Genomic DNA, 144179 nt, shown 5'->3' with positions numbered 1-144179 from the left:
CAATATATTTTCATTTCATCATATAGGTGGAGTTTTATAGAGTATTTTATTTATGATCATTATCCATCCCAAATTACATGAAAGAAATGATGTGTGTAAAAATGGATAGCTAGAATTTATAATGAGACAATAAATGAAATGGATAGAGAGGTGGGGCCGGCGATTGAAAATGAAAAAAGAAAAAAAAAAAGAGAAAAACAAAGTGCACGAGGGTGTGCCTTTGCTGCAACAAAGGATAATCAATCTTCTTCTTCCGCTATTTTCTGTCAAATCCCACACAACACAATACTCCCAATTTCTCTGCTGCATTCATTAGGTGGAGCCCCTTCTTTTATACTCCCTCTATTCCAGCGAAACTTTTCAGCACGCAGTTTAAAAAATGCATGTTTAGTGTATTAAGTATATAAATTAAAAAGTACTTCTTTCGTTCCTAAAAAATTTGTCACATTTCATTTTCTGCCTTCGTTTTAGAAAAATGATAATAATAAATAGTTAAAGTGAAGAGAGAGTATAATGTAGAGAAGACTCACATCTATGTTATTCTCTCTCTTACTTTACTATCTCTCCACTTTAGCTATTTACTATCATTTTTTAAAAATAAGTACAGAAAATGAAATGTGATAAATTTTCATGGACATAGGGAGTATCAGAAAGAAAAAAATAGAGAAAATAGAGTAGAAAGTGAATAAAGTCAGAGTGAGAATGACTAAACTTTTCAAAATAAAAAAATAACTCAAATATAAGGAACGAGATATTACTCATATAGAACACGCTTAAAGGCATCAGTAACGGAGTGCTCAACAGGGCGTTGAATACTTTGTGTATTAAGGAGATCATCAGAGCATTTCATTGTCATCAAGGACCGAATCAGGGTTAAAAGATTGATAAGCCTATATATTTCCGAATAGTTTGCTAGGTGGCTTGATTTTCAATTTTTCTTTTTAATAATTTCAATTGTTTTTTTTAATAAGAATGGACTGACTTTGATTGTTGCGTGTAATAAGAATGCCTATGTGTACTTCTAATCAAATTATATATGGAGTACTTTTTTAATTAAATTAATTATGTAAATTTTTTATCTATTTCAGTTATGTAATTTCGTTGTTTTAATCAATGTTTGGTATTTTTAATTTATTTTACAATTGGAATTTTAAATAAGAAAGAACTAAAAATAAAAAATGAGAAAAAAATAAATTGAACTCATGAAATCATACCATAACATAACTCACTTTTGAATTGCACTTCAACATTTGTCAAACTTCAAATCATACCCAACACCTCCAAATGAGACCTTACTATATTCCGCACCCCAAATTAAATCACATCTTAATTTTGTTGATTTAAAAATTTATTAATTTTGGTTAAATATCCTAATTTGGGGTGAAATTGAATATGTCTTGTACGTAGGTGTATTTATAGTTGAAATTTGGGGTAAAAAAAGTTATGGAAATGGACAACACTTCAATAACCCCCACTTCACTTTCGACGCGGTCCAAGAGACAACATTTTTTTCTCTTTACAATAGTGTCAATATTTAGTTGGGACCATTTTTTAAGTTAATTACTATCAAGTTTCAAAGATGCATGTAATTGTCATGTGAATATGAATATGAATTATATAATCTCATTCGCGTGGGGTCGTTAACATTAATTAATTATCATTTTCATCTGAGTCAAATAAAAATTTTGTTGCTTAAATTTCAATATCATAGGATACATACACCTCCGTAACAAAAATTAGAGAACAATGATTGTGAATCAAGTCATATCATATGGGGTTAGAGCCTTCCCAAGAATGTAATTTTATGAGTTTCCATGCATAATGCCTCCTTTATAAAAGTCAACAACGTCGACTAACTACTTTTGCCTTCTCTACTTTTTTTTTTCTCACAATAATTAAAGTTGTTATCTAAGGAACATTAGTGAAATCGTGAGTCATGACGTATAGTATCACATGTATATGCGAAAAATTGTAAATAATTTGTGGAAGTGTTTCATAGGGGAGTATTCCGCAATTAATTAATTCATTAGATGTGCTCAAAATGGAATGGTCAATTGATTTCCATATATGTTACGATTGCAAAATATGCAACGAATCCATGTATATAACTATAGTTTATTCCTCGCGGTCACAGTGGGAATATTGCAAATCAACGATGATTCTGAAGTAAAATGCGTGGGTCCTTTTCCAAGTGGAATAGGTCATTGCTTCTCTAACCATATTAATAATTTATTATTTGATTTAAGTTACATACTAGTACTATATTGTATACCTTGTACCCAATTTTATTAATATCTCATTTGGAAAATTGGATTTAATGTAACCGTACACATTTTAATTTGCACATCCTAATTAGCAAATAAGACAACTTTTTATGCTTGTAAATGATGTCCATTACTCCAGTGATTAGCATTGTCATGTTTCCACTTCATTTTTTGTTATATTAATATTTTGGCATGCATTATACAAAGATAAAAAAAAAACATAGTGACTATTTTTCATATATCAGAGATGATAAAATAATTGGGCCGCCCAATCTGGTTTTGAATTGGGCCGCTTATAAAAACAGTAGTAGCCCAACATATAATTTAATAATATTAGCTTCGCTAGGCCCAAGTAAAATTATACACGCATGCATTAAAACCACACTCACTTTGCAATTTTAGTTTGAAAAGCGAAACCACTCAAGCAACTCTTTGCAACTCGTGTATATCCAATTATCCATATATAAACACTATTGTATGTAATTCTGTATTGGCGGCGTCACAACTTTCACCATCATCATCTATCCATTTTGATTGAAGTATTGATTTTTTTTATTTCAGTATTGATTTTGATTGAAGTATTGATTCAACGGAAGATATAGTGATTGTTGGAGCTGGAATTGCTGGTCTTTATTGAAGCTAATAACCGAGAGCTAAGGGATTTGGAGAGTAATTCATAGTTTAGAGGAAGAGAATGTATTGTATTTCAGTATGTAAATGCCTCGGTTCTGCCTCCTTAAGTAGGAGTGAATTACAATGTATTTTAGGCTAGAGATCAATCTATTCTAGGCTAATGTAATACATATTAATGCTATATCAATTATATATCAATTACAAATCTTTTTCCTCTAATTGTGTCCTTCCATTTTGGTATGTTTGACACTCCCCCTCAAGTTGAGCAATGGTATTTCCAATGCTTAAATTGGCCAATGTTTCCTTGAAGACTTTTGGCAGAATTGCTTTGGTGAGTATGTCCGCGAGTTGTTCTTCAGAACGGACAAACGGAAACTCGATAATTCCACCGTCTAGTTTTTCTTTAATGAAGTGCCGATCCACTTCCACGTGCTTTGTTCTATCGTGTTGCACTGGGTTTTCTGATATGCTTATGGCGGCCTTGTTGTCGCAAAACAGTTGACTCTTTCGAGTAGGCGGGAACCCAATTTCTGTGAGCAACCTCCTTAGCTAGAGGATTTTCATGAGTCCACTCTTCATTCCACGGAATTCAGCTTCCGCACTAGACGGGGCTACAACCTTTTGTTTCTTACTTCTCCATGTCACCAAGTTCCCCCCTATGAAAGTAAAGTAGCCTCCCGTAGATTTTCTATACACCGGGTTGCTTGCCCAGTCAGCATCGGTGTATCCATCAATCTCCAAGTCTTCTCTCTTTGCCAGGAACACCCCATATCCTACAGTTCCTTTTAAATAACGCACGATCCTCAATGCAGCTTCCATGTGACTCGCTTGAGGAAGGTGCATGAACTGACTTACAATACCCACGGCGTATGCAATTTCGGGTCTGGTGTGTGAGAGATAGATAAGTTTTCCGACAAGCCGTTGATATCTTTCTCTGTCAGCGAGCTCTACTCCTTCCTCTATCTTCAGACCATGGTTAGGGACCATTGGAGTGTCTGCGGGCTTACATTCAAGGAGACATGTTTCAGCCAATAGATCTAGAACATACTTTTTCTGCCTCAGGAATATTCCGTGTTTGGATCGCAACACTTCTATCCCCAAGAAGTATTTCAGTGCTCCTAAATCTTTCATCGCGAATTCTTTGAACAGATTCTCCTTCAACCTCTGGATCTCTTCTATGTCATCTCCCGTGATAATCATATCATCAACGTAGATAAGTAGACAAGTTACCTTATTGTCTCTTCTTTTTGTGAAGAGTGTGTGATCGGACTGGCTTTGTTGAAATCCATGCTTGAGCATGGCTTGGAAGAACCTGCCGAACCAGACCCGTGGGGACTGTTTCAACCCATACAAGGTCTTCCGCAGCCGACATATCTTCCCATCTCCAAATTCTCCAAAAAAACCTGGTGGAACCTCCATATATACTTCTTTGTTCTCTTCTAGTTCTCCATGGAGGAAGGCGTTAGTCACATCAAACTGGTGTAGATTCCAGTCTTTGCATGCCGCAACAGATAGCAGTGTTCGCACAATCTCCATTTTAGCCACAGGAGAGAATGTCTCTTCATAATCTACCCCATAGACTTGGGTGTAATCTTTCGCCACGAGTCTTGCCTTATATCTCTCGATCGACCCATCTGCTCTTCTTTTTATGGTGAATATCCACCGACATCCAACTGGTTTCTTTCCTTTTGGCAATGTACATTTCTCCCATGTGCCATTCTTGACTAGAGCATCTATATCTTTCTTCATGGCTTCTCTCCAGTGCTTATGTTTGCTTGCCTCCTGAAAAGTCTGTGGAATGTCTTCTTCCTCATATAGAGCAGTTTCGAAGGCCCGGGCCATTTCTGATGGGTGGCTTTGCGCAATATTGGATACTGCGTACTTTGCCTTTCTACCCTTCCAGTCTGGTGAGTATCGTCGAGGAGGTACTCCTCTTGTTCTCCTTGGGGGCAACTCGTATGGGTCTCCACTCTTTCCAGTAGTTCCACATTCCTCATTATTGTCCCTATCAATGTTAGTATCATCCGATGGTATATTATCACATGGAACTGAATTAGTTACCTCAGGGATCGAAGACGGGTTTGATGGCTGGTTCGTTTCACCTTGCTCGACATTCTGTATTACCGGATTTGACGGCCAGACGGTGTTGCTAGCTTCCTCAGTTGGACCAACGTCTGTGACAAGACTTGACTGTGGCTCTCCCCCTGTCTGTGGTTCCCCTGTTGGTTCCCTCCCTAAGTTGTGGAGTTGGATATCTGGTAACCAATCTAGAAGGTCATTGTTCGGACTACTGTCTAAAGGTGGTGTCTCCCCCTGACCGCTAGATTGGGCATAGAAGTATTCCCCTTCTAGCAGCAGTATCCTTTTTGATTTTTTCCATAGCCTAGAAAGACACATTTAAGGGCGCATGGATCAAACTTGGAACGTTCGTGTTTATGGATATGGACGAAGACTGAGCAGCCGAAAACCTTGGGTTCCAGGGATAGAGATGATGGGATGTCGAAGTGTTGGAAAAAAATATCCAATGGAGTTTTGAAGTTAAGTATGCTTGTGGGAAGGCGATTTAGGAGATAGACGGCTGTGGCTATAGCTTCTGGCCAAAAAGGTTTGGGTACTCTGGATTCAATCAAGAGGGCTCAGGTAATTTCGAGGATGTATCGGTTTTTTCGTTCGGCCACCCCATTTTGTTCCGGATTATACGCACACGAGGTTTGGTTGACTATCCTAAAAAACTCTTGCATTTTATTATTGACAAATTCTCCCCCATTGTCGGATCTAAGGGTCTGGATGGTGTGTTTGTATTGGGTTTGAATAAGGTTGTAAAAATCTTCGAACTTATCAAACACTTCATTTTTATGTTTCAAAAAATAGATCCAAGTCATGCGGGAATAGTCATCAATAAAAAGGACAAAATACCGAAAGCCTTACCCCCAGTGATAGGAGCAGGACCCCAAACATCAGAGTGTACTAAAGCAAAATGAGATTTCACTCTTGTATTATTCAACTTAAATAAGTGTCTATGGTTTTTAGCCAACACACACGTATCACAATGAAAAGAGTTCAATGATTTAACTAGGTTCGGAAAAAGAAGACGGAAATATCTCAAGGATGGATGCCCTAACCGACGATGCCAAAGCCAAGCCTTTCTGTCTGTCGGTCCGGGAGTCAACATCATCGCAGCACTCTGTTGGGCTATCTCGTCCACATAGTACAGTCCGCCTCGCTCAGTGCCACGCCCAACTATCGTCCCCGTCTTGATATCCTGTAACATGCAAAATCGAGGCTGCATTAATAACTTGCAGTTCAGTTCCTTAGTCACATGACTAATGGATAATAATTTGTGAGATAACAACGGAACAAAAAGACAATTAGAGAGGCGGAGGGTCGGTGAAATATTTATGGTGCCTGCCCCCATAACTTTGGCTAGGTCCCCACTGGCGGTTTGGACATAGGACTTTGTGGGTGTGGCAATGGATACAAAGTCTAAGGCTTCGAATGAGATTGTATCGGTTGCCCCACAGTCGAAAATCCAGTGAGGGTTGTTTTGGCTAGAGGTGGATATAGAGGAACATGCGGAGGCTAAGGCGTCGAAGGAGTTTTGACAGGGTATTGTTGGCTGATAATTGATGGTCTCGGAAGGCGAGGGTGTAATCTGGAAAGTTTTTGCTATTTGGGGGTCATTTTTGTGAAGGTTGAGAGTGTGGGGTGAGTTTTTGGAATTTTTGAGTCGGTAGGGGTCGTTTTGTAGATTTGCAGGAATTTGGGGGTCAATCTGAGAAGGGTTTTTGGGGCGGGGGTTTATTGGATATTTTGGAGAGTTTTGTGGTGGAAATTGGAAATATATTCTGGGAGGGGGTTGATTTTCGGGTATTTGGTAGTTTGTGGGGGTATTGTGAAATTTTGGATGGTTGGACATATTTGGGGGTAATCGGTCGAACCCTAGCCGCCTTCCCCTTTCCTTTTTCGCCTCTTCCGTCGGCGAAGTTACCGGCGAGGTCTCCAATTGGAGACTTAGTACCTTCTGACCAGGTTTTTGCTATGGAGACGGAGGCGGTTGGAGGCTTGTCCTCGGTTCTTTCGGTTCTGATTTCTCCGGTGCTCGTGGTGATGCCGTTGCCGCCGCTGCCACCCGTCGGATTTTGGCGTAGGAGGCCCGGTCGTGGACGATGGCCGCTGAGGCTCTTCCGCCTCCCCTGCCGCCGCCGATTCGGCCGTTGTTCTTGGTCTGCCTCGCCTTCTTCATCTCTTCCCACCATTCTGGGAACCCGTGGATGTGGAAGCATGTTTCTCTGGTGTGTTTCTTTCTTCCACAATGGCTGCACACCAACTTGCTCTTGTCATCCTCCTTCTGGTAATTAGGGTTTCTGGATTGGTGGGGGTGATGTTGCGGTGTGGGTGCTCGATTTCGATCATGTAGCGCGAGACCCACTCCGACTCCAGACTCATTTATTGCTGGGTTGAGTAGTTGTTCATTTACCGACTCCCTTCTGACTAATCCATATGCCTTCCTTGCGGTTGGAATAGGATCCATGTTTAAGATCTCTCTCTTGATCTTGCTATATCGGTGGTCATCTAGTGCCCACATGAATTGGTATAACCTGTGCCTTTGTGTGTGTTGATTATACTTGTCTATGCTCAACGGAGTATCCATCGGGTTCGGGTCCCTGGTATCAATTGATATCCAGAGATCTTGGAGTTTCTGCCATAGTTGTTCCAGGGTAAGATCCCCTTGTTTGATACTGTATGCTTGTCTATGCAGGTCTGAAATCTGGAATTGATCGGCGCTACTTCCGTACGTTGTAGCCAGACTGTCCCATAAGTCGTAGGCCGTTTTGTATTGAGAAACCTATTTTATGAGGCTGGCGTCGATATTGTTTATTATCCAATTGAAGCAACAGTCGTCCCTCTGCTGCCAACGACTGTGGCTCGGATCTGTCGGAGGGGGAGGGTCTGGAACTCCAGTGATGTGAGATGCCAGACCTTTCCCTCGTATCCCCCGACTCATCAGTTTTGCCCACAGTGGATAGTTATCCCCATTGAGCTTTTTGGCCAGGCGTACTTCGCCTAGTGATTCAGCGGATAAAGGCTGTGGGTTTTGGCTTTTCTGAGACAGACTGAGTTTCATGAACTCAGCGAATTGTTCGGCTGATAACGTAATCGGTTGGTCATTTTTTGGAGGTTTCTCAGAATTTGACATGGTTGTTTGGTATTTGTTGCAGGGTTTAAAGGGTCGGGAAAGGTACTTGAGACGATGATGATATTGCTCTGAGTCTCAAGCCTGAATCGTCCCGCTCTGATACCATATTGAAGCTAATAACCGAGAGCTAAGGGATTTGGAGAGTAATTCATAGTTTATAGGAAGAGAATGTATTGTATTTCAGTATGTAAATGCCTCGGTTCTGCCTCCTTAAGTAGGAGTGAATTACAATGTATTTTAGGCTAGAGATCAATCTATTCTAGGCTAATGTAATACATATTAATGCTATATCAATTATATATCAATTATATATCTTTTTCCTCTAATTGTGTCCTTCCATTTTGGTATGTTTGACAGTCTTGCAACATCTTTAGGGCTACTCAGGTATCCTCAATAAAAACATTTTCAAAATTTTCAATAAAGATCCAGACAAGTTATTGTTATTTGATAATCGTAGATTAGGATATTCAAGCGTAGTTTTAGAATCAGCAGATAGCTTGAGAACTTCAGGATCTGCCTTAGGAATTTGGGCGAATGGTTGGAGGGAGCTAGATGCTATTGGTGTAGGCCACATAATTCTCGCAAAACATACAAAACTTAGTGGGTAACGACGATTTCCCTCCTTTTTTGTTTTAAATTTAGATCAATTCATTGATATTTATGAAGTGAATTCCTCCGAATCAGTTAATTTGCTCTTGTTTTGTAGAATTATGATTACATTAGTTAGTTCTGGGGTTCAGACTGCAGAGCTACCTTTTAGAGATTCACATACACAGTAAGTGTTGCTTCATAATTCATATCACCGGGGAAGCTTGGACTTGTAATGTCAAAAACGAGGGAACTACCTCAAAATCCCTAACGTTTCTATTTGTGTCACTGCAGGCCCCTAACAAAAAAAATATCACCAGACAACCCTAACCTTAAACATAATCACATATCGTGTTTATTCTGATTATATTGCCCTTAAGCCCTAAAAGGGCATTCCGGTCATTTCAGTTATGGTTGGCGATTGGACATATTGTGCAACATTTATTGTATTTAAGAATAAAGTTGAATCCACGATTGCAAAATTGTGTAGCATTTATTGTATTTAAGAATAATTGATAGTATACCTGTATATGACATTGCAAAATTCACAAAATATTAGAGTTTGCAATTGGGGAAAGTAATTAATACTATATCTTATTTTATGAACAATTGAAGCATGAGTGTAAATTCACAAATTAATGGTGAGAATTTGCATTTATACAAAATAATAAAATACCCCATAAAACACTTTTTGAGCAAAGTTTTGACCAAATTTATTGACTTAAAATTGTATTGAATCTATCTTATTTTTAGTTGTTTCATCAGATTCATCTCAACGTTTAAAATTATCAAATTTATCTCTAATTTTCAATAATTTTGTTCTAACCTTTTTAAGCTTACTGATTTTATTTCACATTTTAATATACACAAATTTTTAATTTTAGAAGTAAATATATGAAAAATAATTGAGTAGATTTGATAGATTAGTAGGTCGAAAATTTTGAGAATGTTGGGGATAAATTAATAAATTTAAAATTTTAGGATGGAATTGTTATGGAATGATTTTAATTATGCCGATTTAGGACTAAATGATCTAGTTTAAATTGGTTTAAAAATTAATAAAATAGACAAACTATACATACATAGGTTGTACATGCACATGCATGTAAATTAATTCGAAGTATTATTTGTTGTAGTAGTACTACAATTTATAGGCATGACTTGATACAAGTATTACTTTAGTTAATTCAGATGGTTTGTTTAGAATAAAATAAATTTAATCATCAAGGTCTCAAATATGACATGACATTACAGAGGGTAGGTCTGCAAGGCAGTGGAGGTCTACAGTGTAGGTATACAGGTTTTTGGTAAGTTGACTAAAATGCCCCTGAAGGAATTTGGGCATTTTGGTCCGAAAATGGCTACAAATATATGATATGTGATTATGTTTAAGTTTAGGGTGTTAGATTTGGTGTTATCACTTGTGATGATTATGTTGTTTATTGATTTCTCACCTTTAGGCCTTTATCCCTAGGTACTCATATATATCTTTCTGTCTTGGTTTATAATTTTGTTCCATTTTGCACCGTGTGTGCTTATGTTCATTGTTCAACTCCAATGGTGCAGAGAGAGAGTTGGTGGAGGATCCGGCGAAGGTGAAACAACTCGTTCTCAGCAAGCTTGGCAAAGTCTCCGATAAGATCATGGGAGTATTTGAAGAAACCGAGCTAGAAAACATGGTATGTGCACCGTTAAGGTTCAGATATCCGTGGGAGATGCTGTGGGGAAACATAAGCAGGGACAACATTTGTGTAATTGGCGATGCCTTGCATCCTATGACACCTGACATGGCCAAGGGTGGCTGCTCTGCTCTAGAAGACAGTGTTATTTTAGTCAGGCTTTTGGCAAGAGTGTTGAAGAGGAATGATGAAGGCAACGAGCAACATGCAATCACTGGAGCGCTGGAGAAGTTGGCGAGGGAGAGACGGTGGAGATGCTTCGATCTAATTAGTACTTCGTATATTGTAGGTTACATACAGCAGAATGATGGGGTCTTGCTGCAGTTTTTAAGGGATAATTTTTTGGCTAGGTTTATGGCCGGAGTTGTGTTTAAGTAAGCTAGTTTTGATTGTGGTGATCTTATTGTTTCTTGATTGTGATTCAAGTGTTGAGGTGTAGAGTGCAAGTTTTTCAATGCTATTGCTTCCAATTTGTTGTACTACTATAATCAAATATAAATAGATGTTGGGATTTTTTTTCTTACTTATTAGCTTACAAAACAGAGTCATCTGCTTGGACTAGTAATAATAGCTATAGACGTGAAAGTATTTGCAATACAGTATAATACTCCCTCCGTTTCTTCATAGTTGAGGTAAAACTTTTCGGCACGGAGTTTAAGAAAAGAATGTTGAATGTGTTAAATAAATAGATAAAAAAAGTAGAGAGAATAAAGTAGAAAGTGAATAAAGTAGAGAGAATAAAATAAGAGAGAGTAAAGTAAGAAAGAGAAAAAAAAGTTACTATATATGGAAATGACTCAACTATGAGGGAACTTCCTAAAATGGAAAAATGACTCAACTATGGAGAAACGGAGGGAGTACTGTATTAAAATAAGAGGGAACATTTTTTTAGGTCCACGAACTTTGCCAAAGTATCATTTTAGGTCCGTGAACTTTAAAAATGTCATTTTAGGTCCGTCAATTACAAGTTAATATCATTTGAGGTATTTTGAACTTTTTCTCGACGAAAATGCCCTTAAGGTCTTCAAAGGGCAATTTGGACAATTCTTTTGCCACTCATCTTGCGTCAGAAGCCTATAGTTCAACAATTTTTAACGGCAAATTTTTATAATTAAATTCAATTTGGATGGTAACTGATCTCCATTCTGAAATTCATATAAATAATACTCCGAATGACCATCCAAATTAATAGTTATCTAATTTCAAGACAAATAAACTAAATATAATTCACAAATCACCTATAGTAAGTTCTTAAAATGCAGTTTAGATTGAAAAAATAAAATAAAGTATCAAGTCTCAATTCACTATCCCTATATAATTGGTCATCTAATAATTGAATATTTAACACATAGTACTATTTTTACGGTAAATTTTAATTATATTTAAATTCAATTTGGATGGTAATTGAATTAAATAGTAGTAAAAAAAATTGTTGGACTCTAGGTGTTTGACGGAAGATGAGTGGCGAAAGAATTATCCAAATTGCTCTTTGAAGGCCTTAAGGGCATTTTCGTCCGGAAAAAGTTCAAAATACCTCAAATGATATTAACTTGTAGTTAAAGGACCTAAAATGATAATTTCAAAGTTCACAGACCTAAAATGATACTTTGACAAAGTTCGTGGACCTAAAAAGATGTTCCCTCTTAAAATAAATATATATGCAGTGTTGATCGAGAAGCACGATGCAGGGTTCAAAAAGAAATTCTGGAACACTAGAAAGTGAACTCCCAAGGGGAGTCATCAGATACTCCTTCGAGGTTGTTCATATTGAAAGAGAGGATGGCGTAAACTCTATTCATCATGCTTATGGAACTGTTGTAAAAACTAAGATAAAAGTAAATGAATTGCTTGGCTGATTTTCAAATGAAATGAGGCCATTTTGCAAAATTGGTAACCATGCGATGATGTGGTCCTAGGTTATTGTTGGCTCTTTGTGAGGGGTATAAAGCTCATGTATTTAGAGTCAAATAAACCAAAAATAAAGTTATACTATTAATAAAAATCAATTTTTTTTTATCAATTTAAAAAATATTAATCTAAATAAGAAATTAAATAAAAATAGTCTGAAAATGATGTTCAGTCGAAAGGCCGGGAATGTGGCACGGGCACGAGTCTCACTTGCCACAACGCAAGTGGCCTTCATTCTTCCCCCTATGAGCATTATATGTGTTTCTGCACACAGAATGACGCGCACAGAGTATACATATTTAAACTTTGAGTTCGTCTACAAAATGAGTATACAAATTATGAAAACCACTTAATTATCGCATAGGAAACACGAGAGAACAGAACGGAGGGAGTACTACTTAATTAACGAGCGTAGTTTCCCTCATCTAAGTGGGTAATGAAACTTTCAGGAGTGAGCTCAATGAACTAACTAACTTGGCATACAACAACAACAACTTAGTTTAGTTGCTACTATCAATCTAAGCATCCTCTACATCTCCTTGGATATCGAGTAACAAGAAATTAGGAACAAATCAAGTCCTCTTCGAGCAATCATATACTAATATAGTGACAAGCACAAGCAGGCTAAGAAACATAGTATAGCTTAAAACTGAGCATTAAAATTATCTAATCTTGAAAACCGCAATCAACAACATACAAACTCCCAGCAACAACTCATCCTACACTAAATTCATCTTCAATCTCAAACACAATTTTGAACCCAATCTTTCACCTACCACAAACAATTTAATCAAATTAATTCTTCAATGAAGTTACAATCCGAAGGTGCTAGCAGATATATTGTTCATTAGTGAGGTTGATGTTCAAAATATGAGTTTCATATTCTAAACTAAATATGTGACTTTTAGTCTCAACACTCACATTCCAACAAAAGTGTCACTAATTCATTTATTTTCTGGATACAAAAAAAAGAAGACAAAGTGAAGTAGGAAATCACTCATACACTTTTATTGATCATATTTCGCCTCGCCAGAAACCGTGCCACGGCTGGTGTAACAGCTAAGGTGATCGGAACCCTGACCGGAAACAGAGCTTTATTCAGAAGGATTGCTAGAGCAAGAGCGCCGCCGCTCGATGCCGCCAGCTCGGTCGTACGATTCTTCTCCTTCGCCGGTATTTCTGGAGAGCCTTTCGTCGTTATCTCAGGATTTTCCGGCAACGGATCAGATCTACCGCCATCCTTGGACTTATCCTTGCCAAGATCAGATAAACCAATCCTCTCGAGTATGGATTCGACATCGACGTTGCTGTTAATCGCGACGTAGAGGCCCGAAATTGAGGCTGCGGAGACTGAGCAATGCACCACTACTCCTACTTTACCGTATTTTTTTATAAGCTCTTTGAATCTGGCAGCCATTTTCCAGCTCAAATCTGGAGATGGAGGGTGATTAGGTGGGATGGATCGAGAAGATTGATTGAACGGTGAGGTTTTGGGAATTAGGGTTTTACGAAAGCTTTAATTCTTGCCAAACGGGTAACTGGAAACGGGCCGGGCCGTCTTTGAATTTTCTATTGGGCCTGCATTTTGGACCCATATAACAAGTCAATAAAATATTTTGTTATATAGGAACAATTTCTCAACATTATTCCCCTTTATAAATAGAGTGAACTTTAAAAATGGTTCCTGGACCATGAGTTTATCTCATTCATAGTCCTTGGACTTTAAAAATATCGTCAGACATCCCTGAACTAAGGGTTTATCTCGAAATTGGTCATTTTGTCCTTTTTTTATACGAAAAATACCCTTTTTGAGTGTTTGCGCAATTTGATCTTTTTACACTTTTAACATTTTAAATCTGATATTATTTCAGTGATGTACTAAATCTGATATTATTTCAAAATTATCATTTTTCTTCCCTTTTGTCACCTTCACTTTGTTTCTTTATTTCAATATTAGATTTAATTTTATAAAATTAAATTTTAAATTTAGATTTTTAAATATTAATAAATTTTTTTAATTATTAAAATTATTAAATAAATAAAATTAATGTTTTTAATCAATATTTGATAGTGTCTAATATTTAATCAATAAGGTATGTCGACGCCAACTTAGTTTTAGTCAATATTTAATAGTTTTAATCATAAATAGATCACATAACATGATTATTCTGAAATAAATATGCAACTAATGTAAGACTAATATAATTTTTATTTATTTATTTGAAAACAATCAAAATTAACTAGAAAATTTAAACAAAATACTCCTATATAAAATTTTTAGTAGTATCAAATTTTTAGGCAACTTTATAATATATAATCACAAACAATTATAACAATCGAACGAAGGCTAAGTAGAATAGCTCTTATTTTTCCATCGTGATTAATATTATATTTTGTACTTCTTCGATTCAACTGAATATTATATTAAATAACAAAAATTAATAGTTTTAATCAATATTTATTGTGTCCATGAATTAATATTTTCAATTAATAAAAAATTATTGATATTTAAAAATCTAAATTTAAAATTTAATTTTATAAAATTAAATTTAATATTGAAATAAAGAAACAAAGTGAAGGATGACAAAAGGGAAAACGAAAGAAAATTTTGAAATAATATCAGATTTAGTACATTACTGAACTAATATCATATTTAAAATGTTAAAAGTGTAAAAAGATAAAATTGCCCAAACCCTCAAAAGGGTATTTTCGTATCAAAAAATGACAAAATGACCAATTTCGAGATTAACTCTTAATCCAAGGATGTATCTCGATATTTTTAAAGTCCAGAGACTATGAGCGAGATAAACTCATAGTCTAGGGTACCATTTTTGAAGTTCACTCTTATAAATATGAAAACTTGTGTTAGTAAACAACATGGTACGGACATAGTTATATACTAATAGTACCAATATTTTTAGTTTTTCTTTTAATGTATGGAAATAGTTATATATAATCTGATTTTTTTTAAATACGATAATCTGAATTTTTTATAGGAGATGAAAATGTTCATATAATTTATTTAGGAAAGAGATATTTATGTTTATATGTTTAAAAGGGTATATTTTTTTCGAATATTCACTCTTAAAATCACATTAACGTGCATAGAATTTATCCTAGTGATTTCTGTGTTGGTTTTGGCATTCAAGAATGAAAAGGAAAAATAGGAGGAAGGGCGGAATAAAATTTTGGTGAAGTTTCCTGAATGATCCATCTTTTATCTAAATTATTAGTGCTTCAGCTAAAGTTCATTGATGTGGAGTATCATACATGACAAACATAATCATTTCATTTTCCATTATTATAGTAGTATCAAGGTTCATTGAAATTTTATTTTGTCTTCATGTAAAGCGGTCAAGGTTCTTTTAATCCTCTCTAGAAAATTGCAGAGACCTTTTCCGATTATGGTTGCCTTTGGATAAAGCATATTTTCTTCCCACATATAGGTTTACACGCGGCTTTCTTATATTGGACTCAGCCAAGCTCATGATCAGATAGGATTCCATATCATTCCTTTTTGCGCTCATTTTTGTTGGATTTGATGTGCTATTGTTACTTTTCTTTCTCTATCTTCATATATATATATATATATATATATACTCTAATCAATATCAAACCAGTCTTAAACCTTAAAGGCCGAACAACATCATTATAAGACAACCTGGAGTTCATTATAATGAACTAATAACAAACTTATAATGAACTTCAGATCTTTATATTATGCTAGATGATGTCATTGTTTTTATATCTTTGAATTCCCTATAATGAACTACAAATAAAATTGTAATTAACTCCGCATTATTTTATAATGATGTGTTTGGTGTTTAGCGTTTAAAATTAGTTTGGTATATAAAACAACCATATATATATATATATATAGGGGTGCATTATAATGATAACTCAAATTTCTGTAATAACCCTATAACTAAATCTGGACCATACATTTTTAAAATCACGTGGTCTAGATTCAAACTTAGATTTACTTCATAAAAAAAGCGCGGGGTAAATATGTTATTTCACTCATGATAAAATTTACGTATCCAAATTTTGCTCATTTAATTTCTGAATTTCGCTCATTTTATCATTTTATCAGTCAGTCAAAAGTATCATTTTATCAACTCAGAGTATCATTCTATGTAATAAACCTAACATATATCATTTTATCAGTCAGTCAAAAGTATCATTTTATCAACTCAGAGTATCATTCTATCCGGCAAAACTATCATTCTATGCAATAAACCTATCATTTTATCATTTTATCAGTCAGTCAAAAGTATCATTTTATCAACTCAGAGTATCATTCTATCCGGCAAAACTATCATTCTATGCAATAAACCTAACATATATAATTTTATCAGTCAGTCAAAAGTATAATTTTATCAACTCATAGTATCATTCTATACGGCAAAACTATCATTCTATGCAATAAACCTAATATAATCGGCACAATACATAATATACAAACCTACAAAGCAGTAAACGTATCATTTTATCAACTCAGAGTATCATTTTTATAAGGTTACTGTCATTTTATCCGCTTAGATTATCATTTTATCAGGTAAAAGTATCATTTTATTAAACAAAAATGTCATTTTATACACCAAAAATACCTATCATTCTATCGGCTGAAAGTATCATTCTACCCGGCAAAACTATCATTCTATCGGCTGAAAGTATCATTCTATCCGGTAAAACTATCATTTTATGCAGTAAACCTAACATTTATAAGCTAAAAGTATCATTTTATCAACTCAGAGTATCATTCTATCCGGAAAAACTATCATTTTTATAAGGTTTCTGTAATTTTATCCGCTTAGATTATCATTTTATCAGGTAAAAGTATCATTTTATTAAACAAAAATGTCATTTTATACACCAAAAATACCTATCATTCTATCGGCTGAAAGTATCATTCTACCCGGTAAAACTATCATTCTATCGGCTGAAAGTATCATTCTATTCGGCAAAACTATCATTTTATGCAGTAAACCTAACATTTATAAGCTAAAAGTATCATTTTATCGACTCAGAGTATCATTCTATCCGGCAAAACTATCATTCTATGCAATAAACCTATCATTTTATCAGTCAGTCAAAAGTATCATTTTATCAACTCAGAGTATCATTCTATCCGACAAAACTATCATTCTATGCAATAAACCTATCATTTTATCATTTTATCAGTCAGTCAAAAGTATTATTTTATCAACTCAGAGTATTATTCTATCCGGCAAAACTATCATTCTATGCAATAAACCTATCATTTTATCATTTTATAATTTTACGTGATATTTGGCAAAATTCAGGAATTAAATGATGGAAATGACAGTTTTACCCCGCGCTTTTTTTTATGAAGTAAATCTAAGTTTGAATCTCAAAACTATCATTCTATGCAATAAACTAATCATTTTCTCATTTTACGTGATATTTGGCCAAATTCAAAAATTAAATGAGAGAAATGACAGTTTTACCCCCGCGCTTTTTTTTATGAAGTAAATCTAAGTTTGAATCTCAACCGCATGATTAGAAATATGTGTGGTCCATATTTGGTTATAGGGTTATTACGATATTTAGGGGTTATCATATGATCACGACTCTATCTATATATATATATATAGAGAGAGAGAGAGAGAGTTGTGATCATATGATAACCCCTAAATCACGTAATAACCCTATAACCAAATCTGGACCACACGTTTTTAAAATCACGCGGTCTAGATTCAAACTTAGATTTACTTCATAAAAAAATGCGCGGGGGGTAAATATGTCATTTCGCTCATTTAAATTTCTGAATTTCGCTCCATTCTTTATCTCTTTCTCAGTTCGATTCTTTCCTATTCTCCGCGATTTGGTTTCAGATTTCCATAATCTCCAGATTTCCTTCCGATTATTTCCATAGACTCCAGATTTCCTTCCGATTATTTCCATAGAGATTTCCTTCCGATTATTTCAATAGACTCCACATTTCCTTCCGATTTGGTTCATTATTCAAAAATCTCCAGATTTTCATTGATTATCTGTTCAATACCTGTCAAAATTTGCTTCGATGGAGAACGTAGCAAATAACGAAGGTAATGATCATTATCTATTATTTAGCTTATTGATTGTGTTCATATTTTATTTTATTGATTGTTTTGATTCGTGTATTGAATTTTATTTTTGATGAATATTAGCTGTCGATTGGTTTGTGTTTCTGATGTACTGAAATTCTTATTTAATTAAATTATGTATTGCCGTTTTTGTGTTAAGATGATAGTTTTGGCTTATAAATTTTAGGTTTGCATCATAAAATGATAGTTTTGCCGAATACAATGATATTCTGAGTTGATAGTTTTGGTGTATAAAATGACATTTTTTTAATAAAATGATACTTTTACCTGATAAAATGATAATATAAGCGGATAAAATGATAGTAACCTTATAAAAATGATAGTTTAGCTAAAGAAATTGCATATAAGCTGATAAAATGATACTTTAACGTGACAAAATGACATAAAACTGATAAAATGATAGTTTTGTCGGATAGAATGATACTTTTAGCCGATAGAATGATAGTTTTGCCGGGTAGAATGATACTTTCAGCCGATATAATGGTAGGTATTTTTGGTGTATAAAGTGACATTTTTGTTTAATAAAATGATACTTTTACCTGATAAAATGATAATCTAAGCGGATAAAATGACAGTAAGCTTATAAAAATGATAGTTTAGCTGAAGAAATTGCATATAAGCTGATAAAATGATACTTTAACGTGACAAAATGACATAAAACTGATAAAATGATAGTTTTGCCGGATAGAATGATACTTTCAGCCGATAGAATGATAGTTTTGCCGGGTAGAATGATACTTTCAGCCGATAGAATGATAGGTATTTTTGGTGCATAAAATGACATTTTTGTTTAATAAAATGATACTTTTACCTGATAAAATGATAATCTAAGCGGATAAAATGACAGTAAGCTTATAAAAATGATAGTTTAGCTGGAGAAATTGCATATAAGCTGATAAAATGATACTTTAACGTGACAAAATGACATAAAACTGATAAAATGATAGTTTTGCCGGATAGAATGATACTTTCAGCCGATAGAATGATAGTTTTGCTGGGTAGAATGATACTTTCAGCCGATAGAATGATAGGTATTTTTGGTGTATAAAATGACATTTTTGTTTAATAAAATGATACTTTTACCTGATAAAATGATAATCTAAGCGGATAAAATGACAGTAAGCTTATAAAAATGATAGTTTAGCTGAAGAAATTGCATATAAGCTGATAAAATGATACTTTAACGTGACAAAATGACATAAAACTGATAAAATGATAGTTTTGCCGGATAGAATGATAGTTTTGCCGGGTAGAATGATACTTTCAGCCGATAGAATGATAGGTATTTTTGGTGTATAAAATGACATTTTTGTTTAATAAAATGATACTTTTACCTTATAAAATGATAATCTAAGCGGATAAAATGACAGTTAGCTTATAAAAATGATAGTTTAGCTGAAAAAATTGCATATAAGCTGATAAAATGATACTTTAACGTGACAAAATGACATAAAACTGATAAAATGATAGTTTTTCCGGATAGAATGATACTTTCAGCCGATAGAATGATAGTTTTGCTGGGTAGAATGATACTTTCAGCCGATAGAATGAAAGGTATTTTTGGTGTATAAAATGACATTTTTGTTTAATAAAATGATACTTTTACCTTATAAAATGATAATCTAAGCGGATAAAATGACAGTAACCTTATAAAAATGATACTCTGAGTTGATAAAATGATACGTTTACTGCTTTGTGATAAAATGATAGGTTTATTTCATAGAATGATAGTTTTGCCGGATAGAATGATACTCTGAGTTGATAAAATGATACTTTTGACTGACTGATAAAATGATATATGTTAGGTTTATTGCATAGAATGATAGTTTTGCCGGATAGAATGATACTCTGAGTTGATAAAATGATACTTTTGACTGACTGATAAAATGATAAAATGAGTGAAATTCAGAAATTAAATGAGCGAAGGATACGTAAATTTTATCATGAGCGAAATGACATATTTACCGCCGCGCTTTTTTTTATGAAGTAAATCTAAGTTTGAATCTAGACCGCGTGATTTTAAAAATGTATGGTCCAGATTTAGTTATATAGTTATTACGGAAATTAAGGTTATCATTATAATGCACCCCTATATATATACTGGTTAAATAAAAGATACTACTGTATTAAGTATTAACACATGATCAAATACTAGTACAACACCACCACCTTGTTCGTGATTAATAAGTCTACTTAGAGTGGGTATTAATGATATAAAAAATCTCAGTTCAAATCTATGCTTAAATTTTCAAGCATCATATTTTTTTTTCATCTCGTGTTATTACTATAAAAAATGAATTTATAACTGCACTATTTTACACCCTGCAAATGGTTGGTGGTTGCCATGAATTCAAATCATGAGCAATCAAAAAGTTCATCATTAATCGAGTTCCGTCCAACAAAAAAAGTTTATCAATAGTGAGTAAAACATGATGAAAGCTAATGCTTTGAGTGTGCATTAATTACTTCTTCAAATTGAACTCATGATATCTTAATTTTGAAGCATCACTTTTTAGCATGATTGGTAATTACGTTCCACTTAAGTTATAAGTAAAACTGATAGAAATCCATGAGTTCCATCCTAAAACCAGTTGGTAATAGGAGGAGTGACTCATGTGATTTATATAGTGGATTAAGCTCTTTGTGTACACCGATGTGAGATATTTTTATATTCATTTTATGTTTCAATTGTCAACACCCTACCTCAAACCCTTCAAGGTGAATCTTGGAGGGGTTGGACTTTTTTATGATCGATTGGACAATCAGCCCAATTTTTTTTTCGATCGGTTGGACCACTGGCCCAAATTTTCAGCCCAGTTATACTGCTGGGTCAGTCATTTTTTTCGGTTTCAGCCCAGATATACTGTTGGGTCAGTTAAATATGACCCACAGTCGGTGACCCGCTCTGATACCATGATAGAAATCCATGGGTTCCATTCTAAAACCAATTGGTAATAGGAGGAGTGGCACATGTGATTTATATACTAGTTTCAATTTTCTTTTAACACCGACGTGGGACAATTATATGTTATTTTTCTAGTTTCAATTGCCAACACCCTCCCTCAAACCCTTCAAGGTGAACTTGAACTTGGAGGGGTTGGACTTTTTTTCGATCGATTGGACAACTGACCCAATTTTTTTTCCGATCGGTTGGACCACTAGCCCAAATTTTCAGTCCAGTTATACTACTGGGTCAATCATTTTTTTTTTATTTCAGCCCAGATATACTGCTGGGTCAGTTAAATATGACCCATAGTCGGCAACCCGCTCTGATACCATGATAAACGGGTTTTGGGAATAATGTTTCACTCTCTTTTCATTGATTTGAGTACACATTTACATGCCTCTTATAGGCCCAAGAATACAATTTAGGGTACATTCATTACCCTAGCCTAATCTTGGCAAGAATCAATTATTAATTACTCAATGATTGAAGGTTAATCATAGTATGTTGAAGGTTAATCATAGTATGTTGAAGGCAAGAATACAAGGCAAGAATCAATTACTAATTACTAATTAGTGAAGAATATTGAAGGTTAATCATAGTATGTTGTAAGTACAGAACATTATACTACTGTTCGGCAGTTTGCTAATCATAATATAATTAATATACTCCTACTAGAGTAAATATAGAATTGAAAGCTTTAGGGGAAGAGAGATAGAGAAGAAAAATATGGAGAAACAGATAATTATAACTGTACGAAGGGATTCACGCAAAGAAAACATATAGATAATAAATAAATTAATAAGCCAATTCTGCATATAGCGTCTCAGTTGCTGGGATTGCTCCTGAATGATCCCAGCGCCTTGATGGCGGCGGCCCTCAATATGTACTGGTGGTACGCCGCAGCGGCCAGAGCTCCCACGAACGGTCCCACCCAGAATATCCACTGCCATTCCAATTCACACACATTAATTACAACACAAACTCATTCTACAATTATTCAAAAATTAACCTCAAATTAATCCTCACATGATCATCCCAAACTTTTCCGTTGTTGTAGATAACCGCAGCACCGAAGCTTCTCGCCGGATTGATTCCTGTTCCGGTGATGGGGATCGTCGCCAAATGAACCATGAACACCGCAAATCCGATCGGGAGTGGTGCCAAGACCTAAAAAAATCAAAGAGAGAAAAAAAATGTGAGGATATTGATAAAACGATGAGCAGTGCAGTAGAGCTTACAGGAACGTGAGAGTCACGTGCGCTCCTCTTGGGGTCGGTGGCGGAGAAGACGGTGTAGACGAGCACGAAGGTGCCAATGATCTCAGCGCCAAGTGCAGTTCCGGTGTTGTACCCTGCGCTAACCGAGTTAGCTCCGCCGCCGAGCTTGTTGTAGTAGCTTTTCATGAAAGCTTTCACCAAACCCACGCCGCAGATAGCGCCCAAGCTCTGAGCTACGATATACGCCACAGCCCGAATCAGCGAGACCTTCCGGGCCAGGAACAGCCCGAATGTCACCGCAGGGTTGATGTGCCCACCTGTTTTTCATTTCAACGCTTACTTTTAATTTTTAAGCTTCTCACAATTTGGGGATTTTTCTAGGGTTTTGAAAGAAAGAAAGAAAGAAATGAACCTGAGATTCCGGCGGTGCAGTAGACGAGGATGAAGATCATGCCGCCGAAAGCCCAGGCGATGCCGAGGATGCCGACGCCGTCGCACTGGTCGGCGGCGTTGAGCTTCTTGTGGCCGATGACGGTGGCGACGGTTACGTAGAGGAAGAGGAGGGTGGCGATGAACTCGGCGATGAGGGCTCTGTAGAAGGACCAGAGCTTGAGCTCGCCTAAGTCCAGCAGCGGCGCAGGCGGTGGGTCCACGTAGTCCTTGCCGTGGTGGTGGTGGACCTCCGGCTCTTCGCTCACATCCTTCGTCATGTCTGCTTCGTTCCTACTTTCTCTCTCTATCGGCTGTATTGCTGTTGGTGGAGTCTGGTTTTAGCAAGAACAAGAAGGTGGAGTTTATAAGCATGGAGAAGAATAGACTATTATTACTATTTCGTCCTTATTACTCTCTCCGTCCCAATAAATATGAAACGTTTGCTTTTCGACACGAGATTTTATGTAGTTTTGTTTTGTGAGTTAAAGTAGAGAGAGTAAAGTAAGAGATAGGGAAAAGTAGAGAAAGTTCTTTCCATTTTAGGAAACGTTTCATTTTAAATGGGACAACCCAAAAAGGAAAACGTTTTATTTTTAATAGGATAGAGAGAGTACTTGCTTATTACTTGTCACTAGCTTTTTTAGTTCGTCTACCAATATTGTCACACTTATTACATTTTATTACTCCATCGTCGGCGAATAAGAGTCACATTTATTTTCGGCACGAATTTAAAGAAATATTAAAAAAAGTTGGTGGAAGAAAAGTAGTGTAATATGGGTCTAATTTGTAAACATTGTATTTATTTTAAATGATATATGAGTGAATGATTTAGTTGAATACGAAGTCTTTTATATTTATAGTAATTATAAATTGAGATTCCTATTCACGGACGACCAAAATAGAACGAGATTTGTATTCACATACGATCAAAGTAGGACCCACATTTCTTCAACACACTTTCTATTAGTACCTTTTTTTAAATACCGAATCAACTTACTGCAAGTATTGGCGGACGAATCAAACCCAGGACGTTAGGGTGTCCACTATAAGGCGGACACGCCCAATAGCCCCGCCCCAGTTTTTGTCCATAGCTCCAATTTAGTTGTCCACAGTCCCAAAATTCTATTTCCGCCACTATGGTGGACACCTCCAATAGCCCCCAAATTTTATAATCAAAACAGGTAATATTCGCTGCCATAGCCCGATTCCTGAGAGTCGGGTGATTCGTCATCGCCTCGGTGCATTTTTAGAGAGTGGTTGTGTAGATAGTGAGTGGATGTATTTTGTAAAAATGGTGAAAAATAGGTGGTGGGGAGTGGTATTTATTGAGGTAAATAAAAAAAATAAAAAAAATTCGAAATTGAATCCGCCGCGCCGGTTGTCCGCCCCCTATGGGCGCCGCGCCTATAGGCGCGGCTAATTCTCTCCAGCCGCGGGCTCGCCCCAACCCTGCCTATCCCGCGTCCGCCACCCCTAACGCCCCCAAATGTTGTCCGCCCGCCCTCCGGACAAACTTCCCCACTATAGCCGCCCGCCCTCCGCCCTCCGCCCTAACCCGCGGCTATAGCCGCGGGCTGTCCATAGTGGACACTCTTATTATGCAATTGGCCTATAATAAGAATGTTCATGGTTAATTAATTACACGAATTTCAAGAGGGGCCGACATGTTCAGTTCCTTTATCTTTATTTCGATTATTATTAATGAGGAAACCTTACAATTAATGTTTTATGTTGTTTGGGATAGTTACTAGTTAAGTGATTTTTGGCCATGAGTCTAGTCTCCATTGATAGTAGTATGATTCTAAGTTCATACTTATATATCACGCCTCTCTTTTGCAATATTTCAATCGTTTAAAGTACTACTAGTACTTAATAAGTAAAAAAATTATTATCTTTACAAAATTTAAGAAAGTCCAAATTAATACTATTCTCATACTAATAAAATACTATGTGAAAGTTCAATTGTATGGGTTTTTTAAGAGAGAGAGAGAGATGGAATGGTGGGGATAAAGTGGGGGGGTTTGGTAATGAGTGTGAGAGAATGATGTATTGATCTGTACATATGGTTGTGCTTAGCTGAAGGCAGGTCCATACCATCGCAGCCAATCCAAATTCCAACGGTTACATGTCCTTTTCGGATTCAGTCCTTCATCGATCGTTTCTTATTTTTCCCCAACGGTTCCATGTTTTTTTCGTCCCTGTTCTTCATCTTTTACCTTGGATACTCCAGTACCAGTTCCCACGTGATTTTCAAATTCAAATGCCAATTTCTTTGTTTTCTTTTTACTAATCATTTAATGCTTTCCCTATTCTACAGTATTTTATTTCTAAATCCAATTGTTTGGCAAATTTTGTTATCTCTCGTCCACTAAAATATGTAGGAGTAGTTACTTTTTATTACGAGTACTATATTACAATTTGTGTATGCATTTGTTCTTATATTTTAGTGTTAATTTAACATTTTAATAGTAAAACTTATGTCATCCATCATGTCTGCAATTTAAAACATTGTAATTTTGTCAAGTATATATACTGATGCTTAATAACTAAGACTATTATATTAAGAGTTTGTGTATTATTTCACTAATATAATTCATCATTATGAAAAATTAGTCATGCAACGTGTGTGTGATATGTAATCAGTCAAATTTGTGGAGGGTCCGTTCGGTATCGCGGAATTGGGGCCTTGGAATTGAAATTGGAATTAGAATTGGAGTCATTGCTCGGCTCGGTACCACAAAAACATACGGATTCGGAACTGAATTGTAATTTCACAAACTCCAATTCCAAACCAAAACAAAAGAATTTCAATTCTAGCGGGTCAAATTTGATAAAAAGCGCGGATCTTTTCCGGGTCTAATGTGCAAACGGGGACATATAAAAAAAAGATTTCTCTTCTCACTTCTTGATCTGCGTTGTGCCCTAGTGGCATATTCTCTTTTTTCAATTGAGTTCTGCCCTGGCCACGGTCGATTGATTGATAATCAAGATCCAAATTTTTTCATCAATCCAATCTGTTGAGTATCGTGTTCGATTAAAAGCCAATGGAAAGCCAAAGTGAAGTTCTAAATTTTTGGTTGAATTTCATTGAAATTATGTTGTTTCGAATATTTTTTGTGTTCAACTTTCAGAGTTAAATCTGGTTATTCAGAAAATTTGTGTTCTTTTTTTTTTATTTTTATTTTATTTTTATTTTTATTTTTATTTTTATTTTTATTTTTATTTTTATTTTTATTTTTATTTTTATTTTTTATGTTAATTTGGTTCTTTGTAGTAGTTTATTTGTGTTATTTGTATTGAGTTTTTTATGTCTTTAAACTGTTTGACACAAAGCCTCAAACAAAATTTAAATGGGTTTTTAGCATTTAAAGCTTCTAAAGTCTAAACAAGAAACACAATCCTTTGTTTGACAAAAAGGCCAACGCCGACTCAAAATTTTGTAGATGTTTAAACATTACGCAATTTTTTTTAAATTTTTTTGTTAATTTTAGAGTTATCAAATAAATAAAGGATTTTGAAATTACAATTCAATTCCTTCTAATTCAATTTCATAGAATTCTAATTCAATTCAATTCCAATTTCGTGTACCAACGGACCCGAAACATAATTCAAATCGTAGTTTTGTAGAAAATGTGAAATTTTTCAGTAGACTCAATTGAATCTTTGACTTCCCCATTGAGAGTCTCAATATTTAATGTCTATCGACGGTCAAAATATAATTATTTCAAAAGTATACTTATGGGTAATGTTAATGTATTAAATTGTTATCATTTGTATTTTATCTCATGGTCTTCTCTTACCACAATCATACTCATAAATGATCAATGTATTTCTCTTTTTAAAGACCAATATATATAAGAAAAATAAATTGATACGAGAACTAACAATTGTAAAATTCGTGAATGGGACTTTGTTAATTACTCTTGATTAAGCAAATGTAATGACTAGGGATGTCAATGCAGCTCGCAATATGTAGTCTGGTCCGAATAGCCCGCTAAATATATAGGGTTAGGGTCAAAAATTTCTAGCGAGATAAAATTACAGCCCGATTAGCCCACACATGATTAACATGTAACCCGTTAGGGCCAAACTCAAAAACTGGATGGGCTGGCCCGAAAACCCGATAAAATTTCTATTATTCTATTCGTTTGATTCCTAATCCGACCCTTCGTTGATTATTTTTATAATATAGATAACTAAAAAAACGAACTTTCAATTTTATACTAAATACTATATTATATTAAATAAATTAAAAACTTCAAATTCACTAAAAATATTTAACTTTCTAAAACATACGTTAAAATTTTAGAAATATGTTTATGTTTTATTTTGCATAAATTCAAATATTAGTATTTGATCATGTTTATGTTTGAGTTTAAGCATATATCTCAAATTTATCATAATTAATAGTATTTTACATTTTATAAATATAACTAATTTTTATCATTATTTATTGGATTGATCGCATGCTAATTTTATCAGTAGCAACCCAATTAATCTGCTAGTCTAGACCGAAACCCGAACTTTTAGAGTTAGGATTGAACTTTTATAATCCAAATAAATCACCATTCGGTTAGCTTCCGACCCCATTGACATCCAATATGACAAATGAATGGGCTGGTGGAATAGATAGGAAATGCTATAATCATCATTACATAAGAGAAAGTTTGATAAATGTGGATGTGTTACCTAACACAAGCTAATTGGGTGTAATTTGTTTGTGAAATAAAGAAAAATGTAGTACTACTACTTTTTACGTCTTATATTTACCGATATTGAATTAATCGCCGTGGATGATTCTCAAGATCAAACCTTTTTTTAAAAGTGAAATCATTTTTCTTAACCTAAAAGCTTACTCAAGGGTGTGTACTTGGTTTAAAAACAAAGACAAAGGACACTAAAATATAACTTAGGTGCTAATGATAAAGAAGTTTCACTCGCCAAAAACACATACAATGAGGAATAACTATTCTTCTATAAGATAAAGACACGCTTTTTAGTTTTTTATGCATAGATCCAAATACATCCATGCTCAATATGAATCATTTGGTACATATAATATCATAATATGTTGTATACATATGGAATATAATTAATTATTGATGTATATATGGTTAAAATTAACTAGCTTGATTTTTATTTTAGTTCGTCATTGAATCATAGCTTGACTGCTTCAGCACACTTTATGTTTATAAAATAAAATAAAAAAGTTGGAAGAAACTTTGGAGACTACATATTAAAAAGTAAAAAATGACATAACTTATCACATTACTCTTCACGACCTTAGCATATATACTTCAATATTCGAAAATTTTTCAAGACAGAGCTTATCTGTGACCACATTATGTTAGAGATTAGGTGGAATCGTTGTCAATTATGCTGTCCCTTATTTGGAACTGTCACTATCCATTTAACTCTTATTTAATTTAGAGGCAATATAGAGTGATCGAGTATGATACTCAACAATGATAGGAAAAAAAGATTTGCTATGGGGTAAAGTCACGGCATACAATTGAAGATATTACAATTAAATGACAAATTGTTTTTTCTTATGAGAATTTCAATTTTGTTTTACACAAAGGAATGAGGTAGAGTATCAACGGAAAACTTTGAAGATGGATATAATGAATACTAATTCAAATCCATATCAATAATTATTAGCGTTAATTTGTAGTAATAGACATGTTAACGCATGTTTGAGGTACTTCATATGCTTTGATAGCGAATGCGAGTTGTATAAATTTTCATTATATTTTTAATGAAGCATATGTATAATACAAGGTGATCATATAATAAAAGTTCAAATGCAAAACATTAAAATTGTCTGGTTCATGTGATAAACAGCTGGCCATCATGTTTTTTATAAGAAAATAGAGAGGCAAAAAAAAGGGAATTATAGGACCACTTTCTCCTCACTTTTATCTCTCTTGTGCTATATATTAATAATTGAGTTGAGCCCATCTTGATTCTTCACCATGCATTTCAGTTTTATTCTTATTTATTATTACTCCCTCTATTACACTAGTAGAGACGGTTATTTTTTAGCGCGCAATTTAAAAAAAATTGTACTAGTAAGCTAAGTAATTAAAGAATAAAGTAGGAAATGAAAGAAGCAGAGAGATGAAAAGAGAATAAAGTAATAAAAAGTAATGTAAGTGAGAAGAAATGTGTTGATTTTTACTAAAAAATGAAATAACTAAATTACAATGGAACGTATTAAAATAACAAAGTGACACTCCACTACTATGAAACAGATGGAGTACGCTATAATTGTGTTTTTTTTTTTGTATAAATAAAGTTTATACACACAAAATCTACTTACATTTAATGAATTATATTGTGATTTATGCATATAATGGAAGTGGCTGGAGCAATATATATGCATCTTTTTCTCTTTGTTTATAAAAAAGATTGTTTTAGAGTGAAGCCGATGTTTAAAAAAGTAAATAGAGAAGAATAAATATTGCATAATGATTTGGTAGACATTTCTAGAGAACCGTTGGCGATATTCTAATTATTGTAAAGTGAATTTTCAAATTTATAGACGTTGAACATACAGTAAAATATTATATTAATGTTTTCCAAAGTTAATAACTTGGACTTGATGGTATCATTTATATCAATATTACCAATAATTAAATACCGGTAATCATAAGCTTCCTGCTAGGATTCTTAAAATTATTGGTTACAAAACTATATCCGCACAAATTAATTATCTGAGTTATTATATTTGAGTCCCGCATGTGGTGGGACTCGAACCTTGCTCATTGGGACAAATCTATCCATCCGGAAACAACTGAGGTACGTCCTGCAGACATATTTGAGTTATTATCTCATATTTGGATTTGTGTTTTACGGAAAGCTAAATACATGCCTTAGTGTATCGATAAGAGATCCCGAGCTGAACATACACTATTATAGAGGCCAATTTCAAAGTTCAAACTAAGCCAACATTCCTTCACCCTGATTATTGTAAAAGAGCCTATACCCTGTGAATATTAATTTGGAAAACCCTGCCACTTTATGTCTATATCCTTCTACGAAAATCGCAATCGAAATCCTAGCTTAGATATATATAAATTTCTAGCTAAACTATCTGGCTCAGTTTCTAAATCAGCCCAATAAAAATTATATTGGCCCACATCTCTTCACTCCACCGGAAACCAATCCATACTTTATTGGGCCAAATTCACCAGTATTTACATAAAGACTCCTTATTTTTTTTTTATTATTATTAGTGGAGTATAAAATATTGCTGTCTCTATTCGTCTATTACACCTTAGCGTGTTTATTTTTAAAAATTAACTCATATTTAATTTTTAGGGGTAAATATACTGTAATTTTTCAAAATGACTGTTTCTTACAATATCCAAATACTACATCAAAACAAAATTACTCCACAAGGTGGTCGATGATAATTCACAGCATATTGTGCTAAGTTACTAAGTATCTAAACAAATGCTTTTATTTATTATAAGAATGAATTAAGAATGTTTATAGTAGTATATTTAGTTGAAACATAGCTATAATTTGTAGGAAGGCGTGTGGTATATGCATGACTACATGTGAGAGGCACAAGACGGTGATTGGAAATTACATGGCCGCGTGTGGAAGCCACGATATTATATATATCATCTTGGAAATATGGTCGCATTCAATTGCTATAAGATAATTTACCAAATACTAGTATAAACTAATCAAATTTTATTTCCAAAAATCAATTGAGAAATAATTAAATTAAGATTTGATTGCAAAAAAGTCCGCTATGTATTATGTATCACTAATGTTTTTCTATCAAACGATGATGTTTTAGACGATATCATTTAACCCAATGATGATGGTGAAGGTGATTGATGTCCATGTATCCATAGAATTTTACAAGTCGTGACAATATCAAATTTCATAATCTAAATTGATTTTAAAATTATGTGATAGATCAAATTTGATAAATAATATTTTTGATAATTTATGTAAAATAAAATAAGTCAAACTAATTAATCAAACATATGCCAGTCAAGATATAATTAATAACCTACCCATGAAGTCTAGTTCATCAAACATGACTCAAAACCAAATTTTGAGCTGCAGTTCAACATCTCTTGATTAGTTGTATTGCTTTTATACTACTTTTTAAATATTTTCGTCAAAATATTTGACAAAGAATTTTCATGGTATATGCGATGATATACAATCATATCAATAATAAGACAATATAAAGATCCACCGACGCTATCATAATAATGTTGACATCATTTCATCATTCCTTATTTTGCTTTGACATTTTCCCAATTGGCAGGAGAAATACTTTGAACACTTCTCTTAATATCATTTGTAACGAAAGGATCTCGAATTAATACTGCAAGATGTATTTTAAAAAAAGTTAGAAACTGAATTATAAATTCTACTTAGAAAATATCTCCAAACTAGTCTAAGTTGATAGCTTAAAAAATTTGAAAAATGATTCATAATTCCAAATTAGTTGGTAGCTATAAAGGAAGATGTGAAAGCCACCAACTCTGTCCATGCGATATTGGGTGCAATTGTGGATGTAATTAGGCGACAACGTCACCTTCAACTTATTCAAACAATATGGTTAGAGCATCCACATTTAGGGGTGAGAAATTATACCGAAATACCGTAATACCGGACTTACCGTACCGAAAAAATACCGAAAATACCGATTTTTCGGTATACCGCAGTTTCCGGTACGGTATGATACCGTACCGCAGTGTTTCGGTACGGTAACGGTATCAATTTTTCTATACCGCGGTATACCGGTATACCGATAGATTATTATATATATATTAATATTAAATGTGTTGTAATATATATATTACATTTATATATATTATATTAAAAATAATTTAATACATCAATTAATACAATAAAATTAAACATTCAAATGATAATTTATTCAAACATATTCAAATTAAGCTGAATTATTTTTTTATCAACTCATCCTATTAAATATAATAAACACAATAGCACATAACACCGAAAGAAGATTGGAAATACAATATCGGGAATATATTTCAACAGAGCACATTTGAAAGAATTTGTATTAACTCACACCATTTAGTATATGATTCTTTGTGTAATGTCATATTCCAGATATACAAAGTAATTAAAATTTTTGTTTTATTCTTCGTCCCACTTCATAAAATGTCAATTAAAAATATGTGCAGCTAAAAATGAATCAAATCGTTTATTTAGTGTTTAATTCATTGTATGCTATCTTATTTTATATACTACTTAAATTGAAGGATGAATAAATAGGATACTGATCAGTCATTCTTAATTCTTAAAGAGAAATAAATGTCCAATTTAAATTACTAACTAGTGTCACTCCCGTGTGATGCACAGGTCATTTTAATTTCTTCCTATTTATTTCATTATGCGAAATAAAAGTTGTGAAATGATAAACAAAAGAATATTCGACATCCTCTTACTTTGGATTATACTTTTTCAATCACATTAACCCCACATAGCCACAAGAGTGCGTTTAAATGCTACCTTTTCTTAAAAATGTCAATACGATCACATTAAAATTTCAACACATATTTGTGTTGACATTTTAATAAACTGTCTTGACATTTAAATATCAGACTTAAAATTAAAAAGCATTTTAAATCTGTGAAAATATGAATTAACCGTTGAGTTATAACTGCAGGAGCAAGTTTACGTTGCAATAATGAGGTGTTTTGATATATGGATGTTACACTCCATACATTTCTTTTGGTTTGGTTGTTTGTGTATTGTGATTATGCTCGACTATTAATAAAGGTTATCAAATGCAGGGTCATCTTCAACGATTTTTTGTGGAATTTTGAGAAATGAAGACAACGTGGTTGCAAGAAATGAAGATAATGTTGTTGATCATGACTTCATAAATTGTTTTAGATTTGAATGTTGAAGTTTTATTAATTTGAATGCTATGAACAAGATTTGATTGTGATGAAGTTTTATTATTTTGGGCTTTTTTAAATAGTTGAACACTTGAATTGTTATTTTAAATATTTTGGACACAATAGATTTTTTTTCGGTATACCGTTACCGTTACCGTTACCATACCGTTATTACGATGTACCGTACCGTGTTTCGGTATACCGTTTTTAACTATATACCGAAACATGGTACGGTATACCGTAATAACGGTATGGTAACGGTATCAAAAAATATCATACCGAATTTCCGGTATACCGGAATTCCGATATACCGAAAATTCCGATATACCAAAAATTCGGTACGGTATCGATATTGAATTTTGTCATACCGTACTTTCCGGTACGGTATGCGGTATGGCACGGTCTGTACGGTATACTGTACCGACCCACCCCTATCCACAGTGGGACGGATGTTCCGGCGGACATCCCGACGGATTTCCTAAAAACACCTCCTACCTCGTCATAAGGACATCCCACTGCACTGTCACGTCATAAGGACATCCCACTACACAAATTCACCAAATTAAACAATTTACGGAATTAAATAAAAAAATAAAAAGTACATTTCATTAAATAAAAAAACGTAGAGAGAGAGAAACTCGTTAAAACAAGTGGTGCGAATTAAATGAAGTTCAATGAGCCGTATATATATAGTTTTTTTTAAATGAAAAATCGGGATGTCCGTATCCGTAGCGGATACGGACGTCGGAATGCCGCGGAACTCCGGTGTCCGCATCGGACGTCGGTATCCGTCCCTCCCGCGCCTAATGGCGGACGTCCGCGCGGGACGTCCGCCGTTGTGGATGCTCTCAGGAGTTACTCCTTTATCAATTATCATGTTTTCTTTCGTTTTCCATAGCTAATAAAGAATCCCAAGGAACATCTTTTTTTTATACGAGTGAGAAACAATAAAAACGGATGTTGGGCGATTCTAAATAAATTCTAATCAAAGTAGTCTCTAATTTGTGAAGTTGTTTGTATAAATAATTGTCTTATACAAGTAATAATATTCTGATACACGTAGAACGTAGTGATACCATATAATAGGCTTTCCCAATTATATAATCGATCACAAAAAATAAACAAAACAAGTATTTCGTGAAAAATCGAAAGTTTACTTTTAATTGATCTAGTCTACTTGAAACAAGGGTTAGATCGTGTGGATGATTTAATTAAGAGTGAACTACGCAAATGGTCTTTCAACTATGCGTTTTGCACGTAAATGGTACCTAAAATTTAAAAATATTGTGGGTAGTCCCTAAACTAAGGTGTAATAATATTTTTAATACTTTTTCACTATTCATCACAATTTTACACCCAAAATGCCTCGATGCATGATGGATATTTTTGGACTTTCATATATAGGTACCAAATTTGATATTTTCTTATCTCTCTCTGTAGTACTAAATATGATATTTTCGTATAGTTTGAGTACATAAAATGATACTACTGTTATTTATTTAATTTCATGTGAGATCTTCTTTCTCTTTTTTTCTCCAAAACTTGTAGGAAGTAAAAATTTAAAATAAAAATAGTATGAATTTCTTAAATATATTAATTAAAAAAATTAAAATTATATTTATTATTAAAATAATTTATAGCAAAATTTAATTTTGATTGTGATTTGATTGTTTTTTTAATATTAAAAATTAATTTTTTTAATTAAAACTAAAATTTTAATTTTTAATTAATTCTAATTTTTTTAATATTTAGTACTCCCTACGTCCCATAAAAATATGTGCACTTTCCATTTTCATCTGTCCCACAAAAATATGTGCATTCCATTTTTAGAAAGTTATATCAATTTAATAATATATGTCTCATTATCTATTAACTCTACTTTAACTACTATTCTACTCATCTCTCTTACTTTACCAATTTACTTAATTACCGTGTCAAATTCATTGCCCATATTTTTGGTGCAAAATTGTGATGAATAGTGAAAAAGTATCAAAATGTGATTACACCTTAGTTCAGGGACTATTCATGATATTTTTAAAGTTTAAGTATCATTTGCATGCAAAACGCATAGTTCATGGACCATTTGCGTCACTATTTAATTAAACATACTCACAAGATTAAAAAAATAGACATGAAATGGACCCGCAGCAGCAGTTGGTTTTGAAGGGGCAAAGTTTCAACAATGAGAAATGATCGATTCTCACTACTATCGTGTACTTGTAACATCTCTCTGAAAAATGTGTGGACCTTGGGAGGTGTCCTTCTGGCAGGACAGTGGGATTCTGATTAAACACCACTTATAATACAGTCGAACCGTGGGATTGGAGTTTCAACCTTTTATTTTCAAGAAAGAGAGAAGGAAATATTTTCAAAAATAAGAAAGTACTCCATCATTCATTAAATGTCCCATATTTTCTTTTTCATCCATCCGTCAATAATGTTCCATTTCACTTTTATTATGATAAGTGTGTCATGCATTCTATTAACTTATTTCGTTTATATTTTATTATAAAATCAATATGCTATAAAATTAGGTCTCACATTTCAATAACTTTTTGTACCGACTCTATTTTATAAAATAAAATATTTTTTAAAAATCCATAACGATTAAATATGAGACATGTAAATCAGGGACGGATAGAGTAAATATATATTGTGAGAATTTTAGATAAGAAAGAGAGTGGTAACTGCCAACCAACCTGGACAGTAGGTTCACAAATCCTAGTCTATGGACTATGCGTTATCTACAAATCTGATTTCCAATTTTTTTTTTCAAATAAAGGGGTAATTTTTTGTTGGTGGAATCAGCGACGAAATGGAGAGGTTGATCTACTCCAATTCCGTTCCTCTCAAACACCGCCTCAAATCGCCGTTTCTTCCACAACTCGCTCAAGCGGATTCGCCCCAGCGACTCCGACCGTCTCCATTGTCTCCTTCATCTTCGTTTCCGCGCCGATTGAATTCAGTTTCCTGCAGTCTCAATGTCAACACCTCAGGTTTTCTTTCCCGCAAAGGTGCGGATAATTCGCCAGAGATTAATTTCGAGCCGCTCGTGGACTCCGGGGATGGGTCTGCGCCGGAGCCGGTTTTTCTCAAATGGCTTGCTCAGAAACTGTGTCGCCAACAAAAGGTATTGCTATTTCGTTTTTGTTAATTTTTCTGGGTGTTTATCTTCTGGTTTCTAAGATTGCTCAATTTTGGGTTTAATTTCCTGGTTTTGTGACCAATTTGTTTTTGCGTTCTATGTGCCTTCAAAATGAATATTCTTCTGTCGATTTGATAGATATGAAGTTGGATGTGGTGTTGGATTTGTATAATGGGCTTCAGATGTGATCATGTGGTCAAAGATTTAATCTTTTGTGGCATTAGTAGTTTGGTCAAGTGTTGAAAATTGAAGTATGCTTTTATCCATGACAAAAACACAAAACTTGGAAAGAATTAAGAATGTTATGAACAAATAAATTATATTTCCTAGATGTCGAAACAAGTGGGTAATTCTGGGATGCTATATTCCCATATTGTATATGCGTTAGAATGAGTAAGATCAAAGTTTGCTTATAATTATTCCTCCTGAGTTGTTTCTCTTTCAAAGACCAAAACTGATAGCATTGCAGAATAGTATGAAAACTGTAATAAGTGACTTTGGCCCTTCTTGGTGATGGAATGGAATGAGAGTGGAATGGGATGAAGGTAGGAATGAAATGACAATTTCATTGCATTTCCTTTGCATTTTCATTCCATTCCCGCTTTCCATTGTATCAAGCAAATGAATAGAATGGGAAGTAGGAATCACCTTCCAGGCCATCATTACCAAGAAGGGTCTTAGTGTTCTATATCCACGTTATAAAAACTTATGACTAAAAAGGCACTAGTTAATGTCAACTACTAGTTAATGAATAATAAATATATGCAGATGGTTGATTATGTGACAAAATGGTGTAACTCTGCCTTCTAAGTTTGCTTTTCTGTTTTGTGTACAGAGCAAATAACAGATGTAATTCATATTGCACTCGTCAAAGTAATTACTGCTCATATATAGAAAATCGGGATAACTAAACTAGTTAACCCTAATGTTATTGGCTGGTTGTTACAGGTGATTAATGCTGGGAAGGTAATACTATTATCAGCGTTCATTTTATCATTTCTCCATCCAGCTACTGTATCTCCGGCCATTGCAAGTCTCCAAACTGCAGCCCAGTCAGGAGGTCCAGCAGCAGTTGCAGTTGGTAACACTCTCATTCGCAGTGAGTTGCTAAGCAGTGCGTGGACGGGCTTTTTCGCTGGCTGTCTGCACACACTATCTGGCCCAGATCACCTTGCTGCATTAGCTCCACTCTCAATTGGCCGATCCAAAATGGAAAGTGCTGCTGTTGGAGCTCTATGGGGATGTGGGCATGATGCTGGCCAGGTACTGTTTGGCTTGCTGTTTTTAATTTTGAAGGACCGGCTTCATATTGAGGTCATCAGAACATGGGGAACAAGAGTTGTGGGCTTAACTCTTCTTGTCATTGGTGGAATGGGTATCCGGGAAGCTTCAGAAGTCCCTGTACCTTGCGTTGCCCTAGAAAATGGCGAATGCGATGTAAGTGAGTACGAAGCCCTTGTGAGCACACCAGTTGGAAAGAAGAAGATCGGATTAGCTACATTTGCCACGGGAATTGTCCACGGGCTTCAGCCTGATGCACTGATGATGATCTTGCCTGCACTTGCTTTGCCTTCCCGACTAGCTGGTGCTGCGTTTTTGTTGATGTTTCTAGTTGGGACAGTCATTGCAATGGGAAGTTATACCGTCTTTATAGGCTCGTGTAGCGAGGCACTAAAGGAGAGAGTTCCCCGGATAACAGAGAAGCTCACTTGGGCATCTTCCCTCATAGCGATTGCATTGGGGCTTTCTCTTCTAGTTAGCCAATATTTCGGATTTAGTCTCTATTGATTTTCATTCCGAGCCTTGAACTATGGTATGTTTAGATGAGATGTAGCTGAGAATTTGAAGGTGATTGATTTAGTAAATTGAGAGCTAAAGTTCATTCTTAAATGCAAGTTATTGCCTGGTAAGTTAACAGGTTTTCTCTATTTCAAAGGGATTGTTGCCACTTGATACTCTAGAAAATGTATGAGATGTGCTATGATGATGTTCATGTATATATACTTGATGTGTGCATTGTAATATTTCATTTGATACTCTATGATCAAGAATCAAAGAGTTCAGGAACTATGTAAACAAAGAGGAAAGATTATTTGTCATTCAACGCATGAAAGCAACCGCAAAAAAAAGAAAATATATATCACGAAAAGTTGTACTAATTCAAAGATCAAGATGATTCAACGCTTGATTTTAATCAACGTGGCCAAACCATTTTTTTACATTTCTACAAAGGGAAGCAACATCGAGATTTTCAGACAAGAGCATGTATATGTTAAACACGACCCCCCGAATGTGTACAGTGAGACGCGTTATCCCGTTTGAATTCATTGACAAGCACATCATCAGCTTCTGATTCAAAATGCATGTTGGAATCCTGAATGCCAGTGTCCCCATCCATAAATACGCTGCGTTAGTCAAACCAAAACGAAATTTGAAGTTTGCAGGAAACAATGCAAGGCCTGTCATGCCATCCTACTGCTGCTTAGCGATGTCATAAAGTATACATGCATCTGCAGCTGTCTTCATCTGCAATCAGAAACGAATGAGCAGTTTGAGTTGTGGATAGACAGATGAAGGAGAATGCAGAAATGATCATGAAAGTCGCATCTGCTACATTTTAAAGGAAGTATCTGTGAATTTCAGACAATTCTATTGATGCACCATGTGAAAAATGCAAACTTGAGAGAATACTAAGAAATAAAAGATACCACGACAAATCTGATTAATGGATCCCCATATAATTTGCTTATTTTTACCAGAAGTTGCATACAGAAATCCGAACATAAGAATGCACATAGCATAGCATTTTAAGCATACATTTGTAGAGATATCATTAGACAATATGAGGAATACCATTGTTTTGTACTACCTGTATAATGTTAATTAGTTGTTTGATTGCCCATCCAACAAGACTCAAAGGAAGTAGAGTCTTGTACAGCCAGTTTCGCGTTGAAACACTTAATAAAACCTGAGAGAGAAATAAAAAAAGAATGCTATAAGTAAACGTCTCATTACAAGAAACAATCAAGTAATACAGACTTACTTGAATAAGGTTCTCAGTCGGACTGTTTGCCAGAAGAAACAATATAATATAAAGCACCTGTCAGCCGAACCAACAAATTAAGTATAATATCAAAACTTGAAACACATCTCTGGGAACAGACAATAACTAGTACTACCTCACAAGAAACACAACAATAACCCATAAACTTCCGATTCCTGTAGTAAAGCTTGAAAAGCCAGTTGCTGCTATCTTTAACATCCTTATGACTACTCTTTCCCACCAAGAACGTACTGCACAAAGTAGCAAGTGAATACGGAATCTACCACTGAGAAAGGAACAAACACATTGGAAGGTTTGTAACAAAGCAATACCTATACATTTGCAACCAATGACTGGCAATGTCTAGAGCAAGCAATGACAAGAAAGTCAACCCAGGCCTGGCAATCATCACGAGTGACGACTATTATATAGTGGTATATTTATAGAAATTCTATAACAATAAAAATCTAATCTAGTTTACCTATAAACTTGGGAGAGAACAACCAACAGGCAAGCCGTGCTTATCCTGCATCGTAAAATGGTTCAAACAGGATATACGTTTTTTTCAAAAATGGGTAAAAGGAAGCAAGGATATTAAAAAGCAAGCTTACTAAAAAGGAATCACATATGTAGTAAGCATCAAGATGAAATATTACTATAACTTATAGCCAAAAGGTACCTGTCTGTAACCATGTCAAGAACTGCACCAAATGTTGAAACTGAAAAACAAGGTTCAACATGTTATTCCAAATTCCACTGTAAAAAGCAGGTGAGGCTAATCTACACTATGAATGACCAATTGTGCAACAATGTGTGAACATTCAGGCATCCGATCCATTTAAGCAGAAAGCTAAGCAATCGACAGTTATTAACAGAGAAATGCAGATCATAAACCCTAACCTTGATTCAATTTGCGTGCAAACCATCCATCCAATGCATCACATACAAAGCTATAAAAACAATACACAACATAAGATTCACAATAACGATTGACAAAAAGGAAAAATGAACAAGATAGAGACGCGAATCTTACCTAACAAAATACAAAAGGGAGAAAAGATACTTGTCCTTAAAGCATATCGCAAAAGCATAGCAATTCATTAGAATCCTCACATAACCTGTGGAGGAGTGAAAAAAAGAGAAGATTCCGCGGTCAAATCATGGATTAAGTGGTGGCGATAGTATTCAGCAGGTTGAAAAATGAATGATTACCGATAATGTTTGGGACGTAGAGGTAAACGGACAAGGTGCTAGGTCTCGACTTCTCCGCCATTGGCAAAGATCTGAAGAAATTTGTGTAGCAAATTAGGAGGTGGATTGTTCAATCAACGGATTCGCTCTCCGTGATGAATAATTATTGAAAGAGCGTGGATTTTTTGAAGAAGCTTCAGAAGAATGGGGCGAATGTGCGAGAATACTGAAAAATCGCTGATTGCAACTTGCAAGAATCAATTTCAGAGATGAGTACAATTACAATGTGTTAATCAAACAATGAAAATAAAATAAAATAAAATAAAATAAAATAAAATAAAATAAAATAAAATAAAATAAAATAAAATAAAATAAAATAAAATAAAATAAAAGTTGCTTTAAATAAAAAGATCAGTAGGGAATATTTACTAATTCATCTCCTACTATACTAATAACAAATATATCTCCTACTATATTAATAACAACTAGACATGTCGAAATTTGTTTATAAAAAAGATGACTTAAATTCCAACTCTTCATAATACATATTACTAAGGTGATCCCTCCCGAATTCCGTGGAATTCCCATATGCATAGGTTATACATTAATGAGAAATGGTGACAAACAATATTTTTCAATTTTAATGGGAATAATTTATAAAGGGCCAAAAAATAGATGAATAATGAGAAACCAACTTTTCAGAGAAATAAAATGGAAAAGAGAGATTCCTATGTAAACATACAAACATTTATAGCTATTTTTGAAAATTACTTCAGTTCAGTTCATATATGATGGCAATTAGGCCCAATTAACCCACAATATTCGTTTTTTTCTTTACACACTACTCACTCTTGTTTCCAAGAAATTAATTTTATTTTTTTAGGTATACTATATTTGGAGATAATGAGCACATATGATGGAAAATTAGGCCCAATTAACCCACAATTTTCACTTTTTTTCTTTACTCACTACTCACTCTTGTTTTCAAGAAATTAATTTTATTTTTTTAGGTATACTATATTTGGAGAATTGTCATTATATTTGATCACACATCCCCTCTTTTAATATTTGGGAATGATCATATAAAAACATTATCATATGAGATTTTGGAGAGGGTCTCAACTGTTCATTAAACATCTATGACTGTATAGTAAGAACGGTACAAATTTTTATTATTGTATATGTTGCAATATGCATAAATCAATGATCGTAATATACGAATAATATTATTCAACATATAACTCAAACTTGACAATCTATTTATAAGCAAAATTAATTAATAATTATAATCATACACTAAAGATAGTTCCTACTAGAAACCATTTCTTATAGCGTTAGCAGCTAGGATTAGAAGTAAGAATTTCAAATTTAAAATTGTCGAGCCCCAATCATCTAAATCAACTATAAGGTATGCATATTTCTCCATCGCTAGTCAACTACATGTAACGCGCCATTATTTCCACTCGTCTACCACTTTAATCTACTGACTGCCAATCAAGATTTTGACACCACAAATTTCAAGACTTTGAGAGGAGAGGAAGACTTCCCATTCCCATTAGAGCATCCACAATAATAATAGGTCAGTCATATGCTAGCCACAAACTCCTTGTTAAATGGTATAGACAACATATTTAGAGAAGAAAGCAATGAGAGAAGATTATTGTATTTTGATTGAATGATGAAATGGTACTCAACACCCATATATTTATAGGGATGTTGGTGACTTTTGAGATCCTACAATAAATATATATTCATGGAACTACACTACTATTGGAACAATGCATGCACATCTTCAATGCTTCTTGGAACTCTATTCTTCTTTAATGCTTATTGATACTTCCCCTTTTCTCAACACTCCCCCTCAAATTGAGTGGTGAGATCTCCAAAACTCAATTTGGAAAGCACATCTTCAAAGCTCCTTGAGTTGACTGCTTTAGTTAGGATGTCGGCAAGTTGATCCTCAGAGCGAACAAAAGGGAGTTCGACAATCCCATTCTCAATGTTTTCTTTGATGAAGTGTCTGTCAACCTCCACATGCTTCGTTCGATCATGTTGTACTGGATTTTGTGAGATGCTTATAGCGGCTTTGTTATCACAATACAACTGGCACTTGCTTGGAGGGAGATTAATCTCTTTCATCAATCTCCTTAACCATAAAATCTCGGTCAACCCACTTTTAATCCCACGAAATTCTGCTTCGGCACTCGAAAGAGCCACCACCTTCTGCTTCTTACTTCTCCATGTTACCAAATTACCTCCAACAAAGGTAAAGTAGCCTGCTGTAGACTTCCTATCGTTTGGGTTCCCTGCCCAGTCAGCATCTGTATAACCATGAATCTCAAGATGCCCATTTTTAGCGAACAACACTCCATGCCCTGGAGTTCCCTTCAAATACCGACAAATCCTAAGTGCTGCCTCCATGTGATCTGTCTGCGGCTTATGCATGAACTGACTTACGACCCCAACTGCATAGGCAATATCTGGCCTAGTGTGCGAGAGATATATGAGTTTTCCGACTAGTCGCTGATATCGACTACGGTCAGCCAACTTGGCTCCTTCTCTGATTTGTAATCCGTGATTAACCGCCAGAGGAGTGTCTGCTGGTTTACATTCCAGTAGGCCAGTCTCTGCTAGGATGTCCAAGATATACTTCCTTTGTCGCAGAAAAATTCCTTTGGTTGACCTTAGCACTTCAATCCCAAGAAAGTACTTGAGATTCCCCAAGTCCTTCATCTCAAATTCCTGAAAAAGATTTTTCTTTAATTCCTCAATCTCTTCTAGGTCGTCACCTGTAATAATCATGTCATCAACATATATGATTAAACATGTGATCTTGTCACCCTGCTTCTTAAAAAATAGCGTATGGTCTGAATTGCTCTGTGTATATCCATAGCTAATCATTGCCCCAGCAAACTTCCCAAACCATACTCTTGGAGATTGCTTCAATCCATACAAGGTCTTCCTCAATCGGCACCCTTCACCTGCTTTAAAATCTGTTGCAAAACCTGGGGGTGCCTCCATGAAAACTTCTTCTTCCTTCTTCAACTCTCCATGTAGGAAGGCATTCGTTACATCAAACTGGTGTAATGGCCAGTCCCTATTAGCAGCAATGGATAACAACACCCGAATTGTGTTCATCTTAGCTACTGGAGAGAAGGTCTCAGAATAGTCAACTCCATATGTCTGAGTATAGCCTTTTGCGACAAGTCGTGCCTTGTACCTTTCTATCGAGCCATCAGGTCTTCTTTTGATAGTGAAGACCCATCGACAACCCACTGGTCGTTTCCCTTCTGGTAGAGCACATTTCTCCCATGTGTGGTTTCGAATCAGTGCATCAATCTCTTTCTTCATTGCTTCCCTCCAATGCTTGAATTTCATAGCTTCTTCCCATGTCTGTGGTATTTCTTCTTCCTCATATAGTGCATTCTCGAAAGCCCGAGCCATCTCTGATAAATGGCCTTTGGCTAGGTTCACAACAGAGTACCGCTTTTTCTTGTCAATCCTCTCTGGCGTATACCTTTTGGGTGGAACTCCTCTGTTTGACCTTGGTGGAAGTATGTACCTCCCAGTGTCAGGGTCAACTCCTTCGACCTCGACTTCCTCAATTTCCCTTTCTTCGGCCTCAATTGAATTTTCTTCTGCACTTACAGTGTTAGCCAAACAATTATCTGTATCCACAGGATTACTTACATTGGATAACCTTAACGGAGAAATATTTGAGGCGATGCCACTTTCTACGATGGACTCTACCACATCAGAGACTTGCTCAGCGGAATTGCTTACTGTTTTCTCTGATAGATCCGCATCAGGATTGCTTGGCGTTGGCAGTGGCATTGAGATCCAACTTAGCGGGTCCGTATCATTGTTATCCCTAACATTACTCTCCCCCTGACCGCTAAGATGGGTAAAGAAGTACTCAGTTTCAAGAAAGTTGCAGTTCATTGTAACAAACATCCGGTTGGACTTTGGATCGAAACACCTATACCCCTTTTGATTTACCCCATATCCTACAAAAACGCATTTGATAGCGCAAGGGGATAGTTTAGTTCTTTCATGTTTAGGAATGTGGACAAAAACGGAGCATCCGAAGACGCGAGGTTCAAGAGTCAAGGGCGGAGGAATTTTTGTGAAGGTGGACAAGACTTGTAGAGGAGTTTTGTGTTTGAGAATACTTGTGGGCAATCGGTTTAAGAGATAGGCTGAGGTGGCAATGGCTTCTGGCCAGAAGTGTTTCGGGGCTTTTGACTCTATAAGCATAGAACGAGTCATTTCGAGGAGAGATCGATTTTTCCTTTCAGCCACACCGTTTTGTTCGGGAGTATGAGCACATGTGGTTTGGTGTATAAGACCTTTGTTTTGGAAGAGTTGTTTCATGGTAGAATTAACGAACTCCCCCCCATTATCTGACCGAAGGACCTGAATGGTTTTGTGAAACTGAGTTTGGATAAGGTTATAGAAATGGGTAAAGTGTGACAAAACTTCAGATTTTTGTTTCATGAAATATATCCAGGTCATGCGAGTGCAATCATCCACAAAAACTAAGAAATATCGAAAACCTTGCCCCCCAATAACTGGTGCGGGCCCCCAAACATCAGAGTGTACTAAGGCAAATGGGGTTTCAACACGAGTATTACTTAATGGGTAAGAGTTCCGATGACTTTTGGATAAAAGACAAGTTTCACAGTACATGTCATGCTTAGGAATAATACTAGGAAATAACAATTTTAAGTAACCGATAGATGGATGACCCAAGCGCCGATGCCAAAGCCAAGCTTTCCGGTCAGCTGATCCGTGAGTTAACATGGCAGTCCCTTTTTGAGCTATCTCATCCACATAGTAAAGCCCATCACGTTCAGTGCCACGTCCAATTATCTCTCCGGTTCGGATATCCTGCAACAGACAAAATTGTGGCTGCATTAGTAACGTACAATTCAATTCCTTTGTGACATGACTAATGGATAATAACTTATGAGACATCGAAGGAATATATAGACAATTTGATAACTGCAAAGTTGGGGAAATGTTAACGGTTCCAGCCCCCTCAACCACCGTAAATTCCCCATTGGCAGTTTGGATATGAGATTTTAGAGGTTTCTGAAGGTTGGTAAGGTCTGAGGCATCATATGTTATGGTATCGGTTGCCCCACAGTCAAAAATCCATTTATCATTTTTCTCATGGCCATTAGATACTGCACACACAACTCCAAGCTTCTCGAGAGGCTGAAATCGATTTTGGCAAGTGGTTTGGGAAATTATGGAATTTTCAGGAGATTTGGGGGCTAATTGTGACTGAGAATTTTGGTGAGGTAAAACCTGCAATTTCCCAAAGATTTGGGGGCTTCCAATAAAAGAGCCCCCTAACCCTAATCTACCTGAATCAGGCGCCGCCTCTCCCCTCATCAATTCTTCACTCCAATCGTGAATTACACTCCCACTTCCGCTGGCAACGAAGTTTGCTGCCCCGGTTGTGTTCTCCGGCTGAGCAGCTTCATTTCTGGTCCTTCCTCCTGGCTGGACAGCACCGGCGGTTTGCACGACCCCCTGCACGGCGTTGCCTCCGTCGCCTCCAACTGCTGCGGCGGCGTGCCCGCCACGGTTCCAGGGTGTTTGCGGTTGCGGCGGCTTGCCGTGCTTCTCTTCCCACCAATCTGGATATCCAACTAGTTCAAAGCATGAATCTTTTGTGTGTCTTTTCCGTTTGCAGTAGGAACACACCAATTTTGACTTGTCTTCTTCATCACTTCGCCGATTTCTATCATTGCCACTGCCGCGACCACCACTGTTGCTGCCGCGACCACCACCGTTGCTGCCGCGACCGCCACCCCGAGAGCCGCCGGTAGGGTTCTGCCACCCTCGGATGGCGAGGCCAGTTCCAATTCCATCCATGGCAGCTGCTCCGCCGGTGTTTGCCTGTTGTAGCACTCGGAGTCGTGTCTCCTCCTGCTGAATCAGGTTGTACGCATAGTCGACGGAGGGAAGCGGGTCCATTTTCAGTATCTCCCTCTTAGTTGTTTCATATTTGCTATCAATTGCATAGAGAAACTGACATACTCTCTGATCTTGTATGAATTTGTTATGAATCTCCATATCCTCTGGACATTTCATTGGGTTCGTCTGTTTTTGGTCGATTGAAATCCAGATCTCTCCCAACCGGCTCCATATTTCTTCTAATGAACTGCTTCCTTGTCTCAGTGTGGTTGCTTTGAACTGAAGATCATACACCTGGATTTTATCTCTTCCGCTCCCATATGTGACGGCCAACGCATCACATATATGCTTTGCCGTCGGATGTTGTGAAACTCGACTGACCAGTCGAGGCTCAATGTTTTGTACTAACCAAGTGATCACACAGTGATCGGCTTGTTCCCATTGTATGAAGGCTGGATCGGTTCGCGGTGGGGAATGAGGCACTCCGGTGACGTGAGATACCATTCCCCGACCGCTTATTGCCGTCTTCATCAATACGGACCAAAGGGCGTAATTTTCTCCATTCAACTTATTCCCACCAATGTGGAGGGGCTGCGTGTCAATTCTGAATGGCATGGCAGCTGTTTCTGGTGGATTTGGTTGGTTCATCGCAAAACTATTGCGCATAAAGTTGGCAAATTGCCGGGCAAATTCATCTGCCATAGATGAATCTGAGGTTTCGGTTACTATATAGTTGTCATTTGACATTTTGGCTTATGGTTATAGGTACAGCGAAAAAAGGAAAAACAAAAAAACGGGAAGGGGCCGAGAAAGGTATCAAGGACGATGATGATACCTTATCTGAGTCCAAACCCGCTTTGATAACATGTTAAATGGTATAGACAACATATTTAGAGAAGAAAGCAATGAGAGAAGATTATTGTATTTTGATTGAATGATGAAATGGTACTCAACACCCATATATTTATAGGGATGTTGGTGACTTTTGAGATCCTACAATAAATATATATTCATGGAACTACACTACTATTGGAACAATGCATGCACATCTTCAATGCTTCTTGGAACTCTATTCTTCTTTAATGCTTATTGATACTTCCCCTTTTCTCAACACTCCTCCTGCCACATCATCAGGACAAGCAACTGGACAAGCAATAGACTAACCACAATAAACAAAATTATAAAAAATAAATAATTAACAATCACACAAAATACGGAATTAAATTTACGACACAGATACAAGAAAATTCAATAATAATATTTAAATTAAAAAAGTACATTAATTAAAAAAATTATATTAATTAAAACAATCTAACGACGTGCTGTCCTTCGCGCCCACAACTCTTCAATTAAATCCTTTTGGAGTCGAATATGAGCATCCATTTGGCGCATGTCGGCATGTGCCTTGAGGCGGCCGACTTCATCGTGAGGTACCCCCCTTCGTACGTTGGGGGCGGCCACGCTGTGGCTTGGGCCGACTTCATTAGCATCGTCATTGACCCAACTAGTCAGTTGTACACTTTCATCTTCGACAATCATGTTGTGCAGGATAATACATGCGTACATTAAGAAGGAGAGAAAACTCGTTAAAACAAGTGGTGCGAATGAAAATGACGTGCAAATCGCGTATATATAGTGTTTCAAAAAAAATTTTAAAAAAATGAGCTGGCCGATCGCTCGCCGATCAGGAGCCTGCAATGGCGGCCAGCCGACCGGCGAGCGGATCGGCCAGTGCCCGAAAATCAGCGTCGGGTCACTGATTTTTTCGCCGAAATGGCGCTCGCCGGTTCCAATGGTTCGGTGAGCGGACCGACCAGCGCCGGGAATCGGCTAGCCTGTCCGCTCGCCGCCATTGGAGATGCTCTTATAGTAGAGAAGCTCGTTCACAGAGACGAATGTTTGTGGGCCCTGATATTAGTTGACAAAAAAGGATATGATTCGCAAAGTTGGGCCAATTCGAAAGCCCATTTAAAAGCGACTGTCTCTATTTTTTGCCGTCCACACCGTCAAGTACTTTCGCTGCAGTAGGGTACAGTTAGAGCAGACCCCACTATAGAAAACGTTCGTCCAACTTCAAATATTTCGACCCAACTACGTGTCCCTCGCTTTTAGAAACATCACTACTCTAAGTATAAAAACAGACTGTCCCTTACTTTTGACCTAAAATATTTTTGATCACATACATTCAGTTTGTCATCTTTTGGTTTATAACATATTGTTTTGGTACCTTTTAGTCCCAAATATATTGTTTTAATCCAAAATAACCATTTTTTTTAAAAAAATTAATTGTCAGAATGTTTGATCAATGTAATAATTTAATTATAACCTAGGACTAAAGTCCAATGTTGGTCCCGTACATTTTCCTTAAAATTCTTTTCGGGTCCCATGCATTAAGTTTGTGACCTTGTTTGGGATCAAAATGTACCAAAACAATATGTTAGGGACCAAAATGTCATAAACTTAATGTAAAGGACCAAAAAGAATTTTAGAACAAATGTAATGGACTAAAATTGGATTTTAGTCTATAAAAAAATAGTACCACGACTTTATTATTTTTTATGCGTCGGTCTGAACTTATTTAAGTGATTTACGGTGAATGAGTATTTGAATTAGTTGGTGAACGCAATAATTCATCAGACTAATAATAAGTTTTTTCTAAATTAAATGTATTAATAAGGATTATTTATTTATTCCCACCTAATGTGTTTCAAAAATTCGATACATTACTTGCAGAAAAATCATCTTACTAATTAGGTGGTGTTTTATCGTGAACCTTTACTCTCCCTTTAAAGATCAAATTTGAAGAAAGTCATCGAATTAAATAATTTCAATTTCAGTTATCAAATTATACATAAATGCCTCTAATAATATCTTCAATGGATAAAACAAAATTCTTTTCAATCTATTTTAAGTGATACATTTTTTTTGAATGTTTTACATTTTTTGAATGTTTCATTCTAGTTGATATATTTTAAAAAATGGGAATATCATTATTGCTATTTTGTTTTTTCTTTTACTTCATCTTCTTTCGACTCAACCCATAAAAAAATAACATAAAATTAGATGACGAATAATAAAATGGTCTATTTCGAATAGGATGGAGGGAATGTTATCATCACATTCCAAATGTCCTTGGACTGCATCATTACATTAATTAGTGATGTTTCAGTTTAAGATCTCACAACTATTAGTATTAGTTTATCTACCATAATCTTAACAATCCTTATAATTTAGTGATTGGTGATAATGATCCAAAAAATTGTAAAATATGTTCTAACGGTAAAAGGTGGAAAAAGTAGAAGAAGAAAAGGAAAAGGCATAAATATTTAGTCGCGGTGAAGTGGTGGCGGTGGCATCTACAACAACCTACATTCAAATATGGGTAGCAAATACCTAATTTTTTTATCATTAGGGGGCGGTTTGTAATGTAGTATTTCAATGACTAAAAATATATTCGAAATCTCTTTTGATGTTAAAATATATTTTGGGAGTGAACATCACAAACAATGCAGAAGTTCCTTTCTAGGACACAATCACCACGTCCAATAATGTTTATTACTTAATTGATTTATATAATATATATGCATTGAAATGAGAGTACCGACATATCAAATATGCATTTTATTACAGCCTGGAAAATCAATCTGCGAGAAGGAACGCAAAATCGATATCTAATTATGGCCTTCCGTTGATCCTACCAAATAAAAATACGCGTTTAACGTTTTATCCAAATTAATATGTTGTTTCCAAATTAAAATTGGGTACTTCTCTAGACTAGACCTAGGTTAATTATTCATTTTTTTTACTAGTTAAATTAAAAGACAGCAACTCGCAATAGTTCTTATTTTATTTTTTATATTTTTAGGAAAATATACCAATTATAGATGACCCAAACAAAGACTGGTTTGAGTTAACACATACACATATTAATTATTATGCTGTTACATTTTATACATATAATGTTGATGCTTTGCAATAATTGACTTAAGGCAAACTTGAAATATAAAAAATCCTTATCAAAGGAGTTTGATTAGTGTGGAAAATATTATCTATAGTGGTAGCTATTCTTTTTTGGTTAATCGCTAACCCTATCTATAGTGGTAGCTATTGCCCGATAAATGATATCGTACACATAAGAATGAGGGGATCATATTTTTCTTCTATTGCTTTTTTCTTTGTTTAGTGGGAAATTACTATATATCTCTTCGATGGCATCAGATTATCTTTTAAAAAAATTAAAAAGATAAGTTTTGTTGGGTCAAATTGAAAAACCGTAGAAGAAATTCCCATTATATATACGGAATATTAAGGCACAATATATTAGTTACACAATTGTAATAGTTCTTTTCAATTTTAATTATATACGTGTATATTAGTTGGAAAATTCACAAATGGAAAGAATATTGAATATGGGTTCTCATTTCAATATGAGAAACATTTTTTGGTTTACAAATCAAATAAACACACATTGTGGGAATGCGTATTTAATTGAACATGCATTCGGACAATGCTTAATCTAAATGCACATTTGGGTAATGAATAACCTAGAACACGCATTCAAAAATGCGTAATTCATTTAACATATATCGAAGCTTTCCTTATTTATGAAATTTATCATATAGTAACGCGAATATGAGTGTTTGACGTCGAGTACGTACAACACTAAATTTGTTGACCATGGATCGATTGGGGTCTGGAGTGAAGGATCAAGCTAAGAAAAGAATAAGAGAGTAAAAAATTAAGTTCAGAGACTCGACCGAATAGCTCAAAAGATAGCACACCACTCGATCAGGTAGAGCTCCTTGAAAATCTAGGCAAAACCACCCGACCAGATGGTTTTTGGCAAGACCCTACCTGAGCGAGTAAGGGTTGTGGAAGTCCAGGGCAAACCACCCAATGGAGTTGTTTGTGGCAAGACCCTCTACCTGGTTGGGTAAGGGTTGCGGGGTTGAGACCTCCACCCAGATAGGTGCTAAATTAAAATGGTAATATGTTTAGTTAAAATAAAAAAAAAAAAGAAAAAAATGCTTATTCTTATAAAACAATGTCATTTTGAGAATCAACAAAAAGATATTGGTTTATATATATACAATATATTTGAAAAAATTGGAACAATGTGATTCAATATTTTAATTTTAAATTCTATTATAAGCTAAAATTTAGCTAAATTTTTTAATTTAATTGACTATTCCATTTTATCTAACTAAATAGCCCCTTTTTTAAGTTGAAAGTAAATGACTTTAGGGACACGTTTTTGAATTGTACTAGTAGTATAATTTAGAGTTAGTAAGCAAAGTAAAGTAGATAGACTAAACGATACGTGCTCTTTATAAGACCTCAATTACGTTTGGCATTCAATATAGCAATTTGAGTTTTTTACAACACTATTTATTTATTTTTACAGAAAAAAGTTTTTGAAGCAAAAAAAATACTTATTTCTCAAAAACAACAAAACATATATTTACCCCAGTTCAAGTGATGGTATCAGTAACTAACAAATTAAAAGATTTTGGAGTCATTGATATAGTAGTATTTTTTTTTAATTTTTCTTTAATTGTACTTCGGAATAAAGTTTATAGTCTTTACATGGTACTACGTATTATCAAATCAAACAAAAAATTCACCAAAATACCTATAAAGGAAAGCTATATTTGCCTCATATCACTCATACAATACACAACGCAAAAGAAAACGAATTAAAAGAAGTGAATAATACAGCAAAGAAACAGTGGTTCAATAGAGTTCATTTCTTTGAAACTGATGTATATTTCTCTTTTCTGTTTTACTTTTTTATATGGTAGGATACTAAATAATTAAAAAAAATAAAAGAATAAAAGTGTATTCACACGGAAGAAAAAAAATAGGCATGATGGAAAATGATCAAAATCTCAAGTATTAAAGAAAGAGCTTTCGTCTTTGAATGAAATGGAAAAAAAATGAAAAATCAAATTAATGCTTCAATGGCTGCTTTCTTTGGCATACTACAAACAGGGCATGAATCAAGAAAAACCTCACAGTCTTTGCAGGAGCAGAGATGTCGGCAGGGCAGCATCACCACGCACGAATTCCGCGTGCTGCAGATTCTGCACACCATTTTCTTCTTCGTTTCGGTTCTCTCTTCTTCTTCTTCCATGTCCCGGCAGCAAGACTCAGCATCTTCCGCTGCATTCTCCGACAAAAACGCGGACTCTCTGAGCCGTTGGATGGAGTCGTTGAGCGACGCGATCATCGCCTCTTTCTCCTTCGCCACTCTCTGCCACGTCAGATTCTCGATCTCCATCTTCTTCATGAAGTTGTGCAGCTCCGTCGTCCGATTCGCCGCCTTGGCGATTTCCTCGTCCTTCTGCTTCAACAACAAATCACTCTTCCATTCGTATTTCGTCATCAATACTGATATATGCTGCTTCCTCTGCTCTTGCATTGCCATTCTCAATCTCTCGTTCTGTTCAATTTCAAACATATGTTAATTACTAATTGTTTAATTCAAAAAAAAAGATTAATTAATTTTGTCTCTCACCTGCAAATTGAGGAACTGCTCGAATTCCAACCTCTGCCTCTCTATATGCGACGAAACGCTGTGCGAAAACGTCATAAATTGATGAAATTGAGCGTTGTTATCAACTAAAGTCCGCGGGGAATTCTGAAACTGATCCAACTGAATCAATTGCTGCTGATGCTGTTGTTGAGGGACGAAACAGAGATGATCGAATCCGCAACCATTTTCAAGCGTCAAATCCTGAGAAGAATTTCCGAGCGGAAAGGCGAGATTCTCGGAAAAGAGCTGTGCTTGAATGGCCATGTAATTGCAGGATGATTGACGTCTTAGGTTAAACACACATGATAAAAGAGAGGCGGGGAGTGGGGATGGTGGGTATTTATATTGGGAGGTTGGCAATCGAAAATGTTTTCAGTGTTTAAATAAACTAGTAACTGAAAATCATCTAAAAACAATGAAAAATAAATAAAGGTAACTGAAAAAAAACTTAAAAAGGAAAAGGAAAGGAAAGGAAAGGGTGGGGTTATTATCTCTACCTCTCTCTATTCTTGACTTGTGATGCATTAAAGAAGGATGGCTAACACACATGCAATTTTTGTGACTGAACTATCGGATCAGAGCCACAGGAGCGTTGTTGAATAAGAGTAATTCAATTCCTCCTTTTCTACATTTCAGCTCACCCCATATTCATTCATTTTATTTTCTAATTAATTATCTTTTTCTAAATTATTCTTTGCCACTTAATTATTCTATTGTCAATTTCATTTTTTCAATAATTCTTATTCACCCCCCTCTCTATAGCTCTATATATACACACACACAAAAGTCAGAACTAGCATGGCCGAAGGGGGACCTCATTATTTAGGTACTATCATTCAAATTTAACTAAATAATAACAATGTGAAAATGTAGTGGATGAACCATATTATAATTGATTATAATTTTGAAATTAGGAATGTGATGGTAGTATTAATTATATGGGCGATGGGATAGGGATAAATTTCCCTTTTAAAAATGGGTGCGTGATAAGTTGGTTGTGGGGAAGAGGAAAGAAGGGGTAAGGAGGGATTGTCAGCATATGGGTGATTTGCAAAGGCTGAAGAATAGGATTCCAACAACTCTTGTGAGAGCATCCGCAGTGGTGCTCGCTGGGACGGACGGTGTCAGTGCCACTCCCGCCGCTGGCACGGCGCTGCTTGATGCATCGAGCACGTCCGTGACGCTGAGCAGACTACGTGGCGCGTTTCTATTGACCAACGGATTATCCGTTGGAAATCATTTTTTTAAATAAAAAATAATATCAAAAATTTAAAAAAAATATTTTTAGATTCCCAAAAATATGACCGTTTTATTACCGTTTTTCTGATTTTTTTTATTTCTTATAATTTTTTATTCCCAAAACCATCTATAAATACACACATTCATAATCCATTTTCACATCAAATCATCTCTCATTCATCTCTCATTCTTATTTTTTCATACAACTTATCTACATCTTCCTCTCTCACTCAAACCCTCTCAAATGGATTTCACCGATATCATGGCGGAAGCGGAGCGCGAAGAACAAGAATGCTATGAACAATATCGTGCCGCCTATGAAGCCTATGTCGCCGCCACTACCCCCACCCCTCCTCCTCGACCAACTAGATCAATTCGCCGCTACATCCCTCGTGACCGGGAGGTAGCCAACGAAAGGCTCGTTGCCGACTATTTTTCCGACCAGCCGCGGTTTCCGGAAGATTACTTTCGGCGCCGTTTTTGCATGTCAAAACGGTTGTTTATGCGTATTGTCAACACATTGTCCGCCCGTGTTGAAAACTTTCAATCAAGTAGAGACACAACCGGTCAGCAAAGTTTCTCGGCGTTGTAGAAGTGTACTTGTGCCGTCTGACAACTTGCTACTGGGCAAACAGCTGACCTCTTCGACGAGTATTTGCATGTCGGTGAGTCAATTGGAATCCTATGCCTTAAAAAAATTTTGCGACGAAGTTCGTTCTACTTTCAGTGAGGAATTCCTTCGGGCATCCACCATCGATGATTGTCAATGGTTGCTTCGTCTTAACGAAGCAGTCCACGGTTTTCCCGGTATGCTTGGCGGCATTGACTGCATGCATTGGAAGTGGAAGAATTGCCTGACTGCTTGGAGGGGGCAACACTTAATGGCCACAAAGGCGGCTGCCCAACACTTATCCTTGAAGCGGTCGTCGACTACCGCCTATGGATTTGGCATGCATATTTCGGTATTGCCGGATTCAACAACGACTTGAACATGTTCTAATATTCACCACTCTTCAATGATGTTTTGAATGGTGTAGCACCGACGATCGACTTCACCGTCAACGGAAATGCATACCACATGGGTTACTATCTCGCTAATGGTATCTACCCAAGGTGGTCGACTTTCGTGAAAACGTTCAACAATCCGCAAGACCCGAGACAGGTTCGTTTTGCGCAGCGTCAAGTGTCTGCTCGGAAAGACGTTGAAAGAGCTTTTGGGGTCCTTCAAGGCCGATTCAACATTGTGAAGGCCCCGTCTCGGCCGTGGCACGTTAAGAATATCGCCGACATCATGTACACATGTATTATCTTGTACAACATGATTATAGCTGACGAAGGACCGATGGCGGCTAACTTTTACGACGAGGATGAAACCGGAAGCTCAACTGCGAGGTCTCCCCCACGCCGAGGTGTGCATACGACGGTGGGCGAGAGGATCGAAACAAGAAGCACAATGCGCGATACCCGAACCCACACTGAGCTACAAGAAGACCTAATCAAACCTATTTGGGTGAAATTTGGCCACGAGTAGTGGGGTTTTTTAATTTTATGAATTTAATTATGTAATTTTTAATTTTTAGAATTTTAATTATGTAAATTTTATTTTTTTGTAATTTGTAATAATATTCCGGATATTTTTAATGCATTTTAATATTGTGGAAATGTTTTTATTTAAATTGAATAATAGAATGGTGGAACCCTTGAGCATGTCCTTGCGGAAGAGCATGGATGTGGGTGTTGTGCTATTACCTAAAAGCATGGAGTAAAAAAGTAATAAAAGTGGGTCCGGACTCACATCCGTGTTCTTTAGCAAGAGCACCGATGGGGATGCTATAGTACTCAACTTTTCTTACAATAATAACTTCATCCCATATTTGATTTTTTCCACGTTTCTTGAAATGCGATTTTCGTGTTGTGTGAATTTATTTCCTTCTCACCCTCTAGAAGGTAACGCTGACATCTCAATTTCCGGCTTTAACAATCTTAATCAATGGGATATTACAATTTTTTCTTATTGTGCTTATCATTAAATACCACCAGATTTTATCTAGCTGGTATTCTTTTGTCATCTATGTATAAAGAAAATTCAATATTCAAACGACGCCATTTTCTTTGGTAATAGGCATTTTCCGGAACCGTATATTTTCATTAATTAATTATATTCATTTGATACTTATTTAATACTTAAATATTAACTGTAACCATCGTAACATTATAGAATCAAAACAAAATATGATAACTGTTGTCAGATTCTTTATGAACGAAAGCTCAATTCAATTGCAAAGCCCGCATTTAATGTCGCACATTTGTATAATCATTCATAATTGTCTAAATTCAAATAGTTTGATTTATAAAATTATTGTTATTAGTATAAAATTGCAGTTATACTTTTAATTTTAACTCATATTTGGATTGACAATACCTGTCTATATAAAAAAATGACATTTTTATTTTGGGAACAAAATAATGGTACAAAATTAATACTTACTATAGGTTTTCCATAATGAATTGATGCGTTCTTATTCTCTATGAAAATGTACTCTTATTATATGAAGACTATGATCTTTTGGGTCCAAAAGATGAAAGAAAACTTAAATGCAAAAAAAGTGTCAAAGATGAAATCTAGTCTGTAACTTTTGACTATATGGAGTCTATTGGTTTAGTTGTTACCCATTTATTGTTTGAGAAATTTGTATTGTTTGTCGTATGAGCATCGCTTTGAGAAATTTTTATTGTTTGTAGTATGGGCATCGCTTAATTTTGTCGTATGCTATAAGATCGATCGATAAAGCCACGTGTCCAGTGTTTACTTTAGGGTCTATATATTTGTCAAGATTCTATTTTAGAAAGAAATCTGATTTTGAATTTTAAATTGAGATGATGATCGCTGAAATTATAAACTTTGACCAAATTTTGGTAATTTCTACTAACTTCAAAATTTGTTTTAAATATCATAAACCTTATACTCCATTTTGTTTGTTATTTCCCACAGCAGATCAATCATCATATCCAACTAACTTACGTGCATTATTTATCCTACTTGACACTACTAAATCAACGTAGTTTTTTATCCTACTTGTCACGAGCTTAGAAAGTGGTTTAAAATATAAAAAATATTCCACAGTTTCCCATGTAGAAAATTTTTTCAACGAATGTATCTTATTTGGGTTGGATTAGAAAGTAATAGTAACAAACATAATGTAAAGTTTGTGATATTCATAACTAATTTTAAAGTTCGTAAAAAATACTAAAATTTAGACAAAGTTCATGGTTTATGGACTAATATCCTTTTAAATTTTGATATTTATTTCAGTTTTAGTCAAGAAAGTAATCACAATCCTAAAAATAAAGAAATCATGCAACTTTTAAGGATTCATATTCCTTATAGTTTCTTGTGTATTCTTTTCAAATTTTAAAATTCTTAATCTTTTGATATTTGTATTATTGTTATTATATTATACTACAACTATAATATTGTTATAATTATTTTTATTATTATGAGTATAAGTTAATAAATTAAGAAAACCTACTTTAAAGTTATGAATCAATATTTAATTATCATCATAATAATAATAATAAGTACTATAAATAACTCAAATTTTAATCATTTTTATTATTATATTATTATGTTTTTAAGATAATTTAAATATGGTTGTTAAAATTATGCATCATGCTGAATAATAATAAACAGAAAAAGCATTACTCTAGTTAATTACTCCAAGCTTCTTGTATATTGTTAAAAAGTTAGTCAAACAACACCAAGCTTCACGAAATAAATAGATTATCCTTAATCTCTAAAAAAAGAAAAAAACAATTTATTTAGAATTTATAAATTAGGGGATATGGCCAAGATTAATGTATACCCAACCCAGGTACGATTAATTATTAATATACTAATACTCTCCATAATTTATGTACTGTAAGCATAAAATTAAATTGCGAAAGGCTGTCACTGAGTCACCTTATAATATCTACATGCTTTAATTTTAATAAATCACAATGTAGATACACAATAAGAACGCAGAAGTATTAAGGAAATATTGAAACAGTCTAGCATAGGGAAACATCCATCAATTTTTACTAGGAATGAATAATAACAAGGTTGACGTTTCAAATTAGTAAAATTTGGTAGATAAGGGCATAATTAATTACCATCGATAAATAATTTAATTTGTCACATGGAGCGACTAATTATTACATAGACGGAACATTAAATTGACTGATTGTTTCCTTCGATTTATATTTAGAATGGTATTTATTTTGTATATATATGTGTATGTGTGTGAGACTCAGTGTGAGCGTGTGATATCTATATTTACCATGTATCTACTAATTAATGGAGTATGATTTTGAGTATCTACATAATTTCTAACAAGATCATAAATGTGAATCCATGGGGATGGATATGATGAACACCGAAGGAGATATTTTGGAGGGGGAAAACAATCTGATCTCTCTTATTGATTGAATGAATTGATACAAAGCCAAGCACCTTATATATGGTGCATGGTGTAGGTACATCTAAAGCATGAGATAAAATCTCCTATAACTAATTAACGTCATTAACAGAAGATGACAGCTAGCACGAGCGGTTATTGAGTGAATTCATATATTCTAATAGCCTCCCTCAAGATGGACTGTATACTGTAGTGAAATCAATCTTGAAAAGTAACGTCTGAAATGGAGTGGTGGCCAGCGGTTTGGTGAAGATGTCAGCGAGTTGGTGAGAATTATGAACATGGACAGTTTTGATGACCCCTTCAAGAATTTTGTCACGAACAGTGTGGCAGTCGATCTCTACATGTTTGGTGCGCTCGTGAAAAACTGGGTTCGAGCTGACGTGAACAGCAGCTTCGCTGTCACAATATAGAGGCACCAGTTGATGCACTTGAAGACCAAAGTCCTTGAGCAAAGCCACAATCCATACAACTTCACAGCAAGCAAGTGCCATTGCCCTATACTCAGCCTCAGCCGAAGATCTAGAGACAGTATGTTGCTTCATTGATCGCCAAGAGATTAGTGAGGTGCCTAGAAACAAGGCGAAGCCTGAGATGGATCTCCTAGTGCCGGGGCAAGCTGCCCAATCCGCATCAGAGAAGATGCTTAAAGATGGCGAAGACTTTGTTGAGTAAAATAAGCCATGGCCAATAGTGCCTTTTAGGTACTTCAAAACTCTCTCACCAGCTGCCCAGTGATTAGAGCACGGTTTAGAAAGAAACTGGCTCAGTTTGTTGACTGCAAATGTGATGTCGGACCTTGTTATGCAGAGATACAAAAGCCTCCCAATCAATCTTCTGTATATAGTTGGGTCAGCTATAGGCTCCCCTGCATCCACGGCTAGTGATCTTGTTGAATCCATAGGGGTAAAAGCTGGCTTAGAGCCTAACAAACCAGCATCAGTTACCAAGTCTAGAGCATACTTGTGTTGACAGATGAAGATTCCAGAGTCATTCCTAGCAATCTCAATGCCAAGAAAATATTTGGGTGTGCCCAAATCTTTGAATTTGAAGTGACCATCAATGAAGTCCTTGAACTGATTTATCATTCCTTCATGACTGCTAGCCACTAAAATATCATCCACATAAATGACAACTCCAAAGAAATTCCCATCATCAAAATATTTATAGAAATAGGAATGGTCAGAGGATGATTGGAGCAAACCAAAACCAGATAGGACTTGAGAAAATTTCATGTACCACTGTCTTGAGGCCTGCTTGAGGCCGTATAGAGATTTTTTCAATTTACACACAAGCTGTCCAGATCCAACAGAAGGATCTGTGATGACAAGGCCAGGGGGCAGAACCATTTATATTTCCTCCTCAAGATCTCCATACAAAAGGCATTATTGATGTCAAGATGATCTAATATCCAACCTCTAATAGTTGCTAGAGCCAACATCATCTTAACAGTAGTGAGTTTTGCAACAGGGGAAAAAGTATCATGAAAGTCAATTCCTGTCTGTTGAGTGAACGACCCTTTTGCAACCAAGCTGGCTTTATAGCGTTCAACTGTAGCATCTGCCTTGAACTTTATCTTATAAACCCATTTGCATGAGATTGGAATCTTGCCTGCTGGTAAAAAGGTGATCAGCCAAGTATTGGTTTTGATCAAAGCATGTAGTTCATCCTGCATAGCCAACAACCATTCTGGATGTTGGGCTGCGTGTTTGTATGACGAAGGTTCAGTGAGTATGGAGATGAGAACGATGAATTTTTGATAGGGCTGTGAGAGTTTGGCCAAAGAAAAGTAGTCAGCTATTGGATATTTGGAAGAAGAAGTCACTAAATTACATGTGTAGTCAGTGAGATGAGATGGATGTTTTAATTGTCTGCCTGATTTAGATATATGAGTGGAAGAAGCTGAGTTTGAGGTATCTGATGATGTTTGAGGAGTAATGAGAATAGAGTTGGAAGAAGATCCAGAATGATGAGAGACATCAGTTGGGAACTGTGATGGAATTTGATGTGAGAGAGGAAAGTCAGACTCATGAAAAATGACATTTCTACTGATGAAGATGTCCTTGGTCTCTAGATTTAAGACTTTATAACCCTTATAACCCGAAGGATATCCAATGAAGATGCATCTGATGGCACGGGGAGAGAATTTGTTTTTGCTTTTGTCCAAAGTTGAAGCAAAACAAAGGCAACAAAAAACCTTCATATGGGAGTATGATGGAATTTTTCCGAAGAGAACCTGAAATGGAGTGAAGTTGTTGGGTAGGACAGAGGATGGTGTTCTATTTATGAGAAATGATTCTGTGAGAATACATTCCCCCTAAAAATCAATGGACAGATAGGGCTGGAACAGAAGGCTCCTGGCAACATTTAACAAGTGGTGGTGTTTTCTCTCCACTCTAGCATTTTGTTGTGGGGTTTCTACACTAGAGTGTTGTGTAACGGTTCCATAAGAGGAAAGTAAGGATGTGAGATTGAACTATGGGGCATTATCACTTCTCATGACTTTGATTTTCTTGGAAAACTGAGTATTTATAGTGGAGAAGAACTGTGTGATGACTTGTTGGACCTCAGACTTTTGGGTGAGGAGAAAAGTCCAAGCAAACCGTGAAAAATCATCCACTATGGTCAAGAAATACTTGAATGCATTGTGTGTAGGAGTTGAGAAAGGGCCCCAAACATCACAGTGGATCATGTCAAAAATGGCAGTTGATTTATAGTTTGAATCTGGGAATGGCAATATCTTTTGTTTAGCAAGGGGACAGATTTGGCATGTATTAAGATGTGTATTTGATGGAGATAAAACATCAGATAAAAGCTTCAATTTATTTAGAGAGGGATGCCCCAACCTTTGATGCCAAACATCTAGGCTAACAACTGAGTTTACAGAGGCGAGGCAAAGACAAAATTTGAAAGCTGAGAAATATCAGTGTGAGGATAACTCTTTGATGTATCTGGAAATTCAAAGATGTAGATATTACCAACTCGATTACCCCTCCCAATCACTGTCCCCAGTAAAGCTTCCTAAATTATTAAGCTATTATGAGTAAAAATCACTATATAAGTTGTATGTTTGGTGAGAGCACTAACTGAAATTAGGTTGAATGAAAAGGATGAGACACTGGGGAAAGAGTGAAGAGATGAGTCAGCAGGACAGTACCTAGGTGTGTAACTGGAACAGTATGTCCATTTGGGAGATTGACAGCAGCATTGGCTATAGGTGAAGCAGAAGTGAGTAATGAATGATCATGACACACATGGTGTGTAGCCCCTGTGTCTAAAATCCAAGTAGAAGAACTAGAGTATGAGATAGAATTAATATGAGAAGAAAAAGAGATTGTACCAGAAAAGTTATTTGTGAATGGATCTGAATTTTCTATGGCAGAAGTGTTGATCGATGGGGATGAGGTATGGAGTTGCTGGCTCTGCAGGAGACTAACAAGCTGTTGATATTGATCAATACTTGGTAGATTAACTGTAGATGGAGCAGGCATACTCAGAGGAGCTGTATCTTCAACCAAATTAACAAATCGATTCTGATAAGCAGATTTCCAGAGGAACTGGCAGCTGCATTGCCTCCATTCCCTCTACCTTTTCCCTTGCCAAATCCAGGGGGAACCCGTGGAGTAGAAAACACTTCTCCACAGGATGGTTTGTCTTACCACAGTGAGAGCAGAGAAACTTATTTTTGCTCAAACCACGGCCATGAGAAACTGCAGCATTAGAGAAAAGTTGCTCACTAAGAACTGGAGTATGAACATGAGCGGGCTGTGATTGTGAGAAAACTTTTCCATCAGTGTTTAACTGCCTTTCTTTCTGAATAACTAAGGAAAAAACTTTTGACAGAGAAGGAAGAGGCACCATAGAAAGTATGTTAGATCTAATATGAGAGAATGAAGGATTCAAACCAACAAGGAACTGCATCGTGCAGTCGGCTTCCTGGTGTTGATGCCATCTTGAAGCACTATCACAAGTGCATCTAGAGCAGGTACACCATGTCAGAGGCTGTGAGTTTTTGAATTCATCCCACACACTGCGCAGATTTGTAAAATAACCGCTAACATCAGCGGACCCTTGCGAGAAGAACATGATTTGTTGCTGTAGCTGGTAGATCCTAGCTGAATCGCCAGTAGAAAACCTCTCATTCAAATCTGAGCAGATTGCATATGCATCATCGATGTACATAATGCTTGAGCAGATTTCAGCAGAGACCGAGTTGCAGAGCCAAGATACCACCATACTGTTGCATCGGAGCCACGACTGATAAAGAAGGATCTAGCCATCAACAAATACCAATTTAATTTTGCGAGAAGAGCAGTGGTGAGTGATCGACTCCAAGACGAATAATTCAAGCCACTGAGCTGTTGATGAACAAGGATAGTACCCGGACTATCACTTGGATGAAGATAATAAGAACTAGAAGTGTCCTCAGTCGGAGGAGCACGATCATTACGATCATTGCCGCGATTACCACGACCATTCATCGTGAGAAAAGATGCGAATGAAGAAGAAAACAACTACGGAATCCGAGTAGCAAGAGAAGAGCAGTTATTGAGTGAATTCATATTTTTCACTGATACCATAACAAGATCATAAATGTGAATCCATGGAGATGGATATGATGAACACCGAAGGAGATATTTTGGAGAGGGAAAACAATCTGATCTCTCTTATTGATTAAATTAATTGATACAAAGCCAAGCACCTTATATATGGTGCATGGTGTAGGTACATCTAAAGCATGAGATAAAAGCTCCTATAACTAACTAACGTCATTAACAGAAGATGACAGCTACCACGAGCGGTTATTGAGTGAATTCATATATTCTAATAATTTCCAAGTATTCATATAAAACTGAGTTACAAAAATTAGATTTAGTTTTTGGATTGTGCAAGAATTTCATGTTGAATTAATATGATGAAATCAAATTAGCAACTGACACGGTGATCATCAAGAAAAGATTTTAAACAAGCGTTTTCAACATTCTCAAAACTTCTTTCAACTACTTGGAAGCTTCACCACTAAATCAATTTTTATCATATATTTTTGCCCACAATGGGGTTAAAACACCCATGATTTGCTGAAAATGAATTCTATACGAATTTTATTAATCAGTTACAACAAGTTTTGTTTGAATTTGGACAGAGTAATTCATACCTAAATAAATAGTATGGAGATAAGTATTAATATTAAATATCGTTAATTGCCAAAACAGACATCTATTCCATAACTGAGAAATAAATAACGCAGGGGAAGGCAAAATTAGAAGGTGTGGTGAGAGATATAATTTGTACTTATCTGTTTTATTTAGTCAGTTTACTACTCCTAGTCAATATAATTTTCCAATAAAACTGTATTTTAATTTAGAAATCTGCAATAATAATTTAGGAACTCAAATTCAATGAACCTATCCCAATGAATTTTCAGATACCAACAAAAAGTATGCATGAAGAACAATTTAATTGACAAAATACATAATATAGCATACCAATCGTATTGATAAGAGAGTGGCAAACAAAATGCTCAACAAATCCATTTAAGCAATACCCAATTTTATAATACGTGTGTGCATAAAATGTCACATCACATCTTTTCTATTCATACATATATATTTCAAAATTTTAAATTTAGTGAGGGAGTTGACCCCTCCTATCAGCTCCATCGTTCGTATTGCATTTTAATTAACGCAACAGTCCAAAAATATACATTTAAATTTTCTTCAATTTTATTATTTTGGGTCCTTAGCTTGGCACTATTTGTACCACTAGAAATGTCAAAATCTTGCACACATCAATTTCAGTTGGAAATTTAAATTTGATGAGGTAGACATTCATAAGAGCATCCACAATAGCGCCTAGCCGAGCGCCGGCGCTAGGCGATGCGCTAGGCGATCTATTGCAGCCGCCTAGCGGATTTCGCGAAAAAAAAACCGCCTAGCGCTCGGCGGTTCCGCGGCGCTAGGCGGTGCGCTAGGCGATCCGCTAGGCGCTATTGCAGTGTCCGGATCGCCTAGCGCACAGCCTAGCGCGAATTTTTATTTTTATTTTTGTTTCCGAAACACTATATATACGCGACTTGCCTGTCATTTTCATTCGCACCACTTGTATTAACGAGTACTCTCTATCTAAATTTCTGTACAAGATCAACAACGGTAAATGGATCTCAACAACGAGCCTACTTCAGGGAGTAGGTGTCGACTCTGGCTGGCCGAAGAAGCAACGGTTGAACTATTCCGGTGATTTCAGCGGCAGTAGCGGTGGTTCCCACTCTATTAAAAATTATTGTAATTTTTTTTAATTATTGTACTTTTTTAAATTATTGTACTTTTTTAAATTTTAATAGTATTATTAATGTTTCCCGTATATGTCTCGTAAATTAAATTTCGTATATTGTGTGATTGTTAATTATTTCATTTTGTATATATTTGTTAATAGTGATGTGGATATTATGTGGCTAGGCTATGGCTGGGCTATTGCTGGGCTATTTGCTTGTTTTGATGATGTGGCAAGAGGATTTTTAGTGCTGATGATGTGGCAGTGGCTAGGCTATGGCTGGGCTATTGCTGGGCTATTCCTACTGTGGATGGCCTAATAGCATACAATTATCAAAACCCTAGCTAATATATGTGATAATATACGGCATGCCAAATATAATTTTCCAAAGACCCCACTTCTCCAAAATTGCCAAAATTATGACTATTAGCCAAACACGACGTTGTAACACCACTAGGAGAATACTTTTTTTCACAAATTAGTGCGTGAGTTAGACAAGTCTCTTCCTTTTTTCTCTCTTTTGAAGGCCATTACTTGCTGCATTATTAACTTAATACGTCATCATTAGGCTACTAATCCGGAGCAAAACGACAGATCTCAGTGTCGTATAGTACTCCATTCGCTATGATAATGGTTTTTCCTTTTGGAAATATTGTGGTGCTTAAGCGTTAAGTTCCGACTATATTTATGTAAGTTTTTCTTTTTTTGGTTTTGATTTGCATCATCATAGTACTATATTTTGCATTAATTGTTGCTCACACGGAATATATATGTTTTCTTTTAGTTTTATGATCTTAATACTGCTGTATAGGGTTGGAACGGTACGGTATACCGCGCCGAAATGACCATACCGCATACCGTACCGTACCGTGCGGTATGACCAAAAACCATACCTTTACCGTACCGCTTTTGTCGGTATACCGTAATTGCGTTATACCGAAAAGTCGGTATACCAAAATTTAGATATCGTTACCGTACCGCTTTTATCGGTATACCGTACCGTGATTTCGGTATACCACAATATGCGGTATACCGCGGTATACCGTGATTTCCGGTATATACCGTAAATTTGCGGTATGATGTGGTATAACGCGGTATACCACAGTATATACAAAATGCATACATTTACCGTACCTAAAACTGTCGGTACAGTATGATACCGTACCGAAAAGTACGTTATACGAAAATTCGATATTTTCGATATTTTTTCGGTACGGTAAGTGCGGTATTTCGGTATATTTTCCCAGCCCTACTTCTGTAGCACAATATGATGTATATTTCGTTTTTTGGATTCTCAAATGGTATAATGCACTACTATTATTTACTCCGTATATAAAAAGTTTCATAATACACTTATATGCTCTTGATCGTGGATGCTTTTCTTTATCTTTGATTATCATTGATACCACACATCTATTTTTTTTTGTTATGATGTACGAAATACATATATACTAATTACAATTATAAATTTTTTTCTACATTTTGACGTACGTCCATAGTGTGAAGTACGATAATTAATAAAACGCAACACACAAACTAATTAATTAATAGCATTAGGTGAGCGCAGGACATCAAACTTCTTATATGTATAGCATAGATCGGGGCAAAATATATATATTCAACAATAGCAAACTTTATAGTATTGGGCGACAGTTTTATTTATGTTTAATATTTAATTAACATTATATTGTATCTAACTCATTTAAATACTATCTTCATCTCACAAAATAATGCACATTTTGGTATTTTTGGGTGTCCCCAAAATAACGCACACTCATTTCTCTATCATTTGGACACAATTTCCTTCACTTATTTACAATGTTACTAAAAAAAGAAATCTAATATTTCTCAAATTATACTGTATCTGTGAAGTTGGACCATTCTCGATTCACACTTCATTCTAACTAATTTTTTTGTTAAAACTCGTGCCATAACTTAGTGTACACGATTTTTAGGCATCAAAAGTATAATGAATGCTGATAAAACAAAACAACTACCCACCTAAAACACTATAAAAATTAAGTGATTTTTGTAAAATATCTTTAAAATTTCAAAAAAAAAAAAGGTATACATTTCATGTCATGGATTCATGAATTTCATACTAATATAGACTATAAAGATTTTCAAAATAATTTGTCGGTAACAACTATATATAACAACCTAGCAATATCTCCTCATTATGAGAGTGACTATATCTCAATTTTGCCATTGGAGCCAGCTAGATGTTGTAAAATTTTCATTTGCCTAATAAAACAAGCTAGGAAAGGCAAGTACTTACTTAATTTGCTTTAGGAAAAAGGGTGGAAAAGTCATATAGTGTAAACACAAAACATTTTCCTCATTATTATAAATAGAAATAAAAACTAATGGGGTACACGATTTATTTGCTTGTCAATCCCTAGCGAGGATAAGGTAAATTGAAGTCTGGATTGAACAGCATATTTTCCTAACAAACATATTAGTCATACTTCACACGATACATACAGGTGCCATAAATCGAGAAAACTTGTCGACGGTGAATATGTGCAATGATATACAAGGAGTGATAATAATTGTGAATAAAGATGTTGTGTGCATTTATACTATGTTGATGTATGAGCCATTTTCATTTCCTGCATGTCCCATCACTATCCCCTTTTCTTAGGGTGTCCACTATAGGGGGCGGACAGCCCCCTCCCACCGCCGCCCCCCTTCTCGAACCGCCGCGCCGCTGCGTCAGCCGCGGCTACTGCAATAGACAGCCGCGGCTATAGCCCCACTCCTTCTCTCTCTGCCACCCTCAGCCGCGTCCTCGCCCCGCACGCGGCGATTCCGCGTCCGCCGTCCCTCCCCTCACCCGCCGCGTCCACCCCGCCATCGCCCCGCTCGCGGCTATAGCCGCGTCCACGTTATAGTGGACGCTCTTATATCCAAATACGTTGTAAAGTCTAAGTACTTGCGTCTTTTGATTTGAGTTCCATTATTGAGGTTTTAAGTGCCTATTGTTACAATCATCTATGTCACTTAAAACTTTATTAGTTTCATCCTCATCATGTGTCCTCATCTAAGGACATCTTCACGTCAAACCAAGGCAGACGCAGAAATAAACATTGATAGAGGTTGTGATTTCTAAATTTTTATTTCAAAGTATATTTTTAGATCATTTACATCACTTGTAGAGACTATTATATAATAATTTAACTTAAATTTAATTTTTTTTAAAAATAATAGAAAATGTTTTTAAAAAAAATCACTGAGGGCTTTTGTCCCTTGTCAATTTCATTTGGGTCTGTCCATGCATTAGACTCTCTATATATTACATAATCTCTTATCCATTATCAAAATTCTTAATAGTAGACGATACGAACTTTAATTATAAAACTGATAGATAGAATAAATAATAATTAAAGTATTATTAATGAAGAATAAAACTCTATCTTCTATAAAGAGAAATTAATTAAAATGAAAAAATATTACTACTATTGACTGTGGACGGAGCTAGTAGTATATATTAGTGTTATTAGGTATAGAATAATAAATTGAATAGGCGCACCATACATGTGTTAATTGACAGTCCACCTGGCCGAACAAGACGCAAACACCACTCTCACAAAATCAAACTTTAATTAAAAAACTATAGACTAATTCAGGGCTGGCAAACCAGAAATAACAAACTTGAAGAAAAATCATTCTCCCAAGTATTAAAAGTATAAAACTATAATACTACTATGAATTGCCATTTCACCACTAGTACATAGCTAGAGCTAGCCGTTATTGTTTCTTTTTTTTCCAGTATTATTAATTCATAGTTTAATTAATATCTATTTTACTACTATTATGCATCTGTGTAGAGACCGTAGGAATGATTGTTGTGAAAGTGAAAGAGTGAATTATTAAAGGTGGAGAGGAGAAGACGGATCTCGAATGTATTTTTATCGTGGAAGCTACTATTGAATTGCATTTCCCAAGTCATTTCCTGTGAGATGTGTCATTTTTTCCACGTTTAAGTCACACTCCACATCTCATATACATCTCACACACTTCTTCATTTAAGGAAACCAATGATCAACTCATCTTTATCTCAAAAACTAACTTTCAACGAAACTACAATATCGCAGGAAACGGCTTAACCTCGAGCATCTGCAACGCGAACGGATGGTAGATGCGTTGAAAACATCCGACAAAGACAGTCTATAATGCAATCCACGAAAATCCATCTAAAGCACCCATTATTATTCTTTGGCTTTATAGAGTTGTTATTGTGCATTATACTCCATCCGCTCCTTAAATATAGACCACATTTGACATTTTGAGATGTCCCTTAAAAATATACCAATTCCATTTAAGGAAAATTTTCTCCCTATAATAAGGTGCGAGTCTCATTCTTCACTTAATAGTTCAATAACTTTTTTTCTTTCTATCTCTCTCTTACTTTACTAACTGTGCATTAAAATCTGTGACATTTCAAATGTAGTATTTTGAAATTCATACTACTAATACTTCACATTAGATCAGGAGTGGATTTTGTATTTGCTAGAGGGACCATTCTATAGACATGTTTCAGCTTGAATAATCTTTGTGAGTTCGATGTGAAACAATTGATTTTACGCTATAGTTCTTCTATATAAATTTATTAGATTTTAATACAAAATCAATGTTTGATTTAGTGGTAAATGTACTTTGTTAAAACCTATAGGTCGTGGGTCCAAAACAATTCCAATTTTTTAAAATTTTGTTTTCTGTAGTATTTTTTTACTTTTCTTTTTATAATAAAATTTTTATAATTTTGTCATCATAATGTTTATATTTTTTTACCATGTAGATTTAATTTGAATATTAATATAAAGTTTTGATTAAAAATAATATGCATGTGAAGAATATATACAAAAGTGGACCTATTCTAATTTTTATTTTAATTTTTTCAAAATTTTAATAAAATCTATCATTGTATTAGGTACAATTTCTCAACTAATTAGATACAAATCACTAAAGTCAATTCTCAATCAGTGCCATATTTAAGCTTCATTGGCTTTGTATCTACGTGGTCATGTAATACCACAGAATTCAAGCTTATGCGCAATTGGGATTCGTAATTTTTTTTTGTAAATAAAATTTATTTAATTTTGTGTATTTCTTGTTAATTCGAAAATCAAGTTAATTGGAAGACGTAAATAACAAAGAATAAAAAAATAAGAAAATGAAAAATAGGTAAATATATATTGTTATTTTCAATTTCTCCGTGCCTTGGTAATTTTCAATATCGCGGTTATTGGTAGTACTCATGAATAGTGTAATACTTAAGGATTGGATGCCCTTATTTGTGGTTTTGAGTGATATTGCTTAATTTTAAGGGTAAAAAAAATATATATAGACAAAATAATGAAGTGTATTATTTGTTTACGCAGACTTATAAAAAGAATTAAAAACCCTAATCTCCAATCAATTAGCCGACCATATTTTAATTTTCCATTTATCGGTAAGCAAAGTGAAAAAGAGGCATTAAACGATATTGAATACGCAACACATTAACTTGATCGACGTGGTTATCCATCAAATAAATCATGTAAAATTACTATACATAATGAAACAACAAAATGGCATGATTGAGGAAACCTCAAGAAAAACACACCATAAGTTTTACATTTTTGAAGAAAAAACATTACTACAATATTGTATTGATTTTTGAAATTGAATGAATGTCCCTGAGCATGTTTAGGAATTGATTTTTATGTTTGGAGAATTTGGTGGCTAAATGTATATATGATATACGCATGCAGATGAGTCGATCGCTAGATTACAAATAGTTGGGAATTGAAAGAGGAAAACACACAGTGAGAAAAATACACGAGGTGAGGCATGGAGTTGCATGTTGTTTGCAGGTAATGATGTTGAGTTTATTGTTGCAATGCATGTGATGTGAACTCCATTTATTTCTACTATTTTCATATGCCCATTTTCACTATTTTAATTAATTTCCACTCACCATCCTCTGCTGTTTTCATTTTCATTTTCATTTTTATCGCAACGCGTCATCATTTCATGGCTTCTGATGCCACCTATGATCAAACTATATATTCCGGATTAAACATTCGAAAAATTAAGTACTCATAGACTAAAATTAAATTACTTTATCTGGTGACAGATTATCAATTCTTATACTCTCTTCATCCATTATTAATATTTGAAAAATTATAATTACTAATAACTAAAATTAATTTACTTGATAAATTGTCTTATTCACTCTTCATCCAATATCAATATTATGCAAAATTAATAAAATAAAAGAGAGATTAAGAGAGAAGGTGATTTCCGTATGATTCGTAGAAAATGAAAACCCGCTTATTTGAATGTAAAATTTGCCAAAAATAAAGGATAATTTGCCATGATTACATGTATTTTCATATTATGTACTATCTCCATCCAAAAAATATACGATACAAATTTTAAATGTTTACAGGCATCTTTTTCTACATTACAAGTGAAAACAAATAAATTAGTAAATGGTCGATAAGCTCAACTTCAATGTCATTTATCTACTCGTTGTGGGTAGAAAATTACCTATCTAATTATTTGACTGAAGGAAAAGGAAAAGAAAAGGCAAGACTTGTTTAATTCGTTCCAACCAATTGCATGTTTTAATATTAATCTCAACTTGCCACAAACTTGCACCACACCACACTGGGTTTACCTACTCATAAATTATCACATCTTTTGACTTTTCTAAAGTTTCATCTTTATCTCTGTTGAAATAAAATAAAGTTTTATCTTTATCTCTTTTTCTTTTTTCCTCTTATCATTTTCTTGTATTTTAGATAGAGATAGTGTTCTTAAACTGGCGCTGCTTCTATATGTGGAATATTTTTTTATGGACTGGGAATAATAATATTTCATTTTAATGCATTGAAATAATAATGTATAAATAAACGTGAAAGTCAAAAAAAACGAAATGGACCTTAATAAAATACGAATTATTTATACAGAAAAATGGTCCAAATCATTCGGCCCAATATTAATTTGCGCTACAATTGTGTCAAAGATGGTGTTTATGCTACGCAAATGGTGTCCAATATATATAGTCTGCATGTGGACAAAATAGTTACTTTTAAAGCGCAAACATAGAGAGATGAAAAATAAAATATTATCTCATTCACGATTCATATTGTAGTCATATGAGATTGCAGAGAAGATATACTAGTAAATAATTTTATTATACATAAAACTCAATGAACAAATACCAAAAATATAATTTGAATCCAATAGACTTATGCAAACTAGAGGTGCCCATTTGAATGAGGCTTAACCTCCTAAATTCAGTCACAAAGGAGGGTCCACTATTCTCACATTCACATGTTGTGTGAAAAAAGAAATCAGATATTTATGTTTCTCCAACTCCAATCATTCTTCTTCATACTTGACATCCCAAATGTACCTGTGTGAGAGAGAGTGAGCTCCTAAGTTAGCAGAAAGGTTATTTAGTGAAGAAGCTCAGATAATAAATATATTAGGAAAATGGGTGTTGTGGATCATGTTTTAAATTGCTCCAGCGGCCATTCCAAGCATAAGAAACACAAGAAGCTTCAGGTTTTTGCTTTTCCTTTATTAATTTTCAATTATGTCTCTGTTTTTTAAGTCTAGTTGAAAAGACATGATGGAGTTAGAAAAATGGAAATGAAGTATTAGTTTAGAATCTAAAAATGATCCGTTACATGCATATTGTATGTAAAAAGAGATGTTATGAATTGGGTGTTGTAATTAGACAGTAGAGATAAAGATGAAGATTGACTGCGAAGGGTGTGAGAGAGGTCTGTGGAAGGAATGAAAGGCGTGACATCAATAGACATATCTCCCAAGCTGAACAAGCTCAAGGTCACCGGCTACGTGGACCCCGAAAAGGTCGTTGCGCGTGTGGCTCACCGCACCGGCAAGAAGGCCGAGCTGTGGCCGTACGTCCCCTACGACCAGGTGGACCATCCCTACGTTCGATACGCGAGCCAGCTCACACCACCGCCTTCAGCGACGAAAATCCTACCGCATGTGCCATCATGTGATGGAATCACAATCTTGTGTTAGTACCTTTTTTTTTATTGTGAGATAAGTGTTGAATTGAAACACATTAATTGCACAAGCATATTAACTATATTGATTGATCTTAACTATACAACTTTGATTGATTGATTGATGGAGAAAGAATGAAAAAAAGAATATGACTAGTATAAGTGTGTAACAAAAAAAGAAGATGGCTAAGCCATCATGTCAAACATGGCGCTCTTCATAACAACAGAGGCACCCCTGTTGTATGCAGGAATTGTGATTGGGAAGAACATCTGCCTCACTCCTTCTGATCTCACTATTGGAAATATGATTCCATATGCATTCTGCCAAAATAACCACCTTTTTAGTACTACCATTTATCAATGTGCCAAACTTGTTACCAAGACTTGAGTGAGTCTAGGTTCAAACTCACCATGAGCAATCTGGCTCCGAGCCACACTCGGCTAGGTGAAGGAAGTGGGAACACAAGGCGGCCGACTCCATAAACAGCCACGGCAAAGAAATGCGCAACCAAACTCATCGGCCTCGGGTTGAGGCCAGACAAGAGCGCAATAGGCCCTTCCGAGCACATCCCTCCCAGGCTCAGGTAGTCAAAGCAGGCCTCCCTCATCTCCCGGCTCGCGTCATCCGCGCTCGGGCAGAACACCTGATACAGAGCTCCTGCCAGCGTGTTAATCGTCGAGGCCACCGGCTGCAACCAAACAAAACAATCAAAACACAAGCAAATGTATTCAAATATCCAATTCAAAGATGGATGAAAAATCAATGCTGACCTTCCTAAGAGTGTAGAAGGCCTCGAGATGCTCGGTGAGGGCGGCAGCGTCGCTGAAGTCCTTCATAGGCCTCAGCAGATCGTGGAGCACCACCACGTCTGCCAGGGCCACAGTCATCCCCCCACCCGTCAATGGGTGCCTCATGTTGAATGCGTCTCCGAGCAGGATGGCACCCGGGGTGGGCAGGGGAGAGGCCGGCATGGTCCGGTTAGGCATGGACCTTATCTCCCCCTTCTCAACTTGCTCCACGAACGCATCGTGGAGCTCGTGCGGGAGCTGAGGAGCCACCGTGGCCTTCAAGTACTTGGCCATGTCACCGTTGGTGATGGAGGGCAGCTTGGCGCCTGGGATGTCGACTAGGCACCGGACCTCGGTGCTGCTCACGGGATAGAACAGGACAGGCGAGGGATTAGCCAGGATAACATGGCCGTGGTTGGGCTGTGGAAGCTTTCCATTTTCAAGATTCAACACCATGCCTACAAAGTGGGACATGACATTCACCTGTGGAATGCATAGATTCTTTCTCAAATTGGAGAAGCATCCATCACACACTATTGTGAGAGGGGCAAATGCCTTCACATCTTCACCATTCTTGTTCTTGTACTTCACTCCTTTCACTGTCCCTTTTGCTTCAATCAACGATGTCACAGTCCCTTGCTCCATCCTCACACTGCATGAACAAAACAAGAATGATCAGAATCCACACGATAACGACACAAACACGATGAGAAAGGGAGAAGGCCTAGTGTCCTACTTGGGAAGAGAGGCGGCCTTTTCGCGTAGCCTTTGGATGAAGCGGCCGTGGTGGAAGCTTCGGCCCGAGACATCCGAGGTGTATTCTTGGAGAGGATAGGTCAGTTTAGCATACTTCCCCTCCTTGTAAAGTGCATAGCCATACACTTGCTGAGAGTCAATCCCACCAACACATTCTTCACAAAACAAACACAACTTTGTCTTAAAACTCAATAGTACTATAATACATTATTCATTGCATAAGGCAAAAGTTTGACATAACATACCTTCCATTCCCAATTCAACTAGTTTGAGGTAGCCTCCTGGTTGAAGAAGCTCACCAACTATTCTATCTGGCTGGCTCAAGTCCCTCTCGATTACCAGCACAACGCGCCCATCCTATCGAATCCAATCCATGTTTTCAGACATTATACATCAAATCAAATTCAAGAACCATACTAAGAGAAAAAAAAACTCAAGATCTTGTTATCTGTTTAAACATACCTTTGCCAAAGTGTAAGCAAGTGCTGAACCAGCTACACCGGCACCAACAATGATAACGTCTGGGGGGCCATCAGCTTCGCGCACAACCTTGTCTGAACATGCCTCAACGCCGGCATCTCTTGGCGCCGCCTTTTTAATATTTTTGTCTGTGAACCTTTGTAAAAAGATATAACCAAGAACCAAAGCTATGAAACAGCCTAACACATATTGTTCCATCATATCCAATTTCATTGATCAAAATGAGCTAATATCAATCTATTCTTTTCTTTCTTTTACAATGAATGTTTGAGTTGTTTCTCTATGATTATTAGGCAATGTTTATATATATATATATAGACAGCTCATTCGTCAATGAAAGACAAAATTTAGTGCAGTAAAATAAGTGAGCTCTCCAAATTGGACTAATATGGTGGTGGTTGTGGAAACACGCTGTCAGAAATCAAGAAAGTGAGTCAAGGGTCAATAATGTTAGATTATTACATTAAAATCACATGTTTAACACTAAACAAGGGATCTTGATTAAATCAGGGGGTGGCAGGAAATTCTGGTACACGTCAGTTTGCAATTAGCTAATAAAAATTGGCATTTCCCACCAACGTGTAAGTAACAAATTCGAGAATTTTTTAGGGAAAGATGATCAAATAAAAAAATGGATCTTTGATATAATGAAACAAATTTTGGAATCATTCAGCAGGCCTTCTAAAAAATAAAAACTTATGTTAACTAAAATAATAATTCTAATGCAAGTTCTGCTAATTGGAAGAGTGGACTAGGTTTAATTCAGTGAGCGCACATGGAATTCAGTGTGGCATTGACTTCTTATTGTGTAATATTTAAAACGATTTTGAGTTAGTATTGGCATATGAGTAACTCTATTTACAGCACACCTAAACTAAATCCAAACTGACAAATCGTTTAGAGAAATAGTAATAAGTAAAAACTTTCTGAATTTATAGTACTAGTAATTTATTTGGATGATCAGCTTGGGATTATGTCAAAATCTGCACTATAATCCTTATGAATCTATAGAAGATTTGTTTCGTTTCAAATAATAGTGACTGAAACATGAAACAGATCATTTGCAAACAGCAGAGCAACACCTACTTGATTGAGGTGCAACTGTTTTATATTTGTCCTTTTGCTTTTGGTAAGCTGGTATATATCTGTTTTGATTAGAGTCCTAATTGAACCAACTTCTTTTTTAGGGAAATTGTGTAACATTTTGTTTGAGCTCAAATTTTAGTTTTTACCTCAATAGAAAAAGTTGGAATTGAAAAAGAAAACCATGCAGCTCTACTAATCTGATTATTATCACGAAATTGTTGAAAAGAGAAATTTGATGCCACTAAGACTACCGTGAAGTAATGTTGATTATTTGGTTTGGTGAAACTAAACTAAGGATAATTAAAAATAATCATTGTATCTTGGGTTGAATCATTATTTTTCAAGGATAGGCCTCAGTAGTTTGTAGGAAAAATAAACACATGGTATACGACTTCGAGTGTCCACCATATCCCTTTATTAGTGTTATGTAAAAGTAAAACCTCTACCTATTTAAAGGTACGATTTATATATTTATTACATGGACTCCAAATTCCACACATATTTACATATAAAAATGTAGGTAAGTTTTTACTGAAGGTTAATCTTGATTTGTATCCCTAATCTTGAACTTTTCTAAAAATGTTTACAACTTTTGTTTCATATTATTAAAAACCTCCGATTTCAAAAAAAATGATTAAAAATGTTTCCAATCGAATATTGTTCGCAAGAAATTTTATGAACTTGTAAAGTTTTTTAAACGATCATACTCCATAAAGAAATAAAATTGCACAAAAGTCAGCTTTGTAACAAGCTGTTCTAAAATAAAGTCTTAGCCAAGCTATAACAGCATCCACAGTGGTCGGCGGACAAGCAATAGCCCAGCCATAGCTCAGTCATGCCACATCAACAGCACTAAATTCCTCCTGCCACATCAGCTGGACAAGCAACTGGACAAGCAATAGCCCAGCCACAGCCTTGCCACCTCATCAGCACTAAAAATAAATAATTAACAATCACACAAAATACGGAATTAAATTCACGCCACATATACGGGAAAATTCGATAATTTCATTTAAATTAAAAAAATGTACATAATTTAACAAAATTACATAATTTAACAAAATTACATAATTAAAAAAACCTATCGTCGTGCAGTCCTTCGCGCCCACAACTCTTCAATTAAATCTTTTTGGAGTCGAATATGAGCATCCACTTGGCGCATGTCGGCATGTGTCTGGAGGCGGCCGGCTTCATCGTGAGTACCCCGCTTCGTACGTTGGGGGCGGCCGAGCCGTGGCTTGGATCGGCTTCATTATCGTCGTTGGCTCAACTAGTCAGTTGTACACCTTCATCTTCGACAATCATGTTGTGCATGATAATACATGCGTACATTATATCAGCAATGCAGTCGACATGCCACAAACGCGTTGGACCCCTAACTGCCGCCCATCGAGACTGGAGCACACCAAATGCGCGCTCCACGTCCTTGCACGCCGACTCCTGTCGTGCCGCAAAGTAGGCATTCCTCTCATCTGATGCGCATCGGATCGTCTTCACAAAGACGGGCCACCTAGGGTATATCCCATCCGCCAAGTAGTAGCTCATATCATGTTGGTTGCCGTTGGCGACAAAACTGATGGCCGGACCGACGCCCTGGCACTGCTCGTTGAAAAGGGGCGACGAGTTGAGGACGTTGAGGTCGTTGTTCGAACCGGCTACCCCAAAATAAGCATGTCAAATCCACAGCCGGTAATCAGCTACGGCCTTGAGGATCATCGTGGGATTCTTTCCCTTGTAGCCGGTCGTGTAGAACCCTTTCCAGGCAGCAGGGCAGTTCTTCCACTCCCAATGCATACAATCTATGCTGCCTAACATACCCGGGAACCCATGCTTCTCCCCGTGCATCTGCATCAGCTCCTGGCAGTCTTCGGGGGTTGGGCTTCGAAGGTACTGCTCACCGAATATTTCAACCACGCCCTGACAAAAATACTTCATACATTCAAGGGCAGTCGTCTCGCCGATGTGGAGGTACTCTTCCCACATGTCTGCCGCGCCTCCGTAGGCCAGCTGCCTGATTGCCGCAGTGCACTTTTGAATAGGTGTGTGGCCGGGTCTGCCAGCCGCATCATGCCTGAAGCGGAAACACAGATATTGACGCTCCAAAGCGTCGACAATACGCATAAACAGGGCCCCTGCTCATCCTAAAACGCCACCTGAAAAGGTTGGCGTTAAACCGCGGCTCCGGTGCGAAGTAGTCTTCGTATAGCCGCTGATGTGCAGCTACGTGATCCCGGTCAATCATTGCTCGGCGGTGGACAACGGGTCGAGGTTGAGGTACCGCCGGCTGCGAGGCCAGTTGTAGCAGCCGGTCTATCTCTCGGGACATATAGGCATCCAAATGTTCGTTCAAACGCCGTTCGTACTCCTCAGCATCCCCACCACTACCACTACTACTACCACCCGCGTTACTCATTTCGTGTTGTTGTTGATCTTGTACATAAATTAAGATAGAGAGAGTACTCGTTAAAACAAGTGGCGCCAATGAAAATGTCGTGCAAATCGCGTATATATAGTGTTTCGAAAATTAAAAAAAAAATAAAAAAAATTCGCTAGCCGGTTCCTCGCCTATCGGGAGGCTTCAATAGCGGCGAGCCGATCGGCGAGAGAATCGGCGAGCGCCCGGGAATCGGCGTAGCCTCGCCGAAATTATCGCCGATTTGGCGCTCGTCGGCTGCAATAGTTCGGCGAGCAGTTCGGCGAGCGCCAAAAATCAGCGAGCCAGCGGCTCGCCGACCACTGGAGATGCTCTAAGAAACAAGTGTTTGACCGACCGACCTGTTATGCTAGCCCACAAAACCATGGAAGCAGACAAATTAATACATATAAACATATGATGCCTATAAACATCAACTCCTTGCGACAAAAGAGATTCGATCAATTGTTTTGCATTCCACAATATTAACAATGACGGGGAAGAAATTATACATCAAAACACAACTCTCATCGGCTGTGAAGCTCAACACCAGCATAGCATAGCATAGTTTTCCATCAAACCAAATACATAGCATATTATTGTTAAGAAAAAAAACCACCAAAACAAAAAAATAAAAGCATACCATCCGCCTTAGGAGAAATTTAAGGTATGCACAAATACTTCAATCTAAGGCCTAAATGGAGCAATTTTTCATACTACCACACACCTCAATCACAAGCATACATAGTGAAAACTATAGCTAAGAATGTGAAATCGACTAAGTTGATGCTTCAACATATCTCCCTAATACAGTCAGTCAAGAATGTAAAGCTGAGGTCATTGCATCTTCAAGGGGGAGTAGGATTAGGAGTAGAGTAGTACACTTCTAAACAAGAGAAACCGCCAAGTAATTGATGCGAATCCTCTTCACCAATTATAATATGCTGCATGCTTTTCGCCCCTTTCTCTTCTTTTTCTTCTTTTGCTTGGGCGGCTGCAGAACAACCTTTATCGCTGCATCAAAGACAGCCTTCACATTCTGCAATATTTGAAACAAAAATATGATGTGAAATTTGCAGATGTATCCACTAAAGATTTGTAGTTCCGGTCAAAAGTTTAAAATATAACCTGTTGTGTCTTAGCACTGCATTCAATGTAAGCAGCTGCTCCAATCGATTTCTTCAAGTCATCTCCCTATGAATGGTGAAAGGAAAAGCCATCTTACTTTCACAAGTAAAGAGACAAGATAGTATGAAATTTCAGTTTGAACCCAATGAAGATGAACAGCCAGAGTCAAATTGCATACATACCTGTGCTGTTGTGATGGGCACTGCTCCAGGGTGGTCCACGAAGAACTGCTTATCCTCTCGAAGATCTGCAAGGCATAAAGATTCGAATTGGACCACTATAAAAAGTACATATTTATTTAAGTATGAAGAGCAGGAAAAGGGGAAGACTGCATGTGTTCCTCTGTCTCTCTCTCTCTCTCTCTCTGTAGTTTCTTACTGGCTTACAAATTTCAAAACATGTTATAAGAGTACATTTTAAGTAACAGAACAGCCTAATCAGTAACTTATTTATATGAGGCCGTTCTTCATTAAGGATTAAACTCATGACAATTCTAGAGGTTCCACTTCATTCTTGCATGGACAGAGAACAAAGAGGTAGAGTCATGTGTATACCAAACGGAGTTGCAATGATAAATGTTTGAATCATAATTCCAATAGATTGTACCAATAACAATCTGAAAATGTCAAAGAATAGTAGCATGTGGTAACTTCAATGACATAATGTACGCATGGGCATGGCATATGTGTCATGTGAGAATATGCTGGGGGAGAAAATATAATTCAAGACTGAAATTAGATAGGAGCATTTTAATAATCCGTGTCTCATGTGATGTAAGGATAGTCAGCCAGCAAATAGATATATATTGTAAACAATGTTCCAGGCAAAAAGATGGGTGGGAATTTAGTCCTGGGTGCAGTGGAAGAAATATAGAATCAGATCCTCACCGAGCTTTGTCCCCACAAGGATTATTGGAACTCCGGGAGCATAATGCCTTAATTCAGGTATCCACTGAAAATTGAAATCTAAACAATCAACGTCATGCAATTCAAAGTTTTCTCTACTTTGTCCAGAACGAGTGAGAGTGGGAGTAGGGGGAATGTGGCATAACAAAGTTTATATAACCAGACAGCCCCTCCAGCTTATTCAGACAAAAAGGATGGCACAAGGAAAGCCAAAAGCTATTAAACGGGTTTACAAAGTGCCCAAATTTTTTATCCTTCAACGAAGCGTAGAAAAATGAAAAAAAAATCTTGCATTTCTAGTTACTTTCCTCTTTTAATAAACTGTTGTTTGAGAAACCAAAATCTATGAAGAGGTAAGGATTCCTATACACTGAGGTATATGAAGCTCACCTTCTTGGAGACATTCTCATAACTTGCCTTGCTAATAAGGGAGAAGGCGAGTATAAAGACATCAGCCCCACGGTAGCTCAACGGTCTCAATCTATTGTAATCCTCTTGACCTGTAGAATAAAGGGTAGGGTGATTTCCATTTCATAGTTTTTTGTACGATAAGTTAGAAGATAGACATGGCAATATCCAATATACCTGCAGTATCCCACAATCCCAGATTAACAGTGCTAGCATCCACTACTACATTGGCACTGAAATTATCGAAAACAGTAGGGACATAATCCTGTTTAGGCCAATGCAAAATATGATCCGGTTAGACACCTAATAACCAAGAAGGAAAACTTTTGAGTTTTGACTGCTGAAAACTATAATAGCATGTGGCTAGAGTGTAACCAATTTGAACATGATATGTCGTAGAGCACAAAAAAAAAAGTAAACAAGACAAAGTGGAGCAGAGCCTACAGTTCAACTCAGAGACTACACAGGTCCAACAAGGAGAAAAGGTTCACAAACTTTTACTGTCTATGAACTTTTGGTTAATGCAATATCAGTAAGAACAATCTATATCATTGAAAAGTGAGTTGCAACATTATGGTACTTATAAAATCTACATTTGAATTGAAAGGGGACACAATGAAAAGTAAATCAGGAAACACTAAAAGAAGAAAAGGAATCTAGATAAATATTCTCTTTTTTCAAATTTGTATCCATCTCATAAAAAGATAAAGCTAAGAGCATCTCCAATGGCGGACGTCCGGTCGGACATCCGGTCGGACGTCGCGACGGGCGACCGGGACGTCCGCCATTGTGGCGTTTAGGGTCGGATACGGACGTCCCGTGAGGACGTCGGGTGTCCTCGGACGTCCCGGCGACGGGCGGGCGGACGTCCGCCATTGTGGCGTCCAGTCGGACGTCCGGTCGGACGTCCCGTTTTTTAAATTTTTTTTTTAAAACTCTATATATACTGCTCGTTGAATTTTATTTCATTCGCACCACTTGTGTTAACAAGTTTCTCTCTCTACATCTCTAATTTCAAGTATATCTAGAATGTCTAGTGAAAGTGATAGCGAGAATGAGTTGGAGGTCGCTGTTGAAGGTGCGATAGAGAGGCTGCTACAACAGAGGTTGCAGCGGCGGCAGCAGGCGGCGGTACCTCGGCCGATCCATCGTCGAACTCAAGTACCCCGTGACCACATTGCTGCACATATTCGGTTGTATGCGGACTACTTCGCTCCGCAACCGCGTTTTGGGGAAGCCTTATTCCGGCGACGCTTTAGGATGCATCGTCCGCTGTTTCTGCACATCGTGGGTGCTTTAGAGAGAAGATACATGTATTTTAGGATCAGAGAGGATGCAGCTGGCAAACCCGGACTCACGCCCTTGCAGAAGTGCACTGTCGCAATCAGACAACTAGCGTATGGAGGCGCGGCCGACATGTTCGACGAGTACCTCCACATTGGCGAGTCGACAGCCGTCGAGTGTCTGCAGAATTTTTGCGCGGGCGTGAGAGCGATATTCGGGGAGCGGTATCTTCGGAGTCCGAGCCCCGAAGACTGCCAGATGCTGATAGATATGCATGGGTCGGTGCACGGGTTCCCTGGGATGTTGGGCAGCATAGATTGTATGCATTGGGAGTGGAAGAACTGCCCCGCCGCCTGGAAGGGGATGTACACTACCGGCTTCAAAGCCAAGCATCCCACGATGATCCTTGAAGCTGTAGCTGACTACCGGCTGTGGATATGGCATGCTTATTTTGGAGTCGCCGGGTCCAACAACGACATCAACGTTCTCCAGTCGTCGCCCCTGTTCAACGCTCAGTGCAATGGCGTTGATCCCGCCATCAGTTTCGTCGCCAACGGCAACCAGCATAATATGGGGTACTATTTGGCGGATGGAATATACCCAAACTGGCCCGTCTTTGTGAAGTCAATCAAGCATCCGCTCGGACAAAAGAAGACATACTTTGCGAGCCGTCAGGAAGCAGCGCGCAAGGATGTGGAGCGGGCATTTGGTGTGCTCCAGAGTCGGTGGGCGGTTGTGAAGGGTCCTGCACGGCAGTGGTATATTCCCAACATCGGCGATATCATGTACGCATGTATCATAATGCACAACATGATTGTCGAAAATGAAGCTGCGGAACTGACTCAGTGGACCAATGAAGATGATACGGGTGCAGGTCCAAGTCACGGCGTGGCCACCGCGAATGTGAATATGGGGGTACCTCATGGAGAGGTCGCGCGGCTGCGTGCATTTGCCGACATGCGGCAAACAGATGCCCATGTTCGACTTCAGCAGGATATCATCGAAGAGGTTTGTACTCGGAGGGGTTGACGTGATAATGTATGAAGTTTTTTTTATTAGTATGTAATTTTTTTTTTCGAATCATGTATGCTTTTTCCGATGAAGTTGTTAATTTTTCCCGTTCGTATTCTCGGTCAAATTTTATTTCCGTAAATGTAAATTGTTTTATTTGTGAATGTATGATTTTTTTTTATTGCGGGATGTCCTAGTGGGAAGGGCGGACATAGGAGGGGATGTCCTAGTGACGTGGCAGTGGGATGGGAAGTCCTAGTGACGTGGCAGGAGGTGTTTTTGGGATGTCCTAGTGGATGTCGTAGTGGGATGTCCGCCCACTGGAGATGCTCTAAATAAACCACGTGAATTCAAATTCACTGTTAAAAGTAGAAACAAAATTAGGTAATTTGAAAAAAAGGTGGCCATGTGGATGACAAAAAGTCCAGTGAAAAGCATATCCCAATCATCCTCTTTTCCAGACATCTGATAATTCAAAACCATATCCACCTCAGGTACTTACTAATAATCTTCACAGTCCAACAGTTCATGACATTAAATTTTTTTATCAATATCAGAATGCCCTAACAAGCAAGGGAAAAAACTCTTTTCCCAACCATATCAAAACAACATTGACTACAAAAGCTTAAACAGTAGTACAATACCAACATCAACATTACCTTCTCTTACCCAAATTAAAACAACCCCAACAACTGACAAAAATGAAAATTAAAGCACAACTAAAAATAAATAAAAAAGTTACCGTTGGAAAAGTGTTGCTAGTGTAAGAAATGAGCAGACATGTTTTACCCACAGCCCCGTCGCCCACGGTCACGCACTTAATAAATCTAGACGCGCTCATCTCGCCGCCGGCAAGTCCCCCTCCAACCGGCGAACAATTATCTCAACTCGAATTACTTCAATCCCCCAATCACGTAGCACCGATTAGCAACCAATGAACTGCTTCACTGCAAAATGAATTAGGAGGGGAACCGTTAGAAATCTCCAATCAAAACCCTAATTTCAAAATTAAACCCTAAATATATTACTTCAATCACCAACTACACCACCAAATTCAACAGTCACATCACTGTCAGTCAAAGTCAGAAAAACGAAGCAATTTAGAATGAGGAGAGACAAACAGACCTACTAGAGAGAGAAAGCACATTACATAGCAGGTGTGTGTGTGTGAGAGAGAGATAGGGGTGGAGATTTTCGAGCAGATAGAGAGACTGTGAATGAAAGCGAAGATGGTGTTTTTAAATGAGCGAGCCAGCTACGAGATAGGTATATTACTCGTACCATCCGTCGCGCTCTCTTTTATCCGTCTCTTAACAGTCTATCTCTAAACTGTTCATGGCCATATTGGACTTTTCACTCGATTTCTTAATCAAAAGACAGCACCTGCAACCCTCATCTCTTAACCGTCTGTTAATCATCTCATCTCTTAACTATTCATTCAATTTTATTTTTTATTTTTATTTTCAACAAATTCAATTAATAAAAACACACTTCATTAAATAAAATAAAATAAAATTACAACTAAAAATTCAAAAACTAAAAAAAACACATAATTAAAATCCTAAAAAATATTAAAAATACATAATTTAATTTCTTCCGCGCACTCTACTGGTTGCCAAAGTTTGCCCAAATGTGCTCCATTAGACCATCTTGGAGTTGGGTGTGGGTGGTAGAATCACGTGTCCTTGCCCGAATAGACAACCGATCTTGCCCGAAGTAGGTCTCTCCCCATACCGGGTTCTCACAGAAGTAGTCGCGTACCAACCTTGCGGCGGCTTCATCCCGGTTACGATGGATGTAAGTCCGGGATCGCCTTTGGGACGGCGCGGCTTCTTCCGCCTCCCTACGTCGATCTTCTTCTAGCGATTCTTCCGTTATTCGACGCATTTGCTCAAATGGATCCATGAATTGATTAAATTTGGGAGAAGAATAATGTTTTGAGATTAAGAATGTAGAGTGTTTGAGTAAGAATAAAGAGTTATTTTGTGGATTAATTTGTGAGAATAATTTGATATTTATAGAAGTGATTGGGAGTTTAAAAAAATTTCAAAAAAAATAAAAAAATTGTAAAAAACGGCTATAAACGGCTAGTATAATTTTGGGATTTTTTTATTTTTTCTGATTTTTTTTAAAAATAATAAAAAATACATTTTCAACGGAAATAAACGGCGCCCACTCGCGGGCCGGCGAGTGGGCGTCACGGACGAACCGCAACTCTCCACGTCGCCAACGCGCGTGGTGAGACAGCTCGCCGAGTGTCTCTCCGAGACGAGTTACGGGACGGGATGGGGACGAGACGGAACCCGCAATGCTGTGTCACTGCCGTCTCGTCTCTCCGAGACGAGATAGGGACCGCAACGAGACGCGTTGCGGGTGCCCTCAAGCTGCTACTGGACCCGGATCCTCTGTTGTTGCTTAAGCCACAGTACAACCTTCTGTGCTAAAAACGATGCCGTATTGATATATATTCATCTCATTTTTTAATTCTTTTATTTACTTTCCTTGCTAGTGGAGCAAGTTCCCATATGCAAAATAATTAAATAAATTTATTAAAAAACTCTTTCGTGCTAATCTTTTCGTACATAAGAGCATCATTAACTCTGGTCCGGAATCAGGTCCCAAGTCCCCTCCACGTCATCATTTCCCTAAATTTGAGTCCCGGGCCACAACTATTATAACCCTGCAGGCCCCAACCCAGGCCGCAACTATTCACAACTCCAACTTATTTTACTCGTAAAATAGAATACGTTGAATAATTAAAATATGAAAAATTCATTTTTAATTCAAAAATAATAAATTATAAACTAAAAATTAAAAACATTGAACAAAATAAGAAAATCAAAATTAGAGCTCCACTTATAAATTTCTAACATATAATTATAAATTATACTCCATAAACTAAAAAAATAAGAGAATTAAAATAATCTCATCTTCCCAATAAAAATGTGAATATTAAAATAGGCTCCACTTCCCAACATTTATGCACGCCTCTCCCTCCCCCTCTCCCTCTCCCTCTCCCTCTCCCTCTCCATTCTTCTTCCTTTTTTCCATTCTTCTTCCATTTCTTCTTCAAATGCTAAAAAAATCAGAAGAAAAAAAAGGAATGGGGTTTGGGGCCCGGCCCAAGAGGCTCCAACGCAGGGACTGACCGGACCCCGGGACCGGCCTGGGCCGGAACTTCGTCGCCTCCAACGCTGAGCTCGGGCCGGGACTCGCGATTTGTGGCCCGGCCACGAGCGTTAATGATGCTCTAACAAAATTAATTCGAACTTTGCGGAAACATTCATTAACTATTGCTCTTTTCGTCCCTCTCATTTCATGATGACACGAGTTTTAAGAAATGTTAAGAAAAGTGAGTGAAAAAAAGTTAATGGAAATATATATGAATTTTAAATGAAATGTGAGTGAAATAAGTGAGTAGAATGTGAACCATATTCCCATTTAGGGTAAAAATGAACCGGGACTCCTATTCACGGATAGACTAAAATGGAAAAATGAAATTCTTATTCGCGGACGGAGGAAATATTACCTATTAGATTTTTTAAATCATGTAAAATAGAAATATGAAAAAATGAAGAGAAAAACAGCTAAGAACACTCCACACATTTCTTTTTTCTCGCTCTTCTCATTTCTTTTATTTACGTAGTATGCCAATTATTTTTCAAATACAAAAATGAACATAAATTAATTAAATTTATAAATTGAAATAGTTACTAATACATATTAATCATGATAAATGAAGTCCAAAAAGTTATAAATTTAATTAATTTTAAGTTCATTTTAGTATTTAACTAAAAAATTGCAAAAATATAAATAAAAGAAATAGGAAGAGCGAATTAAAAATAAGACGTGTGAGTAGTGTTCGTAACATTTTTTCTGTTTCTTTTCACATTTCTGTTTACTATTTATGATGATTATAATCTAATACTAATAGTTAATTAATGTTTCCTAAAAGTTGAACTAATTATAATATTTACATTAGAGCATCTCCAGTGGGCGGATGTCCCACTCGAACATCCACTAGGACTTCCCAAAAACACCTCCTGCCACGTCACTAGGACTTTCCATCCCACTGCCACATCCATAGGACATCCCCTTCACAATCCGCCATTCCCATCGCCCTTCCCACTAGGACTTCCCGCAATAAAAAAATCACAAATTCACAAATAAAGCAATTTACGTTTACGGAAATAAAATTTCAACACGAATACGAACGGGAAAAATTAACAACTTCATTTAAAAAAAACATACATGATTTGAAAAAAAAATTACATAGTAATAAAACCAAAAAAAGTACTAACATCAACGTCAACCCTTCCATGTCCAAACCTCTTCGATAATATCGTTCTGAAGTCGAACATGGGCATCTGTTTGCCGCATGTCGGCAAATGCACTCAACCGCTCGACCTCTCCATGAGGTACCCCCATATTCACATTCGCAGTGGTCACGCCGTGACTTGGACCTGCACCCGTATCATCTTCATTGGTCCACTGAGTCAGTTTCGCAGCTTCATTTTCGACAATCATGTTGTGCATTATGATACATGCGTACATGACATCGCCGATGTTGGGAATATACCACTGCCGTGCAGGACCTTTGACAACCGCCCATCGACTCTGGAGCACACCAAATGCCCGCTCCACATCCTTGCGCGCTGCTTACTGACGGCTCGCAAAGTATGACTTCTTTTGTCCGAGCGGATGCTTGATTGTCTTCACAAAGACGGGCCAGTTTGGGTATATCCCATCCGCCAAATAGTATCACATATTGTGCTGGTTGCCGTTGGTGACGAAACTGATGGCGGGACCAACGCCATTGCACTGAGCATTGAACAGGGGCGACGACTGGAAAACGTTGATGTCGTTGTTCGACCCGGCGACTCCAAAATAAGCATGCCATATCCACAGCCGGTAGTCAGCTACAACTTCAAGGATCATCGTGGGATGCTTGGCTTTGAAGCCAGTAGTGTACATCCCCTTCCAGGCGGCGGGGCAGTTCTTCCACTCTCAATGCATACAATCTATGCTGCCCAACATCCCAGGGAGCCCGTGCACCGACCCATGCATATCTATCAGACTCTGGCAGTCTTTGGGGCTCGGACTCCGAAGATACCGCTCACCGAATATCGCTCTCACGCCCGCGCAAAAATTCTGCAGACACTCGACGAATGTCGACTCGCCAATGTGGAGGTACTCGTCGAACATGTCGGCCACGCCTTCGTACGCCAGTTGTCTGATTGCGACAGTGCACTTCTGTAAGGGCGTGAGTCCGGGTTTACCAGCTGCATCCTCTCTGATCCTAAAATACAGGTATCTTCTCTCTAAAGCACCCACGATATGCATAAACAGCGGACGATGCATCCTAAAACGTCGCCGGAATAAGTCAGCCCCAAAACACGGCTGCGGAGCGAAGTATTCCTGATACAACCGAATATGTGCAGCAATGTGGTCACGGGGTATTATAGTTCACGGCTGCCGCTGCTCCCTCTGGTGTAGCAGCCTATCTATCGCACCTTCCACAGCGACCTCTAATTCATCCTAGCTATCACTGTCACTAGCCATTGTAGATATACTTGAAAATAGAGATGTAGAGAGAGAAACTTGTTAACACAAGTGGTGCGAATGAAATGAAGTTCAACGAGCCGTATATATAGAGTTTAAAAAAAATTAATATACCGGATGTCCGACCCGGACGTCCGACCCACGCCACAATGGCGGAAGTCTGCCCGCCCGTCGCCCGCACGTCCGAGGACATCCGACGTCCTTACGGGACGTCCGTATCCGAGTTGAAACGCCACAATGGAGGACGTCCCGGTCGCCCGTCATGGATGTCCGACCGGACGTCCGCCATTGGAGATGCTCTTAGCCTGTATTACCAAAAGATTTGCATGAAAGAGTTTTTTAATAAGTTTATTTTGCATATGGGAATTTGCTCCACTAGCGAGGAAAGGAAATAAAAGGTGAATTAAAAAGGTGATGAGTACGACATCGGTTTTTTTAGCACAGAACTAGACGTCACCACGGTTCGGGAATCGGCGGCTCACGGTTCGGAACCGGCGGTTCACGGTTCGGAACCGCCGGTTCCAGTTCAAGAAATGAGTGAACCTGAACCGTCCCGACCAAGGTTCGTCGGTTCCGGTTCGTGAACCGTGAATCGCCGGTTCACGTGAACCGCAGGAACCGGCGGTGCATATCCGGTTCCGGGCCGGCTCGTCCGGTCCGGCGGTTCATTTTAATTTTTTTTTATACATTGTAAATTTGTAATTCAAGTAAAAAAATGTAAATATATTTGCATAAAAAAATTAGAATAAAGCGATGTACAAATGCAATTTTATTGATACAAATTACAACTTCGAAATTACAAATTACAACTTTAAAATTGCAAATTACAACTTTAAAATTACAAATTACAACTTAAAATTTACAAATTACAAATTACAACTTAAAATTTACAAATTACAACTTAAAAATTCTAAATTACAAAAGACTTAAAGTCTTGATTACAATTTACAAATTACATATTCGGAACAAATGGGAAAAAAAGAAATAAAGGAAAAGGACTTGAGCTCAACCTAAATTTAAAATTTAAGTTGAGATGTCTATGTATCCTCAATGCTCAATTGCATTTTGGAATCAAAGTCCACGTAGTTCTCTTACCTTGCTTACCTATTTGGCTTGATCGGAGGAATTGGCGCCTACTCTTCTTCGTCGGGGAAGTAGTCTTGGTCGGGTTGTACTACTTGATTGTCCCAATCCGGTTTCTTGGTCTCTAATTTCGGCGGAGCACCAATCATCAAGTAACATGGTGGCTTCCATGTTTTGCCCGGTGAGTCTACTTCTTCTGTCGTCCAAGACGTTGCCTCCAACACTAAAGGCGGACTCGACGGCGACAGTGGAAGCCGGAACCGAAAAGATCTCCTTGGCCATTGATGCAAGGATGGGAAAATCTTTCTCGTGTGATCCCCACCAATCTAGGACGTCGATTTGTTGGGGAACGGGACCTCCTTCTTCCTCATTGAATAAAAAGTGTGAGTCAAAATATAAATCTAACTCACTTGCCGAATTTGCCGTCCTTCCTCCGCTGCTGAAGCCGTATAGGTCCGCCAATTGGGATTGGGCGTCGGGGTCATCAACTTGGAAGAAGCCAAAGTTATGTATTTGACGGGGGGTCTAGGTCTCACTTGGTGGGTACTGTTGTACTTGGCTTCGTAATCGTGAAAGAGAGCCCGCAAGTCGAACTCAAAACTTCTTTGGAGGGTTGGGAGGTGGGGGAGGTTTATTTGGAATGTTTGGGCTAGGTTTATGTAGTTGTCGTCCTCATCATTTTGCAAAGCTCAGAGTGGTTCAAGATCAATAGAAGCCAAATTGTTGTAATAAATTTCTAAAATTTTTAAAGTACCAACTAGTTTCCACTTTGGATCCAAAACTTTGGCAACAAAAAAACCGTTGGGATCTCATTGAAATACTTGAGCCATTTTTCAACCATGTAATATAAAACACACATTAACTCAAGATTGTTTGTGGAATTTTTCATTGCAGTTTTAAAACCAAGTGATATGTACATGCAATGTTCTAAAACACGAACGGATGTGCAATAATACACACCCGATAACTCAACGGTGGCATTTCGAAAACCTTTGAATAATTTAAATAAGCTCATGCTTTGATCCGAACAAGAAGAGGTTAGATATAAATCATCAACAGAGAAAGTTCTATAAAAATCAACCAAATATTCCATATGCTCTAATGTAGAATGAAACATATCATATGTAGAGTTCCATCTAGTAGACACGTCTAAAGTAAAAGTTGTGTACCTTATTTTCTTCGAGTGGCAATACTTCTTCCACACCTTGCCGATTTGAGGCTGCCAGTGGATCAAGGATATAACTGTTGTAATAGGTTGAATATGTCTTTGCCATAAAGACAAGGCATCTTGTACACATAAATTTAATATATGACAAATACATCGTTGGTGAAAATACTTACCACTTATCACCGGGGAGCAAGCCGCAATTAAATCGGGTATACTTGCGGTGTTAGTGGTTGCGTTATCAAAACCAACCGAAAATATCTTGTTGCATAACTCATAATCATTCAAAACTTGAATAATTAAAGATGCAATTGCTTGTGCGGTGTGTGGTGAAGGAAATTGTCTAAAACCAATCAAACGTTTATTTAAAGACCAACTATTGTCTATAAAATGACATGAAATTCCCATGTAAGAATTTTGTTGGAAAGAATCCGTCCACACATTGGAGCAAATATTAACTTTGTGCCCCAAGTTGGATAGAAATTTTCCAACCTCTCTTTTTTATCAAAAAACTGCCGGTTGTTAGATCTTTTTGCAGTTGAGGGGGGAATTCTTTTTGTTGCAACATTAAAAACGGGTTGCATAGTAACTTCATATTTTTTGTCATTAAAAAAATTGAACGGCAAATGCTTCATTGCCGCCCATCTTACCATGACATCGGTAACATTTTTGGGATCATATTTAAATAGAGGCGTACCTGTTTGAGACGATGAGCCGGCGGGGAAGTTTATTTGGCTTTGGGACTTAGTATGCCCATATTCCACGGGGTGTTTTTTCTTCAAATGGCGATGGAGAGTACCATATCCCCCACCGGTTCCAAATGGATAGACTTTATCGCAATAGTTGCAGTATGCTTTGAACTCACTTGTCTCCACGGTAGTGGTCGGATCATTAGGATTTGAAATTACCACCGAGACCTTCTTGTAATGTTTGCTGAAGATATCATATTTCAACTTGGGAGGCATCTTCTTCTTTTGTCGTCCTGCGGAAGGAGGAGCATCGGCCTCCTCACCATTTTCGCCAACTTGGCCGGTGCTAGAAGGGGGGAATTGATGCGATCCATCATCGCCTTCCTCCGACGATAGATTCACATCGTACTCGAAACACGAAGCCGAATGTGAATGCCCCCCTTGTTGGTCGTCGTCGGCGAGGGCAAGTAACAAGGCCGCATTTCGATCTTCTTCCTCCTACGAAAATTATACAACTAAGTAAAAACACTAACACAAAAATAAAACACATACACATAGATGTTGAAAAATGAAATTATGAATTTAATAAAAATGAATTAACAAAAAACAAAAACATATTAGAACTTACTTGTGCTCGAAGAGCGGCTCGCCTTCCCACCTCCTCCGCAACTTGTGCTCTAGTAGGGGCACGTCGACGACGAGTATCACTTTGATCTTGGGCAATTCCCTTGCCCCGATCACCACCACGACGAGATGAAGACATGATATTTATGGAAATTGAAAGTGGAGAATAGAGAGTAGTGTGATTGTGTGAAGATGATAACGTGAACAACGTGAGTAAATTACGAGCGCAAATAACGTAAACAACTTGCGAGAATAAGGATGGAGAATAGAGAAATTGAGATTGAGAAGAGAAATTCTTATTAACACAAGAATGGGGTGAGTAGAAATGAAGAGGAGAGGGGGTATTTATAGGGGAAAATTGTGATTAAATTTTTAAAAAAAATCAAAATTTTGAAAAAAAACGATGGAACCGCCGGTTTTCAGTGGAAACCGGCAGTTTTTCGATGGATTCAAAATTTCAAATTTTTGAAAACAACGGCGGAACCGCCGGTTTACCGCCGGAACCGCCGATTTTCGGTGGAACCGCCGGTTTACCGCCGGAACCGCCGATTTTCGGTGGAACCGCCGGTTTTTTGGTATAAACCGTCAGTTTCGTCAACGGTTTTCTGACGAAAACCGGCGGTTTCTGAACCGGTTTCTGCAAAGGCTAAGGGTAGGTCGAAAATAGGCCTGAAAAGTTGTCAGGAACTGCCGGTTCCGAACCGGTGGTTTTGAACCGCCGGTTACGGTTCGCGCAAAAATTGAACCTGAACCGGCGGTTCCGGTCACGGTTCGAACCGCCGCCGACGGTTCCGGTTCCGAACCGCCAGTGACGGTTCCGAGCCGGTTCGGCCGGTTCGGTTTGGGGACCTCTACACAGAACCTACATTTTCTATCACTTGCCAACACACATCCTACATTTTCTTTTTTTGGGTAATTAGCTTGCTTTTCAAGTGTTCAATAATTTTACCAAAATTGAATTTCACATGTTTTTTCATGTGAATGAATGGATATGGAGCAACATTTTATTTAATTTTTGCAAACTTTTGGTCTATATCAGCCACTATAGTCACTATAAACTATTATTCCCTTTTACGGGGTAGTGATAAAATGCAAACTCATATATTGTACAAACTCCAAACTATGATATGGACCGTGTTGCACTGTGTTGACATTTCTGTTGCTATTATTTTATCTTCTATTGATAATTTCTAATGGTACAGATCATAGTTTGGAGTTTGTACAATATTTAGTATTTGCATTTGATCACATTCCCTATTCTTTATTCCCTTATCTATTATCTAAAATTCCACTTTAATTCGGTGCATATTTTGAAAACTCCCTTATTTATTATCTAAAATTCCACTTTAATTTGGTGTATATTTTAAGAATTATAAAAAAATTCGATGGAACATTTTATTAGAACGTTAATCTCATTTTATATATTATTTTTATGATAAAAATATAATTATTATAATTTATTAAAGTATAAGATCTACTAATTTAGAACGAAAAAAATGTAATTTTAAATCTCGAATACCTAAAATGGTTATAGACGTGAAGTACAAAATATTGGAAGTTAAACTAGTGGACTTTTTTTTTCTTGAACAATTGGAGAGATTTTTAGTGCATTTAAAATTATAAAAACAGTCAAGTCATACTATATGTAGCATGTGATATGTGTAATAAACTAATAATAAAATCGAGTTGGGTGTTGTATTATGGAGTAGAAAGTTTTATTTAATTTCATTTTGCCTTTGAAAATGAGATGGAAATTGATACTCCAGTTGACTTGACTTGACTTGAAATTAGACTAATTAGACTTGTAACTCAGTAATCTTCACCCAATTCATTCCCAATCAATTTTTTAATAGTGGAGTAATATATTTATTTTTCTTTTATTTACATATATAACCTCCAATTTATATAATGACTTCCATTAGTGAGTCAGTGAACCCAACTAAGTTCAATTAAATATCATACTCCGTCCGTCTAACACTAAGAATCACATTTTTCCATTTTAATCCGTCTCATAATAAGAGTCACACCTCATAATTACCATAAATGGTAAGTATGTCACACATTTACTAACTCACTTCACTCACATTTTTATAAAACCAATATAAAAAAGTGGGTCTCATATTCCACTAACTTTTCCAACTCACTATTATTTACATTTCTTAAAACTCGCGCCCACAATAAATGTGACTCCTGTGGGACTGATGGAGTATATAATAATTAATATAAAATTTATAATATATTCCAATAGAATTAAAAAATATAGTATAAATTATGTTATAATTTAAATTTATAATAAAAATTACATATTAGACATTCATATAATTGTAATTGAAGTACAACATAATAAAATACACAAATAAAAGAAATACAACCACTTTTTTCTCAATAAAAAAAAACAAATGCACACATAAAATTGAATAACATGTAGAGAATAATTGAAGAAGAAGAAGAAGAAATCCGAGAAAAGTTGCTAGTTTAAATATATGCCACTCATTTTTGGCTCTATTAAAATATGGCACTCCTGTTTTAGCTTCCTGATCCTCTGGCACCTCTACCCGTGTGGAAGAGGTTGTAAATTAATTAGCTCAGATCATAAAAAAAAACTAAAAAAAACATAGGATTGATATAGCTAGGTAAACGTAATGATAGATCCACCTAAATTTATGTTTTTCTCCATCTTGGCATTGCTCATTGCCAATGCTAATGCTCATTCCCCCCGCGCCGCCGTCACGTACGATGGCCGGTCCATGATCATCAATGGCAGCAGGGAACTTCTCTTCTCCGGTTCCTTTCATTATACACGCAGCACTCCTGAGGTATTTATATTTATGGATACATATCATATTAACGTTGATTTAAGAGAATAATATTTGATGATGTTTATATATTGTGTGTAGATGTGGCCTGAGCTGATCAAGAAAGCTAAAGAAGGGGGTCTTAACCTCATCCAGACATATGTGTTTTGGAGTATCCATGAGCCTGTTCAAGGACATGTAGTATATTTTAATTAATTATACAAGTAATGTAATTCAATGATCTTAATTTATTGTGTTGTTGGGTCAGTTAAACTTCGAAGGCAATTATGACGTGGTGAAATTCATCAAGATGATTGGAGACAATGGATTGTGGGTGACGCTTAGGCTGGGTCCATATATTGAGGCTGAATGGAATTTGGGGTATATCACATTCTTATATAATACTACTATATTTCATATATCAATACTACAATGTATTTTGATTTAATTAAACAGGGGATTTCCATATTGGCTAAAAGAGGTCCCAAACATCACATTCCGTTCTTACAATGAACCTTTCATGGTAACAAGTTTAATAAATCTTGCAATGTAAAGATATACGTATAAACTAATAATTGAATAAATCAAATTGCATGCATGTAGTATCACATGAAAAAGTACTCAGAGATGGTCATCAACTTGATGAAGAAGGAGAAACTCTTTGCAGATCAAGGAGGGCCTATTATCATGGCACAGGTCCCTACAATACAAAATATATATGATTCAAAAGCATTCTGAGAACAATTAAAATAAAATTGGTGGCGTATTTGCAGATTGAAAACGAATACAACAATGTTCAATTATCATACAAAGAAGACGGAGAAAAATATATAAGATGGGCAGCGGATATGGCTGTTAGCCTCTACAACGGCGTTCCATGGATCATGTGCAAGCAGAAGAATGCTCCCAACACAGTAGTAAGTTTCTTAATGGAATTGTTTTTTTTTGGACGAATGTAGTATTAGTATATTAAATTATAACAAATCTTGATTTTTTACAGATTAGTACGTGTAATGGAAGGCATTGTGGAGACACATTTACCGGTCCAAATGGCCCTAACAAGCCATCTCTATGGACTGAGAATTGGACTGCTCAGTATGTCTGAAAGTTTTGATTATAATGACAACATTCAGTTTCTTACTAAAGAGAATTGAGGGAGATTTTGGTTGATATTAAATTTCAGGTATAGAGTATATGGTGATCCTCCGTCGCAGCGGTCAGCAGAAGATCTAGCATACGCTGTGGCAAAATTCTTTGCAAAAAATGGCACTCTCAACAACTATTACATGGTACATACTATAGTAGTACAATTTTTTTATGTGACATCGATTTCCATGTTCATTTGAAATCTGTTTCCAGTACCATGGTGGAACCAATTTTGGTCGAACAAGTTCATCGTTCGTGACAACACGTTACTATGATGAAGCCCCCCTTGATGAATATGGTAAGATAACTAACTAACTAACTAACTAACTCCATCAGATCAACAATAGAGTTAATAAGGAAATGAGTTTTGTTGTCAGGTTTGAAGAGGGAACCTAAATTTGGTCACCTTAGAGACTTGCACAGGGCTTTGAAACTAAGCAAGAAGCCTTTGCTCTGGGGCACTCCAAAGCTGCAACGTGTGTCTCAAAATGTAGAGGTACTTTATAATCCATTCTCAAATTGAATTTATAATAAAATGAGAAGATATCAACTTGGTACAAATATTATTGTTGCAGATCACCACTTATGAGAAAAATGGGGGTACAATATGTGCTGCATTCTTGACAAACAATAGTACGAAGGTAGCTGAGACAGTCGAATTCCGAGGTGCAGAATACTACCTCCCACCTAGGTCCGTCAGCATTCTGCCCAATTGCAAGACAGTCATCTTCAACTCTCAGGCGGTATGCAAAAAAGCTTGTGTTTGTTCATCCATCTGATGCACAAATAGAGTTTACTCATTTTCAATGTATGTTAGGTTGTTGCACAACACAGCACTAGAAACTTCGTGGTGTCGAACACAGCCAAGTTGAGAGGTTGGGAAATATGGCGAGAGAGCGTCCCAACACATGACAAATTGGAAGTGAAAAGCGTCTCACCAATAGAATTGTATTCTTTTACAAAAGATACCTCCGACTATGCATGGTACAGCACAAGGTATGTACAAATACAATCAATGTATACACAAAGTATAATAATATGATGACACAATATGATTTTTTGACCATTTGACAGCATTTACATAGACGGAAAGGACTTGCCGATGCGCCAAAATGATCTTTCAGTGCTTGAGGTTGCAAGCCTTGGCCATGCCTTGCTTGCTTTTGTCAATGGCCAATATGTTGGTAAGTCAATGTCATGTTTTGTCACATATTTTGTTTACTCTAATTAGAATATTAAGACTATGTGTATAGGTTTCGGGCACGGTAGTAATGTTGAAAAGAGCCATGTATTGAAGTCTCCGGTGACATTTAAGGCTGGAATCAACCACATATCTTTGCTAGCCATGACAGTTGGACTTCCGGTAAGTATAAAATATACTAGTACATTAATTTCCTTATGTTTGGATTTGATTTAGAGTTCAAACTAATATTTCAGAATAGTGGAGCGTTTATGGAAAAAAGATTTGCTGGACCTAAAGCCATCCTCATTCAGGGCTTGATGTCTGGAACTCTTGACATTTCCAGTAATGAATGGGCCCAACAGGTCACCATCTCTCCCTACTCTACCTTACCAATTTAATTTCTTCTAAAATGTTTATTTGGATAATTGATTTACTTAGGTTGGAGTGAATGGGGAGAAGATGGAATTATTCAGTGAGAAAGGATCAAAGAAAGTGGAATGGGCTCCCTTAGATGGAAATCTAGGCCCTCTCACTTGGTACAAGGTGGAACAATAATAATTAATACTCCACTCCTAATAAAAAGAAATATATAAAACTCACTAAATTAGTTTTATTATTTATTTGAAGGCATATTTTGATGCTCCGGAAGGAAAGGAGCCGGTGGCATTAAGAATGACTAGCATGCAAAAGGGAGTAATTTGGGTGAATGGCATAAACCTTGGCCGTTATTGGGTGTCTTATCTCTCAGCAACTAAAAAGCCTACTCAAGAAGAGTAAGTGTTTAAATTTAAGTAATAATAATAACAACAATAATAAAGGTCTAAGTCATGTCACATATAATGTTGGTTAATATGTAGATATCACGTGCCGAGAGCATACTTAAAGGAAAAGGACAATCTATTGGTGGTGATGGAAGAAACCGGAGGTGATCCCCAAAAGATTGAGGTGTTGATGGTCAACAGAAACACAATTTGTAGCGTGATAACCGAGTACCACCCACCGGCTGTCAAGTCATGGGAGAGGAAAGACAACAAGATTCGCGAGATCTTCGACCCCGTGAAGGCTGCGCACCTCACTTGTCCCGATAACAAGGTTATCGGGAAAGTCGAGTTCGTGAGCTTCGGAGAAAACGAGGGTGCTTGTGGGGCCTTCACTCCGGGCCAATGCGACTCCGCTAAGGCCCACAAAGTTGTTGAAGAGGTAAGTAACTAAATAAATCAAACATGTGTTGTGCTAATTTAATTTGTTTTATTTGTATGTGAAACAGCTATGTTTGGGGAAGAAAGGTTGCATAATTCCATTTGACAGAGAATCGCTTATTGATCGTGCCAAAGATTCATGCCCTGATGTGGCAAAAACGTTGGCTGTGCAAGTGGCTTGTACCTAAATAATTAACCTAACTTTCATCTTTGTATTAATTTTGTACATACCAAGCTATTTTCTAGAGCCCATTCGTCATGATTCAATCTGCTATATACAATCATCACCCAATTTATTGAACAAATATGGTTTCAATATTATGATATTAGCATACCTCATGTATCCTTGTGCTCTCTTTATACAAAGGAATACAAATATTTTTATGTTGACAACCTATAATTAATTGCAGATGAAACAACAGAAACAAATACATGCAAAAGAAATATACTCCATCCGTCCCGCTTAAGATGACACATTTTCCTTTTTGGTTTGTCCTAACTAAGATGACACATTTTTTTTTGGAAACTTTCTCTCTCCAATTAATACACTCAACCATTTTTTTCATTCCTATCAAAATATTCATCTTTCTTTCTCTCTCTATTTTAATACTTACACCCACTTTTTATCTCTCCAATTAACACTTTAAACAATAACTCTTAAAATCTCGTGTCAGCCAAGAAATGTGTCATCTTAGCCGGGACAGAGGGAGTAATTAATTTTATATTTTGGAAAGAAAAAATAGGGGATATATGCAAGTTAATACATTAGCTTTTTTTGTATTTATACAGAATAAATATATTTGTATATTGTATATTTAATTTAATAGGAGTATGTATTTGTAACAGTATAACGGTTCGACCATTGATTGAACCGATTGGACCGATTGAACTATGAACCAGTAGTTTTGTCGGTTCACTCACCGGTCCTATTTTTAAAACATTGGTACAACATTTTATCCGCATGAAGTAGAACGTGACGCATAGGAATTAAAACTATTTACTTCCTCCATGAATACAAAGATAGTATTATTTTCATATTTTATCCGCATGAATACAAATTCTTATTAAAATTTTAATTATAGTAATAGGATATGCCTCTTTTTAAATTTTCGACTTTATAGATGAAACATGAATAACTATAGAAAAACGTATAGTAAATACTCCAATGGAGCAAAATTGAAAAAATAAAAGGGAAAGGGTAAATAAAGTATAAGGTATACAAGTGAAAAACACCGTCAACTTAACCTCTATAAAATTAATGATTTTCTTATACAAATTTCTTTTTCTAGAATCCCACGATAATGAAACTGCCGTATTATCACATAAAAGAAAAAGAAGAAATACTTATACGATAATGGACATATTATCTATGGCATATCCAGATATGCACATGTTTTTGTTGATATGTGTAGCTCAAGACCAGGTTGTGCTCGCAGCTTTATAACAGCAACAAAGTATTAGCAACACTATTGTTATTTCTCTTATCCATCCAAAATTTATGTAAATTATTATTTTAAAAGCCTTATGATCTGAATTTATTACTAAAATTTCCAAATAAATTTTTAATAGCTTCCACCGAGATTTTTTTTGTGCTACAAGTACTACCTCTACTGTGTGTATAATACGTTTGGGCAATAAAATTGGGCCGAACAATAATTACAAAATGGGCTTATGATTAAATCTTAGGCTACATAACTCAGAAACTGGGATCAAAATAAATACTACGTGACATTGGACTTTGTGATGTTTCTCTCCTAAATACCAATTTCAACGCATTAAATTACTACTCTTTGCATATGTACAGTACGATGCTGTGTAGATGAAACATATTTTCGAAATTGGAGAATTTCGATTCTGTATAGTATATTTTCAAAATTTAAGGTTGTGCTTGATATTTCATTGTTTTATTGCATCTCGTGTAATCAAAGACGGACGACGACAAAGAATCTCAGCATCCAGAATCAATTTTTTAATTCTATTTTATCAAATTTTAACTTGAGCACCTTCTCAGTTCTCACCATCACAATTTTTATGATTTAGCTATCTCAGTTCTCACCATCCACAATCTTTTTGGTATGTCAGGTCATCCACTACAAAGCTTGTCGTCGCCTCCAGCTCGTCTCGCCGAGACGAGACTACGACGAGCTAGCGTTGCGGATGAAAAATCATGTCTCATCTCGTGGAGTGTCTCCTTCCAGAGAGAAAGATGGCGAGGCATCTTGTCTACATGGCGCATCCTATAGGGCAGTGAAGCCCACTCGCCCCACTACGAGTGGGCTTCTTTTGTCCAATTAAATAAAATTTAAAATAGACTTTTAATTACAAAAAATATGATTATTATTTTTTAAAAAAATCTATTTTTCAAATAAATTTTTTAAAATAAAATTATTATTTCATAATGATATATTTGAATATCAATATGAAAATTTAAAATTAATTGTGTGTAAATATTTTACATGTTCATTTATTTTAATTGAATTGAAAAATAATTTAATTAAACTTTATAATAAATAAATTAAAACATAAAATGAAAAGTAAATTAAATAGTGAAGGGAAAAGATGGATAAGAAATAAAAAATTGTAGGGGTTGTCGTTTAACTAAGAGATTGAGTAAAAAGTGGTGTATAGTGCGTGAATAGTGAAGGGAAGAGATGAATAAGAAATGATTGGCTTCATATATTATCGTGGATGGAGTAATTGAATAGACAAGGACATGATGGGCATTTTGAGAAAAGGAAAATTGTAAAGATAAAAAAAAGCGTTATGGAAGGTAAACCAAAGCTCACGTACAACTGAAACCAAACTTATTTCATTTCCCCCAACCTCCAACTCTTCTAGAAGCTCTTCACAGACACATATAATGATCTCCACAAGTTGGAGAACCAAATCAAATGTAAATGAAGTACAACCACCACCACAATTTTTATTATATGCTTATAAAATAAACCCCACCTTAGTTTCACATAAAATGTACCTAACTTTGGACCTGTTTATCTTATCCACAGCACATGTTCTATGCATGAAATATTTTCCGAAAGTTCGAAACTTACATTATTTTTAGTTGAGGATGGGCATAATTAATGACCTGTTATGAGAGAAGTAGTAGTACTAAATTAAGAATTTCGTGATCACATAAAAATACTAACAAAAAAAAGAAAGATAAATATTATTGGGGGTGGTTGTTAATTCTAGGAAAGGGACTGAATCTTGATTTTGAATTGATTTAGTTTCTTAATCTTTCTAACAATACATCACTACTAGCTATAATTTAATTAAATGCACTTACTTTGCACCTACCTGAATGTCACCTTTAGTTAATAGTAGTATGTAAATTAAACAAGTACGTGACACACCTAAGCTACATGATAACATTGTCGTACTATAATTGAAATAGATGATGCTTCATGAGATGCCACTGCCACCACACACTCTCTCTCACCTCTCCCACCAACCCTCATCTAGAAGCTCTCTCTCTCTCACACACACACACACATAGAGTCAAAAGCTTATATATAAGGCCACATCAAGGAGTCGCTAAAGGGCCGGCCTTGATGCTCAAGCACACCAAGCAAGGTTAGGCATTCATACAATCAGTATTAGCAATTGTACCCCATAAAATTAAAACAACGGTTTTAGAAAATTAAATATACTAATATATAAGGTTTAGTAGTAGAAATTATAAAGGAAGATCATAGTCATGGGAAGGTCTCCTTGCTGTGAGAAGGCTCACACAAACAAAGGCGCATGGACTAAGGAAGAAGACGATCGGCTCGTGGCATACATCCGGGCCCACGGCGAGGGCTGCTGGCGCTCCCTCCCCAAGGCCGCCGGCCTCCTCCGCTGCGGCAAGAGCTGCCGCCTCCGCTGGATCAACTACCTCCGCCCCGATCTCAAGAGGGGCAACTTCTCCCCACAAGAAGACGAACTCATCATCAAACTTCACAGCCTTCTCGGCAACAAGTAACTACTACTACTATTACTATTTTAAATAATTAATTCACCACTTTTATTATGCATCATTAATTAGTTAATTTGGTGCACAGGTGGTCTCTTATAGCGGGGAGGTTGCCGGGGCGGACAGACAACGAGATCAAGAACTACTGGAACACGCACGTAAGGAGAAAGCTCGTGAGCCGAGGAATTGATCCGACAACGCATCGCCCCATGAATTGGCCTTCAGCATCTCAACAAAGCAAAGAGGAGAGTAGAGAAAAGTGCCCAGATTTGAACCTTGATCTGAGAATCAGCCCTCCACGTCAGCAGCAGCAGCAGAAGCAAGAAGTCTTCAAAACGGGCACGAGTAGTACCTTGTGCTTCGCGTGTAGTCTCGGCATCCAAAATAGCAAAGATTGCAGCTGCACAAATGCTAGTGCTAATTCCGGACATGATTTTTTGGATTATAGAAGATTGGAGATGAAATAAAATGAAGCGTCTTATCTGAATTAACTTCTTATTATAAATTTAGCTAGAATACTTACGTCCCACTATTTTTCTCATTGTAAATGTATTTTTGCAGATCGATCACGACCAATTTAAGTCACATTTTGCAGAGATATTATTATGCGATGTGGATTTTCAAATCTACTTTCTGCAGAGAGTAGGTGTGGATCATGAATATGTTAGTACTACTACTAATTACCCATTTGCATTGGTCGTTGTTTTGGTACACATAATAAAGTCGTAACATGATTCGGTGGTCCGAAATCTCATTCAATTTTGGTCTTGACAAAATTGAATTTGGTAGCTACTAAATTCTTTTTTATAGATATGATCTAGTAGAATATTTGCATCTTGGATTTAATTTCGATCATAAGCTAGTTTTTTCTGAAATTGGGGTTTGGTCCTAATATATAAAGTAAAATGTTTTTTACTTTATTGATATGGAGTTAGTTGTGTAGATTGATGATATTGGGAGATAAGATTCAATATTTATGAATAGTGGTAGGTTCTTTTGTGGTGGATTTGGCATCTTTGATATGGATGGTGTGAAGAATCATGTGACTTGGTGAATTTCAAGAGCTAAAAGAAAGACCATTTTCTGTTCATTACTTTTTCTTTTTCTAAATTTAGATTCCTTTTTGTTGTTTGTCCTCTTTAACAAAAGATATTAATGCGGGAACGGATAAGCTGTGAGAGGATGAGAAGCAAAGAAGAGGAAGAAGAGGTGCTCACCCTATCTCTTCAAATTTATATATATTCTCGTTTCATAATTTTACTTAATACTTATGTTTATTTTGTATCTAGAATTAGTATATATACTCTTTATGTATTCTTAAAAAATAATCTATTTATATCATTTAGCTATGGAGGTGCGTTAAGGTGACACCACTCTTAAAATGACAACAAGTAACATGTAATCTGCAATACATATGCAAGCAATATGTGATATATAGACAAGCAATTCGGCATATGGTTCCAAGCAATATATGAGGTACGAAATCAAAGCACTATGGTGACACTATAGTTAAAATAACAATCTAGGCAAGCAATCTGCAATACATAGACAAACATTCTGCAATACATAGGGAAGCAACTCGACATATGGTTTCAAGCAATTTGTGATACGAAATCAAAGATAATCAAACAATCTACTATACATAGGCAAGCAAGTCTGTCACGTGGCAGACTATGGTTCAATCTGCTCTTAAATTTAACGGTTGTCCTTGGTAGTACAGTGTCATCTTAAATGGTGTTGTCATTTTAACACAAACTTTTAGATGTCTTTTATAATTAGTTAACTTTTTAATTTTACATCAGGCATTATACTGCTAATGATGAAAAAATTTCTATCCACTAACACTGTTTCAAACTATATGAAAAAATTTCTATCCACTAACTGTTTCAAACTATATGTATATCAATAACTAACTACTAAAACATATTTACTTAATTTAGATGGTTCAGATATAATGTTATGGCTGGACGCTATATAATGACAAATGTGAAAGAATAAACATAACAGGGAGCATTTAATGAAGAGAATTTCACAATCTTTATCTGTGCCAATCTATAAAGAAAAGGGAAAACAACTATTTAAATTATAAAATTTGGTCAAATTCTGATCCAATTTGAAATTGGAATATTAAATCACAAAGTTTTAATTTTGTAGTTGTCCCTTCCATGCCTTTTGGTGATATAAAAAATGACAATATCTCAATAAAATAAGAAGATAAAGGATTATAAAAGAAAAAAATATTTATGTTAATGAAAGAATTAAAAGACGATATTTTGTACATGGATGAGACAATTTAGAAAAAGTTGATACTTCGTGATTTAATACTTATTTTAAATTCAAATTTTATGAGACAGACTAGAATTTGACCAAACTTCATGGTTTAAACGTATATTAACCTAAAGAAAATGTATTGATAGCAACACATATGATTCTCATAAATTTTTTATAATAATAAAGTACATGACATTCACGCCTGCTTGCCTAGCATTGCATACTGTATATATATATATATATATATTTAGCGGGAGATGATCAAAATAAGTATGTGTTTAAATCCAGAAATGCAGACCAAATCTCAGCCCTAGGATTAGATGATCTAATGGTTAATAATTAACCAAAAATACGGAAGGTCATAATTAAGCAATTTTAGGTCATATTATAATATTTGGATTTAATGTCATACTAAGATCGTTTTAGGTCATGCTTTGTTAGCATGACCTACAAATTACCTAATTATGACCTAAAAGTGCCATAATTATGATATTGTTCTGCGTTTCTGTATTTAAATCCAGTTTTGCATAGATCAAAACCCTATATTTAGCTTTATAAATTCATAATACACTCTAGATTTACTCACTATATTTATAAAAAACATATGACCGTATTTTTTAAAATTATTATCCTACATAATTTTCTTTTCACGGTCTCAGACCCTCATATGATCATATCGTAGTCCTGGTTTTCAGAAACTACTTTGAGAGGTTATAATAATAAAAATGGATTATTTAAGTTGAATGGAACAGATTCTTTTTGTGTTGCTAGTTTCAATAAAAGTGTAATCTTTATATTTGTTGGGTGCATTGGTCTCTTATTCTCTTTTAGTTGGAGTAGGTGAGAGTGTTGAGAATTTATTTAAATTACATTTCAATTTTTAACGCGTAAAAGATCTACGGCTTGAACGTTTAAAGGAACAAATGTGTGTTTATTGTTGTATTTGAATTACAAAGGGAGAGAGAAAAAATCACGTCCACCCTAACCCTGTCTTTTTCACGTTAAAAACAAACTTTATCAAAACAACATAATCTATTGCTTATGACTTAAAGCATTGGGAAGGTATATTTCTTATTCACATTCTAAAAAAAAGTTATTATACCTTCTTAAAAAGTAATTGACTCCCAGGAAAGAAGACAAATTAAAAAAACTAACTTTTTACCTTTTCTATCAAGAAAATGTAAAGATACATTCTCAAAATAAATAAGGTATAATACTTCCTCATATACCATTTCCATTGAAACATGAAATTTTATGAAGAAAATGTAAATATTGTAGTTATTTCTCTTTATTTCCCCATTTGATTTCCATTATTACTTATGACTAGAGATTATGTTTATTCTTATCTCTTAATTGTTTTTTACTCTAAAACTTAGCCCGAGATAATATATCTCAATTATGTCCATAATACTAAGATTACGATGGTCTTGCAATTATTTATCCCACCCCGCACCTGCAACTATTTATATAAATAAAGTCTACTTTTAGTTTATCTTATAGTATTATATGCTCCTATTATTTAGTAGTAGTACTCCAGATTACTCCATTCGTTCAAAAAAATAGATAAAAGTTATAAACTGCATGAGTTTTAATGTGCAATTAATAAAATAGAGGGAGAGAGAGAGAGAATATGATGGAAGTAGTGTTATTAGATTGTAGGATCCATATTTAGAATGACGTGTACTGTTTGTTTTGGTTTAAAACTTTTCATATTTAGAATTAGTTTAATGTTGATGGACGATCCAAGATAGCAAAACTAGTCTATTTTTTGTGGACTGGGGAAATACTATTTTTTTTAACATATTCAATGGAAATGCTAGAAATTAAAACAGATGTTAGGAACATACTACTTCCATCCCATTAGGGGTGAGCAAAAAAACCGGAAACCGAATATCCGAACCGAGCCAAACCGAAATTTTGAAATTCGGTTCGGTTATTTCGGTTTTTCGGTTCGGTTCGGGTGAAGAAAAAAACCGAAAAACCGAATAACCGAATTATATATATATTCTATTAATTTAATATATTATATTATATTATATATAATATATAGTATATTCTTTTAATAAATTCTACTATATTATATGTATTATTAATTTTATATTATATATAAATATTCTACTATATATTATACTCCCTCCGTCCCGCACTACTCGCACTTATTTCCTTTTTGGGCGTCCTAAGTTACTTGCACTCTTTCCATTTTTAGTAAAAAATTTCACCTACAGCCGTCATTTTTGACTTTCCTATACACTCATTCCTTAATCTCCGAGCCGAAAAGGAAATGAGCGAGTAGCCCGGGACGGAGGGAGTATGTATTATTAATTTTATATTATATATAAATATTCTATTAGTATATATAAAATAAAATAAATTACACACACATATATATATTAATATTATATTTATTTTTTCGGGTTTTTCGGTTTTTTAAGTTTGGTTTTCGGTTTTTCGGGTTCGGTTCGGTTTGGATTTTGAACTAAATTCAGTTTTTCGGTTTTGGTTTGGTTTTGACAAAAAACCGAACCGAAACCCGAATGCACACCCCTACATCCCATATTAAGTGTCACATTTTGTCATTTCGGTCCGTCCCACAATAAGAGTCACAGTTCACTTTACCATAAATGGTAAGTAGACCTCACATTCTACCAAACAATTTTACTCACATTTTATTATTCCATAAAACTAATATATATTAGTGGGACTCATAGTCCCCTAATTTATTCAACTCACTTGTCTTTACATTTTTTAAAATATGCGCCCACACTAAATATGACACTTAAATTGAGACGGAGGTAGTAGTACAAAAGAAAATTTTGTTTACTAGTGGTATCTCTTCTATTTAAGCGATAAGTGGCAGCATTGTATGATGATATAAACTTTGATTTAGTCCAAAACTCCCATCTACCGACCCATTTTCTTTGCTTTTACGAGAAGTTTAAAACTTCAAAAGATCTGATATTCTGACACATCTAACTCTAAACCTCGGTAATTTAAATCTTATTACCATATACTAGAAGATTAGTATATATACGAGTATTTCATTTAATTGTTCTATCCCATAAAAATAGATCATTTGGGATTTACACATGTTTTAGTGTATAAATGGTAAAGTATGAGAATATATTAAAAAGTATTCCCTTCGTTCCATTAAAGATGACTCACTTTCTCTTTTAGTTTGTCTCGTTCAAATGGAAACACATTTATCTCTACTTTAATCATTCTCTCTTACTTTACTCTCTCAACTTAACACACAAAATAAAGTTACATAATATCTCGTGCCGCCCAAGGAAGGGTCATCTTCCTTGGGACGGAGGGAGTAGTTAAAATTTTATAGTGGATGGTGGGATCCATAAATAATAAAGTATTAGAGAAGAAAAAAATTATCATAAATAGATATGATTTATTTTTAAGGGACAAGTAGAAAAAAAATATGACATATTTTTTATGAGAATATTCTAGGATCATAATGAATCGACTGTATCATTAGCGAATGAGTTAAATTGTTGAATTGATGATACAAAAAGTATTATGGCACCACAAAATAAATAGTACGTACAAAAGTTAGAGCATCCGCAGCGGTGGCGAAAGACGCCACCGCCGTCCGCGCCGTTGGCAAGGCGCAGGACCGCCGCCGCTGCAGCCGCGCCGCTGGCACGGCGCTGCTCGATGTATCGAGCACGTCCGTGCCAGCGGACGCACACGTGGCGCGCTCCCATTCGTCAACGGCATAGCCGTTGTGTTTAAACTTTTTTTTATTTTTTTTTTAAAAATCGTTATTTAATTATAAATAATGCTAAAAAATAAAAAAAAAATATTTTTCAAATCCCAAAAATATGGCCGTTTTTTTCGCGTTTTTTCTGAATTTTTTTGATTTTTTTTTATTTTTTTTCCCCAAAATCATCTATAAATACACACATTCATCATCCATTTATCACATCAAATCATCTCTCATTCATCTCTCATTCATAATTCTCATACAAACTATCAACACATTCATCCCCCACTCAAAATCTCAAATGGATTTCACCCATATTATGGCGGAAGCGGAACGCGAAGAACAAGAATACTACGAACAACATCGTGCCGCTTACGAAGCATATGTCGCGGCGGATACCCCTGCTCCTCCTCCTCAACGAACCAGATCAAATCGACGGTACATCCATCGTGACCGGGAGGGAGCCCACGAAAGGCTCGTTGCCGACTACTTTGCCGACCAGCCGCGGTTTCCGGCAGATTACTTCAGGCGCCGTTTTCGCATGTCAAAGCGCTTGTTCATGCGAATTGTCAACACATTGTCCGCACGTGTTGAATACTTTCAAACAGGTGTAGATGCAGCCGGCCGGCAAAGTATCACGGCGTTGCAGAAGTGTACGTGTGCCATCCGACAACTCGCTACTGGGCAAACGGCCGACATGTTCGACGAGTATTTGCATATCGGTGAGTCCACTGGAATCCTATGTTTAAAGAATTTTTGCGAGGGCGTTCGTTCTGCTTTTGGGGATGAATTCCTTCGAGCACCCACCACTGATGATTGCCAACGGTTGCTTCGTCTTCATGAATCAGTCCATGGCTTTCCCGGAATGCTTGGCAGCATTGACTGCATGCATTGGAGGTGGAAGAATTGTCCGACTGCTTGGAGGGGGCAACACTTGAGCGGTCACAAAGGCGGCGGCCCAACGCTTATCCTTGAGGCGGTCGCCGACTACCGCCTATGGATTTGGCATGCATATTTCGGCGTTGCTGGATCCAACAACGACTTGAATGTGCTATATTCGTCACCACTCTTCAATGATGTGATGAATGGTGTAGCACCGGCGATCGACTTCACCATCAACGGAAATATATACCGCATGGGTTACTATCTCGCCGATGGTATCTACCCAAGGTGGTCGACGTTCGTGAAGACGCTCCACAACCCGCACGACCCGAGACGGGTTCTTTTTGCGCAGCGTCAAGAGTCAGCGCGGAAAGATGTCGAAAGAGCCTTCGGGGTCCTTCAAGCTCGATTCAACATTGTGAAGGCCCCGGCTCGGCTGTGGTACGTGAATAATATCGCCGACATCATGTTCACGTGTATTATATTACACAACATGATTATAGCCGACGAAGGGCCGAGGGCGGCTAGCTTCTACGATGAGGACGAAGCCGGAAGCTCAACAGCGAGGTGTCCCCTACGCCGAGGCGAGCATACGACGGTTGGCCAGAGGATCGAGACAAGACACACAATGCGCGATACTCGAATCCACAATCAACTACAAGAAGACCTAATCAACCACATGTGGGCGAAATTCGGCAACGAGTAGTGTCATTTTTAATTTTTAGGATTTTAATTATGTAATTTTTAATTTTTAGGATTTTAATTATGTAATTTTTAATTTTTAGGATTTTAATTATGCAATGTTTAATTTTATTTGTCATTTGTAATATTTATTGTGGGTTTTAAATGAATTTTAATATTATGGAAATGTTTTTGTGTAATTGAATTTTATATTAATTGTGCTCGTCCTTGCGGAAGAGCACAGTTGTGGGTGTTGTGCTCTTGCCAGAGAGCAGGCATGAATAGTACCGCCCGGGCCCACAACCGTGCCGCTGGCAAGAGCACGGTTGTGGATGCTCTTAAATACGTACTATATAAAGTAGGAACAGGTAAACCTAAATGATAATGACCCTTGTGGCTTGTGCACATACAAGGAAGACTCACTTGAAATATAAACGGTCATATTTCTTCCATATTTTAAATTTCTTTAATTACACTTTTTAATTGTGGTAGGTAGGAACATTAGAAGCTTCCACGAGATAGTATTTCTTAACCTTTTCCTTTGCAGCGACGGAGGGGCAGATCTTGCTGCAATGAGTATGGGTTCGAATCCCACTGTTGTCGTGTAGTTGCTTACATCTCTCAGGCACAAGTGTGAGGCCTTGGGAGATGGGCTTCTGGCAGCCAGTGGATTAGGGCCTCCCCCTTAACGGGCTACTGCGTAACCCTGATTGAATCCCCTCACATAATATCGGGCCGGAGTGTGGGGGCCGCCAAGGCGACGGAATCACTTTTTGCTGCAATTTCTTAACCTTTTCCTTTCTACACATAATGGGGTGGGCATTATTATATTTTTATTTCTAAAGGGTCACTCTCATATAAAAAAAATACTTAAAATGTGTATTCTCAATCCAACAATGGGGTAATTATTGTTTTTCTACCTATGTCTGGAAAAAATTGGTCCAAATCCAAATCCAAATCCAACTAACATCACATGCAAAGACACTGTTGTGAGGCCATTGACCATATTCTACAATTTACGAATTGTTTTTTACGATTCATTTTTTAACTAGTATATGAATGGGCAAAGTTCATAACATCTAAAGTACAATACTATATATTTAATAGTAGCTGGTATGTATAACATGCGCAACCATGTTTTTCAATTTTTTATTTATATATTTGTATAAATATCACCCTTCCAAGTTCCGACCAACCTAAAAGTAGATGAATGCATAAAGAGAAAAATATATCAGCAAGATCTATAACATAAAGTTACTAGTATATGATAGAACAATGTATCATAAATTAAATCCACAAAAGTGTATGTATCATCCCTCAAAAGTTACTATTTCATAATTTTGTTTGCTTTAAGGAGTAGGGCACTAAGATCCTCCTCCACTCAAGTGGTAAATAAGTTGACTAAGGGTAATGAACGTGACTAAGATACTCCTTTTAAATTTAAAATATCCAAAGTTAAGCCATACCATTCAGCATTTATTGCACTTGTTAACACATCAATATAAATATCGCCCTGAATATAGTTTTAATGGTCCGTCAAAAAATAAGCATGCATGAGTGTGGAATAAGTGCATGCAATTACATAATACGGAGTATACATTTAATTTTTTTTATATCTCTTTTTATTTTGTGAGGTGATGGTTAATGTTTTAAATCACTCCAAAAATAATAAAATGGAAATTATGAATTAATTTAGATAAAAGGGTTCTGTTGTAGGCCATGGGCCCACCTCATATCCAATAACCTATAATCATTTTAAGTTTTTTTTACCATAAAAATAGTTTTATTTATATACTAGTACTAGTATAACAAAATTTTTATTATATAGTGTATAAAATATTAGAAATAAAGAAAAAATTAGTAATAATTATAAGTAACACAGGTTAGTAAAATGCGTGATCCACTTAAACTAGTAAAAGTGAAATGAGAACCATCCAAATACAGAAATGTTAGACATTTAGTAATCCTTATTAATTTATGTTTTAATATATTACTTATATGCTTGACATATGTAGAAATAAAAAAGTAGGTTTCAGCTTCATATGGTTCATGCTTGCCATTCTGATGGAAGCAGTAGCAATAAAATTTGTCATTTCAACCAATTCGCCACTATACAAAAACAAAAACTCTCCAATTCTCAAAGATAAAATAAAAGCTCAAGAATCAGAAAGGGTGGGGAAAATGCGTCATCTTAAGCTTAAAAGACCTAATAGTAGAGTACAGACTTCATAATGTAATATTTGGCACACTGACTAAAACATTGTGTTTGCAAGTTCAGATATGTCAGATGCAACCTGATCATACTCTCCCTTCAATTTTTCTTGCTCCTCCTTTCCGATTTCTCCCTTGGCGGGCTTGGTTGACACGAGTACACAGCAAGTAGGCCTCTTGGTAGCTCCTGCATTGGCAAGGTCCTGAAACGAGCAGTACATCATACTCCATTTATCAGTTCACAATTATAACCAACATTTGCATCAACCCAGTTGCTGTAGTTAATGTTTTAAGCAATGGTAGGGCAAAGCAAGGCCCTAGGACAAACAGGTTCAAAACAAAAGGCCAGTGGTGAAGTGAGAATGAATGCAGATTCAGCTGTGACAGTATATGCAGTAGAAGAGAGGGTCGATGGGGTGGAATTTTCTGCCTTCGGAGTAAACTCAATATGTACAAATGATTTTGTTAGGGAGAGCTCAAACAATAACAAGGGAATATATGAGCACCCATATCTTTCGATAAACAGGCGTAAAAATATGGTTATGTGGCTACTTATCAAAAGATAATAACAGGACAAGCAACCATAAGGAACTGAAGAGAATGCAACTTGCCTCTTTCGATGTTACATAGACATATGGTATATCAGCTTCTTCACACAAGATTGGAACATGAGTGATAACATCAATAGGTGATATGTTCCCCGCGATAACACAAATTCTGCAAGCAAAGAGTAAAGTCTCAGTTTGAAAAACGAAACACAAGAAAAATAAACCTAAAACAGGCTGCTCAGTAAATCAACCAAACGAACGAATTAGGTTTAAACGCATATCACTCAACATGATAAACCATGTCAAGGATAGTTCAAATTAATTAAGTTCTTCCAACTTTAATACCATAATCAAAAACGAAACAAAGACAGCTACAGACAAACAGATGCTAAAATCCAAATGACCACTCATCACTCAACCTTATTCATGTAGCAGCACAACAAAACTAAAATCAAACACAGCTCACAGAAGCTCATGATTCTATACCATCAAACTATAATACATTTCTCGAATATACTACATAGCTGTTCAAATTAACCAGAAACAAGTAAAACCTCTAACAACGAATTAGAAACTCCATATATTAAGGCTCTATAAATTAGGCTGACAAAATAAAAACGTTTATCAATGGAAATATACTAAAAAATGATTCAAATCTAGAAAAAATCAAAATACCCTTTGTTCCCGCGGCGAATACTTTTGACGACCTCCTTAACTCCTCTCTTCAAGCACTTGTGCTCCGCAGCTGAAATCACGAACAAAACACAAGGTTACGGAAACAAAACAATTGAGAGGAAGTACAAATGTAATAGTAGGATGGATAAAAGAGAGTGAACCTCGGCGAACAAGTTTGAGAGCACGTTTGCTTAGCTTTTTGCCGGCGAGTGGCTTGGCAATGGGGGCGAGAGCCAAGAGCTTCTTCTTCTCCCTCTCCTTTTGCGCAGTTTTCTCAACCTCGCTGTCGCTTCCCATCTCTGCGTGTGTTTGTGTGTGGGCGAGCGTCTAATTTGGGGTTCGGAGAAGTAGGGTTTTAAGATTGAAGCGTGGGTATTACTGACTTTTTAAACTCCAAAAAGGTAGCTCACCAAAATAATTTCTTAATTGGAGGGTTCAAGAGACGGTAGATTGTGGATGATAACAAGAGACATCATACTCCAATTGTAACTTCTTTTTCATGTAAGCCCGACAACTGAAATTAGGCTTTAGCAGCCCATACGAAGCTTTTTATTATTAGACTAAATGTATCTACTGGCGGCAGACTTAATGACTATTCTCTGTATTGATTTGTAGGTATCTCAAAGAGTAGATAGCTAGCCTAGGTTTTTAAGGCTGCTCCATATTCAAAGACATGAACCTGAGCCCTAATCATTTGGTAAATGATGGAGGAATCCCAAAACACTCCCTACACCCCCTGAGTTAAAAAAAATTAAAATTAAAAAATAATATACATTAAAAAAGCCAGCCCATTAAAATTGAACAAATACTTAAATATATAAATTTGAAATAAAACCCAACCCATTAAATATATTAATTCTAAAATTTTCTCCTTTCTCTTCTTCCCCTCCTCTCTCACCCACGTATTCATCTTCTTCCCCTCCTCTCTTTTTCGTTTTCTTTCTTTTTCTCCTCAACTCGAAAATACAACAAATATAAAGGTTCCAATACAAAAACTCCAAAAAATACGATTAATTTTTTTTTAATTGCTGCCCGTCCCGGGAGCGTATTATGCCGAGCCTGACCGCAGCCAAGCCCGGCCTCAAGCCACTGCCTCTTCCCCAAGCGCGGCCCAGACCCGTCCCCGCCCCCTCCAACGCACCAAGCTGCTGGCCGGGACCCAGGTGCATCCAGCCCGCAGAGTTAATGATGCTCTAAGCTAACTTTCTTTTCATAGGACATTAATATCGTAGTTTTTCTCATGTTTACCAGTTTTATGTAGTTTTTTTTTTCAAATTTCAGTTCTTGATGACCATCAAACTATCAATACACTTCCAAGCCTGTGTGTGTGTGAGAGAGAGAGAGACACGACGCATCCAATGACCATCAAACTATCAATACACTTCAAGTCGTGATAATAAACTGAAAATGTTGGCCTTGACACAAATAATCTAAATGAGCAACTGCAGAGACCATAATCAGCAATGCAATTCACAAAAAGTAATAATGTGAAGCGTTTAAAGAAGTACAAGAGCTTAAGTTTCCTTGGTTGCAGGGGCCTTCTTCGCAGCTTCTGCAGCAGCCTTCTCCGCTTCTATATCAGCAACTATGGCGTCAATCTCAGCTTCTTCAAGTTGGCGAAGTCCCTGCTCTCTAGTCATTACAGCAACTTCAATGTTCTTTCCTCCGCTTTCAACAACCTTCAAGCAAGATAATGGAAAAAATTCTTAGACACGAAAGCAAACAATGCATTTGCAGTATGTCGATACTCTACCGAAATAAGTACCTAGTTATGAAAATCACCATCACAGAAAATTGAGATACAGCAACAGAGATCAAAAGCTGGAAGAACATATCCAACCAAGGCATGCTACATAATTAAACAGAATAACATGCCATGCAAAAATAAATTCAATTGGTACAACACACAGCACCAGAATTTGGTCACATAATACTGGAGTTTTCAGTTGCTTGCAAATATCACACTTTCCACCAAGGATAACTTGGCTTTAGTACTATGTTCAAAAGCTGTTCTGCTAAATTAGTTATAGACTTATACTAGTAACTAAATGGGCATTTACCTCACATGGTACCCATTATTCAAGAATTGATACATTATAACAGTAGACCTAAATACAGGACAGGCATCCTGATCGCCTTTCCACACATTGCTGCAGATGCAGGTTGAATCATGGATCTCTTTTAGATATTATAATTCATAGTAGTTCAGTGTAGTGTGGAAAGAATGCCCATGGATCTATATGACTAAAAAATACATGGCACGAACAATAAGATACAAGGAAAAACTGACAAAGTCAACTACTCAATGCACATTCTTTGTCAAAGAGAATGCTTGGTAGTGAAATAGAACAAGTGATAGAAACAAGTGAAATGGTAAATTTAAGTGTCATTCAATCAAAAAGCAATTGAGATTCAATTAAAATTTACCTCCAATAGAGCACGGATGGCTAACTTCAAGGTTTCTTGGCCAGATGTTTCTGTGTAGTTCTTCTCAAGAAACTCTCTGATGGAGTTAGAGTTTCTCCCAGTAGCATTGGCTTTCCACGCTGAAAAAGTGCCAGATGGATCTGTCTGATAAAGTGATGGAGTATGTGTATGTGGATCAAACCCAATGATCAAGGTTGAAAGGCCAAAAGGTCTCACACCACCACTTTGTGTATACTTTTGTTGAAGACCAGCAATATAGCGAGTTATGTATTCAACAGTTACAGGATCCTCGATTGTAAGCTTATAGCTCTGGCATTCTATACGTGCCCGATTTATCAAAACACGAGCATCTGCCTTCAGGCCTGCACATGCCAATGCTATGTGATCATCTAGGTTGACAATCTTCCTCACAGACCTGAGAGATACCAAATAGAAGTAGGTATTTAAAGCAAAGAGGCTTTATAGAGCAGCCAAATTGAAGTACATGCATTGATTCACAGTGAAACAGTAAAGAGAATCAGAGATGTAAACATTTATGAGTAAAGTTAGACAATTCAACAGGCTAACAAAAAAAATTTGGGAAACGTGACAACTTTCCATAGTCTTGCCTTAGCCTTTATAAAGCACAGGGAACACTGAGAGAAGAAATGGAAACAGCATTCAGGAATACAACCGATCCTCAAAATACTTTTGAACTATATTTGAAGTTAGAACTGTGACTTACTTATTCTAAATTCTTGGAAGGTATAACAAATGAAACTTGAAGGGTTAGTAATGTCAATACGCTTCTTTTCAGAAATGGTATCCAGTCCAAAGACTCTCATTCTTTTCAAAATGGTATCCAGCAGCAGCTCTCTGTATCATATGAGCTATCAGTATTCACTTCATGTTTTCAAAACCAGTTTGCAAAAGGAGATCTCTAGCATTTTCATTGCTCCAAACAATCCTAACTCCTGAGTTTAAGCAATGCACAAATCCAACTTCCTTCTACAAATCAACCAAAGCTTTAAATATCTTTCTTCTAACCCACAGGCAAAACCTTGCCACAGACGGCAATGAACACAATGAAACTGATAATTGAAGCTATAGACTCAGCAATGACAGACTAAGCTCAAACCCAATTTATTTACCCAACACGTATAAACAACACGGGCCAAGTCACATAACGCAGCATATCATCTTTGGGAAAAGATTAAAAAAAATTAAATGAAAAATAAATTAAAACTCAATAGCAAACCTTAACCCCTGACTAAATCTATAGCACGATACATATAAACCGCAACAAATTCACTAGAGAGTTAAAAAACAACATTGCCCGATCCGCAATCATGTGTGGTCGCCGTGCGCGTGATAAAGAGCGAGAAATAAACCTTGAATCCTGAAGCTTAGGTGTGGATTTCTTCTCGACGGCGAGTACGATAGTGTCGGAGCCGCGAACACCGACGGCGGCGTTACCCTTGCGCACGGCTTCGAGAGCGTACTCGACCTGAAATAGGTGGCCGTCCGGCGAGAAAACGGTAATTGCTCTGTCGTATCGCGCCATATCTCAACAATCTACCGATCCGTCGGAATCTGTTTACGTTTTCTTCGTTGTAGTGCAATTTTGGTGATTTGAAGAGGAGTGAGGATGAAATTGGGAAGTTTAAAAGAGAGAGTTCAACACGACAATTGAATACTAAATTGTGTTGGATTGAAATCGAGTTAAGTTAAGCCCAAGCTAAAAAAAATCAAGGATAACGATTTTGACAATACTTTAACAAACACAAGGCCCATAAATTCCAACAGAAAAGGCCCATGAATCAAAAAACAACAAATGCCCTCCCTTTCTAGGTAAGGGAAAAATCCGATTTTGGATACTTTATAAAAGTATTTTTTTTAAATGGTTAAGACGCCAACTTTAAGAATAGTGTCTTTAAATACATATAAAACATTCTCAAAGGCGTGTATATACAAATATTTTTCGTGTTTTTTACTTCTTGTAGAAGCCACCAGCATAGTTGATGTCTTTAAAGTCGAATTAAAAAAAGTTAATTTGATAGACGCGGTGGCGTTTTATACTATAATTAATATAACCATCTTTCTTATCTAATAAAATCGGCATACGTTTTTCTTTAGAAAAAAAACCCTATTAACCCAGTGAATCCGTCGATTTGTCTCCTCTCTCCCCAATTCGACGATAACCATTTATCTTTCACCCCCAATTACATAGTTTTTGTTCATAAAGATTCTTAAACAAAATACGCTTAAATCACAATATAATATAAAGATTCTTCATAATGTTTTGAAGAGTTAGTTTCTTTGTGCTTAATGTAGTGAATATATTGTGATTTAAGAGTATTTTGTTCAATTTGTGTTGTTCAAATAGGTTATAAAATTACATTTTTCAATTTTGTATTTTGGGAAAATTGGTGCATTGTGGGGTGAATTTAGTTCTGTAATAATTAAAATGTTGTATAGTAGTATATTTTATTTTGGTTGAACTTGGAGTATTTATTGAATTGTGTGTTTTTTTTTGTGAATTGTGTAATTTTTGTTGAATTGGGTATTTGGGTTGAATTGTACTCCTTCCGTCCCCTAACAATAGGAATAAGTGAACAAAGGAAATATGATAAAAATAAAAAAATGACAAATTTTTAGGGATGAAAAAAACAGAAATAAGTAACAAATTTCAGAAATAAAAAGAGTAATATAAAGTATAAAAATAAAATCAAATTTAATTAACTTATTCTACTCACGTTCTATTACATTTTGTAAAACTTATTATGTCAAAACGATTAATGACATAGGGAGAGAGTGATACTTTGCTCCATGTGCTGACTTGTACAACTCTCTCTTGTTTACTCGTTGTCTCTCTCTCTTGGCTTATTACCATTATGTCACTGCCACTTCCATTTCCCTGGTAGTAGTGTTTCTACCGGCTAGCCACCGTATATAACTCTAACTTTTCTAAATCTTCCACTAATTCTCTTTCTCCCTCCCTCTCTCGCAGCTCCAACAACCTACATGAAACATCCACCTCTTTTATTTCCTAAGTCGTTTGGCTAATCGACATAATTGTATGTTTGATTCTCTTTTAAATCTCTTTCGACTCCCATAATGATCGAGTGTTATGTTTGAAACACGTATTGTGTTATCGCATGAAAGATAGTTCCTTTAAAGTAGTCTCTCCGTCCACCACTAGATGTCTCATTTATGATCGGGTCGGATTTTAAAAATTTGTTTGACTTTATAAAAGAAAATATTAGAAAGAGTTAGTGAAATGTTAGTCCCACTTTTATACTTCCTCCGTCCATAAAAATATATGCATTTGAAATGACACGAGATTTAATGCACAATTGATAAAGTAAGAGGTTAGAAGAGTAGCTAAAAGTAGTAGTATTAGTATAGTGTGACTCATATTATTATTAGTGTTAACGAGCTGTAAGGGTGGATTATAGTGGTATAAGTTGTTAATAAATTATGTGTACGAGTAATGAGTTGGGGGCAACTTTCTATAATTGGAAATACCCATATTTTTATAGGACTGACGGAAATGGAAAGTACACATATTTTCATAGGACGGAGAGATTATATTAGTTTTATAATAAAATGTGACTAGAGTGAGGTAGTGAAATGTAGGACCTCGAGCCAAATATAATAAAAGTGAAATGAGACATGATCTATTGGCGGACGAACAAAAAAGAAAATGTGACATTTAATAGCGTACGAAGGGAGTATTTAATTTATATAGCCCGTGTGAGAGAAGTCCGTATTAGAAATGGAAGCGCGTGATCTTCCTTGTCTCGGAGACAATGTGGGTTTCCGACTGCAGCGGCAGCACTGATAATAAGCATATGATTAGCATTGTGGTTAGAACGAGCTTCTCCATCTTTCTTTAATTCTTTTGTCGTTTTATTTTGGGATAATGAGGTTTTATGCTAAGTAGGACTAGATTACATACTATATTAACATAACCGAGGAGAGATATAAATTTTAAAGTCCGACTCATTACACTATTCATAATTTCTTTTCTTTTTTGGCGTTAAAAAATTGATTTTATGGATGTGTTTCATTCGTGCGATTTATTAAATGACACCACCATGAGACTCATATTCAAGGAGTACTCTTTAGATATATTATAGGCATGCACAAACCGACCCGAACCGGCGGTACACAAACCGACCCGGCCCGGCGGTTAACCGCCGGTTCGGGCCCGCCGGTTCATGAACCGGAACCGGGCCCGGAACCGGCGGGTTGAACCGGCAGAAGGGTTGAAGGGTCGGAAGGGCCGGTTCAGGTTCGGCAATATATTGAACCTGAACCGGCAGTTCGGCGGTTCGAACCGCCGGTTCAAAGGGTTAAATAGTGTTTCGTAGGTTAGGGGTTCGTAGGGGTTTAGTATAGCCATTGGAACCGGCGGTTCGCGGGGTAAACCGCCGGTTTGTCGGGGTAAACCGCCGGTTCGGGAGCCGGTTTCTGACGGTTCCGGCAACTTTTCAGAGGCTAGGCCGTAGGGTCAGTGTGTAGGCCTGCAAAACCGGTCAGAAACCGCCGGTTTTCGGTCAGAAACCGGCGGTTTTCTGACGGAAACCGTGGACAACCCGCCGGTTTAGGGTTGAACCGCCATATGTTTTTGTATATGCAAAAACAATTACATAATTGTATTTGTATATACTCTAGTCGATGAAGTATATTTCTCTATACGGCTAAATGAGGGAAACTTTTGACAATTCTACTATATTTGTTGATTGTTAGACGAAACTCAACATTTAAAGTTGAATTGCTAAAGGTGTCCTTAATTTAGTTATGTAGAAAGATCTTCTTCGCCGGTTAAGAGTATATATATAATACACTTATACGTTTAAGAACTTCAACATCGTTTCTTGTCATTTGTAATTAGTTCTTCACTAGTAGTCTCATTTGTATTTAAATTTTGTTTAAGACTTCAAGACCGCCATATGTTTTCAATTTGTAATTGTTGTAACTTGTAACGTGTAATTTGTAAACATGCAATTTCAATAAAATTGCAACTTTATCCGTATTTTTTTCAATTTTATTTACTCACATTTCATACAAAAAACAAACTTGAAAAGTGTAATGTAAGTTGATTAAAATTGAAAAGTTGAAAAATGCAAAAAAAAAAAAAACAATTCGTCGAACCGGCCCGGAACCGACGGTTCAAGCCGAAAACCGGCGGTTTTAAACCGCCCCGTAACCCGCCGGTTTTTTGAACCGGAACCGGAACCGCCGGGAGCTAGGCGGGCCGGTTCAGGTTCATACATTCCCCGACCCTTGAACCGCCGGTTCATGACCCTGAACCGGCGGTTTTCGACCCTTGTGCATGCCTAGATATATATAGATACAGCTGCCAGAGCAATAATAATGAATTACTTATTACCCTCGTCCTTAAAAATTTATCATTTATTATTATTTTCGTCTGTCACTAAAAAATTTTCACGTTTCACTTTTATTATTTTTAGTAATAAACTGCACATTCTATAAAATCTCGTAGTGTTAAAAGAGATGCAAAAAAACTTCTCCAATCAAAAGATGCCGAAACTACAATATGACAATATTTGTTCCATTTACAATTCAATATTTGTTCCATTTACAATTCCTCTTCCATTTAAGAAAAACGATATAGTATATAAAAGGTAAGAAAAACGATGTACAGTACTTTTCATCCTTGAATTATCTATTTTCTTATTTTAATCTGTTGCAAAAACTGGTTGATTTCATAGTCATTTATAATGTACTTAGATATACTCCATTCGTTTCATTTTGAATGACGACATATTTTCATTTATGACCTCACTTTAAGACTATCTCCAATAGTACTCTATAATCTAAAATGGACCATTGGTTTCATTTTGAATGACGACATATTTTCATTTATGATCTCACTTTTAAGACTATCTCCAATAGTACTCTAAAATCTAAAATGAAGTAGACAATCTATACTAATTTAAAGTGCAAGTTTGATGAAAAGTCCTTAATGCCCTTTTTAGAGGGAAAATGGAAAAATGATGTGTCTTCTACTTAAAAATAATTTTTTAAGGCAAAAATAATTGGACAAATAATAGCCCAATAAAATGCTAACTTCTTGAAGAAGTGTTAAAACACATTTAAATAGTGCACTACCATTATAATATTTTTATAATTAAGTTATTAAATTTATATATTAATTAGCCTTATATTTGAGTTAAATTGGAATTGTGCTAGAGAGTTTAGTTTGCCTTCCATTTATTTAGGTTAAAATTGAGATTTAATCATTTATTGCAATACTTTTTCTCCTAATTAATTCACAAGCTAAACGTCAGTCTACGCGCCCAACCCAAGAGGTAGTTTCCGTTATCAATTTTTCGCTTTTCGTTTCCTATCCATTGGTAGTCAATTTGACCCGCGTTGTTGTTTGTTGCAGATCAATCCCACTAGTACAAGGGCCAACACACGTCGCGCCAGGACTCAGCCGCAACGATGTGGCCGTCGCGGGGATCGGGAATGAATGTTAGCGGGAACCTGAAATGTCTCAAAATGGTGTTGGTTTATTTGTTGGTGTTGTCGCATGTAGTTGACTGCCTTTGACAAACAGTATGGTTGTTTTGACAAACAGTATGGTGTAAGTGAAACCTCTTGTATGCTTTTGGTGTCTGTATTTTTGTACTATTAATTCAGTGTAACTTTTGTGTATGCTTTTGGTTTAGACCCTTTCTTCTGTGTTCACTAATTGATTGAGTACTGCATATAGTCTAACTATGTACCCAAAATGTTATTTCATAGGAAGTTTTGTCCATCGGGTGTTATTCAACAAAAGCTGGGTACTTACGGTGGTATTTCTCGAAAAAGCAGGGTACGTAAGTTGTTATTATAATTTAAATTTCAAGCGGGAGCCTACTTCAATCGTGTACAATAATTAAAGTCTCTTATCAAAGTTCCCCTTATATGTTCGGTGGTGCACAAGTGTTACCATTACATTAGGAAAAAAATTACAACACATAAAACCAATATTAAGATCTTCATTTTTCGAGACATTTTGGTGATTTTAACAACTTCTACACTAAGACGTTGACACTCCTCGGTCTTCATGCTCAGAGTTAACTTCAACTCTTCACATTCCTCAATTTTCTTGCGCAATTTATCTTCAAGATCACACACCTCATTATTCTTGCATCGGAGTTGTTCTTCAAACCTGTCTCGTTCGAGCTTGATTCTTTGAAAGTACGTGTCTTGGCTTGGCGATAGACCCGCATCAAACCAACGAATGAATCTGCAATCGTCTTCCTTCCATATTGGACAACGATAGTAACGTCGCCCAGGATTAGCAGCCGACAGTGATATCACGAGCTCAGCCTCAAGATCATGCTGACAGTACACATTCTGAGGACGCGGCCAATCCCAATTGAAACTTGACCCGAAAGATTGTGAACTAGAGGAAGACATTGTAGTAAGGACCTGAATTGAAAATTTTAACCAACAATGTTGTCACACCTTAGTAAACGCCATTATTTGTCAAACGAATGCCCAAAAATTGGAACGAAACACCCTAAGACACCACCAAGGTCAGCCGCATGAACTTGCAAAAAACACCCTACCTTTTACCAGTCACAAGCCAATACATTACCTAAATTGCGATGTGAAACTCAGCGATAGGGGAAAAAACCCCAATTGAACAAAACCAAAATCAGCCGCATGAACTCACTAAAAACACCCTACCTTTTACCGGTCACAAGCCAATAAATTACCTAAATTGCGATGTGAAACTCAGCGATAGGGAAAAAAACCCCAATTGAACAAAACCAAATTCCGCCGCATGAACTCACTAAAAACATCCTGCATCTTTACCGGTCACAGTACAGTGGAATAACTCACCTAAAAATTGCGATGTCAAACGCAGCGATATGGATGACTGCATGAAAGAGTCCAAGAATGAGTGAATGAGTGCAGGAGTGAAAATGGGGAATTCATAATCATACTATTTGTGCATTACAGATGTATAGGTCGAAAGGGTAGGAAATGAAATGATTGTGAACAGTTGTAGTACATAGGGTAGCTCTGCAACGCCAGATTAGGTCTGCGGCACATGTCCCCAGATTAAGTGAAAGTTTACTGAAAGGCCCTGAAGGTATTTGGGCAAAATGGTCCGAAAATAGTCAAAAAAATATGATTTGTGATTACCTTTAAGGTTAGGGTTATGTGGAGATTTTTTTTTTTAGGGGCCTGCAACGAAACTTTTGAAAACATTAGGGATATTTGATGCAGTTCACTCTAAATAAAAACAGTACGTATATTTAACGCTAATGCATTGAAATTTGTTCATCTTGTATATAACAAATTCTTTTGGACTATACGTAGTAATTTTCTTACTGTAAAAATGATTTTGTGGATGTGTTGCATTCTACGTGTAATTAATGGACACCACCCATCATACTTAACTCGATGCCTCATTTTCAAGTAGATAAATTTAGTGTACAACTGCCAGGAGGAAATATAATGAATTAATATAACCATGGGTACTAGTTCTATCCTTTTGTGATTTTCCATTTTAAAATTGATCTTTTCTCTTTTCTTTAATATATTATCATTTTTACGTCAAGAAATTTCATTATATAAAAAACGAATTACTTTCTAGTATTACTATTTGAATGGCATTTGTATATAAAAATGAATTAAGTACTTTATAGTGTACTTTATAGTGTTATTACTCGAATAACTTTTACTTTCTAAAATGAAAGTTATCAGATTCAAATATGAAGGATATTTTTTTATGTTTTTGTATTAAAATCATCTCTTGGTTAAGAAAACTTCTAGTTGTTTTAAAAAATTAAAATATATTCATTAGAACACAAAAGATAAAAATACCAAATGAATGGGGAGTAAATTATAGTATCTCTCTTACTTAATTTTATCTTCACTTTAACTATTTATCATTTCCCAAATCATGTACAAAAATGAAACGTCACGTTTTGGCTGGGACGGAGGGATTAGTAACTACTAAGATTTTTTTTATCCTTTGTGACTTTCCCATTATGACTTGTATTTTCATTTGTTTTCAATTTAGAACTAGTTTGAATATCTAACTTTCTAATTTCCTTTCGAGTAAAGGCCAAAATTGGTGCTGAACATATGCCCATTTTATAATTTTGAATTTTTACATCCTGAACATTTCAACTCGGATCACAATTAGTCATGCACTAACTGTTCCGTTAGTTTTTAACGATCAATGGGTTTAATCCCGATTTTGACCAAATTAAAATGTTAAGTGTTAATTATGATTTTTACTCCCTAATTATATCCTTAATTATTTATTCTAAATAAAATAATTAACCCCAAACCAAAACCTCCTCCTTCTTCTTCATGCAAATCTCCAATAAAACTGTCACGACCGCCCTGTATGATTAATAAATACGGGCGACCGTGATTAAAAGAACTTAATAAACAGGCGTAGAAAACTAGGGTTTCAATAAAGAGTATGACCAATAATTAATATTTTTAAAAAAACGACCAAGGGTTCGACATTATCCAAAAGATATCAAGTTTTTAAATATCCAAATAATTAGGTTCAAGGCTAAATAAATGATGAAAAAAAAAACAATGCCTCAGCAGAAGCGTTCAAGAGAAAGAGTGACATCATGTGTGGAGACACAACGACACTCGTAGTTCAAATATAACCAAATAATACGAGTGACGTTATGTGTGGAGACACAACGACACTCGTAGTTCAAAGATAACCAAATAATACTTCAATTTTAATTGCCCAACACCATCGATTGCTCGTCGCCGCTCAACCTGCACATAAGGAAAACACATGCAGGGCTGAGTACTATAAAAATACTAAGTGGAATTATGCCGAAAACATGTTATCAAAATAATATTTATCATGTCATCCGTAAGTAACCATCGGGGTTTAGCTTTAGAAAGGCCCGAGGCACTCAAAATCATTCCCATTGTAAAAAGTCGACTGATCAGTCATTTTCCCATAGACGTTAACCATATCTGCACATACATGACATGGAATGTGGCCACAAACCAAGTCACTAGACCGGCCAACTCATACGTTAGCACACGGTCTACGAGGGATTGCGGCCCTACGAGGACATTAAAATAATAATGGCAAAAGCCACATCAGATAGGCACGTTAAAATCAAATCACGGCATGATAAACATAGTTTTATTCCCATCGATAAAATATTTAGGATATTGTCCTTATTTAAAATAAAGCCCACCTCGAGTGCTTATTCCGAAATTATTTTCTTTCCTTTGCGATCACGATTCACTTGCGAGATATCACCTTTAGAATTCACATAACATATAAGTCAACACACTTTCCAAATAAATAAATAAGATGCATGCATCCTATGTCTCAAATGATTTTTCTCGATCAAGATTTCAAATTTTCTCAAAAAGTACTAGACTCACAATGATTTAATCAATTCCAATCCCTGCAAGAAATAAAGAATATAGGCCTCCTAGCCCAACCAACAAATTCATTCGGCCAATTTTAATTTAAAACAAAAGCCCAATAGTTAAATAAAAAGTGAAGCTCATGACTTCAATGAAAGACAAGAAAAAGAGTACACTTCCATTTTTTTATTTTTTTAAAAAAAAAACACACGTACACATACTCCCTTCCCAAAGTAATACCGTCACTTTCCACCTCCTCTTTGAACTAGTAACACAATTCAAGTAAAAACAATTTAATAAGAATTCAAAAACTCCCATTTGTTTACACGTACCCTCACATCCCGTTTTCTTTTAAAGAAACTACGAACTAAAAATGCTTATAAAGAAATCAGTACAAATAAACAATAAAGAACAAAACTCCCCATTCCATACCGTCGGCTTTCTCTCAAATTCACAACAAAAAAATTGAACAGCAAATTAGAGCTTCGACGCCCTCACCCACAACCGTCGCTCGGCGCTGCAGCAGCCGCTGCGTCGCCACTCCGGCGGCCCCGAAGATAAGTTCTTAATTTGGTTTCACGAATTAAAGTTCGGTTCTTTGTTTGATATTGTTCGAATTATTGATTTGCTTCGGTTACTAGTTTCATGAGATGCACAAGTATGGAATTGGATTTGGATGGGGAAAGTGTATACCTTCAATTTGCAGACAGATTGTGAAAGAATAGATGATGACACTTTCCCTGATTTTAGTTCTCGGTTCCTGCCAGAGAAGGGGATTTGTACGTCATTGTGTGAAAAATATTTGTGAGGAAGGAGATGGTAGATTTCTGAAATTACCAAGCGAAAGGATTGAATTGTGTTTGGCTTGAACAAAAGCTTGTCTAACTCTATGCTTCCGCTCTGTTAAAAGATAGTCCATGAGTTTGATTTGAATAGGGTGCCATTAGTGAGATAGAACAAAGATGGATGGTTACCTCGGTGGGATTAGGATTGAGAGGGGGAGAATGATGAACTCTCTCTTCTCTGCCGCCTTGAGAAATTTTTGTGATTCAAAAGTGAATTGAGGGTGACTGCAGAATTGGTGTTAGGCGGATAGATACGGTATGGAGATTTATACTGCATAACGTAGGAGTATAATTGGGAGTTAGTTGTGGTTTAGATTTGGAAGAGATTTACGGAGTGGGATACGTTTTTTTAACGTGGGAAAGGGGGTGGAATATGGGTAATTGATTTCACAAAAATTAATTAGGATTGACTAATTTTATTTCTTTTGAATTTTATTTGCAGATCACGGAGGAGAAGATAAAAATCTCTGCAGAAAATTTATTTAAAATTTGAACTAAGGAAAGTTTTGGTGACCAAGTAAAGAAGGAAAAGATTTAATTAAATTAGTTTGATTCGCGGTATTTTGTATTTTATTTATATTGTGCAGCCCATAATTTATTTTCCACGAGACTGGATTTTTGTATTATTTATTTAATTTATCGGATCCCACACAAAATTGAGTCCAATAAATATTCCTCACGGAAATGAATTATTTAAATTTGCATTGTGATTTACTTCATAAATTTCTAGCTCTCATAACAAATTATCAATTATTCAAAAACAATTAAATTCACCTCACATCAATTATTCAAAGCAGTCACGTCACATATTCAACAAAGTTGACCCAGTCAAAATTCCAACTCAAAATTAGGTCACGAAAAGTATCTAACAACAATTCCACTCGACAATTAATCCACAAACTTCGCAACATTAAAAGCATTAAATGCAATACTTTGGGGTTCGAAAATTAATGTTCAAAAAGTGGGGCGTTACAAAAACCATCTTTCCTTTTCCCACAATAAGCTCGAGATTCCCCAAACAAATCCTCCAACAGCCCGCTTCTACTCCTCTCCGCCGCGTCGCTCGACGACGCCGCCAGAGTCAAGACCGGCGACGGCGGCGATTGGACCGAAGGAAGCCCTAGAGCGCCGATTCCATGATTCACTGGATTTAGAGAATTGTAATGTACCCATCACTTTTAAAAAAAAGAATGTGACTAAACAAAGATACAAGCGTATAACATTTGATTAAAATCGGAAAGAGAAACGCAATCTTGAAGCATTAAGATGTTAATGACAAAGATCTATACATATTTATCAGCATTTCTTCGAAAAATCGAACTGAAATAAACTAGATAAATGGACTAATTAATCAGATCTCTAGTGTTTCCACATTGAGAAAGAGTGAAATAATTGAGTTTAGAAGAGAGCCTAAAACTCACCGCCTATTCTTTCTGGCGGAGCTTCGGGATTATTCAGGTGGCCGGAGAATTTTATTCAACCAAATAATTAAGGATATAAGGAGTAAAAAATCATAATTAATAGTTTAATTTGGTCAAAATTGGGATTAAACATGTTGACCGTTAAAAACTAATTGAACATGATACAAAAATTTAAAAAATAAAGTATATGACCAAAATCGTAAAATGGACATATGCTTAATACCAATTTTGACTTTTACTATCTCCTTTCCACATTGTAGCTCAATGTCAAGATCTTTTTGGCAACTATATAACACCCTGACTTTTCTTTCTTCTTGGACGTCAATTTCGTAGCCGGATTTTTTTTCTTCTTATTTATATTTTTCAAGGACCCAAGTTCATCCACATTTTAGATTCCCGAATACAAATATTCGAAATGGCAAAGAATGTCAAGTTTTCTCAAAAGATTCAAGAAGGATATATATTTATTGAATTTCGAGTAAATGAAATGTACACTTCTTTTACATGTCCAACTATCGACATATTTACTTTATAAGGTATTTGGGCTCTAATCTCTTTTCCCAAGCACACTCTCCCTGATTTTAGCCCATTTGCTAAGATGGTCTATTAGGCCCAAATTTTATCCCCAAATCTTCACACTAAATTTTATCCCTGCCACAATCAAAGCTTAGCAAATCTTCAGTTAAATTCTCACTCAACAAATCCCCAATCCCCACAATGTTTTCCGGCGATGGAATTGAGAGGGAGACGAGAGATCAACAGATATACAGATAGAAAGAGTTGAAGTTTTCGGAAGGAGTTCTTTTTGTCATGGTTGGGCCTCTTTCTTTATTTGATTGGGCTGGGAGGGTAAAGAAAAAGAAATAAGGGTCTTGGGCTGATTTATTTGGTTTTGGGAGACAGGTTTCTTGTTTTGGACTAGTGTGGCCAATGGAAATGGGAGTATATGTTGGGGGCTGCTACTTTTTATACTATTGGTTCAAGTAATAGCATAAATGGAAGTGTTAGGTTGAGTTTTTTTATTTAGTTGAGCCAGTTGTGAAGGAGAGGAAATATTGGGCTGGAGAATTTTAAATCAAGGATTTCCTCACGCACGATTTTTGAGAAACGGAATGGAAGGAGGAGTTAAGGTTTTAAGCAAACGAGGTGGGTCATTCATTTCTAACATGTTCATTCTCTTGAATACTGGTAGTCCGTTATTCCTAGATCTCTTTTAGGATATATGTACGGTGAAAATGGTTTATCCCTTCCTTCTTGGATGATGGATCTGTGCAAAAATTTATGGATTATATACATTTGTTCATAGTCCTTCAACTTGGTAACGCTCCGGGTTCATTTTTAGATTTTTACGTTTAGATTGATATCTTAGAAAGATTGATAATACGAGTTTGGATTTTGAGCGCTTTAATTTGAGTTCAAAATTAATCATTCAAAGTTCCATTAAAATAGTAGTCAACTAAGTAGTCGTTTGGTAGCTATGTTACGCCTAGATAAAGGATTAATCAGGGTTTATTTGTGTGTTTGGTAGTTATGTTACCAAACTTAATAGCCCGTGTTTTATATCCGGCCCGCACAAAGCCCACTGAAAATCCTATGTTTCACTCATACTTGTAACTACCCAAAATCCTCTGTTATTTATCATGGAAGCCTAGTTAAAAATACAATTTTACCCATTAAAATTTCTAACCCTAAACCAAAATATGTGTTAGTCTTACTTATGTTGTTGTATTGAAAGACATCATTTTCCTATTAAATCATGTTATGATTTTTGTTGATGTCAATTTATTGTTCTCACTTTATTTTCATTATATTATATTCTAATTATAATTACGTAATACTTGAAGACAATTACTTTTTTTAAAACAAAAATATACGATTTTGTTCAATCCACATACGCTTTAAACTTCAAAAAATTTGAACATACAAATTTGGCACTTGATAAAATATTTTCATATAGATATTGTCCAAAATAATCAATGCTTATTCATAAAATTTGACCAAAATAAAATATATATTTTTTTTAGAATAAATATACGTTTTTTGATAAGTAAGGAGTTTAGCCTGAAAATATGCTATTTTTTAAGGAGTTTAGTTTGAAAAGATGCTAATTTTTGTAAGAAGGATATTTTAGTAATTAACTTAAATTAATAAGGATAATTTTGGCAATCATAATTTTAGTCCTTGCTTGTGACCTATTGTACCAAACACTACAATAAGATAACTCACAATTATCTTAATCTACTAAACACCCAATATATGTAAATTAACTAATCGAAACTATGATAACTATCATAATGGTATCATGTCTAGTCGAAACATGACATAGGTACCAAACGAGCCCTAAGAGTTTTATTGCACTTACATATCGAATATTAAAACTCATGCCAAACAGTAACTGTATTGGATCAATACACGAAGTTGGAATCCATATGATAGACGACCAAAGTGTAATCGTACACATTACGAACCATAGCGGGGTCATTATAATAAGTGGTAATCATAACATAACCGGTGGCCATCCTAAAGGCGCCCGTGCCGCCCACGATTGAAACCTCCCTCAACTCGGCGCCCAACGGGTTCCGGCCGAGAATGCTAAGCGTGCTGCCCTCGAACTCGCCCTTGGTGAACACAAGGTTGAGGACCATCGCGAGAGCCTGCTCGCGGAGGTCGGCCAGCGCCACGGTCCCCTGCATCCGCCCAAACTCCCCGGAGTCTAGCTCTGGCCCGGACGTGACGGGGTTATCCAGCACCAGTACCATCCCGAACGCCGAGGTCAGTACGTCGGTTAGGTTGCTGTCCGCCACGCGCCACACGGTGGGGCTGTCGCCGCCGATGATGTCGTGGAGGTAGAAATGGATGCGCGTAATCTTCATCGTCTCAGAGACAAAGTGGGCTTCCGATGATAAGGATAAGATTAGCATTAGGGTTAGGACGAGCTTCTCCATACTCAACTTTCTCTCCTTTTTCGATTTATGTTAGGGTTTTTGGGATAATGAGCTTTTTTGGCTAAGTAGAGGGCATACATAATTGGCGAAGATAATAATTTTTAAGGCCCGCCTAGCTCATCACACTTGAAAGAATTCTATTCACAATTTATTTTCTTTAATGATATTCCTATCATTAGAAAATGATTTTGTGGATGTGTTGCAATATTTAAAGTCCGCCTCGTCACACTGGAAAGAATTCTATTCACAATTTATTTTCTTTTATGTTCTTTCTTACATTAAAAAATGATTTTGTGGATGTGTTGCATTTTACGTGTAATTTATGCACACCGACACCACTCGTGATACTAATGCCTCATTTTCAAGGTAAATTTGACCAGCCACGATTCCAACAAGTCAAGTTTCTTTTCGGAACAAGAGACATTCTACCATTGATCCACCAAGTTTGTTCTCTCAATTCAAAATATTACAGGTGTGCCCTTATTCTTTGATAAATCCGCATGACCGCATCTAAGTTGAGGACACTGGATTAATTGGCTATGCTTAGAGATGTCAAGTGGGTCGGGCCGTCCCAGCCTGGTGATATTTAAGCCCAGTCCGGCCCAGGACCATGTCTGTGGCGGGCCGGGCGAGGCATGGGTTTTGATATACAGAATGAGCCTAGGCCAAGTCCAAGCCCAGTTGATAAGTGGGTCGGGCTAGGCTGGGCCAAGGTCAATTTTTTTCCCTAACCAAAAGAGATTGGCACAATATGTAAAAATAAAAGGAATGACATGCATATAATTTCATATCCAAAATTTACAAAAATGCGTATTCACCACACGCATGTAATATATACACACATAAATGTTACTCTTATATAATTCCACAAAATCAAGAATCTATCATGTACAATATAATTATGAAACTATTTTTAATTTAGACAAATCAATAAACAACTAATATCCATAATTATGCAAATCAATTAATAATTAAAATCTATAACTATGCAAATGAAATGTAATCATGGAATTCAAATTTGTTACTATAAATTAGGGCTGTCAAATTGTGCAGTTCGGATTGTTATCAGGTCAATCTGAGAACGACCCAACCCAATAAGGCCTAACCCGAACCCGACCTGTTAAGGAAACTGTAAATCTAAACATGAACCCGATCAGCTTCCTTCAAATCTGAACACGATATAATATGGGTTGACACGACACAATAACGACCCAAACCCGATATTACATAATTAAAACCTGATATTACACTATTAAACCTTATTTTTCAACCTAATTTACATGGTTAAAATTTATTTTATACTATTTAAACCTGATTTATTAGAAATTAAAATAATTTATATTTTTAAAAAATATATATATATTTAAATAAAAATACTAATATTATTTCTTAATGGGTTATCCGTATCCGACCCGCATCCAACCCGAACCCAACCTGAAATTAACGGGTTCTTAATGGGTCAACACGATAAGGACCCGGACCCAATAAGACTTGACCCAAACCCAATAATTTCATGCAGATTCGTGTCGGATTATCGTGTTGTGTCAAAAATTGTCAGCCCTACTATAAATGTGGAATTCAAATGCAAATCAAATCAATTAACGATTAACAATTTGTTACTATAACTATGGAGTATAACTTTGGATTTAGGTTGAGTAATTAAATTAATAGATTATAATTCCACAAAATCAAGAATCATCATATACAATATAATTATGAAACTATTTTTAATTTAGATCAATCAATTAACAACTAATATCTACAATTATGCAAATAATTTAATGATTAAAATCTATAATTATGCAAATGAAATGTAGTCATGGAATTCAAATTTGTTACTATAATTATGGAATTCAAATGCAAATCAAATCAAATCAATGAACAATTTAACAATTAACAATTTGTTACTATAATTATGGGGTATAAGTTTGAATTTAGGTTGAGAAATTAAATTAATAGATTACATTATTTGCATATTATCATTAATAATATCTATGAGATTTTTAAAATATACGAATATAAAATAATCATGCATTTACTATTAAATTACTAGAAAACATATGGATATGTATGAAAATAATATCCAATCTCTTATATACATATATACGAAAGGCTGCCTTCTAAGGCATAATACATACATATATACATATTACATACACAAAAATAACTTATTCACCACTATATTTATGAAACTATTTTTAATATAGATAAATCACTAATAACTAATTTTTATAATTATTCAAATCAAAGTTAATATAACATGATTAATTAATTCTAGGTGAAGTGCGTAAATTAGTGCGTCAGGGGTATGTTCAAATCAAACAGGTCTAGAGGATTCACCAAACCGTAGGGTCTAGCAGATCGTAATTCTGTCTGTCGTTGGGTGCACTTTTTACCGCTTCAAAACCTTAACCCATCATATTATTGGCTAGTATATGGAAGTAAGGATCGATCCCATAGAGATTGAGGAGTTAGCAAGTATTCAGAGGATTTGGAAGGAGTCGGCTGCTGCCATGCAACTCATGGGTTAAGATTTTCTTTAAACTACTAGACTCGATGGAATTAAAAGCACTTAACTAACTACTAGACCTAGGAACGAGAAAAAGCACGTGCGCATGCATGACTCATGAGATTAAAATTAACTAAGAGGTACAACAATCAAATTACCAGGTCATGTTGAATATCTCCCCAAACAGTTACACAGGCACGTAAGAAAAAGCAGTGGGACCGATTTTCCGATTTAGCTATGGTGACAGAAAAAGCTGCAAAAGTGAATAAACAAGCAAATCAGATTCTAACTACCAACGATCTTCATCTTCTTCAGCAAATTAACATGAACACGAACAAAACAGAGTATCAAACACAGAGTAACAGAGCAAACCAGATCGGACTTCAAACATTACGATTAAGCAGAAAAACTACCAAATCTAAACTACCAGGTCGAGCAAATTGAAAGCAAAAGTAAAAACAACCATAACCATGCAGATTCAAACCAGTACATATCAGATCCACAACTCTAAACCACGATTCATAACAGATCCATCCGATCCCAACTCAACCAAGTTCAGATCCATATCTACTCAACTCCGATTCAACCGATTCAACAACAATTCTACTCCGATTCAACCGATCTCATATTCAACTCACCAACCAATTGCGAAAAACATCCAAATCAGTAAGAACAATACCAGACATCAACATCGGGTAAAACAGAAAACAGAAACTTCCATAGCAGCTGAAATAAGATTCAAAACAGAGATTTCAACGCCGAGCTCCAACAGAGAAGTTTACGACGAGGAAAAACAACGGAAAAGTAAAGCAATTGTATCTTCGCCCCCATGGGGATGGTGTTACACCACAGAAACTAAGTTGAACCGCCGCGAATGCCCAGAATATTACCCCATTAATGCAAAGTGCGCAAGAAGTTTGAGAAGTGAGCTAAGCTAAGTGAAACTAAAGGAGAATTCTGAGGTGATGAAGCTGCCTCTCTTCAAGGTAATGGTCTCCTTTTATAGTTGAGGCTTGGATCTCTAGGGCTCTTCTTCTTGTTGATTGTTATTTCTGTCCTTCGAAAGAGATCCTTTAAAATATGCTCCTTGTTTCTTTTTTTACTCCTGCTAGCACTTTCTGTGATTCTCCTAGGTCAGGTTGGTGGCCGGCACTTTTCACTTCAATATAATCTGCTTTCATCTGCCCGGTCAATTTGCACATGTTTCGTGGATCCGGCAGATTTCTCGCGCACCTGAACTTATAAACATTGATTAGTCCACTAAAATCACATAATTTAACCCCATAACCAATGCATGAAATGAGCCTTATCACTAGGATATTCAATTTTTAAAGATAAAATTAGTTAATAATTAATCATTATAATTATGGAAATCAAATTTATTATAAGTTTTGATTTAGATTGATTAACTCAATTTATCTTATAACAAATAATAATATATACATGCAGAAAATAGATCTATTCAAAGTATTAAGAATTAAGTATATAGGACATATATGAGATTCTTCGAGGCCTGGGCTTGGGCCGGGCTTCGAATGGGCCCGGGCCTGGGCCGGTACTGGGTTTGTAAAGAGGCCCAATTGGAGCCCAATTAACACACTCGGCCCAGCCCAAGCCTGTTCCATTTCATTGGTGGGCCCGTGCCTGAGCAGGCCCATACCAGACCAGGCCCGGGCTTGGTCGGTCCGGCCCATTTGACATCTCTAGCTATGCTCCTACTTGTATTGTGCTGTATTTCTCATTATGTTTGGACTTGATTTAGCCTGTATAATATTAGTAATATAAACATTATAAACTTCAAAGGTGACTTGCTTAATTCAAACATGTAGTTTGTTGTTATAGTTTAAGTTATAGCGTTGGATAATCCTATCACTCTAAGTTTAAGTTAATAGCGTTGGATAATCCTATCATTCTAAATTGAAGGCTGTAGACTGTAATGGTATAAGCATGAGCGTGCTCACATGTTAGAAGAATTATTGTGATCAAATTATTGAAACTAGCTAGCTAGCAATAATTCCTGAATTATGGTGCCTAGCTAAAATGGATGCCAAAAAAAGCTTCCCCAATCAAAAGATGCCGACACTACGTAACATCTGATTCACAATCCTTTCTTTCAAGTGAAAATGTTAATCCCATTTAATTTTTTCATATATTAATTTTACAATAAAACAATAGTGTAATAATTTATTATAGTGTGATATCTATTTATCTAAAATAGAAAAATATATATAAAACTTTAAATCATGCAATGTCACAAAATGTCAAAATGAAAAATTGTTTCATTGACAGAGGAAGGACTATCTTTTCGTCCGTAAACTACCTATTATATCATTTAAATTTGTTTGCAAAAACCTAACACAATTCACTTAATAATATGGATATGAGTTTTATTTACCCAAATTATAGTTGCTTCATCATTATGATAAAAAAATTATACTTCCCCATTCAATAGAAATAGCTAGGCCATTTGAAGACAGCACGAGTTTTAGAGCATCCATGTCCGTGCTCTTGCCAACGAGCACGGATGTGGACCCGGACCCACTTTTACTCCCTGTCCTTAGTCAAGAGCACAACACCCACATCCGTGCTCTTCCACAAGGACAAGCTCAAGGGTGCCATCATTCTATTATTCAATTTAAATAAAAAAAATTCCACAATATTAAAATGCATTAAAATTACCCGGAATACTATTACAAATTATAAAAAAATAAAAATTACATAATTAAAATTCTAAAAATTAAAAATTACATAATTAAACTCCTAAAAAATAAAAATTACATAATTAAAGGCTAAAATATCCTCGTGGAAGACTATTCATCCGGTTCTACCCCCAATGTTCTTTGGAGACCCCGTATCATTGCCACATGCGATCGAAGTTGCTCGGGGGTCATAGTTGACCTATCGGCCAAATTGAGTAGGGCCAAAACCCCCACAACGAGTTGGTGGGGGTTGAGGTGGCACAAAGGGAGCGGGAGCGAGATCGGGGGCGGATGGAGTCGCGGCGCGACGGCGGTTGGCCGTCGACTTCTTCCTTCCTTGCGGTCGGCATTGGGAACTACTCGGGCCGATGTTGGGGCTACCCAAGTTAGCTCCGGCGAGCTGGGTGGACACCTCATCGGAGCCGGCGTCGGATAGGGATACCGACCTCGACCGTTTGCTGGAGGAGCTAGAGGAGGATGATACGTCTCCCCTATACTTCGGATGCAGACGCACCTCCTGCCAAACATTGAGGTACTTGAACGGTTTGTAGTGTTGGGATTGGTAGGTCACCAACTGAAAAGGCTCATTTCATGCAGCGGTTTAGCGGTAAAATGTACGCTACTTAATCAGTTTTATCGCGCAAAACAAGTGTTAAATGTGCATAAATGTCGTTTGACCAAGACAACTAGGTCAGACTGATCAAGCAAGTTCAATAGGCGAAAAAGACCAGATTTTGGGGGAAGTTGATCAAGGGGAGTAATCAAGCAGTTAAGGAGGGGACCACTGGATGTCAGAAGAAGGTCACTAGAGGCTATGAGCTGGATGGTGCGCAGCATTCTGTTATCAAGGACAACGTTCTAGAAGGGGACACGCGCTGAAATATGAGAAGCAAGGAAGGAGCTGAGTCACGATTCTGTTGCTGAAAAACGTCGTCGTTCTAGAAGAAGAGCACGTAGCAATCAATGAGTCGCTCACTCTCAGCATGAGCGAATATTCCCTGCCAAGATTGTTATTCAGCTGTAGGTCGTGTCGAGCCTATAAATAGAGGATGTGCCACCACATGAAAAGAATCCAATCCTTTACTTTCTGCCTAGTTTAGCTTAGTTCTCTAGCTTAGTTCAGTTCTCTAGAATAGCTTAGCTTAGCTTAGATAAAGTAATGCTTAGTTAGAAAGGGCGACTGAAGAAGCACTGCAGAATACTTGTTATCTGTCGGCGCAGTCTTAAGTTTCCCGCCGAGGCTCTTCTCGGTTTTACTTGCTTTCGTAGTTTCCAGAGTGTTAGCTTAGTTTAAAATTCACGCTGTACTGTTCTAGTTTAATCGAAGTTGTTTTCATTTTCATCCTCGCATTTACTATTTTAGTTTCAGTTTCGTTATGATGCACTTGATCCAGTAGTTAAATTTACCTTGTTCAAATTAGCCAGTTTAATTCTGTCTAAAGTAAAATCAGTAGTTAAAATCTCCCAAGTTAAAGCGTGGCAGCAGCCAACCCCCCTGTTCACTATTCACACAATTGATACACCAAGAGGCAAAATGACGCCGAATCCAACCGGTTCAGTTATAAATTACTTTGGTGGGTAAACGAGCAAAAGCGAGATCAACTTGATCAAGTGGCAACGACATTTGCTAACTGATCCAACCGGTACAGTTATCTTTCCATATAACTTGGTCCGAATCCGCGCTTGTCGTTTCGAAAAGCCTCGCCAAAATGGCGCCGTTGCCGGGGAAGCATGGTGTTATTTTATGTTTGTGCGTAGGTGTACATAATCTTATTTCTTTCTTTTCTCATTTGTTTTTCTTACTGTTGATGAGAAGGTACCAACGCGGTGGACACTGGAATCATCCCTTTTTATACAGAGAGAGTTACGCGCATTGGAGAGTCCAGGAAGCTGGCGTCTCTACCACTCGTTACAGAGCCGCACAAGCAGCAGCAGCCGCTGATCAACTTACCAGCGAAATACATTTATGATCAACTGATCAACGAGGGGGTTGAACCCTCGCCTCGACCTTATGATTTTTCAAAATACATTTACCACTAGGCAAAACATAGATTTGTATTGAAATAAAGCAAAGTTTTACATGAAGCAACAAAAACTCTCTTTTAAGTGTAAAACTAATTGTCCCACATTGAAGTCAAAATGAAAGTTGGAGTTGAAAACCTATCTATAAAAGGTTTACTCAAGCAATACAAAACTTGCTCACCTAGTGTGAAGTATTATATTCTACGAAATATAATCTTTCACTATTTCACAGATCCGTCTTTTAGTATGGATCATTGTGAAATTATAGTTTTTTATTTTAATTTTAAAAATGATTTTTAATTAAAAATTGATTTTTATAATTAAAAATTAATTTATTTTTATAGATAAATTTAAAAAATCGTCGGGCTCGGGCGACGTGTTGCAATGGGCGTCCGAAGGGAACGCCGAACTTTCGGGCGCTCGATCCATCGGGTGCCTGCAATGGATGCCCGAGGACGACCGAGCCCGATCTTGCGCGATCGTGCTCCAGATCGGGCATCCATTGCGGATGCTCTAATGGGTACTTGATAAAGTTAATGTTAGTGAATTGTGAGACTTATAAATGATAAATTTAAAATGAAGGAGAAAGATAATTGAAATAATGTTAATAGATAGTGTGACTCACAAATAATAAAATAGAGAAATAAAAATATGTTTAGCATAAATAGGAAATGGAGAGATTAGTGTATTTCCATTCAAAACCCATCAATCAACAAAATTAATCACTCAAAATTCCATCAAAGGTAGTAAGAGTTTTATTGCACTTACATCACACTAAATCAAATAAATAAAAACGCATGCCAAATCCTAACAGATGACAAATTTATGAAAATTATGCCTTATCCCATCAGGTAGTACTCCCATCATTACAGGCTAATATAGTCATTTTTCTATTTTGGTAAGTTTTAAGTTAATTGAGTCATTTTTATTTTTGGCAAAGAGTAATTTCACTTTTATTTTATTATCTTTTCATCTCTTTTACTTTATTCCCTCTTACTTTTTTTCACCATTCATTTAAAACACTATTCTTAAACTCTATGCATAAAAGAAATATCTCTATTAACAAGGAACAGATGGGGTACTATTTTGGATGAATAATTTCAGCGGCGCAACGACACGGCGTCCAGGGATGGAACTAGACTTCTAAATAAGTTGATGCTGAATATTAAAAAACATAATAATAATATTAAAATATTAAATTTATATATAATATCTTTACAATTTTTACGAGACCGTAGATGATAATTGTTTTCGACGAGTCGTCAATTCTTGAAACTTTATATCTTGTGGTAGTGAACAAAATCTTGGCTATTGGAAGAGTCATACATTTAGTGCTAGCAAAGGATTTTTTTGACTAAGACAACTTATATAAGTAAGCAATTTTGTATTCGTTTTTGGGAATAATTATTCATCTCTTAGAATAAGTAACAAGAACCTAAAAATTATGAGAAAATATGAATTTAAAATTTAATGAATTTTTCTTTATTTTTTAAGAAAATATCGATGCATAATGAATAAAATTATGAATAAGTACTACCTGCACAAGAAAGAAGAAACTACTCAAGCACTATTACATAATTTTGTAATCAAATCTCAAATTATAGTGTTTCACAATTATAAATACTAGAACTACTTTATAGTGTTCTTATGCGGTGATTGTGAATACAGATTTGATGTATTTTGCGTAGGAGAGCTAGTGTACTTGGGCTTTCAAACTCAACTTTCAAGTGCTTTTTTATTTCCTTTCATTATTTTACAAATTTACAAATCAAAAAATATAAAAGTCCAAGGCGCGAGACTAAAAGTCCACTTATGGTGTTTGAGGAAAAAAAAACTAAAAGTCCACTTAAAAGTCCAATTGAGTCTTCTTCTTCGTGCACAGATACAGAGGTGCTGTTACAGTCACACAAATTCAGGGGTATTCTTCAAATTCTGGCCATCCGAGGGGCCGGGGCGGAAATTAGGCGGGGGTGGCCCCTCTACAGAAGTGAAAATACGACTTATAATGGAAAAATTACAAAAGAATACAAAATATACTAGTACTCCATAGTTATATTAATTCATTAATTAGATTAGATTTCCCCTTGACAGCTGCACACTAAATCTATCAACTTGAAAATGAAATGACACATCGAGTATGATGGGTGGTGTCCATTAATTACACGTACAATACAACACATCCACTAAATCATTTTTATACTGTAAGAAATAAATGAAAATATGAATGGAATTCAATTATTGCGGAAAAAAAAAAGTGATTCCGTCACCTTTATGCCCACACTCTGGTCCGATATCATATGAGGGAGTTCAATCAGAATACGCAGTAGCCCGTTAAAAGGAATGCCTAATTTACTAGCTGCCAGAAGCCTATCTCCTAAGGCCTTATAGTTATGCCTAAGAGATGAAAGTAAGTACACTATAGTAGTGAGATGGCCAATAATACATGGAAGCAAATATGAATGGAATTCAATTATGTTCTAGTGTAATGCGGTGGACTTTAAAAATTTTACTCCTCTTCGCCAATCAGTGGCGGATGCAGGAATTTTCAATAGTAGGGGTTATACTATATTCTCTCCATCCACAATAAAATAGGCAATTTGAGAACGGCATAAATTTTAATACATAATTAATAAAGTAAGAGAATGAGAAAAAATATAAAATAATATACTCCCTCCGTTTCCGGTCACTTTTGCGCACCCATTTTATAAAAGACGACAATAAATAATTAAAGTGGAGAAATGGTAAAGTAGAAGAGAAAATAATGTTGAGAGGATTATCATTTTTGTTAAACGAGTGCGTAAAAGTGACTGAAACTCTTAAAATTTGGACGAAGAGAGTAATAAATAATAGAACTCGTAAATTGTAAATTATAAAAGTAAGAGTGAAATAGAAAATGTTTCTATAAATTAGTGTGCACTCCTAAATAAAAGGATGAATTTAATACGATGAACTTTTTAAAGCATCAGTTTTATTAAAAATACATTTGAATTTTCGGTTGGACTTTTAATTTAAAATAATAAGCTAATAAGTGAAATCATTTAATGCAGCCAGTGATTTATTAATAAAATAATATTATATTTTAAATTTTTAAAATTAAGTCTCTTTCTCAATAAGACACAACTGACATTGTTCTTTCTTTCTACCGCTGCAAATATTCAGTTCAGCCCATCTTCTTACTCAATTTCTGATGATTTACTCTTCAATAACCTAAATTTGGTGAGGGCTAATGACCGTTTTAAAAATAATTGCAAATTTTAGAAGTAGAGAAAACATAAAAATATGAATTTGGGGAAGGGCTTAAGCCCTCCCCTTTCCTTTACTGCGTCCGCCCATGTCGCCAATGATATAATTGGAAGGCCCATTTTCCCAAAAACCTTAAATCAAAACGAAAAAGGAAAGAAAGTTGAGTATGGATAAGCTCGTCCTAACCCTAATGCTAATCTTTTCCTTATCATCGGAAGCCCACTTCGTCTCCGAAACAAATAAGATCACGCGCCTCCATTTCTACCTCCACGACATCATCGGCGGCGACAGGCCCACCTTCTGGGGCGTGGCGGACTGCAACCTAACTGACGTTCTGCCGTCGGCGTTTGGGAAACTAGTGGTTTTGGATAATCTCGTCACAGAGCTAGACTCCGCGGAGGTGGGCAACCTGCAGGGCACCGTGGGGCTGGCCGACCTCCGCGAGAAGGCTCTCGTGATGCTCCTTAACCTCGTGTTCACCAAGGGCGAGTTCGAGGGCAGCACGCTCAGCATTCTCGGCCGGCTTCCGTTGGGCGCCGAGTCGAGGGAGGTTTCCATCGTGGCCGGCACCGGCGCCTTTAGGATGGCCACGGGCTATATTATCGCTAGCACTTATCATAATGACCCCGCTCGGGTTCGTAATGTGTACGAGTAAGATGCGGTCGTGTATCATATAGATACCGACGTCGTTAGGGACGGAGACACCGGCGGCAAAGCCACCGCTCCAGCGGGGGCTTGGACGCTGCCAGACCCAGACCCTCCCCGGGGACTGAACCCGAAAAACAAATTAGCCGGTGGTAGAATTTAATTTAAAAAAATAAAATATTTAATATAATAATAATATTATTATTAAAAGGTAATTTAATATAATTGAGTATGTTGTTTTGTCCAATTTTAAAAATAATCGAACCAAAAAATATAAATATGCAATCAGATTTTATCATTTTGAAAAACTAATATTTTATTATAATCAAAATACATGTATCAAAAGATGTATTATAATAAAAACTAGTACCGGTAATTATTTTGTAATTTGTTAGTATCTTTTAATTTTATTTTATCATTTTATGTAATCAAACGAGTTAATCTAATAATTGTTTTGTTAAGTTGTAGAGTATATCGCAGTATAATTTTAAGTGAATCCAATTAATTTCAACGGCACAGTAATTAAATGAAGCCATTTAAGTGGTACAATTATTTAAACAAAATAAATAATAATCTCAATAAATTAAATTAATCAAACCCATTTAAAAAAAGCCCAATTAACTGGAACCTAATAATCAAACGTGTTGTATCTTTTATTAATTATTCTTCTCTTTTTTCTCAAATTACAATAAAAATTACATATTTCAATATTAAATGTTAAGTTTCTCTCTACAAATCTACAATAGACATGGCATCTGAACACGGGCAGCCATGACCGGGTAATGGATCCGGCGCCAGCCAAGCCCCCGCTGGAGGGGTGGCTTGGGCAACACTGTCTTCGTCCCTGACCGTAACTCTTTACATATACATTACTATATTTTAGGCCAAACTTTATTTTTTAATGAATAACTTTAATTAGATACTTATAAACATTGAATTAGTAACGTGGAATCCCAAATTTCCAATAATCTCCAGCTTGCACAACATGTGCCACCAAATAACAGTATACAAACCGAATAAGCGCTCTAAATATGCTATCACATTGTGTATTCCCATTCAATCTTATTATTAACTATATCGGCAGAGGACTTAAGAGTCGGTATCGGCATAGGACTAAAGAGTCGGTCACCACACTTTTTGTGATTAAACCCATCGGTAATGATTAATCACATATACAAATATAATATAATATGAAATATAATATGAGTTTCCGACTGCTGCACTGATGATAAGCATATGATTAGCATTAGGGTTAAAACGAGCTTCTCCATCTTTCTTTAATTTCTTTGGTTTTATTTTGGGGTTTTCGGATAATAAGCTTTTGTGCAAAGTAGAGAATATATAAAATTCGTGAGGAGAGTTATAATTTTTAAAGTCCGCCTCATCACACTAGAAGAAAATTCTATTTACTACAATTTTTTGTCTTACATTAAATATTTATTGATTTTAGAGATGTGTTGCATCGTACGTGTAATTAATGGACATTATGGACTAGTATTTTGGATTCCAACACCCATGATGTTTGGGTGGTCCACTCGATGGCTGATGCCTCATTTTCAAGAAGATAGATGAAGTACCCAATGCCATAGCAAACATAATGAATTATTATAGTACAAATAAAAAACGTTGGGAAGTTTATATGAATAGAAACAAACCGATTCTTCTTTTAATGAGAAAA

General features: G+C 36.3%; 14 protein-coding genes and 2 pseudogenes across 15 annotated transcripts; 6 read left to right on the top strand and 10 right to left on the bottom strand.

Annotated features, from left to right (window-relative positions):
- Positions 1 to 1746: 1746 nt before the first annotated feature.
- LOC121764349 lies at positions 1747 to 10775 on the top strand (annotated as a pseudogene).
- Positions 10776 to 13035: 2260 nt separating this feature from the next.
- On the bottom strand, positions 13036 to 13769 carry LOC121763885. The gene has a single exon (XM_042159981.1). It carries the CDS (start codon positions 13684 to 13686, stop codon positions 13267 to 13269), a length of 420 nt encoding a protein of 139 aa, XP_042015915.1. The 5' UTR covers positions 13687 to 13769; the 3' UTR covers positions 13036 to 13266.
- An 8269-nt stretch (positions 13770 to 22038) lies between these two features.
- Positions 22039 to 23319, bottom strand: LOC121766056 (probable aquaporin PIP2-8). The gene is made up of 4 exons (XM_042162389.1): positions 22956 to 23319; positions 22565 to 22860; positions 22353 to 22493; positions 22039 to 22269 (listed from the first exon to the last, which is right to left on the bottom strand). Exons 1-4 carry the CDS (start codon positions 23251 to 23253, stop codon positions 22150 to 22152), a joined length of 855 nt encoding a protein of 284 aa, XP_042018323.1. The 5' UTR covers positions 23254 to 23319; the 3' UTR covers positions 22039 to 22149.
- Positions 23320 to 35555: 12236 nt separating this feature from the next.
- Positions 35556 to 37953, top strand: LOC121765516. Its single transcript, XM_042161697.1, has 2 exons — positions 35556 to 36010; positions 36974 to 37953. The coding sequence occupies exons 1-2, from the start codon at positions 35696 to 35698 to the stop codon at positions 37811 to 37813; spliced, it is 1155 nt and encodes a 384-aa protein (XP_042017631.1). The 5' UTR covers positions 35556 to 35695; the 3' UTR covers positions 37814 to 37953.
- Positions 37954 to 38163: 210 nt separating this feature from the next.
- LOC121765517 (probable CDP-diacylglycerol--inositol 3-phosphatidyltransferase 2) lies at positions 38164 to 40530 on the bottom strand. The gene is made up of 10 exons (XM_042161698.1): positions 40281 to 40530; positions 40102 to 40186; positions 39969 to 40018; positions 39748 to 39787; positions 39550 to 39594; positions 39401 to 39466; positions 39205 to 39319; positions 39069 to 39125; positions 38895 to 38993; positions 38164 to 38551 (listed from the first exon to the last, which is right to left on the bottom strand). The coding sequence occupies exons 1-10, from the start codon at positions 40339 to 40341 to the stop codon at positions 38498 to 38500; spliced, it is 672 nt and encodes a 223-aa protein (XP_042017632.1). The 5' UTR covers positions 40342 to 40530; the 3' UTR covers positions 38164 to 38497.
- Positions 40531 to 52054: 11524 nt separating this feature from the next.
- LOC121764589 (probable BOI-related E3 ubiquitin-protein ligase 2) lies at positions 52055 to 53115 on the bottom strand. Its single transcript, XM_042160600.1, has 2 exons — positions 52705 to 53115; positions 52055 to 52629 (listed from the first exon to the last, which is right to left on the bottom strand). The coding sequence occupies exons 1-2, from the start codon at positions 52984 to 52986 to the stop codon at positions 52132 to 52134; spliced, it is 780 nt and encodes a 259-aa protein (XP_042016534.1). The 5' UTR covers positions 52987 to 53115; the 3' UTR covers positions 52055 to 52131.
- A 5473-nt stretch (positions 53116 to 58588) lies between these two features.
- Positions 58589 to 59767, bottom strand: LOC121764348 (uncharacterized mitochondrial protein AtMg00810-like). Its single transcript, XM_042160385.1, has one exon. It carries the CDS (start codon positions 59765 to 59767, stop codon positions 58589 to 58591), a length of 1179 nt encoding a protein of 392 aa, XP_042016319.1.
- Positions 59768 to 71793: 12026 nt separating this feature from the next.
- On the top strand, positions 71794 to 72804 carry LOC121766153 (annotated as a pseudogene).
- Positions 72785 to 75052, bottom strand: LOC121766152 (squalene monooxygenase SE1-like). Its single transcript, XM_042162504.1, has 6 exons — positions 74729 to 75052; positions 74512 to 74623; positions 74247 to 74421; positions 73493 to 74162; positions 73132 to 73410; positions 72785 to 73042 (listed from the first exon to the last, which is right to left on the bottom strand). Exons 1-6 carry the CDS (start codon positions 74957 to 74959, stop codon positions 72908 to 72910), a joined length of 1602 nt encoding a protein of 533 aa, XP_042018438.1. The 5' UTR covers positions 74960 to 75052; the 3' UTR covers positions 72785 to 72907.
- Positions 75053 to 78701: 3649 nt separating this feature from the next.
- Positions 78702 to 84248, bottom strand: LOC121765778 (rac-like GTP-binding protein ARAC3). Its single transcript, XM_042162006.1, has 8 exons — positions 84107 to 84248; positions 83724 to 83928; positions 80864 to 80951; positions 80669 to 80778; positions 80261 to 80324; positions 79556 to 79620; positions 79374 to 79439; positions 78702 to 79284 (listed from the first exon to the last, which is right to left on the bottom strand). Exons 2-8 carry the CDS (start codon positions 83820 to 83822, stop codon positions 79180 to 79182), a joined length of 597 nt encoding a protein of 198 aa, XP_042017940.1. The 5' UTR covers positions 83823 to 83928; positions 84107 to 84248; the 3' UTR covers positions 78702 to 79179.
- Positions 84249 to 94659: 10411 nt separating this feature from the next.
- LOC121764722 (beta-galactosidase 13-like) lies at positions 94660 to 98755 on the top strand. The gene is made up of 19 exons (XM_042160734.1): positions 94660 to 94920; positions 95002 to 95097; positions 95168 to 95280; positions 95356 to 95422; positions 95503 to 95595; positions 95673 to 95816; positions 95900 to 95994; positions 96083 to 96188; positions 96259 to 96343; positions 96423 to 96541; positions 96621 to 96788; positions 96863 to 97041; positions 97120 to 97229; positions 97299 to 97408; positions 97483 to 97590; positions 97667 to 97771; positions 97856 to 98001; positions 98086 to 98428; positions 98496 to 98755. The coding sequence occupies exons 1-19, from the start codon at positions 94747 to 94749 to the stop codon at positions 98613 to 98615; spliced, it is 2481 nt and encodes an 826-aa protein (XP_042016668.1). The 5' UTR covers positions 94660 to 94746; the 3' UTR covers positions 98616 to 98755.
- A 3086-nt stretch (positions 98756 to 101841) lies between these two features.
- LOC121764564 (myb-related protein 308-like) lies at positions 101842 to 102988 on the top strand. Of its 2 annotated transcripts, XM_042160570.1 has the most exons (3): positions 101843 to 102000; positions 102095 to 102387; positions 102471 to 102988. In XM_042160570.1, the coding sequence occupies exons 2-3, from the start codon at positions 102125 to 102127 to the stop codon at positions 102847 to 102849; spliced, it is 642 nt and encodes a 213-aa protein (XP_042016504.1). In that variant the 5' UTR covers positions 101843 to 102000; positions 102095 to 102124; the 3' UTR covers positions 102850 to 102988. The 2 variants fall into 2 exon arrangements, with proteins under 2 accessions (XP_042016502.1, XP_042016504.1); XM_042160568.1 differs by having other exon boundaries at positions 101842 to 102387.
- A 9008-nt stretch (positions 102989 to 111996) lies between these two features.
- Positions 111997 to 113751, bottom strand: LOC121763401 (H/ACA ribonucleoprotein complex subunit 2-like protein). Its single transcript, XM_042159412.1, has 4 exons — positions 113527 to 113751; positions 113366 to 113435; positions 112754 to 112859; positions 111997 to 112345 (listed from the first exon to the last, which is right to left on the bottom strand). The coding sequence occupies exons 1-4, from the start codon at positions 113660 to 113662 to the stop codon at positions 112184 to 112186; spliced, it is 474 nt and encodes a 157-aa protein (XP_042015346.1). The 5' UTR covers positions 113663 to 113751; the 3' UTR covers positions 111997 to 112183.
- A 973-nt stretch (positions 113752 to 114724) lies between these two features.
- Positions 114725 to 117459, bottom strand: LOC121765926 (proteasome subunit alpha type-7-like). The gene is made up of 3 exons (XM_042162221.1): positions 117163 to 117459; positions 115793 to 116207; positions 114725 to 115044 (listed from the first exon to the last, which is right to left on the bottom strand). Exons 1-3 carry the CDS (start codon positions 117333 to 117335, stop codon positions 114880 to 114882), a joined length of 753 nt encoding a protein of 250 aa, XP_042018155.1. The 5' UTR covers positions 117336 to 117459; the 3' UTR covers positions 114725 to 114879.
- A 13336-nt stretch (positions 117460 to 130795) lies between these two features.
- LOC121765010 (dirigent protein 11-like) lies at positions 130796 to 131436 on the bottom strand. Its single transcript, XM_042161043.1, has one exon. The coding sequence runs from the start codon at positions 131381 to 131383 to the stop codon at positions 130844 to 130846; it is 540 nt and encodes a 179-aa protein (XP_042016977.1). The 5' UTR covers positions 131384 to 131436; the 3' UTR covers positions 130796 to 130843.
- Positions 131437 to 142022: 10586 nt separating this feature from the next.
- Positions 142023 to 142511, top strand: LOC121764347 (dirigent protein 11-like). Its single transcript, XM_042160383.1, has one exon. It carries the CDS (start codon positions 142023 to 142025, stop codon positions 142509 to 142511), a length of 489 nt encoding a protein of 162 aa, XP_042016317.1.
- Positions 142512 to 144179: the final 1668 nt, after the last annotated feature.

This window comes from Salvia splendens, chromosome 14 (assembly GCF_004379255.2).
Source record: "Salvia splendens isolate huo1 chromosome 14, SspV2, whole genome shotgun sequence".
Lineage (NCBI taxonomy): Eukaryota > Viridiplantae > Streptophyta > Magnoliopsida > Lamiales > Lamiaceae > Salvia > Salvia splendens.
This window is presented reverse-complemented; position numbering and strand designations above follow the sequence as displayed.

Coding starts and splice junctions, on each gene's coding strand:
- LOC121765516 (XM_042161697.1), top strand. CDS start 35,696: ATGGAGAGGTTGATCTACTCCAATTCCGTTCCTCTCAAACACCGCCTC. Junction 36,011..36,973: donor AACTGTGTCGCCAACAAAAG/GTATTGCTATTT, acceptor TGGTTGTTACAG/GTGATTAATGCTGGGAAGGT.
- LOC121764589 (XM_042160600.1), bottom strand. CDS start 52,986: ATGGCCATTCAAGCACAGCTCTTTTCCGAGAATCTCGCCTTTCCGCTC. Junction 52,630..52,704: donor AGCAGTTCCTCAATTTGCAG/GTGAGAGACAAA, acceptor GAAATTGAACAG/AACGAGAGATTGAGAATGGC.
- LOC121763885 (XM_042159981.1), bottom strand. CDS start 13,686: ATGGCTGCCAGATTCAAAGAGCTTATAAAAAAATACGGTAAAGTAGGA.
- LOC121766056 (XM_042162389.1), bottom strand. CDS start 23,253: ATGACGAAGGATGTGAGCGAAGAGCCGGAGGTCCACCACCACCACGGC. Junction 22,861..22,955: donor CTGCACCGCCGGAATCTCAG/GTTCATTTCTTT, acceptor AATGAAAAACAG/GTGGGCACATCAACCCTGCG. Junction 22,270..22,352: donor GAAAAGTTTGGGATGATCAT/GTGAGGATTAAT, acceptor TTGGAATGGCAG/TGGATATTCTGGGTGGGACC.
- LOC121763401 (XM_042159412.1), bottom strand. CDS start 113,662: ATGGGAAGCGACAGCGAGGTTGAGAAAACTGCGCAAAAGGAGAGGGAG. Junction 113,436..113,526: donor TCTCAAACTTGTTCGCCGAG/GTTCACTCTCTT, acceptor TCGTGATTTCAG/CTGCGGAGCACAAGTGCTTG. Junction 112,860..113,365: donor ATTCGCCGCGGGAACAAAGG/GTATTTTGATTT, acceptor CTTTGCTTGCAG/AATTTGTGTTATCGCGGGGA.
- LOC121765778 (XM_042162006.1), bottom strand. CDS start 83,822: ATGAGCGCGTCTAGATTTATTAAGTGCGTGACCGTGGGCGACGGGGCT. Junction 80,325..80,668: donor ATGAGAATGTCTCCAAGAAG/GTGAGCTTCATA, acceptor TTCAATTTTCAG/TGGATACCTGAATTAAGGCA. Junction 79,621..80,260: donor CCTTGTGGGGACAAAGCTCG/GTGAGGATCTGA, acceptor TATGCCTTGCAG/ATCTTCGAGAGGATAAGCAG.
- LOC121765926 (XM_042162221.1), bottom strand. CDS start 117,335: ATGGCGCGATACGACAGAGCAATTACCGTTTTCTCGCCGGACGGCCAC. Junction 116,208..117,162: donor CCTAAGCTTCAGGATTCAAG/GTTTATTTCTCG, acceptor GGTATCTCTCAG/GTCTGTGAGGAAGATTGTCA. Junction 115,045..115,792: donor CCATCCGTGCTCTATTGGAG/GTAAATTTTAAT, acceptor TCTTGCTTGAAG/GTTGTTGAAAGCGGAGGAAA.
- LOC121765010 (XM_042161043.1), bottom strand. CDS start 131,383: ATGGAGAAGCTCGTCCTAACCCTAATGCTAATCTTATCCTTATCATCG.
- LOC121764564 (XM_042160568.1), top strand. CDS start 102,125: ATGGGAAGGTCTCCTTGCTGTGAGAAGGCTCACACAAACAAAGGCGCA. Junction 102,388..102,470: donor CACAGCCTTCTCGGCAACAA/GTAACTACTACT, acceptor TTTGGTGCACAG/GTGGTCTCTTATAGCGGGGA.
- LOC121765517 (XM_042161698.1), bottom strand. CDS start 40,341: ATGGCGGAGAAGTCGAGACCTAGCACCTTGTCCGTTTACCTCTACGTC. Junction 39,788..39,968: donor TGCACGCAAATTGAATCAAG/GTTAGGGTTTAT, acceptor CTTGTTTTTCAG/TTTCAACATTTGGTGCAGTT. Junction 39,467..39,549: donor GTTCTCTCCCAAGTTTATAG/GTAAACTAGATT, acceptor GATGATTGCCAG/GCCTGGGTTGACTTTCTTGT.
- LOC121766152 (XM_042162504.1), bottom strand. CDS start 74,959: ATGAAATTGGATATGATGGAACAATATGTGTTAGGCTGTTTCATAGCT. Junction 74,422..74,511: donor AGTTGAATTGGGAATGGAAG/GTATGTTATGTC, acceptor TGTTTTGTGAAG/AATGTGTTGGTGGGATTGAC. Junction 74,163..74,246: donor AAGGCCGCCTCTCTTCCCAA/GTAGGACACTAG, acceptor TTGTTCATGCAG/TGTGAGGATGGAGCAAGGGA.
- LOC121764347 (XM_042160383.1), top strand. CDS start 142,023: ATGGATAAGCTCGTCCTAACCCTAATGCTAATCTTTTCCTTATCATCG.
- LOC121764348 (XM_042160385.1), bottom strand. CDS start 59,767: ATGGTTCTGCCCCCTGGCCTTGTCATCACAGATCCTTCTGTTGGATCT.
- LOC121764722 (XM_042160734.1), top strand. CDS start 94,747: ATGATAGATCCACCTAAATTTATGTTTTTCTCCATCTTGGCATTGCTC. Junction 95,423..95,502: donor CTTACAATGAACCTTTCATG/GTAACAAGTTTA, acceptor GCATGCATGTAG/TATCACATGAAAAAGTACTC. Junction 95,596..95,672: donor GGCCTATTATCATGGCACAG/GTCCCTACAATA, acceptor GCGTATTTGCAG/ATTGAAAACGAATACAACAA.